The following is a 144179-nucleotide window of genomic DNA, read 5'->3' as shown; positions in this document are numbered from 1 at the left end:
AAAAAAAAGTTGTTGTCGAACTCTGTTGCATAGCAACTGGAATGATGTAACTCTCTGTTGCGCACTTGCCTGCTGTTTGATAAGTGAACTCACAGATGCACCATGGCAGTGAAGGGCGCCGGAGCTCCCATTCAGAACCAGCAGGAAGACGATAGCTGTTAGAAACCTGAGGTGCATCATTTAAGTGATGGAAAAAGTTTTCAGATCCTTTACTTAAGTAAAAGTACTAATGCCGCCCTGTAAAAATTCTCTAGAGGGCGCCGCAATCATAAGCATAAATATGAGTCGTAATTGCTTCTTCAACATGCGACTTATGGGGGCGTTTTTTTGACTAAAATATCCCTTCTATGCCACCATCATGTTGATACATTTGATTGAGCTGACTGTCGGCTCTTGAGGCTTACTGTGGCTCAGGAGGTAGAGCAGGTCGCCCTAAGGTTGGAGGTTCACCTGGCTCCTCCTCCAAATGTCGATGTGGCCTTGGGTAAGAAAGATTGGTGTATGAATGTGTGTGTGAATGAGAGGCAAATTGTAAAGTGCCTTGTCAGGTAAGGTAGAAAGACACTGTAAATGCAGTCCATTTTACAATGTACTTGCCCACTTCAAAATGCTACCCATCTGTCAGAAACAAGCTGCAGTGGGGCCGTTAGTTTCAAGAGGGTGGCTGAGTTGTTGAGGACTGGCTTCAAGTTGCAGTCTACAGGAACAAACAACAGAAGCTGCATTTATTTCTTATGAATATCAGCAGCACTGTCTGTTTGGGGCAGCTGGCTCGAAATACAGAGTCAGAATGAGCCAGTGGATGATAGGAGTATAGATAATGAAAACGGAGCAAAGAAAGACACATTCACACAAAGATAAATCATATGGAAGGTAAGGTTAGAGGAGACTAAAGCAGCCTCTAGGACATGAGAAAGAGAGGGAACAAGCAAGAGGGCAAGAGGGAGGAGAAACAAAATAAGGCCGGGATGAGAGAGAGGGAGAGAGAGAGAAATTGAGGGGGTAATAACGGGTTGTGTTGCATGTTGGGTGAAGAACGAAGGCAGTGACAAGTGTCAGTGTGTTTGGTGCCATTAGGCAGATAAGGGCTTTGACTGACACTTTGAAGAAGCCCTTTCAGAAACCTTTTCAGAAACCATTGCTTGGCCTTTTCTCAGCTCCCTCAGTCAGCTGCCAGTGACAACAATGAGCCCACAGAAAGAAAGGAAAAAAACAACAACAAATAAAAACCAAGAGAGAGACTGAGGCTTCATACTTTTGGTATGCTGGCCTCATTATGTCAAGGCCGGGTAACACGAGAGTAAAAGGGGGAAGAAACGAGACGGTGGGGGGAGTAATATTTAGAAAGAGAATTAAAAAAAAGAGAGTGACGGAAGGAATGAGAGGGCTTGAAGAACAGAAAGAATTCTACTTGTGTGTTATGTGGGTAAGACGATACAGTATTTTATTTAGAAAAGCATTTCAGTGGAAGTCTCCAAACCCTCCCTCAGTTTCACAGTGGCTTAAAGATATAGTAGATGTAGTTTTTCTTGAAAATTGAGGAAATACACGATAAGAGGAAATACTGACAAGTTATGTAATAGATGGCAGACTGTTCTATCATATTTCGCAGACTTGCAAGTCTTATCAGACTAAGTTCTGTTATATGTTGTATGTATGCATATGATTACAACTAAGTCAGGGTTGGGTGGGTGGATTTTGTTTTTATTTTGTATTTTTTCTTTGCCTTCTGTAAAATGTGTTGTGCTCTGTCACTTTGATTTTGTGTGTCTTTTCTCCGTTTAAAATCTAAACTGTACAAAATGTCAATTTCAAAACTTTTTTTTGTTTGTTTTTTGTTTCCAAGAAAAAAGCATTTCATGGTTAAAACCATCTCTCTGGCCAGAAGAAAAGTCTGTTTGTTGAAATGTCTAAAACGACTGGATACATACTACAGATAATAACTGTTAGGGCTGGGTATTAATCACAGTGAATTTGATTCCAGTTCCTGAACAAATTCTATGAAATCTATTTTAACAAAAATAAATGTATTGGTATTGAAATTAGGTATTGAATGAAGAGTAATTTTTCGATACTCAATACTAAGGAGGCAATTTTGATGGTGCGCAAAAAGGTATTAAAGCGTAACTCTCGCCAAAATGCAACCTAGGGTCTTTTTGTGAATGTACCCGAGTCAAACTTTCGCTTAAAAGCATATTTAGGACGGAATCGCCACTTTTAAGATTTACCGTATTTTCATTTTTCGGTCAAATGGCCTTTTGAATGGGAGTCCTAGGGGCACTTTTATGCTAGCCTCAAAATAGCTATTTTTAAAACACTAAGAAGGCTCAACACAACATGAGACTTTGCTCCAAGTATCACCAGGGGCTATACATATGACCTCGAGCATTGAGAACATTGTTTGTGTACACAGAGTTTACTAAAAAGAAAAGTTTTGAGCAACTCACATTAGCAGTTGTTGTTTACGCTATCCGCCCTTTTCCCAGTCCAAAATAGGCGATCTCAGAACGCAAATGAACGGACTCCATAGGAGGAAATGTCATTTTTATATGAGGCTCCTTTTTCAACTACAAGGTCAATATTGTTTTTGACTATCGACAAAACAACAAATTATCCGTGCATTTATATGGAACTAAGCTTTTGGAGCTTTCCATCTTTACTCGATAGACGGCGACCGGAAGAACAACAGCTACAGTGAGTCAGATAGTCTAGATGTGAGATGATGTCAGACTAGTTTTTTAAAGTATTTTCAGAGTCTAGTGTATGGTAGGCATTAGACTGTGGAAATATGCTGCTCTCAGATTCTGACTAAAGTCAGCCACCCTAAAGTGTGGGTGGAAAGCTCCATTCAGTATAGTGGTGTGTTTGTTGATTATGTTTATTATGTAATGCAGCTAATGCTTTTTGCAATTTGCACTTTGTGAGGCATAAATAAAGGAGTTTGCCTGTAACCACAAGAACATAAGTCACATTAAAGATGACACATTAAAGATCAGCTTTGGTGGTAAACTGGACATAAAGATGCTACAGATTAGTACAAATCACCAGTTTCTTTGAGTCATTGTAACTCTCTGTGTAGAACATCCACCCAAACAAGAAACAATGAAAAAAAAACTGCTCTTTCTGTGTATAATCCAAATTTAGCAGCCTGGATCCAGCAAAAAGGAAATCAAGAGAAAAAAAGGCAATATAAAAGAGGAGGAGCAGAGGGAGAAATGAGAGAGTGAATTATAAGAGGACTGACAGGTAGCATAGCTGGCACGGCAGAAAGCTGTGATTCCACCGAGGAAGAGCGGAAAGCAGATTTGGGGTTAATTTGCATTTCAAACTCGCCCGACTTCCAGCCTGCAATGCCAGAAACCTGCTGATTTGCACTCTACTCCTCTCCTCTCCTCTCTCTTTCTCATTTCAGCTCTATATTTCCATTTTTCTCTATTTTCCTGATTTATTGCATTTTTTATTCCTACTGTGTATTTTCTATCTCTCTTGCAGATTGGTTTAGTCTTTCAGAATATTTCATTATCTCCATGGGCCCTATTTTAACGATCTAAGCGCACGGGATGAAGCACCTGATGCAGGTGTGTCAAGGGCGCTTATGAATCCACTTTTGCTAGTTTAACGGCGGAAAAAAGGGTCCGTGTGCCGGGCGCATGGTTCAAAATGGTTGTACTTAGTGTCTTCATTAATTCATAGGTGTGTTTTGGGCGTAACATGCAATAAACCAATCAGATTGTCATCTCCATCTCCCTTTAAAAGCCAGTCACGTTTGTACCTTGGCTCATTGCTATTATGATGGCGCATTTGCTAAGCAGGAAGGAGAGATTTTCAGGAGAAGAAACTGATCTACTCGTGTGTGAAGTGAAAGCGTGCGAGCAGATCATACCATAATACTATTTCACATTGTAATATTTTTTTATTTTAATATTCTGCATGTTTGTGTGCTGCTGCGCCTCCCTGTGTGTGTGTAACAAGCGTAGTGTGCGTGCGCTGTGCACGAGCCTAGGCGCCTTTTACTAATTTACTGTTAAAATAACAATGAAATGCTGCGTTATTGACTTTAGATCAGGTTTTTGTTGGTCAATCACTTCCTGCTGCCTCAAGATAGCAGTACGCCAAGAATGCATCTGAACACACCTCCCTGTAAGACCAGCACGCCCGTGGGTGCACAGATGGGTGCAGGTGCATTTGTTATTTAAACGATGCGGGCGCTGGACCTGAAATTGACAACTGCGTCGATCTTTGCGCATGTGTCATCCTCTCTGTTTCTCTCCTCCAATGTTTTTTCTTATATATATATATGTATACATATATATTTTTTCATTCCCTCTCTATTTTGCCTACAGCTTTGTCTTTGTCTAAGGGCAGGATAACCTTAAATCTGCAGTATATCATGACCAACTGTGCCAACTATTGTATGATAAATGTGATGATGAGTATTGTATTGGGAAATGTTTTATAATTTGATTAATTTTAATTGTTTGTGCTGATTACACTGTCACATTTCCGTTCCGTTTTCTCCCATATACTCAGATGGATTTTCCTGGTTTTCTTTCCTTCACCTCACTCTTTCATCCAATCGATCTCCCTCTCAGACTTTCTCTCTCTCTCTCATCCCATCTTTTATTTTACTCATTTCTCCTTTTCTTTCTTTTGTGTTGTCAGCAGACACTTCTTAACTTTCCATCTGTCCTCATTTGTGCCCTGCAGTGCAGATTGCAATTAGAGTGAGAGAATGAAGATGCACAGCAGGGGGGGATAGAGACTCAGAGAGATAGAAACAGGGAAGTAAAGTAAGTGAAGAATAGGTAGAGCAGGGAAGTGAAGACAGAGAGGCAGAGAGATTTATGAGACAGACTGAGTTGATGTCCACAACAAGGATTAAAACAAGGTTATTATCTTTAAACCACAGTGAAAACTGAAATAAAAACATAAAAGCAATGGCATGCATTGTTACACAATCGGACCTTAAATTGGATTTATCAGGCCATGTTTCATATTAGTAGCAAGTATTTTTAAGTGGCAGTTATTTTTTTATTTTCCAGTTGGTATAATTGCTAAGCTTTGTTACACTGCCCCCTGTGACCCACAATGCTGTCGCAGAAAATAAAAAAAAGGAAATGAAATTCAAATGAAATCCATAAAAATGTGAGGAAAATCCCCAGCCTTCACTAAGTTTTTTAGTCCCTGTTTTAAGACTACATTTCCCTCAATTCTGAAAGAATGCCCAGAATGGTGATAAAGATGAAAAAGTTGTTGTTGTTGTCATGATGGAATTAATGCTGCGGTACTGTACATTATGCTGAATTTAGTTATTAATTATTTATTTATTTTTCCTCCACAGTCTGTTTTTGATTGAACATTTTTCTTCTGTATGTTCTCCACCCCGATTATTTGGGTATGCATTTACAATATTTGTTGTTTGAATATTTTTGAAAGACTCAAGTTTTTTTGCACACCCTATAGGGCTGTAATCAATCTACAAATGTTGATTACATACATAGATTTCTGCCAGAAATATTACATTTCACCGATTAAGTGTTGAGTATCATCTGCCGATATTTGTATACCATTTTCCTCGCCGTATCCTACTTACACTAAATTTACACACAAATGTTTTTTTTAAGTTTCATCTAATTTATCTTAATTTCATTCAAACCATGAGGAGCTTCTGTCCGAGAATGGCTGCTGCTCTCTGACTGACAGAGAGAAAATTAGTGCATGTGTGCAGATTAGATAGCTTGTGTGTGTGTGTGTGTACAGTCTGTCCCTGTCTAGACACCTAAACATCTGTGCAGAAGTCTTCTTAACCAGGTGCCTGTTGTGTGTGCATGCATGAATGTGTATGAAGCGGCCGTTCCATGTGTAAAAAGTGCATGTGTGTGTACACGTCCGAATGTGGGTGTCTTATGTCATGCGTGTCTGTGTGCATGTGTTTCATGCACCTAGCCACAGGAGGCCATCATTTGCCACTTCAAAGTACTTACCCATAATCCTCGGAGTGTGGATTCATTTGCACTTGAAACCAACAGAATGAGGGAGAGAGAGAGAGAGAGAGAGAGAGAGAGAGAGAGAGAGAGAGAGAAAGGAGGGAAAAGGAGAGCAAGAAAGAGGAAAGGATACAGAGATAAGATTAGAAAAACTCTGACCATGTGCAACATAAAATGTCATCTCAAATATCTGTGTGTGTGTGTGTGTGTGTGTGTGTGTGTGTGTGTGTGTGTGTGTGTGTGTCTGTGGAGGAGCAAGCCGACATGACTCATTTTCCTGACTGCTTATTTTGCCTCTGCTCCTTCCACCTCTGCCTCATTCTCTTTTTCATTCCCTCTCTCCATCTTTTCTTCAGATATTTCGGAGCCTTAAGGAAATCTCTCACAGGGATGCCCAAATACACACTCAGTCATGCAGTACACGAATGCACGCACACTCAAAAACACTTGGCCGACCCACTAATGCACACGTACTGTATGTGCACACTCACACATCCCACTTAATCACACGCAGGCACATAGATTCATGCATAAAATACTCATTGAGATGGTAGCTGGGATGCACACACACACACACACACACACACACACACACATTCATTCCCACACACAAACAAATGCACAAACTAATCTCTCTCAGCACACAGGCTTTAAGAGTTTTTTTTTTCTGTCTCAATAGACCAGCAGTGACTTTCCATCCACCTCTGACAACTTTACTTTCTGTCTGTGTGTGTGTGTGTGTGTGAGTGAAAGTGTGTGTGTAAGCACGTCAGATATGCATGTATTTACTATATGTGTGTGTGATGTGAATCTGTGTTTAGTTTGATGATTTTAGACAGTGGGAGACATAAAGAACCTAAAGCAGCTACCTTACTGAGCAGAGACAAAGAGATGGAGAGAGTAAGAGATGGAAAAGAAAAGAAATACAAGGAGGAGGAGATTGCTGGAGGAGAAAAAAATGGTATGAAGGAGAGAAGGTTTGTTTGTTAACAATGATGCAGCCAGAACAATAGGTTCCTGTGTGCAGTGAATTTTGTATATATGTATACAGTACATGCATTTATATATTGTTGGTGTGGGCAAAAACCTTGTATGTTCAAAACAGTTTTTCAGGAAATTGAAAAAACTGCTTATTTAAAAACTAGGGCTGTCAATCGATTAAAAAATGTAATCTAATTAATTACATACTCTGTGATTAATTAATCAAAATTAATCGCATACATAATTAACGGTGCCTGAACCGATACTTTTTAAGAAAGTAAAAAAAGAAAAGAAAAAAAAAAGGGTACTAAACAACAGTTGGTGGCATTAAAGAACGGCTTGTTTATTGCTAAGGCCATATGGTCAAAATGAAATGATTTAATAATAATGTATAACAATAACAATAACTAATTTCAGTAGTAAATTGCTGTTGAACCATCAGATGGGAAAAGGACATTTACAATAACTTCAAATGCACCATGAGGCTGTAGTTTACCAGTTTCATTGAACGCACCGTCTGTGTTGTCTCTCCGACGGCAGCTACAGATTGTTACATCCCGGTGTTGAATCCTCTACAGTAAAACACAGTCACACTTTACACCGTTTAGCGTTAGCTGTCAGCATTGTAACCGTGTTTAATCCAGCTACTAGCTAGCGGTAGGCTAACGTTAGCTGCTGTCGAGTATAGTGTTAACTAGCGTCATTTGCAGCGGTGTTTGTGTTTCAGAGCATCAGAGAGAAGCGCAGACATATCAGTGGCACCAGATTTCGGTAGCCAGGGTTGGCAGGAAGAAGATTTTTACAAGTAAATGTTCCAATTAATGATCCAGGCAGAACATGTTTAACACAGAACACGTGTGTTAAAGATAGATAGACTACTGTTCTATTGCTTCCTTTCAGTAGTTGCTCTCTGTTCAGTGGAAAACAGACATTGAGTTCTTCTTGGCTCACTTTCAATTTTATTTGTACGTTTTGGTTCTCCTTATGCATTTTTAATTGTGTCTCTGTGCATTTATCCTGAGTTTGGCTCCAGTCCAGGACTTTCATTTCTTGTCATTTTCTTCCTTGAACTCTTTAATAAACGAAATATTGCCAAAAAGTCCTCTTCAAAACAGTGACTCACACCAATTTTGAAACCCGTGAGAGCCTCTGAGCACTTGTCCAGCCAAACAACAACTAGTCCAAGAAAAGAACAAAATTGGGTTTGTTATCTCTGTGACTTCAGGCTTGCCTGAAAGCCTGTGCACAGCAAAACTTCACTGTGTTCATATGATTTTCTTTAGCATACAAACACAGAAATAGTTGGAACTCAATATATATTTTTGTTTGCCATTTGTTTAGAAGTCTTTGGCAGATCATATTAGAGTTTACTTTTCAGCTGTAGACGTGGTGGTTTTCTGCCAGAGTCTACAACTGTTACCCTGGTGTATTATTTACTGTATGGTCGATATCAAAAGTGCATCTTCTGATTGTCTCCTTGAATATTTGGGCCAAAGATTTTACACAAACAGAACATAACAACTAATGTCTTTGAAAATGAAACACAAAATGAAAAAGCTCATCTGTGATTTGTCATGTTTCTTTGAGACTAAAATACTCAGTGTTGGCTTATGTGACAAGATATTCATCACAGAGTAGTTATGACTTCAAAATAATTAAAAACGACTGAGAGATGAGAGAGTTAATCTTGTATTTTTTGTGTAGTTGATGCTTCAAATGTGGCAGATAATAGTGTTTTTTTTTCTCTCTAAACACACTGATGTATTTCCAGCAGCCTGATTCTCCAATTGTTCATTGGGTCTTTCTCACTTCCCTTAAATAGCATCCCCAGCTCCTCCTCTTTTCTCCTTACTCGCGTCTTAGTCAGTCCCACCGAGGAATGAGACGTCCTTTCCTCTGGGCATCAGACAAATTTGTCTGCTGTATGGGCGGAGTAAGCAACGGCTTTCAGCTGCACGGCTTCCAGGAAGGCTGCTTTCGTACATCCTCGCTCATAGCTCATCAGAGATCCATCCTCAATCCTAGCTCCTCGGGGCAGGAATAAGACCTTTGAGACGACCTTCACGAAGGTTGGCCAGAACAACTTCCGGTTTAGCCGAGGACCGAGGAACAAGGAGCTATCAAATAAGGGACATGAGAAGCAACCAATGTTTAGACTTGTCAAACCCTCACATACATCACAGGCACCTGTTTCCTTCCAAAATACACTTAAAACCTCTGAAAATATACACATTTGCTGCTGCTTTACACACATGGATGTAAGGTTGTAGCCAATTGTATTTAAAAATGTATACTGTATCGTATCGTCTCAGACATACCAGGAAAAACATTCTGAGGAACAATCACCTTCCATCATTTAAAATAAAGTTGCCGTTGTTCAGTTTGAGATGCAGCATGGACTATAATTAGTTCTTTTATGAGCCAATGAACTAAAGATGAAGAAAAACGTTGCATGTATTTTTAGTTATTAGCCTCAGATCTTGATATCCTCCTTCACTGTTTTGTTTGTCTGTTGAAGCAGCTTCTCTGTTTTCTGTGTTTTTCGACTCACATCTCCCGGCACTGATAGCTGGATGAAAGTTTTGGCATCACAGCAGCTGGAGGTTGTTTACGTAGGCTATTGACATGTATTTCTACCTGACACATTTGACATTAAAGCATGCCTTACAATATTTTCACATTATAAAAATTGGACTGCACACTTAAAGGTCCCATATTATGCTGATTTTTATTTTCATACTTGTATTTTGGGTTTCTATGAACATGTTTACATGCTTTAATGTTAAAAAAAAATTTTTTTCTCTCACACCGTCTGTCTGAATATACCTGTATTCACCCTTGGTCTGAAATGATCAGTTTTAGGGCCTGTCTCTTTAAGGCCCAATCAACAAAAAAAACACAGTCTGCTCTAATTGGTTAGCGCTTACCGGTCTTCAGCATCTGCGCTTTCAGAGTCTCTGTACCGTCATTGCAGCCGAGGTGTGACTGTAACGGCACTTTCTACCTATGTATATAGTATAGTTGTGACATCACAACGTACAGAGGTCCTGATGTTTAAAGGCACAGTTTCTGAATACGGGCTATGTGCATTTCTCTGTGGATTGAACGTTATGATACTTTAGCAGTTTTTATGTCAAAAAAAGCAGAAAAACTGTTTGCGCGGTTTGTGTGAGTTGCTGGCAGCGAGTGACTTGTAGCTAGACGAGACTGAGCAATGTGACTCAGAACCTCTGCTGATGTAAAGATGTGGGGTTGAGCTGTTTGGGATGAATCTAGGTCAGGCAGCGCGGGGCGAGCAACCTTCATGACTGACCATGAGGGAGAGAGAGAGAGAGAGAGAGAGAGAGAGAGTTATAACTAGGGTTATTCATGTCTCTGCCCAGCAGACAGATTAGACTGTGTGTGTGTGTGTGTGTGTGTGTGTGTGTGTGTGTGTGTGTGAGAGTGAGAGTGTTTGTGTAAGCACGTCAGATATGCATATATTTACTATATGTGTGTGTGATGTGAATCTGTTTAGTTTGATGATTTTAGACAGTGGGAGACATAAAGAACCTAAAGCAGCTACCTTACTGAGCAGAGACAAAGAGATGGAGAGAGTAAGAGATGGAAAAGAAAAGAAATACAAGGAGGATGAGATTGCTGGAGGAGAAATAAAAGAGAGAGTGAGCGAGGATTTTAGAAGTGGAGAGTGAGAAATTGTTGGTATGAAGGAGACAAGGCTTGTTTGTTAACAATGATGCAGCCAGAACAATAAGTTCCTGTGTGCAGTGAATTTTGTATATATGTATACAGTACATGCATTTATATATTGTTGGTGTGGGCAAAAGGCTGGTATGTTCAAAACCGTTGTTTTTCAGGAAATTGAAAATAAATGCTAATTTAAAAACATTTTATTGATCTATTTTTCTCAGACGAAGTCAGACAAAACCACCTCGTCACTGTTCAAATGTTCGGAAAACCCACAGACAGACATAAAGAGTGCAAACCAAAAGCATTGATTTATGGAGACAAATTAAAATGAGGAAACATGGAGATTAAAGGTTTCTGCCTGGCAGTGACGATATGATAGATCTCCATTTATCTTTTATTTAGCTATTGAGGAATACAATATCTCTGTGTGGCAACTAAAGCACAATTCACATTGTTTTGGTTCTGTTTATGTAACTCAAAGGATTTGGTTAAGATTTGGGAAAGATTGTGGTCTTGGATAAGATTTGAAAACACTTAACTTAATTTTTACTAGCCTAAACCAGAGGTTTTGAAGCTTGATGTCTTCTCTGAATTAAAGAAATACCTTATCCTGGAAATGAAAGTGGCACATCATAAATTAAATCAAATATATATTTTGGTGGCTTGTATTGTAAGGTAGTTAGTCAATGGAGCGTGTAATGGGTTTGAAGCTGCTGTGGATAAAAGTGTGAGCAAAATGTATATTCAAATGTGGAGAGAAGCTGGAGGAGGAGTGGGATGTCTTGAACCAGTCTATCCTCTCTCTCTCTCCCTCTCTCTCTCTCTCTCTAACTCTCTCTTTCTAACTCTCTCTCTCTAACTCTCTCTCTCTAACTCTCTCTCTCTATCTAATCTCCACACACTCTTTTCATATCTTTACACACAATATATCTTACTCTGATGCTTTCAACATACGCACACTTCTTTTGTGTCCTCTTTCTCTCAATCTATCTCTGTCTCCAGCTTATACCTCTTACCCTCCTCTCTCTCCCTTTCTTTAAACACATTTCAATAAATACATTTCTAGGGTTAGGTATCGTTTGGGTTTTTTCCGATACCGGTGCTAAGCAGTATTGGTTCAGGCACTGTGCCTTAACCGTTTACCAGTAAATTGCCGTTAAACGACAAAAACAACCACCAGTTGGGAAAAGGGTATTCTACAATAACCTTGAATGCACCACAAGGCTTAGGCTACCAGTTTCAAGTCTGTGTTGTTTTTCCAACAACGGCAGACTGTTACGTCCCCATGTTGGAATCCTCTACAGTGAAATACAGTCACACTTTATACCGTTTAACGTTAGCTGTCAGCAATTTAACCGTGTTTAATCCAGCTACTAGCTAACCGTAGGCTAATGTTACCTCCTGCTAAGTGTAGTGTTAACTAGCGTCACGTGCAGCGATGCTTCTGTTGCCTGTAACGTCCATTTCGGAGCATCAGAAAACGCAGGCATTTCAGTGGCACCAAAATGAGGCACCCAAATCCACGTTGCTATTTGGTCCGGTAGATACCGCTTGTTTAGGCACCGGTGCCGTATTAGCACCGGGTTTCGGTACCCAACCCTATACTGTTCTCTATTGGCATGACCTTTCTGTAATTGTTTAGTCTTTGTTACTGAATTGGTGAACAAATTTTTTACAATAATACTTTTGGTCTTGTTTATGGAATGTCATCGTTTTCTGATTTCTAGTCACAATAATTTAAAATTTAAAACTTTCAAAGCAATCTGCTGCCTTCAACCTTTTGGCAGAGCGTTTAGTTCGCTGCCTAGCTGTGCACCATGGATTTATCAACTCTTAATGGACAGGACAATGTCAAGATGGGCAACGATATAGAAAACTTCCTGACAGGATGTTGGATGAACCAATGAGCTTGCTTGACACACATGTTCACACTGCGCATTGTTGATTTGGGAGGTGTTGTGAATAACTATAGGTTACCTATAGCACCCTTCTCTGCATAGGTTTGCATATATTTTAATGTGTATCTGTCAGGCCCCTAGGAAGTGCGCCAGGCACTGAAGCAAATTAAGCAGCGGCCAGTTGGAACTCCTGGGCTGCCACATGATGCCCTCTGGCCCAAAGACACGTCTGTAAATCAGTGAATAGATTTTTTTGGGCGTCACAACCCCCGTGAAATGACTTGTTTCACTATCAAAATTTAATCGATTGGGTCCGATAACATTTGGGAAGTCTAGAACAGCTGCAATTAAATCATTTAATCCCCATTAAAGTTAGTGCAGCGCTAAAGCGGAAGTACCCGGCTTGGCCAGTCGATGTATAGTGCGTCTGTTCTATGGGCCGCACAGTGAGGAAGTAGCACCTATCATCCGCGTAATTTCTGGCTCCCTGATGGCTTCATGCGCCACTGAGCAACTCTCATAGGAATGAACGGGGGTCTGTCTCATACGCTGTATCCAACTCTTAATATACATCCATGGTATTCCTTCAGAAGCATGCTTTGCTTCCCAACACTGTGGAAGTATTGGCAATAGTGTAGTCCCGCTTTGCGAGACTACACTATTCCACACAACACGGAATAGTGTACGCTATTCCACACAACATTCCGGGATGGGAGAAAAACTCTTTATTGGCATTTCTTTAAACCAATCACAATCGTCTTGGGCGGCACCATGCGCTGCACGGAGCAATGGTGCCGCTGCAAAATAGTCTCAGGAAGGAACATGTTTTGATGGAACATGTTTATGTTCAAAAGTTGTATAAGTCGTTCAACAGAAAACTCGGAGGAGTTTAGAATGCCAACACAAAGAAAGCGAAGGTAACGGACATCTGGCCGAAATGAGGGGCATCCGGCTGATCTTCTGGCGGCACCTGAACAATCCCGGAAACGAAACGTCATATCGATATAGACCGTTGCCGCTGCCATTTTAGTGTTTGAAATAAACATGGATAACCTGGCCCTAAGAACACTCTTTCTCTGCTTTCAAAAATGAACACACGTTCTCTGTCTGTCGTCCGTATCCTTTAATTTCTTTGCCTGTCACTTTCCACACTCCACACTCTCGGCATCAGTTCCTTTTCCTTTCTTTTTTTTTTGCTTCTCCCCTCACACACTCTTACACACTTTCTCTCTCCTAAGCTCATCCTACCCTCTCTCTCTCTCTCTCTCTCGGGGGTTGAGCGGTCGTAACGTAAGCGCCAGTCATTTCTTATCATCGCCACTGTGTTCCCTGAGCACTCGGCAGTCCACATCTCTCCCTGTGTCTCCTCATCCCTCTGTCTTCTTCTTTCTCCTCTGTGGATGTTACTCTGATAAGGAAAGCTTGATGTCTGCGGTCATGTTTTGCGGTCTGAAGAGGGACGTTGGGGCAAACACTGTTGGTGAGTGCAGAACCGTTGAGGGGAAATTCCTTCACTGATTAGATTTTATATTGATTCATTTATTGCTGTTAAGCTCCCTCTGTAGTGATGATTCTGAACTACACTTCCCAGAAATCACCTGTCATTCAAAACATTGCATGCAGGTCCAATGGCATGGATGTGCTGCTGATGAAGATTAGGTTCAGTAGGTGCTGTTCCTTTCTTCGTTCAGCTTGTTTTGTATTTGTTCATTATGTTTTTTGCTTTTGCTTTTCCTTTTTTTTCCCCCAGAAATGTCAGTGGATTTAAAAAATAGTATTTCTTTATACCGGTAGAGGTTCTTTCTTGGAAAAGACTTGGATTTATGCTTCTGTAGTATGTGTTAAATTGGTCTTACTGTGGATGGAAAACTGCGGGATGCTTGTTAGTAGCGGAAGTAATCATACTGACGTTTTGCTGTGATTGAGAGCAACATTTGTGGGAAGTTCTTAGCTAGGGATCATAATGGATGGTGTTACTAAAAAGGAGGACATTTCTTAATCGTGATGCTGTTATCTTTCTTTAAACCAGCATCAGAAACATGTTGGAGAAAACCCAAGCAGCCAATCACACTTTTTGTGGTTTTACGCACATAGCCTTCTTAGGTACGTGTTTTACAATGACGCACTCCTAATGCACAAGTACAACATGAATCCAGCTTTAAGAGACAACAGGCAATACCGATTCAATGTTGGTTAAAACAAAAATGTCTTTGCATGTCTACACAAAGAGGGAGTTATGGGTAAAATGGGGTTGCAGTGCACATGCACAACTCCCAAATCTCAAACGACTCCTCAAGTGATTCCACCAGTTTTACCGGCAGATAAACGCGGACCTCCGTGTACTCCTGTCATTCATCTGCATGTACGGCAAAACAGAAAATTTACCAGCTAACGCTAGCGTTAGCTAGCTAGCTTGGTTACATTTTTCAAAACTAATATACAGTAGTTGTTGTCTTGCAATGTGTGATCCTGCACAATCCCCAGTCTTTACATATTATGACAGTCTTAGACGTTAGATATGAGATGATTGTGTTTAGATGTGAGATGGTGTCAGACTTTAGTCTTTTCAAAGTCTGTTCAGAGTCCTCTAGTGTATTGTAGGAATTAGATAATGCAATTCCAGTCAAGAGGTGGAAAGGGATTTGTGTTATTTATTCATAAAAGTCATACTCAAAACCCATCCAGGTAAAGAAAACAGCCATGTAAACTTCTCCTAACGAGTGTATGTTTACTTACATGCAGCTCGGATGTTTCCACCTTAAAGGGGACATATCATGAATAAGTCCCTTTTTCAGTGCTTGTGTACATACATTTGGGTCTCTGGAGTGCCAACCAACCCACAAATGTGAAAATGTGAGAACAGCAGTCAACTTGTCTTCCAAAAAGTTAAAAAGCCTTTATTTATATATCATATTGAAATTGTTAGTACATTAAAAATAGAGCTGGGTAGCAACCCACGTGCTGCTATGCGTAAAATAAATAATAGAGGCTTATGATACGTGGATAAAGGCTTTTTAACTTTTTGCAAGTTTTTGAAGTTTTGTGTTCTGGTCCAAAGAGCACATTCATGATTTGTTTGAACTTCTGACACTCCAGCATTTTTTTCTTCGATTTTTTGTGTATTTCAATGTCTTAAATTCTTCCTTGCTGTTGGGCAGTGTGGCGATGCCTGTTTGTTACTGCATGCGTTGTCTGTATTGTTTATGGAACTGATTTCATCTTTTTTATCAGTGTTGAAGGAATGAGTAAATAAAATGGAGGCTAAATGGAGAAAAAATTAATGATGAGGGGTGTATCACCGCCTTTTTTTCTGCTAACTGTGCAAGTTGATTCACTCCATTTTCTGAGCATTACTGAGCTGACCGACTGAGAATTTAATGGTGGCTGTTGTGAGTGTGTTGGATATTATCATCAGCTGTGCCATTTTCTCTGCCGTTCCCGACAAACTGCATTTGGCTCAGCATGTTGTACCCATAATCCTCCAGGAGGGCGTCTGTTCTGTGGTGGAGAGCGTGACGGCGGTGCAGGCACACAGCACACAAATATGAGAACTCATTGAACATATATTCTGTACATGCCCACACCGGTAACATGGTATAGCTGTAGATTGCACCTAAATATTTCATATATTATAACCAGTGGTGGAAGAAGTATTCTGATCCATAACTTAAAGGAACACACCGACTTATTTGGACTTTAGCTTATTCACCGTATCCCCCAGAGTTAGATAAGTAACTCTGTTTGACACCCCCACCGCTAGGCTAGCTTACAGATCCTGGAGGTAACCGGCTCCATCTAGCCTACTGCTCCCAATAAGTGACAAAATAACGCCAACGTTTTCCTATTTACCTAGTTGTGATTTGTATAGTCACAGCGTGTACAAATAACAAGGTCACATGAGACACAACCATCTTCTAACCGTATACATACTGGGAACTATGGGCCTCATTCACCAACCATTCATACGAAGAAATGAGTTCTTAAACCCCACTTACGCACTTTTTACGAAGATTGTGACATTCACTAATGTTTTCTTATCTTGGATTTGTTCTTACCTAAGAACAAAATCTACGAACACTCAAGAACACTCTTACGCACATTTGAGTGTTGACAATTTGCTCCAAATAATTGGTTACTGCATTTTATTTAATTCTACAGTCGTTTACAATGATAGTGTCGTACTGTAATGTATTTCTGATCATTTGTTGAAAAAAAAATAATAGTATGCAAAGAAACACTAACACTGCAATTTACATCAGCAATTAAACTGATTAAATCCTGCGTTATTTGGTGATTGATCGCACTATTTATAGGGCCAAAATGCAGTGGTGGAATGTAACAAAGTACAAATTCTTTGTTACTGTACTTAAGTAGCCTACATTTTTCACGTATCTTCGTTACATTTTGCAGCAATTATCTATACTTTCTCCTCCACTACATTTCTACAACGTTCCGTTACATTTTCTGATCAGTTTTTCTCCCTGCCAAAACATCTTCCTGACTGTCACACGTTTGTCTCACCAGTGAAGTTTGGTTACCATAGATATGGGGCACCGCCGATCCTTCATCAGCTTCCAAGCCGGCTCCGGTGCTCCAGAGCTCGGGCGCAGCTATGGTAATACAGCATCCGGTAATAGTGAAAATGAAAATGTTTGTTTTTTATTATTCCCATTTTCAAATCATAGTTGCCATCTATTTCTCTCCACAGTGTCGTTTACTCTTCCGCCAGGCGTAAGACGCGTTCATATCTTATTTATTTGGCTGGAACTCTTCACATCTCCTCCCTTTGTTCGCTGCTTCACAAACTTTATTTGCTTACTTGCATGGTTAAAGAAAATAAAACCTGAATCCATGAATAAAACCAACCACATTCCGATTCTAACAACATATTTCCGTTTTATGCTGGGTAGGATAGGAACTTTTTTTTTAAAGCCAGGCCTTGTTTGTGATAGTGGACATCTTCTACTTTTACTGAAGTAAATATGTCTCTGGTTATTAGTACTTTTACTTAAGTACTAAGATTCAGTACTTCCTCCACCACTGCAATGTACAAGTCATCTGCGACTCCGACAATCATCTCTTGAACGCAGTCTTCTGCTTCCCAGGAGGTGCACAGGAAGTGTCATGTCCTTAGATGGGAATTTGCGGGGCGTTTTCTTATGCTAATTAGAAACAACTGGCACACACTTTCAATTACGAAGACGTGGGATTCATCAATCCTAAGAACACAGGTGCAAACAATTCTGTTGTTTAAGAACACGTCATGAATCCGACGTAGACTTTTCTTAAGGACTTTCTTAAGAACATATTTAAGAGAAAACTTAGGAAGATATTGGTGAATGAGGCCCTATATTCTCAGAAGGCATACAGGGTATGTATGGACTTATCTAACTCTGGGAGATACGGTGAGTAAGCTAACGTCCCAATAACTTGGTGTGTTCCTTTAAGTAAGTACTAATATCACGCTGTAAAAATACTCTGTTACAAGTAAAAGTCCTTCATTGAAAATGTTACGTCAAGCTATAGTGCGCAGTTTCTGTCGCACCTATGAGGAATTCTAAGTAACAACAAAATTGTTAGTGTGTCCACATGATACAAGCCTTCCGTGACCGCGCACCGCCCCCATGCCCCCTTCACACAGTTGCCAGTAGCCAAGGAGGACATGGAGGATTAAAAAAACATGATGGACTCTTCAGAAGAGGTAATTATCTTCACTCAAGTTTCTGCGCGCAGAAAGTCACCGGACGACACAATCTTCTGAACATAGACATACTGACAAATACAGAGAGAGTTGTGAGCTAATAGTCTTAATTAGCTTTGTAGCAACTCATTTGGCGATGGCTTGAATGTAACAGACGTTCATTAATATAAAAAGGTTACGCACTAAAGCTTTAAGTAAAAGTATGTAAGTATCATCAGGTAAATGTACTAGTATTAAAAGTAAAAGTACTGCAGAAAAATCCTCACATTTTAAAAACTAGAAACGATCCAAACAGTTCTGTCAATCAATTGTGTTTACAACAAAACTAAATTGCGTGTGTTTTGTGTTCAAAAATCTTAATTTGTAAAGTAACTAGTAACGAAGGCTGTCAGACGAATGTAGTGGAGTAAAAAGTATAATATTTCTCTCTGAATTGTAGCGGAGTAGAAGTAGAAAGGGGCATGAAAAGAGAGGACTCAAGTAAAGTACAAGTATCTCAAATTTGCACTTGAGTAAATGTACTTAGGTACATTCCACCACTGATTATAATGAAAGTGACGTGTAGTGAGAAATACAAATTTCTCTGTCTTTCACTTGCTCTTCAGTTCCTCCCTCTGTCATTTACATGTCGAGGCATTTAGATAACGCTATTACTCCAAGCGGCTTACAAGCAGCGCGCAGGTACATCATATCATGGCAGAGCACAGGCCTACGACAGCTGACAGGGACCAAACCATCTGACGTATTAATGATGGGACCGTCTCTCTCACCACAAAACCCACTTATTTCTCATTTTCATCTCTTCATCTGTCTGCTTTGGCCGGCACTCTGATGAACATGTGAGCAGCGTTAACGTGGCATCCAAGTGTTGGCAGAATTAAACTTTATCTTCAAAGGAATTTTTGATGTGTGTATTTTTTCTGCCTACCACCTGCCAAGCCTCCTCATGCCTGCTTCTCTTCAGCCTCCCTCTCCAGACCTTTCCTTTAAAAAAAATAATTAAAAAAAGCAGCTTCCCTTTTGTTTGACATGTTTTTAGAAAGGTTTGCCTGCCATTGCCAAGGGTTTTAGTGACATATCATGTGTCTACAGTAGTTGAAAAGCAGTTTTTTTCAGTCTTTTGGTTTTGTTGTGCTTTAATTAGAGTTTGTGGTGATTGTGAATAGCAGAACCTATCACCAGGACATCATCTCCATGACTCACACATGTCCCTAACCAGCCATAGAACTGGCTTTTGTAGCTCGTTGAGGTGTCAATATTTACTGTAATTTCCCCAGGGGACAATAAAGACTATATCTATCTATCTATCTATCTATCTATCTATCTATCTATCTATCTATCTATCTATCTATCTGTCTATCTGTCTGTCTGTCTGTCTGAACATCCCATATTTTTAAGCAGCTCAACACAAAACAATGGACCTTGTGCATTACAGCAACAGACACACTGTACAAGTACATTGGTCAGCTAAATGTGACACTGTAATGTAACAATGTCATTGTGTTTAACCTAACATATTGGAAAATAAAAAGGCTCACAAAACCATCCCCTTCTACTAAGTTGGATCAAAACAGAGTAATACAAAAAATAAATTAAACCAAACAATAACCAAAGGGTGAGAGAAACTGTATGCGATGCAGGGCTTATGCTCCAGCAGGAGTGTCCTCGCCGCTGCAGTCTTGTTGCGTGCGCTACCAGTGGTCAGTGTGCTGTGCTGACTTCATGTCCAATGTCCCGATGTCTGGCTAATTGCAGAAAGGGCTCGCCGCACGCGTCGGCGAAATGCCTCGCCTCTATCTTCAACAGTTAAAGCATGCGACCGAAGTTCCCACTGGGTCAAACTAATGTGCTGTGACCCCGAGGTGATAACTGAGAGAAGTACGGTAGTCTTATGTGAGTGCAGCGATCCTGCATCGCTTCCTGATTTCCCAAACTGGTGCGTTAATCGCGTATCTAATATTTAGTTTGCGTTGAAAGGGCTTTGCATTAACTTGTTTTTAATCGCGCTAATTTTGACAGCACTAGTAATTACACCAACATTATGAAATGCTATACAGGGCTCTTTTTAAGAAATGAATTTGCTTTATGAATCAGGTATAAATATCGTCGCTGTCTGGCAGAAACTTTGTATCTCCAATTAATGCTATTGGTCAGCCTTTACGTCTGTCTCTGGGTTTTACTAATACTTAAACAGTGATGAGGCAATTTCATTTGACTTTGGCAAAGGTGAATTAGCCTGGCTCCGCCCTCCTACTTACTTCCGCTCAATTTTCATTTCCGTTCAGTACTCCGTCTGGGTTTGCGGTATATTCTTGGGTTTTCTCCGGTCAAATATTTGTAGGTCCATTCAGCGAACAGAGGAAGTGGCTGAGAACGATGACGTTGAGGACGTGCACTAGAAAGATGAAAGCGAAGCCATTCGGTCCGTTGTGGCAGCAATGCTGCCGAATATCCAGAAGTTAAAGCCCGAGCAAGAACAATCTTTGCTGAGTTGTGTTGGTGGCCATGATGTTGTTGACCTCCTCCCCACGGGGTTCGGGAACAGATTGATTTTCCACCTCGCTCCGTTAGTGGTGAAGGAGTTGGCTAAGGCTAACGCTAGCGATGCTAATGCTAAATATAAGCCGATAGTTGTTGTCGGTCTCCCCTCTTGTTGCACATGAGCATGACATACATCACGACCAAACGTTAGCGATTGGTTATGGCAGATCCAGAGTGGCTCTGGGCAGATCCAATAGTTTTAAACTTCAACAGAGTACCCGCCTTCAAGGAAGTTAACACTTGTCAATGGAGAGAGGCCAGACTCTCTGTACAAATGAAATGTACGAGAGTCTGGTGGGGCCAGGCTAAAGGTGAATACCTCAATATAATGTTTTCACGATAGCATTTTTTAAATTTAATTTCTTGAAAAATATAAAAGTATATCTTTGGGATATACGAGGTTTTCGCCCGACAGCGATGGTATGCTGAATTGAGCTGGAATTCTTGTGTCAGACCAAAATGGAGACTTAAGTGTCCACTGAAGACGATGCCTCCGTTTTCAGACTGATCCTCCTCCGACGTGTGAGCACTTTGAGTCATCGACGTTTGAAAGTTTTACACATATAAAGTTTAGAGTTTTGAGAGAAACGAGGTAAAGAGAGGAAGCAGAGGAGGGAAAAAAAAACATGCGATCATTAGAGCTAAAGCGCTGGTGACACCCATGTTTACCCCTCCCACCTCCCTGCCCTTGCCCACCCCCCAACCAGATCCATACGGGCTGCAATTAACCACAACAGAGAAGCCATTAACCGGCCTAATTACTGCTTGTTCCTTCCACAGCCGCTCTATATATGTGAGTGAGAGATAGTTTTGTGTATGTTTGTGTGTGCGTGTGTGTTGGTGGAAAAGGATACAATTTGTGCATGGGGTGACAGAGTTTGTTTGCTTAATTGTGTGTGTGCGTGTGTGCGTGCCTGTGCTGTACATGTATAAAATGTGTGCTCAGCGGGTGTGGGATGATGGGGTGTGATACGGTTCATTTTTTTGGTATTGTTTCTTTTCTCTCATCTCTCTTTCTCTTATTGCCCCCCCGTATATGTGTGTGTGTGTGTGTGTTTTTGTTAACCACAGTCGCACTGTGTGCCAGCGTTGTTGCGAACAATAGCTTATTACACATCTTCACCGCCTTTAGCATCATAATGACCGCAATCAGACTCTTTGGCATTCAGTAACTCAGATCCTGTGTGAGTGTGTGTGTGTCATCATGCACACACAAACACACCCACATACACGGGTAAGTGGAGACGTCCACAATCTTTTTGCTTTGGTTTGCTGTGTTTGTACGTGTATTGTGTGATCAACATGTCCTCATGCTTAAATAGATTGAAGTAGGTAATTGTCTAATGATTCCATGAGCGTTTTCTGATCCGCCACTGTTTTTAAACACAAGAAAAAAAAAAGGTTTTATGGTGTTAACACAGGCGTTGTAAATTATATATTGTGTCAATAGTATACATGTTGTCAGCAAAGTAGATAACAGCTCTAAATGTTATTTCTGGGAGTTAATACTTCTGATTTGGATTTCTAAATTTTTGTCATCCCGTGAAAAAAACAAAACCAACAATGTCTCTAAATATTTTAAACTGGGTCACAAATATAAATCTTTATGTTTTGAAAAAAAGGCTTAGTCATATGCTTAATAAGCTGGGCACTCTAGTTTTTAGCAAACATTGCTCTAACAGAAATAAATAGTGAACTTATTTTGTTTGGGACTATTTTCAGTCACACAATGAGCTAGTAAGTAGTTTCAGTAACAGGACTGTGTAAATGGTCTGCATTTATATTTCGCTTTTCTAGTCTTAATGACTCCTCAAGGCGCTTTTACATAGTACAGGACCATTCACCATTCACCCACACACCATACACTGGTGGATCAGATAAACATTCAAACACATTTACACACACATGGCGCAGCAGATGGCGCAGCATCGGGAGCAATTTGGGGTTCAGTGTCTTGCCCAAGTGGATCGAACCACCGACCTTCCGATTGGTAGACGACCGCTCTACCACCTAAGAGCCCCGTTGTGTGTGGGATTGAGTCAGTGTGTGTGTGTTCATGGTAATGAAGGAACATGTTGCTCACTGATGTGTTTTTAATAGTTTTTGAACAACAATGGAGCTCTATGGTACAGAGGAAGAAGATATGCCTTGGATCAGGATTAGATTATGATTTTAGATCAGGCTTTGGCAAAAATGTAAGCCTGATTAAATAAAGGCCCGATGCTGTCATTGATCTGTTGACGTTAGTCTCTGTGATCTGTCTATTGGATCCACAAGAAACGATGGCAAATGTATACAAGCTCTTACTTGATCATTTACTCTACTCAACGTCACTGTCAGAAATGGTTGTATTTTAGATAGAATAAAATAGAATAGAATGGATAGAATACACTTTATTGTCCCAGAGGGGAAATCTGTCTTGTACATAGTGCTACAATCTGTTGCTTCACAACATAAACAACATGTAACATAAAAAGCATTATAAAATCAACATAAAATAAAATACATATACAACACAATAAAATAAAATGAACATGAAAAATGAGATCAGCAAAGCGTCCTAAGACACAAAAGAAGGACACACATGACAGCACAGACAACACAACATCCTAAGTATTAACTTTAATAATTAAAGTGCTAAGTGCAAAACGTACTGGTGTATCCAGTTTGAATGTGAGTCAGTGCAAAATGAGCACAAAAAGTTAGCCATGTCATGCAAAAACTTTGGTGAAAGTAGTGCTAGATAATATGCATCATTTGATACTTTTTCTGAGAAAATAGTGTTTGGATTTAGAATAAGAGGGTTTTTCACACATGTTGTGCTTCCAATCTTTCTGTATTGCAGCTGTGAATGAACAGGTGCATCGGCCTTTATCTGAACTCTTCAGCAGCGTGTTGGTTAATTTGTATTGGGACGCCTACCTGGATGCTTGCTGAATAGTTGGTTGATTATAATGGTGTGTCGGCTTAAATGCCTTATTCAAAGATATGAAATAGGCTGAGTGCATTACTCTGTTCGATTCAACTCCTTTCAATAGCATCTTGCGTTTTCTTTCATGTACCCAGATTACACTGGCCACTGGCTGAGTATTGGTGCTTTTTTTTCAAAGGCAGCCTGCTTCACTTTTAATATGGACGTTGGCACCTGGCAGCTGCCCAATACAAACACAGCACACTCCTGTAGTTTCAGCTCATTCAAGTGTATTTTCCATATTAACTCAGACAACAAAACATCATAAATAGGCAGCATTGTTATGTTAATATGTACTATTGTGCACAGTGCAGTACCTTCTGGACATTCATTTTGTTGCAGCCTTGCAAAGACATTGTTATTTGGAGATTTTCATTAAGTGTTTTCTGTTTTCACAATATGAGTAATTTGAATATCTTGGGTCATATTAAAACTAGTCAAAATTAGTTTGCCCACAGATAGGCTTGTCACAATTATTAAATCATTGTCTAAGCAATTTTTTTTTACATAATCGCCATTTCTTTGTTAAACCAGAATGACTGTTGATGGTCATTGCCAGTTTTATGTTCATTTAAGAAGAAAAGTCAATGTTTTATGATGATAAAGAGACGTGGTACTTGCGTTATTACATCATCTGGGTCACATATTGGTGATATAACAATAAGATGTATTCTGGGATTCATTCAAAACTTTAATTTGTTTGCAAAAGTAATAAATGAATACATATTTTTAAATTGGACTGAAAGAGACAATTATATTGTTAAACGCAATTATTTCCGAGACAATTAATTGTACGGCAAAATTTGCAACTGTTACAGCTCTGCTCACAGATGAAACACACTGTCGTGGCCGGGTTGGCTCAGTGGGTAGAGAAGGCGCACGTATATTGAGAGGTTTATGCCTTGACGCAGAGGTCCAGGGTTTGAATCTGACCTGTGACGATTTCCTGTATGTCTTCCCCCTCTCTCTCTCTCCCTCCCCTTTCTCACCTAGCTGTCCTGTCAAAATTAAAGGTGGAAAAGCCCAAAAAAATAAATATAATAATATAATAATATATATATATACTGTCTGACCGTGTGCTGCTGTTGTAATAAAAAGTAAATGTATCAATGTTTTGTTGCTACAGAAGAAACCCGCAGGACAAGCTGAAAAGTTTCACTTATTCTGTAAGTGCCGTTTTAAATCCTTTTGTGTCATTTCTTTATGATTTCCAGCATTGTGCGTTGTAAAAGCAAGGTGTTGCTTTGTATTTCTAAGACACGATACAACTTTTTTTTGATCAGTTTACACTAAAATTCATTTAGTGATTTCTAGCAGCTGCACTCCAAAAAAAAATAATAAGAAAAGTACACAAAAACTTAGACAACAACTACACATTTACTACAAAAGATGAAAACATTCATGATATCCTCGGATCCCGATCTTAATTGGCAGCAAACTGATTTTGGTTTAGCAACAAGATACACTGATGTATAAAAGAGTTCTTAAGCCTGTTTTGTCTAAATAAAGGGACTCTAAATTGTCTGTTAGAAGGCAAAATTTGGTATTCAGAGTTTAAAACATGCATGGAGTCAGAGGAGATGCTGTTAGCAAAGTCTCAGCATGCTCTTCTTGTGGGTTGTTTGAAAGGAGTGAGGTAGCTAAAATGCACTTTTGTGTCTCTAAACTTGAAAATGGATCTTTAAAGACACCACCAATGATGATGAGGTTACTGAATCATGAATCTTTGAACATATTACGTCTGTAGTGCTAATCTGGAAAACCCATTCATGGTCTTTTTACAGTAATAAAATGCCCCATAGTAGAATGTTACTCTTACTTGCTCATAGTAATTTACAGAATAGCTGGAACATTTGTCAATCTGTGTGGGTGAGTAGGGGTGTAGAATGGTTCAATTGATTTGGCAGAAAAAATAAGGGGAAAGCCATTCTATGTGTAGTTAAGGGGGAACTATGCCTGTTTTTAAAATCCCTACACTTTCCTAGGATATGGGAATAAAATATTGGAATTATTTAAATAGCTTTACAACCACAAGAGCTTTAATACCCTAAAGAAACACTGTGACACACATTCTAACTGTGGTTTTAAATAATTATTTTATAATAATAAAATAAGATTGGGGAAGCGGGGGACCATCCAAGCTGTGTACAGTAAGGATGGGACGCTGTTGACCTCAAATGAGGAGGTAATAGGGCGGTGGAAGGAGCACTTTGAGGAACTCCTAAATCCGACTAATACGCCCTCTATGGTAGAGGCAGAGCTGGAGGATGAGGGGGGATTGGCATCAATTTCCCTGGTGGAGGTTGCTGAGGTAGTTAAACAACTCCACAGTGGCAAAGCCCCAGGAATTGATGAGATCCGTCCAGAAATGCTTAAAGCTCTGGGTGTGGAGGGGTTGTCTTGGTTGACACGCCTCTTCAACATTGCGTGGAAGTCTGGGACGGTGCCTAAGGAGTGGCAGACCGGGGTGGTGGTTCCCCTTTTTAAAAAGGGGGACCAGAGGGTGTGTGCCAATTACAGGGGTATCACACTTCTCAGCCTCCCGGTAAAGTCTACTCCAAGGTGCTGGAAAGGAGGGTTCGGTCGATAGTCGAATCTCAGGTTGAAGAGGAACAATGCGGATTCCGTCCTGGTCGTGGAACAACGGACCAGATCTTTACTCTCGCAAGGATCCTGGAGGGAGCCTGGGAGTATGCCCAACCAGTCTACATGTGTTTTGTGGATCTGGAGAAGGCGTATGACCGGGTGCCCCGGGGAGATACTGTGGGAAGTGCTGCGGGAGTACGGGGTGAGGGGGTCCCTTCTCAGGGCCATCCAATCTCTGTACGAACAAAGCGAGAGCTGTGTCCGGGTTCTCGGCAGTAAGTCGGACTCGTTTCAGGTGAGAGTTGGTCTCCGCCAGGGCTGCGCTTTGTCACCAATCCTGTTTGTAGTATTTATGGACAGGATATCGAGGCGTAGTCGGGGTGGAGAGGGGTTGCAGTTCGGTGGGCTGGGGATCTCATCACTGCTTTTTGCAGATGATGTGGTCCTGATGGCATCATCGGCCTGTGACCTTCAGCACTCACTGGATCGGTTCGCAGCCGAGTGTGAAGCGGCTGGGATGAGGATCAGCACCTCTAAATCGGAGGCCATGGTTCTCAGCAGGAAACCGATGGAGTGCCTTCTCCAGGTAGGGAATGAGTCCTTACCCCCAAGTGAAGGAGTTCAAGTACCTTGGGGGTCTTGTTCGCGAAAGTGAGGGGACAATGGAGCGGGAGATTGGTCGGAGAATCGGCACAGCAGGTGCGGTATTACATTCAATTTATCGCACCGTTAGACGAAAAGAGAGCTGAGCCAGAAGGCAAAGCTCTCAATCTACCGGTCAGTTTTTGTTCCTACCCCTCACCTATGGTCATGAAGGCTGGGTCATGACCGAAAGAACAAGATCCAGGGTACAAGCGGCCGAAATGGGTTTCCTCAGGAGGGTAGCTGGTGTCTCCCTTAGAGATAGGGTGAGAAGCTCAGTTATCCGTGAGGAGCTCGGAGTAGAGCCGCTGCTCCTTTGCGTCGAAAGGAGCCAGTTGAGGTGGTTCGGGCATCTGGTAAGGATGCCCCCTGGGCGCCTCCCTAGGGAGGTGTTCCAGGCACGTCCAGCTGGGAGGAGGCCTCGGGGGAGACCCAGGACTAGGTGGAGGGATTATATCTCTAACCTGGCCTGGGAACGCCTCGGGATCCCCCAGTCGGAGCTGGTTAATGTGGCCCGGGAAAGGGAAGTTTGGGGTCCCCTGCTGGAGCTGCTACCCCCGCGACCCGACCCCGGATAAGCGGATGAAGATGGATGGATGGAATATAAGATAATATGAGAAAGAAACTGGGAGATTGAAAATATCTAAAACAAACAAAGACTCAGTTTGTCTAAAGCCTCAGGGTGCCTCAGTCGAAGAAAACAAACAACCATTGGAGGTTTTGACACCTTGAAGCATTTTGCACACCAGGATTCCTGGTCTTTTAAACCTTTCTGTTGCATTCACTAAATGGTAAGATCTGTTGCATTATGAGCAAGACAGTTTTAACAGACTGACACCGGTTTTTATCAGTAGCTAATATAATATTTTGAAAATATTTTTGGTTATGTCACACCACTTATTTTAATTAGAAAACACATTCTGTAGAATGTTATGATTGATTTTAGATTTCAGATGCAGAATATTTTCTTTTTCAACAGTTGAAATAGACTTGTACAGACTTGAAAATTGTCAATTTTGACAAAGTTGAACTATTTTAAGCAGGTTGGGGATATTAATGTGCTGTTTTACTAAACTTTATGTCACGTGAATTTAGGCAGATTTTTGTTTTTTAAGACCATGAAGGTGGCTCCAAATGGGTGGTATACAAATGCTATATTTTTAAAGACTGCATTTACATAGTCAATGGGTCCTACTGTCATTTTAGTATGATAATTAGAGAGCATTATAGGCTGGGCAGACAGTATTGTGTGAATTTAGACGAAAGTTTAAAAAAATACTTGGGTTTTAACAAAAAGCCCAAACCCGACTGAACGAGACACATCCCGACAACATTGTAGGATTTTAGCAGAGCTCTCAGGGCCTCCTTACTAACATTACCTTGATATTCTTTTGTTTCAGCACCACTGTTCAATTTTGTATCAATACATCAGTTTTAGAAAACATTCTGACCCCAATCTCCAAACCTCCGAACCTCAGCCATAAAATTAATTTCAGGCACACTTACTCTGTATGGGTGGGAATTAGAGTGCTGATCGGGCCGCATTTTTCTGTCCGAGCCCGGCCCGTGTCCGACAGAGCAGTAACCGAACCCGACCCCGACAGGCATTAAGCTATTTATGTCCAAGCCCGACACAGTTAAAATCTAATTTTCTTCTCATACTACGTGTACGTAGTATCTACATGTACGTTTGTTTGTGTGGAAAGCCCGCTTTTATTAAGCAACTGTAGGAAGGCATTCGGAAATGTCAACAGATGAGCGCATCAGTGCACACAGGGCAACAAGCGCACGTTAATAAGCTGTTTAATTTAAAATGTTCAATGTGTTAACCTTTCCTGATTGCTTCGTTTCCGACCGTGGTCAGAAAACCAGAGGAGACTCGTTACCTCCAGGGCCGACTTTATATAATGAACAACGTGGGGGTTAAAATCCCGTTTCTGGTGAGCAAATGAATGAACTTGGCTTTCAGTCTGGGGTTTATCTCAGACACCGCACACACTGTATACAAAACTTAAACTTATTCCACCAACTCTGCTCCAGTCGCATCTACACGTCTGCTTCCTCTTTCTCTATCTATCTTCTGCCCACTTTCCACACACAAACACACACATGCAATTTATAAAAAAATCGAGCATTACTTGGCATCTGTGTATCGATACGACCTGCCAAGGAAAATATTGAGATACTATGCTGAAGTGAGTTGGCCCCCACCCCTTTTTACTCTGAAGAGTCTACTACTGCTCCAATGACTACTGTACATTGCAGTCATTACACACTGCTCGTCCTATTTCATGTTCCCATAAACACACACACACACACACACACACACACAAACACACACAAATCTAATGGCACTGTTTTACTTAGTCTCATGTGTGTGAGTGTGTGTGTCACATTCAACCTAGTAAGGTGGAACTTTGATCATAACGCAGGTCCGACCCACACATCTACATGCCTGTCGCATACAGGGAAATTACTTTAGAGTTCTGTATGTGTGTATGCCTGTATGTGAGCTGTTACTGTTATGTCTCTATATGATAATACTTAGTCATGATAATTTTAATGCGCTGTAAATATGTAAAATATCCTACATGCTGTGTGGGTGTGCTTGTAGGCAACATGTATGAATTGGTGTGTCTGCTTCTACATTTGCTCTGCATATTATATGCAACACTTTCTGTGCATGTAAATGTGTTTGAGCAATAAGTCTGTGTGCTCATCTGAAAAATAATCACTACCTAGTAGAGTCGTCAGTCCTCATGGATAATGTATGTTCACCATGGCTGTGACTACAGGAGTGCCCTCTGGATTAGCTATACAAGTGTGTGTTTGTGTAGTTATGTGATATCACCCTGAGTATCTGTCAGAGCATGCTCATATGTGTCTTTTGTGTTTTGTCTGTGTGAAATTGTGTGTGTGTGTGTGTGTGTGTGTCTCTCTCTCTCTCTCTCTCGCTCTCTCTCTCTCTGTCTGTCTGGCCCATTGCCTGTCTAGTAGGTATCTGTTGTTCTTAAGGCAAAATGTGAAATAACCTGAAGCATTTGCATGTCAGTGTTTCCGCGGCATGTGTGTGTGTGTGTGTGTGTGTGTGTGTGTGTGTGTGTGTGTGTGTGTGTGTGTGCGCGCGCGCCAGCTGTTTCCCCCTGCTTCCATTGGTTGTGCTAAGCTAAGCTAAATGTCACAAGCTACACTGATAGTGAATGTACAGATGTCCCAGATGTATTTACACCAATTCATGTGACCCTGGTGAATCCCACATGACTGCTACTGTATGTAACTCAGAGTAAGCATTGATGTGGCACATCTGAAGACACCCAGACATTTAAGTTAAAACTTTGGTCATTTCAACCTTACATGTACCCGGATGATTGACATTTGCAGAAACATTTTGCTGTGCAGTTTGGGGAATGAGAACGTGCAACTGCTGTAGGATTGTGAGGAGGCAGTGAGGACGTTTGTGTACTACAGCAATCACATCTCTTTCAACCTCGGCTGTCGTCAGTACAGCCTCATCCTTAGCAGCCTGCATAGAGGACAAAGAGATTGTGTGTGTGATTATACTGTATGCGTAGTGTGTGTGTGTGTGTGTGTGTGTGTGTGTGTGTGTGTGTGTGTGTGTGTGTGTGTAAAGGTTTTGTGAAAGCTTGAGGGAATCCTGAAAGATACAACAGAGCAGTGTCTGTTAGTATTCCCTTCATGCATGCGTGCACACACAGGCAGAGATACACACACACACACACACACACACACACACACACACACACACACACACACACAGGCCTAGCAGGTGTTTCTGTAAAAAGCTGGATGTTTTTAATCTGAGCGGTGGAATTTTTCACTTACAACCCTGTAAAACAAGCAGAAGATAGCAGTTTGTACTTCAGCTTCTATAGGTGTGTGCAATTTGTCAATAGATACATTTAAGTTCTGTAACAAATGTATCAGGTAAAGGACATTTTCACGTGCCTGCTGAACTACTGCTGCACGGCTCCGTTTACGACGGAGAGGAATTATTATGGGTGCGTGTTCTTCTTGGTAACAAATAAACATGCCATCCCCCAGTAGTGGTCTTCACTAGTCCAGAAATGTGTACCTAAGCCGAAATAAATCTGAGGCGAAGACAGACCAGAACCTAAACTGAACTAAAGTAGATGGACTCTTGAAAAACTTTTTCCTATTTAGCATTTGCTTTACTCCAATCTTACAGCAGTGTTACAGTTATCTAATGGCATCTTCTTTTGTCTGAATTCCTCTTACTGTAATGGGAAACCTCCTTACGCAGATTTTCGGTCTTTCATACTACTCGCTACCGTTGCCGCTCTTAATACTACATCATCTTACAGCGCCGTGGTCGAGCTGCTGCTCGGCCCGGTGCGTTCCATACAGACTTCAGCTATGCGTCTTCAACTACAATTTCAATGTCAACAAAAGCATTACTGCTGTGGCTGAATGATGAATCTGAATCTTTGAAAAAATGAGTCAGGTCTTTATAATGACACCCATCCTTTACTCTGTCACCCTGCCTTGCATGTGCTTAAGTCATTACCATCTCTGTTTGAAAAGATGCTCACGCTGTAAGCATTATGCCAGCGCTTCTAATGTGGGGGGGTGGGGTCTGGCCTGACGCCTCCTCTATAACTAGTCCTGTTCAGTAAGCTCACAACGCCAGCACTCATTAGCCTAATCATCTCAAATTATTCACCGGGAGACGCTAATTTATCAGGCAGAGTTGGACAACAGAGAGAAAAGGCAACAGGAAAAAAAGGCCCTAAAGAGAAAATGTGTTAAGAGTGAAGCTGATCTGAATATCCATTCAAAGAGAACAGATCATGTGCTATGCTTCCAGAAGCCTGTTACAACCATATTTGCAGTGTGCTGCCACCACAGCCACCAGAACTATGGCACAGGAAATGTTTGGGTTTGGAAGGACAAGAGCTGAGGATTCATACCGCTGGGGGGAAGAAAGTTGTGACTAAAACAGTTTGTTTTACATCCAGTCACAGAAACAGAGATGGCCAAGTTGCCTAAAGCGTCTTTTATGTCTTACTGTGTGTGTGCAAGTTACTGTTTATATAACCGTGCGTGTAGGACTTATTTTAGTCTATTTTGTGTGTTTTGGTGCCTGTGCACATGCAGGTGTACATTTGGTGCCTTAATCCTTTTGGGTATGCATCAGTCTGTGGCACCAGAGGCTGTGCGTGCGTGTTAATTTGTGTGCATGTGTTCCTGTTTGTGTGTGTTGATGAGCAGCCTCTGGGGCCCATTATGCCTGTGACAGCCCCACAGCGGGGAAGCAGCCAGCCAGATAACTTATCAAAGCAGTTTAAAGCAAAATTGAATTCACAACTTCTAAATGATTAAACTCATTACACCTCTGTGAAGATCGCTAAACTCCGAAACACAACAACAATGGCCTCCTTGCCACTGTCACTTCTGGGAAGAGAACTGATTTCTGAGCATTACCGGTGGGAAAGTGCTGCATATTTCAGATGTCTTAGATGGCAGGGAAATGTGTCACATATTGGGATCGTCTGAGAGAAAACACTTTATATACAGAGGCTGTTGGAAGGCTGGAAACTACTTGTTGTATGGTAGGAAACTACTTTACATATATTTATATATATACGGCCAGTCGGGTGACATGTTCACTTTTCTGATAAGTTTGGTTGGAGTTATTTCATGCTATAAAAACAGGGTGAAACGTCATGATTGACAACTGTGAATGACTCGTGATTGGTTGGGGGGGCAGGGCTTTAAATTATCTTTTTTTGATCACCAGCCAACATGGCTAGTAGATTTTTAATGTTTACAAGCCAATCAGATTTTCCACTAGCCATGTTTGTTTTTCTTCCCTGTTTCAGAGTAGCTCGTAATCGATACCACACACGCTAGGCACATAGCCAACGGTTGTATGACATGTCACAACATAGGTGTTCATGGGAAACTAATCCCATGAATTAGTTTTACAAGCAGTGCTGCCAGATACAGATTAGGTTTCCAAACCTAGCACACACAAATCCGCACAAATTACTTTGTGGAAATGAGACCAATCTGGAAACAGTGACTTGTTGCATCGATTCAAACAGGCTCCACCGCTCGATCACTACTACACTGACTCTGGCTCCAAAATTACAAGATGGAGCCGCCCGTATCCAGAATATTTTGGCTTCACACACACACACACACACACACACACACACACACACACACACACACACACACACACACACATACACACGTTCAGCTACTCTGCATGTGTTTGGATTAAGGCTGGAAACCGGTAGTCACAGGTTAATTGAGCAAGTGATTTAGGATTTAAGTTTAAGTAAAAACGAAAACCACTAGCTTGGTGAAAGTATCGCAGAATATTTCCTATATACAGGAGCTTAAGTAAATAGCTAAAAAACACAAACTAATTATTGCATTTTTTTTGACAAAGTGAAATTGAGACTTGAAGGCAGTCTTGCGAAACAGAGTGGAAATGTAATTTAAAGAAGAATTAAAAGCACAACTAAGGAGATAAAGAATTTAGCAGGACACATTTTTGGATTTGAAAGTCCTTTCCAACTGCTTAACTCTGTTGACGATAGTAAGCTGGTTTAAAATGCTGCTTCAGGTGCTGGAAAGCATTAGAAAAATGTAATAAAAATGTATTCTGCAAGTTTAGCAGAGACATTTCTCTTTAAGCTGCAGCGTAATTGTCCCTTATTATATTGCAACTTAATGACACCTCTGAAGTAGGGTTTGACAGTAGTTGAAAATTGGCTTATGAATTGTTAAACTTATCCCACCCGTGATGAAGCAGCGGATGTAAAGTAGGACACATCCTCTCCCCTAAGAGCCACAACAACAATAGCGTCACAGCTGCTGTCAAACTGAGTTATAGAGTCTGGGTTAGCAAAATACTTAATGTCCTATGTGTCTCATAGATGAGACCTAGAATATGTCATTTGAAATCTAAAAATGCTCAAAATAAACGCTCATGACTCCTTAATAACTAAAACTATGACCTCTTAAACACTTTGTAAGAAAGATGTTCAAAGATTAAAGTGATTCTTCACTCAAAATCTATTGTGTATCAGCCTGCACTTCTGGAGAAAAGGAAAGCAAAAGCAGCAGTTTAGACCTACAGTACAGAAGCGACGCATTCTCATGTACGGGTTCATGTGATTTCGGACGAAAACGTATGCGCAATGTATATGATTTCTTAAGAAACTACGGCTACCACCGGCCGGTCACGTGATGAAAGGTCTTATGACGGTTAAGTTTAGTGGTCTTTACAGTTAAATTTAGCCGAGGAAAATATTACTGTGAGCCTGGTACAGACCACTATGAGGTCCCTGTCGTTTCAGGGGCCGTTGCATTTAAGTTTAACTGACAAAAGGTGACTGTCCTGCAATGACGGCAGTTAAGTTTAGGCACCGAAACTCGCCCTAGGTGTACTTCGGAGTACTGCAGGGGGTAATTATTATATTTTCTATTTCAAAAATATCAGTCTTGCATGATTCCTAAATATAATTTTACTATGGTAATGAATGGGTTTTGTGATGGATTCTGAACATTTGAAACATTTCTAAGCATTCAAAACGTTTCAGTTACAAGGTTCTTGTTTAGCCTAGTAAATGAGACACTGCCGGTGCAGCGCTGTATGGTACCTCTTTATAATGTTTCTTGCTGGGGTGCTTGGCTGAATTCTTTTTTAAAAAGGGGTAGATTATTGAAAAAGGTTTGAGATCCACTGCTGTAGATGGTGCAGACTGTTGCTTTTTTTGCCAATAGGTGGTAGTAGCCCCTTCCACACAAACTGTTAAAGGCGGGAATGTTGCACCGTCATTCCGCCTCGCCGTTGTGTATAAAAGGTACACAGAATGTGGGGACAGAGTTGGTCCACCATTTAGCCGGCAGCGGAGGTAGTAATGGAGGGGAATTGACGTCTGTGCAAAAGGGACAGCATGCAGGGCGGGACTACACACAGAGTAGACGCCAACACTGTTGTGTTAAGCCCAGTTCAGACCAAAGATTTGCGACGAGTTGAAACTTGCAACTACTTGCAACACGTCAATCTGCAGCATTCTAAAACCTGCCACCTCACACCAGTGCGACGAGACGAGACGTGTGTATCATCTCAATAGCAACGACTCTTGGCATTTCTTTAAACCAATCACAATCGTCTTGAGCGGCGCTAAGTGCCGGACAGAGCCATGGTGCCGCTACAAAATATCCTCAGGGAGGAACTTGTTTTGGTGGAACATGTGTACGTTCAAAAGTTGTTTTAGTCGTGCAACAGAACACTCAGATTAGACAGATAGTCTAGCTAGCTAGGATTTACCCTGCAGAGATCTGAGGAGCAGTTAATCATGGTCCTCAGAAATCCACCGGAGTTTAGAATTACAACACCAAGAAAGTGGAAGGTGGCAGACATCCGGCCAAAAAGAGTCATTCGGTGGAATTTCCGCCGGCAACTGAGCAATCCCGGAAGTGGAATGTCGTGGATATAGACTACTTCCGTCAAAACTTCCGACTTCCAGGCTTTTTGTAGCTGAATATATCATTTGTTGCGTCTAAATATGAATGTGGATAACATTAGTGATAGTCAGATGCTTGCTACAGTTACATTTCTAGTGATGGATCTGCGAAAACACGTTGTATTTCTCTGATTCACTTTGTCCTAGGCGCTCGTCTGTACGTGCTTGCAGGCGCACGTTGAGCCTCCGTTCATAGTTTCTAACAGAAACAAAATAGATTATGGATAATTTTATTGTAGCTGACTTTGAAAGATGACTTTGCTATTGGCTGTTGAAACAAGTGATGTCTCTTCTGTTCTAAAACCAGCCTCTGGAGACTTGACCAGCTGAGTCGCAGCCACACCATCAGCTGGTTTAAGTCGAGCTGAGACGGGCCGGTTCAGACCGCTGCGACTTTTCTCAGCGACGTTCTGTGAACCTTTGGTCTGGACTGGGCTTTACACGTCACGGCTCTTTTGCTTCCGGAATGATGGCATCTTATCTAAAATCACACACTGGGGCAGCAATATGCCCTTGTTGTTTGGTTCAATGTAAAAACGTAAAGACGGTCCAATTGTGGATCTTCTTTACGGCAGTATTGTGGAACTTCTGTGTAAAGTAAGTGAGGCTGCTGTTGGACTGGAGCTACAGGTCCACAGCTGCAGAGTTGGTTTTTGTGTCCAAAAGCTCTTCTGCAGCAGTTTCAACAAGTGGACATTTAAAAAAAACATATTTTAAACTTTATTGTGTCACATCCAATGGATATTAATGCAATCCATTGGTAAAATATATAATAGTATATTCAATATTGTACTATATTGTTACTTTCATTATTGATTTCCTTTGTTCTCTGAATCCCCAACCTTGTTTGATTTAATTTTTAATTTATTATTGATGTGCTGGTTGATTGATTGATTGATTGATTGATGAAAGCGAAGTACCTTTTCAGTTAATTCAGCAGTTTAAAAGTTTAGTTTTAAACAACTGTGGAGATCCGAGGAAAACTGAATTTATAACCTATCAAATATTAAAATCCTAACACGTCTCTGCCACAAAGTCTCTGCCAGAGACCATAAAACAGAACATCTGTTTCCCCCTGTGACATTTACCAATGATGGCGTCGGTTTCACTAACTAACCTCATCAACACTTCACAAATGGCCTGCCTGTGTATTTTCCAATGTGTTAAACTATCTACGAGAACTAGGTACCTGGAATATCTATCTTACGCGTAAGGTTCAGTACAAAGTGGAAGCAAAATGTGCACTGGTGATAGTGCTAAGTAGATTATAGGGATGTTTTCAAGATTCAACATAGCATGTTTGTGGAATTCTTCTCAATGTTAAACTTGTCAGGGAGGAAACATCCCCAACATAGCATTTAGAGAGCATGGTGCAGCTCCTTAGGCAGGGAGACCCGCTGTGGCTGCATCTGTCCAATGGGAAAGGAAACTTGGATCGTGGATCTCTAATAAAGAATTTGAAATAATTAACAGTTGTATAATTTCAATTGCATCTCTACATTGTCAACTACATTGTCAGTTTTTGTCCGACTCAGTGGTGCACTTTGTCAGCCTCACATGTGCTCATGCTATACACTTTGCTAACGTGCCAGACAAGTGGAAATTCTGTGGCACTGTATGACACTTTTCGGGCTAAACAAAGTCGTTTGGGTCCATCCTCTGGGGATTTATGTATTGGCAACCCATAATTTACCATATATTGAAGGCTTGTGGGATACTCTAATTTATATTGGCATACAATATAGGGAACAGACTCATTTTCATCTAGTATCTTAAGGAACTAAATCCACAAAAAGCCAGCATACGCTTTACCTTGCACGGCAGCTGGATTTTCGCCATATCACGACATCAGGCAAGAATCGCGGGATCACATATCGCACGAAAATCCATCTTGTCAGGCATCAAGTAATGCATGTATGTCCAAACAGCAGCGATTCGCACCAATTAGCCAAACCAAAAAAATAATTGAAGTATTTTGATACCTCTAGCTTCATTGTGTGTCCCTGTTCTCTCTAGATGACGGACCATATGGAAAAACTAAGGATATCTCTGGACCAGAACAGACCATGGCCTCGAGAAGACACAGTATACCAGGTACATGCAACCTCTATCTATCTATCTATTTCTTAATTATTAATTATCTATCTTATATTATCTATCTATATATCTATCTATCGATCTATCTAGTTTGTCTGTCTGTCTGTCGTATCGATCTTTCTATCTATCTATCTATCTATCTATCTATCTATCTATCATTCTATATTGTCTATCTATCTAGTCTGTTTGTCTGTCGTATCTATCTACCTATCTATCTATCTATCTGTCTATCCTATCCATCTTATCTGTCTTATTTATTTGTCTGTCTATCTATCTATCTATCTATCTATCTATCTATCTATCTATCTATCTATCTATCTATCTGTCTATCTGTTTGTCTGTCTGTCTGTCTGTCTGTCAGATTGCAGAGACAGTATGCATTTGACAACAATGTCCCAGGTGGTCTGGGATAAAACCTGTTTGCTCTGAAAGTGTCCCTGAGTGTGAACTGTCCTACAAAACCTGAATTTTTGTAAAGGAACCCCCATTTATTCTCCTTTCTGAAAACAATGTATCAAACAGTAAATGGTGTCCTGATGCTGTTCCAGTAAGAGCTACATAAAACTATAACCACTAAGACCATTAGATTGCCATACACTCTCATCCAGTACAACGTCTTCCTCGTCCCAACTGATGTGACATTGGTTTGACGTACTCCTACACTGAGTCAAACCCCAACATCACATTAAGGAAGGCATTATATTACATCAAAAAAATTCAAGAAATTCTTATTTGTTTACAATGATTCTTTTATGCCAACTATGTCAAGCACACAAGCAGAAGCCTGGCTGAAAGTGAGCTAAAACTGCAATCTCAAAAACTTGTGAATCTACTTACAAGAAAAATGTAATAATGTGAAGAAATGTAATGTATATTTAAGACATTAAAAATTGTGTAAATTATTTTAGATATAAGCATAGTGTTCCATGATAAAATTGTCTTCTTTTTCCAATTACTCTTTGGTTTTATTTGCTTCATTGTTTGTTACTGTCTCTGTCACATGAATTTCTTCCATGCATCAAATTACCCATGTTAGTTCATCTCCTGCATCAGTTGCTGCCTTCTCATCACCTCGACCAAATCCCTCCTTTTACTGTCCCATCCTATCTGTCTGACTCTGTCTATTTCTTCTATTTTCTATTTATCTTATGCTTTCCCTTCTCTCCTTTTTTAATTTTCATGCCTTAATGAGTTACGTAACTCAGCTCCATGTGCATGTGTGTGTGTGTGTGTGTGTGTGTGTGTAGTAGGGATGAATAATATTTGCCTGAGCATTATAAGATGTAAAATAACTTTCCTCAGTTCTCTGTTTAGATGATAGAATTCATTTCCTGACTTTCTCTGTGGGGTGTACAAGCGGTGTTAGTTTGTGTGTGTGTGTATATCTATGTATGTGTGTGTGTGTGTGTGTGTGTGTGTGTGTGTGTTTGAAAATGTGTGTTGTAATATCCACCAGAGGTAACTGCGGTGTGAAGCACCTCACTGATCTCAGTGTCGCCTCAGGGATTTACCTAATCTAGCCATCTATCACACCAAAGCTTCATCTCACCTGTGGGTGTGGGGGTGTGTGTGTGTGTGTGTGTGTGTGTGTGAAATGGAAGATATTAAGACGGCTATTTATCTGCAGGACTCACTCAATGGCTCCTGGAGCCTGTGTGTGCATGTGTAAATGATGACATAAATACAGACAACTGAACTATCAGCACAGCTCCAAGGTGATATTGTACCTATTACATTACTACCTGTCTCATTTTACCTACCAATGTTCTCCTGTCTGCTTTGGCCTTAAACACACACGTTTCACTCATAAACCCAGACATTTTTAAACTTGCTGTGTACCAATGCCATTACATATGTATCTGCACACTGCACACTAGCTATTGCTATATTCTATTACTTATATGATATTACACCGATGGTGGGTATGTGAATGGGGGAAAGAGAGGCTAATTCTTAAGCACTTTGTCCGGTAAGGTAGTAAGGTGCTATATAAATGCAGTACATTTACCATTTACCATTGGATGAGTGGTTCTCGAGAACGTTTCCAACGGGCGCCTGGCAACGTTTCAAACAGCAATACTGGAAACCAAGCAATTGGCCCGTTCCAACAGGCACACACTCTAAACGGGCATTGCACTAGTTAACATAATAAGTACTATAAACCTTATCTTTAAAGCAGCTATAACCAATATTTAACAACAACAATGTTGCACATGTAAAAAAAGTCGCTCGTAGCGATGAACCTACCAGTGGTGGAAGAAGTATTCAGATCCTCATCCTTAGATCCTAAAGTACTAATACCACACTGTAAAAATACTCTGTTACAAGTAAAAGTTCCACATTAAATATGTTACTTAAGTAAAAGTATTTGACTATCCTCAGGAAAATGAACTTAAAGTAATAAAAGTAAAAGTACTCAATGCAGAAAAATCCTCACATTTTAGGAACTGGAAACAATCCAAACAGTTCTGTCAATCAACTAAGTGATTAATCAGCTAATATTTTCAGCTGGACTTGTAGGCTGTTACATTGTTGGGTAGTGTAAATTATAATAAAACATCAGATTTTATAAACTACATGTGTGTAAGGTTTGAATGTCCAAAAATTGAATATCAGGTAGGATGGTTATAGATGTTTTAATCAGAGCAGCATGGCACAATCTACATCCACATGCAGGTAGTAAGAACAACAACGGTATTTCCTATCTAACGACTACAGTACTTCCTGTCTAACGCCTACGATCAAATTACTCACAGGTGGTACCTGGTGTAATGTGGACTATACGTGGTAAGTAAACACAACAATGTGTTTTGTGTGCAAAAATCTCAAGAAAAGTACAAGTACCTCACATTTGTACTTAAGTACAGTTCTTGAATATATGTACTAACATTCCACCACTGGAACCTACAGAGAATTACCCCCTGTATTTACAGCTCCACTCGGCTTTACCAAGCTTTAGTTTCAGCTCGTTGTTTATCTGTCTTGCCCGTAAATGTCTGTTCTGATTCACACTCATCGCTCTCATAATTGCCCTTTTTAGCTGCACAAAGCAGCTGTTTTCTCAGTGAAAAAGCTCTAAAGACCCCTGTTCACAACCTGTTCAGCACCAAACAGCAGGCAGACAGTACGAGACATTTAGCAGCTAAAGAGCCAGATAATTCCCTCAGGACCAAAGACAGGGCTAAAATAGTGTGAATACTAAACTTACATTCATCAGGTGGCCAGAAACATGACTCCAATTGAAAGCTAATGTGGCTGTGTTACTGCTGGATGTGTTAATAAGCAACTGCTGGTTCACCATATCAACTTGAAGGGATACTTCCCAGATTTAGCATTAAGCTTTGTATCAGTAGAAACACGGTAGTATTTTCGAATGACCGTGCTTCCCTCCCTCATGTCCCCCTGAGACGAGAGATCTCTGTATTATGGGTCTGGAAAAACTCTTCCGATGACGGAAAACGTCGATTTTTGCGTCATCAGAAGATTTTTTGCCCAGAGGCAATGGACTACAGCCAGTTGTAGGAGCTACTTCCGCATGTTTTCAACCCGCCCATAGGGGGTTGGACTGTTGTCTTTATCCGAAGCTTGCCGAAGCAAAACGAGTGTCAGCCATCTTGAAGCTTCGCTAACAGGCTCCGTCTTTTCAGCAGAAAACTTTTACAACAATTATGTGCATTCAAACCACCGCACATGTGTACCACTGGGATACATTGGTACAGATCGGAGAATATGCAGGACACTTTATTACAGACGGAATACTCAACACACTACGCGAGCTTCGCCTGCTACGGAGTCCAGCACCTCAGCCTGCGGTGTCGCCCGATGCCTCTAGCCGGGGAAAGGGACCTCGACAGCGGTGTGCAAGGGTGGAAAGCTAACGCTAGCCGGCCACCTGTTCCGTCAATCCTGCTTGCATGTGTCCGCTCATTAGACAACAAACTGGACTACATCCAACTTCAACGAAACTCCTAACACGAGTTCAGAGACTGTGGTGTTTTGTAAAAGTATTTTAAGTATCTACGCACATACCTTTCACCTCAGCATCGTTCACTTGAAAGGTGGGCACTTTTGCTCCTCGCTTTTTGTCTGTATACTCCTTACTGTGTTGTTGGTTTTGTCTCACAGTATCTTTGACTTGCTTGACATCATATGTAAAGCAAAGTAATTGTGCAGACCACCTCACAATTTGCAGTCCAGCACGTTGCTTGATGATCTGTGCGTAACACGAAGTGATGTCTCCATAGATAGGTTCTCCACCTTTCTACTGCCCAAACGCATGTCAGCGTTTCACGTTCCACAGTGGAATATTTCCTTTCAGCCGGAGAAAGTGTTGCAAACTTCACGACTCTCTCTGTGTTGTCTGAATGAAGTTGGCTCAGTACACCCCCTAGTCCGTAATCAGAGGCATCCGTAGTTACATATGTAGGCAGTTCAGGGTCGTATAGTGCTAGGGTAGGGCTCTCAACAATCAGTCTCTTAATGTCAGTAAAACTATGCTCAGCCTCTGCAGTCCAGTTGAACTGCCGTTCTGTAGACTCCCTGAGTGTTTCATGTAGAGGTTCAACAACAGTAGAAAAGTCAGGAATAAATTTACTGTACCATGACGCAAGAACTAAGAAGGATCGCAGGGAGGACGTGTCATGTGGGGCAGGTGCATTGACCACAGCTGTGATCTGATCTTGATCTGGGTGGAGCCCCTCTTTGGATATGGTGTGGCCCAGGAACCGCAAAGAAGTCTGGTTGAATTTACACTTCTGCATGTTCAGCTTAAGTCCTGCCTTGTTCAAAGCATGCAGCACCCTCCGTAGGTTGGCATCATGCTGCTGTTGAGTGGTTCCGTAGCAAATCACGTCATCCAGATATGCCTGTACTCCTGGTATGCCTGCCAGTATGATCGTCATCATCTTCTGGAAAGCTGATGGAGCTGAAGCAAGGCCAAATGGGACTCGGCAGAAACGGAAAAGTCCATCATGTGTGATAAATGCAGTTATATCACGGCTGTCTGGATGCAGTAACATTTGATGGTAAGCAGAGGCCAGGTCGATGGTAGAGAAGACTGTGGCTCCTCTCAGCTCAGAGAATAGCCCACCCATGTGTGGTAATGGGTGAGTCACTGACAATGGCTTTGTTAGGTTCCCTGAGGTCAACACAAGTGTAGTTTTCCTCCATCTTTTCTCTGTGTCACAACTACTGGAAAGACCCATGGAGATGCATCAATGCGTTCTATAACGCCTTTTTGAGTTGAATTTTGTGCACAAATCCCTTTGCACAGCCAATCTCCTGTACCTGGATCTCGGGTGCAAGCTGTGGTATTGTGCTTGTTACAGTAAGTACCCTCAGTGCAGTAGGATCATCAGAGCTGTCATCTGTAACAACCTTTGTGCCCTCAATATGCATGTGCAATGCCACAACTAGATTAGAGCATTTTTTCACTCATTTTACCACTACAAATGAGCCTGTAGTAGAATGCCTATCATGAGTAACTGTGGCACGCATACACCCTTTAACGGGTATTTTTTCTCTTGAATATGTGAACAGGTTCACTGCAGGCTCAGAAAGTTCACACGTAGGAAAGAGAGTCTGGTAAGTGCTCTCTGGAATGATAGAAACTGATGAACCGGTGTCTACTATGAGCTCAACGTCATGACAGTGTCCATTTGCATTCACTTGCACAGTACAGAGAATTTTATCTTGCACATTATCATTGTCATTAAAAGCACAGTCAGTTCGTTTATCACTATTTCACGCAACTCCTTTTGTCCAGATCGACACATTTTGGAAAAATGTCCCACTTTTCCACATGAATTGCATGTCACTTTAGCAGGAGGACATGAAGGTTTATTTGCTAGGTGGTTGGTGGATCCACAACGGTAGCAAGAGTGGCTGCTAGTTGTAGACGCCATTGATGATGCAGGCATCCTTTGTTCTTTTTGGTTGGCCTTCCTTTGCTGTTTATGTATGGCCCTCACCGATGCAGCAGCAGCAGTAGTAGCTGTCGTGGTAGCGGCAGTAGTAGTACTGTCGGAGAGAATGCCAGCATTCCGTAGCCCAGCCTCAATCTGCAGGGCCAGCGAAGTAGCTTTAGCCAGGGTCAGGTCCGCTTCTAACAAAAGTCTCGTACGCGTGTGTTGGCAACACGCTCTGTCAGTTGATCTCGAAGCACTTGCTCCTCCATATCACCAAACTCACACAGTGCAGCCAGTTCACGTAATGAGGCTAGATACTGGTTTATCGACTCATCACTCACTGTCACTGTCACTGTGCCCTCTGGTGAAATGTGTGACATTCCGCAATCACATTTACTTTAGGAACGAAGTGATTTCTAAGTCCATCCACTGCAGTAGCATATGAAGTACCTATATCCGGTAGCGCGTAAAACAGTCTTTGTCCCTCGATGCCAAGTGCATGGAGAAGAACAGCACGCTTCCTTGCCTGGGCCACTTCTCCCCATTAGCATCGATTACTAGCATATAGTTCTCGAACATTTTCAGCCACGTAGGAAAGGGAATAGCAGGTTCGCCTGGGCAAGGCATGAACGGTGTAGGTAGAGGAAAGTTAATAGCCAACCTCGTCGCCAAAATGTGGTGTTTTGTAAAAGTATTTTAAGTACGAGCCGAGAGACATGTGTCACACTACTTCCAACTTTATTCTTCTTCTTCTCTGCACATCCTTCTCTTCATCTACGCACATACCTTTCACCTGTATCCTCACGGTGCACTCTAGCACCCCTAGTGTTCACTACCAGTATTAACAGGACACAACAGAGACTGCTGTGTTTTTGTTGTTGTGGAAACATTACTGAACAAGAGTGTACGGGACTATCCAGCTACCAGGCCTGCTGCTCTGTTGCCGGGTAAGACTAGTGGAGGTGGGCTGTGTTAACACGGACTTGTGCAGAAATGGGGTGCTTGTATCCAACTAACTGCTAACTGCTGGTGGAGTTTGTGACTGTTCAATTCCAACCATTCTACATTCCACGCAAATTTACGCCTGTGTTTATACTTGTGTTTACAGCCCACCAAGCGCTAATGCTAATATGCGTTAGCTGAACTTTACGGAGCCTATAATGTGTGTGCACTAAATGTAGCCTGTTTCGTATGTTGTTTTTATATAATGTCGTTTTTATATATTCTAAATGTGTAACACCACTTGAGCCACGGTGAAACGTTGTTTCGTGTACAGTGGTGTGAAAAAGTGTTTGCCCCCTTCCTCATTTCCTGTTCCTTTGCATGTTTGTCACACTTAAGTGTTTCGAACATCAAACCAATTTAAACAATAGTCAAGGACAACACAAGTAAACACAAAAATGCAATTTGTAAATGAAGGTGTTAATTATTAAAGGTGAAAAAAAATCCAAACCATCATGGCCCTGTGTGAAAAAAGTGATTGCCCCCTAAACCTAATAACTGGTTGGGCCACCCTTAGCAGCAACAACTGCAACCAAGCGTTTGCGATAACGTGCAATGAGGCTTTTACAGCGTCCTGGAGGAATTTTGGCCCACTCATCTTTGCAGAATTGTCCTAATTCAGTTACATTAGAGGGTTTTCGAGCATGAACGGCCTTTTTAAGGTCATACCACAACATCTCAATAGGATTCAGGTCAGGACTTTGGCTAGGCCACTCCAAAGTCTTCATTTAGTTTTTCTTCAGCCATTCGGTGGTGGACTTGCTGGTGTGTTTAGGATCATTGTCCTGCTGCAGAACCCAAGTTCGTTTCAGCTTGAGTACACGAACAGATGGTCGGACATTCTCCTTCAGGATCTCTTGGTAGACAGCAGAATTCATAGTTCCTTTTATCACGGCAAGTCTTCCAGGTCCTGAAGCAGCAAAACAGCCCCAGACCATCACACTACCACCACCATATTTTACAGTTGGTATAATGTTCTTTTTATGAAATGCAGTGTTCCTTCTACGCCAGATATACTTGGACACACACCTTCCAAAGAGTTCCACTTTTGTCTCATCGGTCCACAGAATGTTGTCCCAAAAGTCTTGGGGATCATCAAGATGTGTTCTGGAGAAATTGAGACAAGCTTTGATGTTCTTTTTGCTCAGCAGTGGTTTTCTCCTTGGAACTCTGCCATGCAGGCCATTTTTGCCCAGTCTTTTCCTGATGGTGGAGGCATGAACGCTGACCTTAACTGAGGCAAGTGAGGCCTGCAGTTCTTTGGACGTTGTTGTGGGGTCTTTGTGACCTCTTGGATGAGTCGTCGCTGCGCTCTTGGGGTAATTTTGGGCGGCCGGCCACTCCTGGGAAAGGTTCACCACTGTTCCATGTCTTCGCCATTTGTGGATAATGGCTCTCACTGTGGTTCGCTGGATTCCCAAAGCTTTGGAAATGGCTTTATAACCCTTTCCAGACTGATAGATCTCAATTACTTTCTTTCTCAATTGTTCCTGAATTTCTTTGGGTCTCGGCATGATGTGTAGCTTTTAAGGATCTTCTGGTGGACCTTACTGTGTCAAGCAGCTCCTATTTAAGTGATGCCTTGATTGTGAACAGGTATGGCAATAATCAGGCCTGGGTGTGGCTAGAGAAATTGAACTCAGGTGTGGACAACCACAGTTATAGTATGTTTTTAACAAGGGGGGCAATCACTTTTTCACACAGGGCCATGATGGTTTGGATTTTTTTTCTCCTTTAATAATAAACACCTTCATTTACAAATTGCATTTTGTGTTTACATGTGTTGTCCTTGACTTTTGTTTAAATTGGTTTGATGTTCCAAACACTTAAGTGTGACAAACATGCAAAGGAACAGGAAATGAGGAAGGGGGCAAACACTTTTTCACACCACTGTATATGGTTGAAATGACTATAAAACACACTTGAGTTGAGTTGACTGTCTCACTGTCTGTCTGTAAATGGTAGGCGTGGCTTGGGAGTGGACTCTAAAGCAGCGAAGCAAGTGCATTCTGGGATTTGGTGTCTTTCATCCACATGAGTCTTTTCTCGGCCTAGAAGCCACCAATTTCTAAAAAGAATTCACATTTCTACTACATAAGTGACCAAATTTAAAGATATATTCATCTTTCCAACGGTGAAATATCCCTTTAAAATGAAAAAAAGCTCACATGGTCTCTTTTACATTAATCAGTCTGCTATCATATGCAGAATGAGTGCTGTCGACAAAAGTAACAAAAGAAGCATTTCCATTGTGTATTATTGCTAGCAGTTGGGTGCTCACTGCCTCCCTCAAAGGCCGGTTGATGATTTGGACCCAACCTGATTATGTTTTACATGTAATCGTGCAAACAGTCAAGGAGAAACTAGTCTTTCTTCTTGAACTTTTTCACTTTAAAGCAGCGGAAGAGTCAAGGTGAAGTGAACTCTGCAGCTCTGCAGAATCATTCCCAAGTCAGCCCATTAAATTGTTTACCTCATGAAGCCTTGACTCAGTCAGAGAATAGCTGAGCAGCTGCAATTAACCGTTGTTAGAAAAGAGGTTAAATGTATTTTTTCTGGATATTTCTATGCCTTTCGTTTATACAGTAGTTTAAGTGTTTGGGGAATATAACACTGCATAGTTTACTGTCCTCCTGTTGGAATAAGTCGGAGTGGTCCACCGTTCCTTGATCCTTGTTTCCAGTGGGTTCGGGGGAGAGTTGTAGTTTTACACAGGCTGTTTCAAAGTTTGTCAATAGTCTTGGTTTCAATCGGGAGTCTTGAAATCTTGTATTATTAATGGTGTTAGGGAAGAACTCGGGAGCAGCTTGTGAAGAAGGTTCGAGAATCTTTGATGACTTACACAGCATTTAATGAATTCTTGATCGTGGAGATATATTTTTAAGCAGTACATTTTAACCACAATGTAGTTTGGTGTAGTGCCATCCCAAATTCTTTAATTTCTGTCCTGAAGGTTAATTGAAACACTGGCTGGACATACATGATTTAGAGAATACCAAATTAGGTCATTCTTCACTCATCTATGCCTGGGTGAAGATGCTATTGGATCATTTACAACAACTATGCTTACCTTGTAACAAGTCACATACATTGTAGGTCCCCCAGATCACATGCAGCATTCATCTGTGACTGTCCAGTCACAGATGAATGTGTGCATCACTACTGCAGTTTCTGTGCGTATGAATGTTAGGTGTGTGCATATGAATGTAATGCTGTGCTTCATTTACTTTGGAAGTCGGAGCTGAGAATGACGTCACACCCGCGTTCCAGTACAAGCGGGAATTGTTAAGGAAAAACTCTGGAGCAGCACAACTCATTTCACATATGTGAAAAAGGTTCGGGGAGACTCTGATGACTTACACAGAAGCATTTAATGAATTCTCAATTGAGGAGACAATTAAGGTAGACAGATTTACAGTTTAACCATGATGTATCATCAAGCAGTGTTGTCCCCAACTCTATAAAGTTCCTGTCTTCCTGAAGGTGTATTTAAACTCATGCTGGAGGCGTTACGTTTGAGCTGAACCTTCAATGTAAAGAAAGATATTGCAGGCGCCTAAAACACAGATGCTAAAGCCTAGTTCCTCAGCACAGACAGAATGTGTTATGTGTTTACTTCCTCCATGACCTTGGCAGGACGAGGCAGCACTGTGTTACCATACTGCTGTTATGTCTACTGTCTTCTTTGGAGACACAGAGTTGAACTACTACTCTGCCTGGAAAGGTAGCATGAGGTCGTAAGCTGGGAATTCCACCACAGGAATAACCGTGGAGTTTGCTTTAGCCAGGTTAGCCATTGTTAGCAATACCAGTTGATAACAATGTATTACGCTGTATTTTTGCATACAAACACAGCAGAAACATGTCCCCAGATATAACCTGACATGACCATAGCTGTGTTGGAAACCGTACCCTCATCCACTCACTCACTGTTTATACTATATTGGGAACGACCAAATGAGATTTCAGACACTCGCTGAAAACACATCATTGCGTGAATTGCATCAGGAGATGTGCCCGTTGTTTGTGTGACGGCGGCAGGCGCACCCAGCATCATGTAAACAAACCGAAACAAAAACACTTCTAATACATCCCTAGGGGTGGAGCGCGATCACAGAAGGCTTGCTTCAACGACAGTGTTGTATTTTCTTAGAATTCCTCATGGGGGCAACAGAAACTATGCACTATAGCTTTAATTCAGTCCTTTCTTAAAGGACAAACGGCTTTAATAAATCAACTTCAGACAAAATGATTCGTACTCTATGTAAAGTCATTATCAGAATCAGAATCAGAAAAAAGGTTTTATTGCCACAATAGGTACAATTATTTGGAATTTGCCTTGTTGAAAGGTGCATACATAAACAAACATATTAAACATTAATATGAAATAACCAATAAATACAGAAAAACAAATGTATAAATACTAATACTATACTAATATATATATATATATATATATATAAAAATTGTTGCATAACAAAAAAGAGGCTGAATGGGTTGAGTGCAGAATTTGCAAAGACTGTGAACACAAACCAAACCAAATGAGAAATACCACAATGTTACAACTTATCCCCCGAGTCGCACCGAGTTTACTGAACCATAGGTGTGAAAGCGCCCGAAGAACCTCGCGGGAAAAAACAAATCTCTACACTACCATCAATAACCTGCAGTCTATATATTTGAACATGTATTGTTTTGCCTTTTCAAAACATCTTGTTTCTGTCATTAAAAAAACTGTTTTAAAACACATAGTTTACTCTCAAGTCATGCGACAGTTTGCTGGTACTGATGACATGCTTTCACCTTTCAAGGCCTTTCCCTCCCTGCCAGGGACTTTTCAAGTGCAATGACAGCCGAGGCTTTGTTAGTTCTAATTAACTGATGCTTATCTTATCTGATCTTCACATTTACACTTTAGTCATTTCAGCTGACTCTCCTATATTGAGCAGACAGAGGATCAGTGTCTCACTCAAGGACACACAGCAGCAAACATCTTTTGATTCATCTTTCTTGTAACTCGGCTTGCCTTTAATCCGGGAATCAGAATGGACAGAGGGCAGCCACTAACCACTTTCCATCTCTCTGCTGTATTTGTGTGTTCGAGTGTGTGTGTGTATGTCTGTCTGCACATCCGTGTGTGTGTGTGTGTGTGTGTGTGTGTGTGTGTGTGTGTGTGTGTGTGTGTGTGTGTGTGTGTGTGTGTGTGTATTTGTCTTTATGTGTATGTGTGTTTTTGGTTAGAAGCTCTGCGGGGGGTGACCATGGTGGAGCTGGTGAAGAAAGAAGGCAGCACACTGGGCCTCACCATCTCAGGAGGAACCGACAAGGATGGGAAACCGCGGGTATCAAACCTACGGCCTGGAGGATTGGCGGCCAGGTGGGTGCAACACCAGTAAAGAAGAACAACGCATTCACTCATATGATATATATTTTGTACGAAAATTTAAGCACAATTAGTATGATATCCTACAAAATGACGAGGTCCGCCGGCTGGTCACGTGACAGTTACGTTTAGCAGTCTTTACATTTAGCTGAGAAAATGTTACTGGGAGCTGGTACTGTTCAACGCGAGGTGCCAGCAGTTTCAACGGCCGTGAATGTTGAGTTTAGCCCACAAAACTTGACTATGAGCCGGGCACAGATCACCGAGAGGTAACATTGCTTTCAGTTTATCCGACAACAGGTAGACATTAGGTTTAGGCAACAAAATGAGTAGCTAAGTTCAGAAAAAAAACTGTGGTTTAAATTAAAACAGCAGCCCCCTTAAGTAGTACTCCAGCGACATGAACACCTGTTTCCTGGGTAGAAGTCTTGTGTTTTCCCCTTAACTTCTTCCAGGAAACAAACTCAAGCTCCTCCGCTTGAAAGCCCTGTGTTTTAGGACACCCCTTTAGAAACACTGCAAGCTGTTACAGTTTGCTGCTCTGCCGCATCACAGATTGCAAAGCACATCTGACTTCAGGAGACATTAGCTCAGACTTTTTACCACCTCATCAAGGAGGTCTCGGTATGTTTGTTTGGTCTGCTTTTGGTGCGCATCCGAGTGTGATTGCTGCATTCTCACCTGCCCAAATGAACCACACCTAGGGGGAAAATCAACTCTAGTGCGATTCAACCGAACTAAACAAGACAGGTGTGAAAGCACCCTTAAACAGCAGCGGTCAATGTAGTGCATACAGCAACAAAAATGTGGAATCCATACGAATTACAGTGCATTACTTTCTGTAGCTATATGTGCGAATGGTTCATGAGAACAGCCTGAGAAGAAAGGGAAGACTTTCAGACTTTCTTGATAATCTGTAATAAAACAACCCACATAATGCTCAGGAGTGAACAAAATGAACTTGTCTTACAGTGTAACAGCCACATTTTCTAAACAATGTACCTCTGATTATTTATTTTTTTTAAATCCAGTGTGATTTCCCTTTTGTGCAGGAGTGACCAGCTAAATGTCGGTGACTACATCAAGTCAGTAAACGGCATCAACCTGACCAAACTGCGGCATGAGGAGATCATCAGCTTACTGAAGAACGTAGGAGAGAGAGTTCTGCTGGAGGTGGAGTATGAACTGCCCCCTACAGGTACATGTGCATATTAGTTTGGCTCCATACACATACATTCACATAGCTTTTATGGTCATAAAGTAATAGCTTTAGTGAGGTTGAGTTTGACATTAGCATAGTGTGAAAAACGCAACCCTACCCGCAACCAGCAAGGTCGATATTACATTTCTGGAATTAATTAAATTTTAAAGGGGCTGTACTCGAAATTCAGAACATTTATATAGCAGCAAACAAATATTTGCTATGTCAAGATATATGGAGTAATTGCATCCTTAGAAGATAATTAATTCACACTCCCTCTGTGTGTGCTGTCATCTGAGCTTTTCTGTACTTTGTTTTAATAGCTGGTTTGGCCATGTGTGCATGGTATTGCATGTGGCCGTGAAAAATGTCTTGTCACACATACATACATTCCAGGATAGGAGAAAAAAAGCTTGGGGTTGTTTGCATTTCTTTAAACCAATCACAATCGTCTTGGGCGGCGATAAGCTCCGGACACAGTGACGGTGGCTCTGCAAAATAGTCTCAGGAAGGAACTTGTTTTGGTGGAACATTTGTGACCCGCAAAAGAAAACGCCACATACAATATTAAAGGAAGTTAACTGTTCACACAATACAGTAACGTCAGCTATTTAAATTAGCTGGATACATGGTTAAACCTCATTTGATCTTACCAGTGTACCGGCGTATGTATTTTGTCCAAAGCAATCCCACCAATCGGTCCCAAAGCGTCCCAGTTAGAGAGTAAATGGCGTAAACATATTCTTTGTAAATCTTTACAATCATTCCCCTAAAGAACCAAGCAACCTTGTTGCACGATTCAAATTTTCTTCAAAACTTGCCATATTCAGTGTGTAGCTCGCTAGCTCGGAGGGTTGTTGTTTCCTGAAGAGAACAGAGTTAGATAACGGCAACACACAGAGGGTGAAAGGCAAGAGGTAGGAGGGGTGGGGTGGAAGGTGAGGGACATCCCACAGAACAACCCGCGGAGCATCTGGCGGTCCAGACTAGGGTATTTTAGACTGAGGCAACTAAATCACTTGGTTAAGGTTAGAGAGAGGTGGTGGTTACAGCGTTGAACGTTGGCAATCAGTATAAATAGTGAGATTCGGAATTGTCCACTGTGAATGTGTTTCCTATGATACTGAGCTGGAAAAACACAGCCTACTTATTCATTTCAATGAGACCACTCTTGGTACAGCAGGGGTCCTTATTCATAGAGAAAAAGTAAAACAGGGTTGTCAGATGCAAGACAATCAACAAATGATTGTCGCTTTGACTTTCCAGTCAAAGTATGATAAACTGCTTCGCAGTGTTTCCTCATCTGAAAAGCCTTTACACTCTTGGATCTATTGCTCAAACTATCTCACTGTATCCCTGGTACCTGCAGCAACACACACCCACACCCCTTGCCTTAGTTAAAGTTGTGCCATTTTCTGCCTGAATGCATGTTAAATGAAAGAGTATATATATATATATATATATACACTACCGGTCAAACGTTTGGGGTCACTTAGAAATTTCCTTTCCACTCCATTATAGACAGAATACCAGCTGAGATCATTGTTTTTTTAATCAGGGCGGCAGTTTTCAGATGACATTATGTGCTTACATAATTGCAAAAGGCTTCTCGACTGTTGTAGAAACAAGTGGCTGATCTTTAATGTAATATCGACAATGCCCATTATCAGCAACCATTCATCCAATGTTCCAAAGGCCCGTTCTGTTTACTAATCTGATATCATTTTAAAAGGCTAACTGAGAAAACATTGGAGAACCCTTTTGCAATTATGTAAGCACATAATGTCATCTGAAAACTGCTGCCCTGGTTAAAAAAACTATGCAACTGATCTCAGCTGGTATTCTGTTTATAATGGAGTGGAATGGATTGCATTTTAATTTCAAGTAAAAACATGTATTTCTTGTAGTATTGTAACAGTATTGCATTATCTCATTATATTGAGTCATTAGCCCTCTTTTTTTATTTTGTTGTATTATATGTTAATGCCCCATTAGCATGATGTAAAATGTATTGTAACTGAACAAAACTTGAACAAAACCTTATTATGGAGCAGAAATAGTTAACAGCTGCAGCTTAAATTCTTTCACTAAAATGAATAAATTACCTCTCTCTCTCTCTCTCTCTCTCTCTCTCTTTCTCTCTCTCTCTCTCTCTCTCTCGCTCTCTCTCTCTCTCTCTCTCTGCCTCTCTCTCTCTCTCTCTCTCTCTCTCTCTCTCCCTCTCCCTCTCAAAGCACCAGACAGCACCTCAGGGGTTATATCAAAGACAATCGACATCTGTTTGCACAAAGAGGGGAACAGCTTTGGTTTCGTCGTGAGAGGTAACCATCAGTGAAAGATTGTGTGTTTAGGGAAATATATGATTGACTTTGGCACCATGATGGAATGCTGTCACTCAATGAAAATACTTCCCTGCCTTATTGCAACATTTATTTCATTAGAAAAAGAAAAGAGAATGAAGCTGGAAACATTGATGTCACTCGGCTAACATGGCACACCTAAACGACTAATGGTTAACCGGAAGGCTATGGTGGTTTATATGTTTTTTTCCCATTAAAGCTGCAGTAGGTGCAACGCAAACACATTAGAGTGAATGCTAATTGAATCTGACTCATTGGCCTCAGATGACAGGGTTTTCTTAAAGGAGAGTTTTCAGAACAATCCCATGCAGTTGGAAACAGTGTTACAGTACAGTGGATACAGTGACATCATTTTGACCAACATACAAAATGAATAAATGACTTACTGTATAATCTAGAAAATAGTGTTCTTCAAAATTGAATTCATTTCATTATTCTATACGTCAAATTGTATATTCACAAACAGAACTTTTCTAATTCACTTCCTAATTTTTGACCTTTTCTCAAAGATCTGAATTCTTAACTTAAGTGGCTCCATTTGTTAAACAACAAAAGTATTACACTTTTGGAAACTGTAGAACTTTTTCCTGCTGTTTAGTCTTTGTTTCTTTACTTATTTATCTATATTTTTATGTAATGTATCTGTTATTTTATTGTTTGTGTTTTTATAGTTATTTTGTATCTATTTTTTTTCATAATATATTTTTGTAAGAGTTAGTCTCGATTTAGTCTTGAAGTGCTCTTGTTGTTTACCTGATGCTTTGTACAATGCCTTTTGTCGATAAAAATAAATAACTAAAGAAATAAACTCCTTACTGTGACAGATTATCTGAGGCGAGTTTCTGTAGTTGTTCTACTGAAGGGAAATAAAGATAGAGAGTGAAGGTTTCTAGTCGTATGAGTCCAGTGTTTAGTGTGATTGGCTTTAACCTTCAGTATACCCTTCTTGCAGGCGGTATCCACGAGGACTGGCACAAGTCCCGCCCCCTAGTGGTCACCTACGTCAGACCGGGAGGTCCTGCAGACAGGTAGCACTGACTGCACACCCATGCAACCATAAACCCACATATACTGGGTAGATGCCAGATCGGATCCGCTAGACGTGTCGACTTCAAAAGATGTGCCTTGTGGCCCCCCTTATTCTGCCTCTGATTGGCCCCCCCGGTATTCTTACCCTAAAGCCGCCTACACATGATAGACGTTTTGCTCTCTGCGCACCACTGGGTAGGGCGCAGGGCAAAGCGCCGGTATTTGTCATCACAGGTGGCAACGAAGCTATTTCCTGTTGCTAGGTAACAATAGCTGACAGCTGTTATCTCATTGGTTGCACTTTCGAAAGGTCAGCGGCAACTGGGTCAAAGTTGAAATAATTTGAACTTTGAGCACAGCGCAAAGCGGCAAATCCAGACGGTGCGCGGTGCCAGGGGTAGCGCAGCACATATTTGGGCGGCACCGCTCTCCCCATAGGAAATCAATGGAACGGCCAGCGCAAAGCGGTTTTGACCCTAACCAATCCCTACTCCCCATGCCTAAACTTAACTATGTCGACCAGTGTAGCAGATCTGATTAAAGATCTACCAATATACTGTACATGCATCATCATGTGCATAAATGTAAAATCTCACACAAAGCCACATGCAAACTCCAGAATAGAAACAAACATATTCACTAACACACACAGTTGTAGTGAGACACAGCCGAGCAAACACGCGTACTGTACACATACGCAGTAAGGGCCAGAGAGAGCCGGGGTCATGTATGTCTTTTTCGGGGGGTGAAAAAAAAAAGCGATGTCTAAACAAACTTTATTCTTCTTAATGGTCAGGTACACACAGTACAATGTAGTACATTTTTTTCTGCAGTTTAACCCATCCTAAGTATTAGGAGCAGTGGACAGCTTATAGAGTTTTGTTTTCATATGCACAGTAAGGAAACATGTTTCCCTGTACAATGAAATTCTTCCTTTGCTGTCCACAGAATGCCAAGCAATGTAAAATCTACAATATATACTACAAATATAATAAGAAAATACAAGATTTTTAAAGGGCAGCATGTGAAAAATAAAGCAACAATAATAATAATAATAAACAGTGCAAATGTAAACAGTGCAAGTTATGCATGTGCAAACTAGACAGGAGTCTGGGAGATTTGCCAGTGCCTTCATGAAAATAAAGCCAAAGGATAATGGTGACATTTCCTTTAACCGTCAGTGGTATGTTGACAGTTGGGTGTTACTCATAGCTGCAGCAGCATGAATCACCTCATATCCCTTTAAAGTTGTCATCATGTGTTTGTCTCAGTCTTCATGTTTAAGTAATAATCCATGACAATTTCATATAAATGTCAGCTTTGTGACTGTTAAACTAATGTAACGCAGCAGTGATTCAACCTTCTGTAGAGCTAGTGCATGAATTCCTAAACAACACAGGTAGAAGATGACACCCTGCAAAATACCATCATTTTAGCTCCAACACTGGAACACAAGTGGTGGACACACATTTTCCATAGCAGGGCTGGGAGAATCTATACAATATCTATACTATCTATACTATCTAACAAATATGTTATATTTGTTATATAACAACAAATGCCATTATATTTTAATACATCAGTATGATGCTTTCTACTTCATGTTTGCTCATTTATGATTTGTTTGTCCTAATTAACTGCTCTGGTCAGTTAAAATTCTACACTTTCTGGACTGGGCTTTGTACTGACTGTTTGAATGGTTGAATGTCTAATTAGATATTATTGATTTTGTTGTCAATTTTCAGGTGTGAGTATTGTGCTGAATTGGGGCTAACAGCCAATAAAGTAAATGTATAGTACTACTGAATCATTTTTGCTAAGGTACACAAATATATTACCTTAATATTACCTATATATACTTTAAAGCCCATTCATTGCGGAGTAAAGAAATGTTTTGCCCTTAAAAAAAAAAGACAAACTTTCTCTTAAATTACCACCTAATGCTTGTGGTTGCTAGCTAGCTTGGTTAGAACGCAAAGTTTAAGATGAAAACATGGACAACACCCAAAAACAGGTTTACGGCTAATTTAGTGTAGACAGCACCATGGTTAGCATTGTTAAGCCTCTGTCCTGATTGACAGATCAGCATGTAGTCACGCCCCTAAATCATCCCCTGCTTTATCGTCTATTTTAAAATAAATGGGACCATAATTTACAAAATGAACATCATGGTGTATTGAAAACTTTTGCTCACTCAAAAGTAGTGATTGAGGCCATAAACTCATGATGAAAATGTTTACTAAGGTAAAGTGAGGAGTAGGGTCATAGACTTCTATAGAAACAGACTTCTTTTTGGAGCCAGTGGAGTCGCCCCCTGCTGGAAATTAGATAGAATATAAGTTTAAGGCTCTTCCGCATTGGCTTCAATTTTCAGAATAATTTTATTTTTATATATTGTTTTTTGGTTTTTTTATAGTCAATGCTTAGAACCCCCTCATTGCTTCAATAAGGATACATCTACTTATCACTACACATAGGGGAGGGGGGGAGGTGTGTGTGTGTGTGTGTGTGTGGTAGAGCGATTAAGAATGTGATGGGGATTAGCTTTGGAGCGAGTACTGACTAGAGTCATAGTGGGAGAAACAAAGTGTCTGCCCTGTGCTTTCTGACCACGGTCCAAAATCCAAAGCAGGAAACGTTAACCCTCTCATTGATTTCATGTTGTTTATTGAGATGGGGAACCAGGAAATGAGTAGGTGGAAATGCAACGCTTCAAAGCCACAAGCCGAGCGACGTGTTGTTAAAATTTTTGAGAGGTGCACTTCAGGCTACGGCATAGAGTCCGGCGTAGGGTCAGTGTCTCCATGTACCAACGTATGTACCCACGGTGTCTATTTAACACTGAAGCATAAATTGGCCTTTAGCCAGCAATGAGCCACTTCAACTGCCAGTAGTTGCTCTGTAAGCCAAAAACCCCCAGGTGGCATCTGTGAGGCATCTGCAAGCGAGGTGGAGCCCATTGTAATGCCATATTCACATTCCACTTTTACTGTAAAACTGTCAGCATTGCTATACAAAATCTTGACTGAAAATGTACAGTGAACAATTAAATAAGGGTGTAAAAGAACAAAACAAAAGTAACTTTTTGGACTAGAAAGGCAAGAAATGGTTAAGTATATGTTTAGCATCAAAGCGGCAGTATTGATATTTCTTGAAATAGCTGACACTTAATGTATTATTTTAATTTGATTGACTTCATTGTCCACCTGAGTGGAAATGTTAGTTTGGACTCTTTGTTTAATGCCAAATGCATGCAAAAACATTTACAATTAAGAATTGGCTGCTTCAATGAGTATTCGCTGTGCATTTCTCCAAGCAATGCACAGCTAAAGTCATACATCTGAATGTTTGGACATTGCGTGTGGTGTCCCCTAGGGGACAGTATTGGGACCAAAACTATTTATCCTCTATATAAACGACATATGTAAAGTATCTGAATTACTGAAAATTTATATTATTAGCAGACGACACAAACATCTTTGGTTCTGGTCAGAATTTACAGCAACTCCTGGACATAATCACTTCAGAATTCAGAAAAATAAAACAGTGGTTTGACATGAATAAGTTATCATTAAATGTGAGTAAAACCAAATTCATGATATTTAGCAATTGTAAATCAATCAATCAATTTCAGTTACAGATAGAAGGTGTCAATATAAAAAGAGTATATGAAATGTATGAAATGAAATTCGTTGGAGTGATTATAGATGACAAGATTTGCTGGAAATCTCACATAAACTATATCCAAACAAAACTGTCTAGAAGTTTTTCAGTCTTGGCTAAAGCAAAGCACAGTTTAGACTACAAATCACTCCACATTTTGTATTGTTCAATGGTGTTACCTTATTTAAATTACTGTGTAGAGGTTCTGGGAAACACATATATTCAATGAAATCGTTAATTATACTTCAAAAAAGACCAATAAGAATAATTCATAACACTGGATATTTGGAACACACTAATTCATTATTTTCACAGTCTAAAGCATTAAAATTACTTAGGGGGGGGTAGTCACACAACCTCTCCTACACAGAAACACAGGGAGAAATAAGTAAACTCTACGACACAATTAATATTGAACAGAAACAGAGAGAAACCTTTTACATCTTTTGTCAGCTATTTAAAAAAAAAAAAAAGATTTAATAAGGATTCCAGGTGGTGGGCCCCCCTCATGAACATAGATAGTTGGTCTCTTCCATTTCCTGTTTGAGGAGTATGGGAGGCCATCTTAACTAGTTGCACATGTTTGCCCAAGAGAACACTCAACATGAACCCATGACAAAAAACAAGGTACATCTTTGTTTCTTTAGCAGAGTGTTAGCTAAAATGCCTGCAGTCAAATAAAAAATCCGTGACATAAATGCAATAAATAATGCGGTATGAAAAGAAATAACTGCGTCATGTCATAACTTGAAATGTGTTTGTAAAAGCAGCTGTCACTGTTCTAGTGTTGCCATCACAAATAAAGTTTAGACTGTCACGAGATTGTTGATAATTTGATAAATTTAAATGGTTGTCCAGCCCTATCATGCAGCTTGTGTTCTCCTGAGGCTGATCGACATATTTATATTAATTTGCACCTAAACTAATGTACATACATATGTGTACAACATTGTGGCTCATGTAGACTAAATTAGGTGGCGTTTCTATATTAAACAAGCAAGGACCACGAGCAAAATGTTACTGAAGCAAAAATATGCTCCAATACCTTCTCCAAGAGTCATTTAACCCCAACCTTCAACATAAATCTTCTTAGAGTCATAACTTTGGTTGGGTGGCAAACATTTGTACTTCTGCATTTGTACTGCTGTGTAAAACACGTTGACCTCATGAAATGATCGATAACCGTAACATTCGGAGTATGTAATTGCTTTGTTAATTTAATCTCATGCTGGTCTAACTTTGATACAACTTGTACGATGCAGGTTAATTGTTAGGTGTTTTGAAGAAATGCTGTTACAAAGGACCATAGCAGTGACTGCTTAGCACCAAACTGGAGGCAAATATTTCTTTTATATAAAGCACCTCAAGAATTAACTTCACCCAACAGAATAAAACGCATACAAATGACAAATTCAAGGAAAAGTTTGATGAAAGGAAACTTATCAAATGCAGACACAAAAGAAGTATGAAAATGATGTGAATGACATCCTACTGTATGATCTTCACAGTAACCAGATCTCAGGCAAACTGAACACATATGGGAGATTTTAGAGCATCTTTAAAAATATATATATATATATGGGAGGATATTTCTGCAGAATGCTCATCCCTTCAGAAAAGTTCAACAGACTTGGATAATCTGAGCACTCGAGCTGTTCTGGAGGCTTGTGGTAGAACGACACGTAGCTCTAAGACACTTAGTTTTTTCCCTTTGATTGTCATCCATCTGTATTGCCATTACGTAAAGGTCACTGCTTAGAGAGTCCCATTTTGAACCGCATACTTTACTTAGCTGTTTCTACAATGACACTCCAGCAAATATACAATAGGAAGATATTTAAAAGAAATCCTTTTCTGATCACTCAGCAGCTTCAGTTGATGCTAGACTGCATGGGGACTGGGGAATGCTATTTTTATTCTAGTGGCATTTGTCTTTGAGAGAATTGCATGAAACGATAAATTAGGACACATGCAGAACAACTGCATGATACTAAGCAGTTGTATGTTTCTGCAGAGTAAGTGAACGCTTGGTGGAGATATTTGACGCATCTTTAGGTCTTGTGAAAGGACTGTTTCATTGTGAGCCAACATATATTTGTCCAAATTGATTGCAGTTCAACCCAAACTATTGGTTTGGCATTATCCAGGGCCTGATTCTAGTTCATCCTTCACAGGTTCACACACAGTGACTACATTTACATGCAAATATTATTTTTTGTTGTATAGTTTTTTGCACTGACAAAAAGACAATATTCCAACTAAGCTGTTTACATGGCTAATTAAAATAAATATTCATACATTTACATGCAGCAGTGCAATATACTATTTTTTCAAAGTATTCCACTGGTGGCGTACTTATTTGACCATGTGAACGCAACCTCCCTCTTTCATTTCTTCAACCACCTTCTTGAAAAGGTCGGCGTTGCCATGTTTGCACATATCCAAAGAACTGTAGGTATCCAAGTCTTTCATAATGTTTAAAAGTGACCAGAAATGTGGTCTATTCTTTTGGGCATGCATCTCTGTTGCTGCCTTTCAAATTGTTCGCTAGTTGGTTAGTGTACAACAACCTATATACCATAACCAAATAGCAATGCACAGAGCTGATCTGCGGTAAAACCCCTGATTGAGACACATATTCCAAAGAATTCTTTTAAAACCAGAATAATACCGGCATATCCCACGTGACTTTTTCTGAAAATGCTAAATTCAGCAAAAGGCCTTATTTGGAATATCCAAACAGAATATGCTGTTAAAGGTACTTCAGATAGGATTGTGAAGATCCAGGACTTAGCCAAAGAATTTGAACATCGACAACTTCTCAGTCCCTCCCCCCCCCTTTCTTCTAAAGCCCTAACGGTCTCCTGAGCCCCTCCCCCCACAAGGGAGAATGAATGCGTGTGCATGAGCAGTGATTGACACGCAGTTAGACACCCCCCCGGCCCTGATTGGAGCATCTGAACAGGGAGCGGTGGATTTTTGCAAATCGCACTACAGGCTGTAGGTGGTGCCAGAGGAGCTGGATTTCTTTTTAATTACCTGCTTTATATAGTTCTATTGGAACATAGGGTCAGTTTCAGCAAATATGACAGAAAGTTAGTTTTATAAGACTTACCTACTGCATCTTTAACATGACTCGTGTCAATTTCAGAATATTGTCATATTCAGAATAATAGTGGAATATTAGTGTGCATGTAAACATGCTCAGTGACAGACTTGGACAAGACAGCAATTACATTTTAGCTTACTATTAGGTTATTTTCCTCCAAAACTCATTTAACTCCATTCGAAAGGAAATCATCCTCAAAATGTGGGTCAGTCCAGGGGAAACGAATTAGATATTCATGCTGCTTTATATCCCATTTATATGCCAATTGGAGAAAACTTAATCCAGAGCACCATGCAGTCCCAGGAGTGCCTACATTTAAGCATTACCCAGTGGGAATTAAAGCGCCACCTCTGAAAGTTAGAGCCATGCTTTTACTGCATCATCATATGAACAGAAAACAAATGACAGAGAGCCTGCAGGCTCTTAAATAGGCTGTGAAGTCCATAAGACTTCAGATTTTCAACCAGCAACTTAACTAAAATTAACCCTTCCCTCTTGAAATAACAGCTGAGGGTGATATTCCTTTTTAATATTTTTAAGAACCTTAAAAACTGGTTTAACTTGGACAGCAGACATCAGATGTTGGCATTTGTCAATCATAATCTGAGTGTAACAGTGCAGATCCACCTGGCCGTGTGATGCTTCTGTCACACCGCGCTCCACTTTATTCTTATGGGTGACGTCAAGCGACTTTAACGCGCCCGCAAAGCATCCCGGGAAGGCGGCGCAGCATTTGAAAAAATGCTGCTCGTCAAAAAAACTGGCCGATGCCCATCTTTATGCAAATTAATCCGTTGAACGTGACGCGACTATCCAATAGAAGTAGACGAAAATCTTTCAAACTGACCTTTGTCGATCTGAAATGAAGACAGATTCAGCAACTGTATGGCCTATTTCTCGCTTAAAATCTTTTCAGAAACACGTTTTGGTGAACTATTTTCGTAAAATATTAGATTGTATTCTCAACGAGCCGCCATGATGGTCGTTTTGAAATTCGGGAGTAGCCAGACCCGAGTGACGTGTTTGTCCAATCAGCTGCCGGTCAAAGGCGTGGAGCATCAACCATGGATGTATTACAACGCAACACCATGCTTCAGTCGTGTCGCAAAAATGGATCCGCACTGTAACAAAAAGGGTCAACAGGTTGGCTAAAGAGTACGGTCTGCAGCTTTTTTGTTGGGGCAAAAACTGCTCTATTGCTGTTGAAAAGGTAGATCAAAAGGCAAACCTTTCTCTTTCAGTTTTGTCACAATTTATTTTTTTAAAACATTTTAGTGGCTGTCAATTGATTTAAATATTTTCTTTTTTATCACACAGTCTTCCATAGTTAATTTGTGATTAATTGCAAATTAATCGTACATTTTTTATCTGTTCTAAATGAACTGAAAGGAGAAAAAAAAATTATTTTAGTTTTTAATGATCTTATCAACATGGCAGCGGACAAGTATGCTTGCTTTTGGTTCTCTGTATCAGCCATATCGACAGTACATGGAAATAACTTTTAGTCTTGTGGAGAGAACCATCTGGAAGGTCTCTGAAACTCAACTTGCCATTCCAAAGACCCTTGTCCTCATCCATTTCTGCTCAAGGAGCTTTGTTTCTGCTAGCCTAGAATCGCGTTGCCAGACCTTCCTCCACAGCGCTGCGGAGGAGGGTCTGGCTAGTCCACACAGCATTCCGGAGGGGAGAAAAACGTGCTCTGGTTTATTGACATTTCTTTAAACCAATCACAATCGTCTTGGGCGGGTGGAGCCACGATGCCGCTGCAAAATAGGAAGGAACTTGTTTTGGTGGAACGTGTATACGTTCAAAGGTTGTTTTAGTCGTGCAACAGAAAACTCAGATTGGACAGATAGTCTAGCTAGCTGTCTGGATTTACCCTGCAGAGATCTGAGGAGAAGTTAACCATAGTCCTCATAAATCCACCAGAGTTTAGAACGCCAACACAAAGAAAGCGGAAGGTGACGGACATCCGGCTGAAATGAAAGACATCCGGCTGGACCTGAACAATCCTGGAAATGACACGTTGTCGATATAAACTACTGCTAGCCATCCACAATGTTACTGCTGCATCGCTTCCTTATTATCCAAACTACCCAAACTATTGGCCCGAGGCCCAAATCACAGAACGTGCATCAACAAAAATTAGTGGGGTTAAAAGGAATTTCCGTCAGCTCACTATCGTGTTGATTTTGACAGCCCTAAAACTTTTGACTCCATATTTCTTGTGAAACTTTCTTTCTAAGATGTGTCTTTCATATAACCTCATTCTAGCCTTAATGAAGCCTTTTGGTCTCATACTAGTCTGCATCATGTTGTTTAAAAGCTTCAGGGCTCTCTGCATCATACTTTACAACTTCTGGCTGGTATGATGACAGCTCGGTATTACTCACACTCTGGCTTCATGCATAAAGTATCTTTCAGCTCTTTAATGCAGCACTTTGCATGAAAAAATCAAAAAGCTGCATATCCATTATTTGATAAAGGGTTTTTGTCCACCATGCAGGGAATTTTTTAATAGTTTAAATGAAGCCAACATGTTCAATCTTGATATTTTGAATACTGTGAAGCAGAGCAGTATCATCTTAATGCTGTTTCCACTGGGTTTGTCCTCCATTTGAACTCAAGGAGAAATAATACAGTAAGTCCCAGACTGATGAGAGGAGAGAAAAGAGGAGGATGAGATCAGTAAGACGGACACTAGTGGAAGTCGGAGTAGAAAGAAGCTAGGACCAAGTTGGACAGCCAGGAAGTAAGAAATAAGAGAGATGTTAAAAGGAAAAAGATTTTTAGAAGTAAGGATTGGAGAAAAAAAAAAAAAAAGCTGGAAGAGAAGCTTTCTCAGAAAGGGGAAAAGGACAATATAAAGAGGATGTAAGAAGAAGTCACAGAGGAAGTGCAGATGATAAGAAAATAGTTGTATAGAAAGTGTTTTTTTTGTTAGGATTTTTTCATGGCTTTGCCATTTGTTTGTCATGATGTCATTCTTTCACACAGGATACTCTGTCATATTCTCCAACAATGGTAATTACCCAATCATACAAATAAAACACATTTGAACTTGAGATATTGAAGGTACGACTAAAAAAGGAGTAAGACAAGAAATTGGTGCATTAAGTCTTCTATGAGAAGATAAAGGGAGAAATGTCAAAGAGAGGAAGCAGGAGAAATACAAAGCATTAGACTCTTGGCAGACAGAGTTTGATTGTTCCCTCTGAGGTGGTTTGTCTCAATTTTTATTTCATTTCTTGGCTGTGTTTCTTAATTCTTGTATTTTCAAATCTCTTCTCTAATCACTATCATCTGATGTCATCTCTCTGTGTGTGTGTGTGTGTGTGTGTGTGTGTGTGTGTGTGTGTGTGTGTGTGTGTGTGTGTGTAGAGAGGGGACACTGCGTCCCGGGGACCGTCTCCTCAGTGTGGACGGCGTGCCGTTGCACAACACCAACCACAGCGATGCGCTCAGTGTGTTGGCTCAGTGTGGCCAGGAAGCCCTGTTCCAGATAGAGTATGACGTCACTATCATGGGTGAGAGACCACACACAGACACACACACCACAAGTATTAAAGCTAGGGGCATAATACACTTTACTAACATGGCAGTGAAATTTAAAATTGGATGTGTTTTGTGGATGTGTTGGCATTTTCTGCCACCTCAGGCTAAGTGATGCCTTTTCTTTCAATGTGAAACTGAAATTTAACTCACCCAAAATGCATTGCAAAGAATCATCACAACTCATAGTTGTTGCTTTTAAGGGCATGTGTACCTCAAGCTCGTCTGCTAGGCTCATAATGTTGGTGAAACAGACATTGAAAGTAGGGATGCACCGATCCAATATTAAAATCGGATATCAGTCCCAATATTGACAAAATAGCTGGATCAGGGATCAGATTTGTTAGTTTTTTTCCCTCTGTCGCACGTGTGTCACATGCTGGAAGAGTTGAGTGTACAAATAAATAAGAATTCAATACATTACATCTATGTTATTTTGTCTTAGTTAGGAAAGTAATGTTTAGTTAGGAAAGTATGGTGCCTTTAGTCTCTTCCACATGGTGGAAGGAAGGTATAAGGTGGAAGGTATACAGTGTATTATTAATTTAACAATGGTATCGGATCGGTATCGGGTATCGACAGATACACAAAGCTCAGGCATCGGTATCGTTATTGAGACTGAAAAAGTTAGATCGGTGCATCCCTAATTGAAAGGTACTCTGCTACATTGTGTCACTGTTGTTTTTCATATCACAGGAGCATCTGATCACAGTAACGAGCAAAATGATTGAAAATGAAAACAATTGCTTTTCCCCCAATCAGACACCGTAGCAAACGCCTCCGGCCCCCTTTTAGTGGAAATTGCCAAGGCGCCCGGAGCAACGCTGGGTATCACGCTGACATCGGCCAATCATCGAAACAAGCAGGTCATTGTCATCGACCGGGTTAAACCTGGCAGCGTGGTGGACAGGTACACTCTATATGTTTGCATACATGCACTCTTGCAGTTTGACCATGTGCTATGTGGAGGACGCTAACATTTAAATAAAACCCGGGGGGGGTGGAAACCAAGGGAACGGTGGAAACAGTTCAAGATTAATTAAATTATTTATTGTTAAACTAACTGCTATTTCTCAAAAAGATACACTAAGGGCGTTTTCACACCTACCTCATTTGGTCCGGACTTTTGGACTTTTCAGTTTGATCTGAACCAAAATTACAGGTGTGAAACCTCCCCCGGACCACGGTCCGGATCAAAAGACCAAATTTTGGTCCGATAAAAAGAGGTGGTCTCGGTCCGGACCAAACTGAACCATGGTCCGGTTCGTTTATAGTGTGAAAGCATTTTTTGGATGGTTCAGACTTTTGGACCAAATACAAGAAACTCTGGCAGGCTCTCCTTGTGTTACAAGAACGGGGAAGCTCCTTTAAGGAATAGCTCGGTGCTTAGTGTGTAGGCTACATGAGAGAGTGAGTGACGGTGAATGCACTCAGAGCAGACAGCTGTCGGCTATATCAGAGCAGAGAATACATCAGCAGTTTGTGTTAAGTCACGTGTCAAACTCAAGGCCCGGGGGCAAAATTTGGCCCCTTGCAAATTTTGATCCGGCCCGCATATCTGTTTAGGTTCACAGCAAATTTTGTCCCGACTAGTTGTGCACCACACCAAAAAAATGAGGAAACTGTTTTTCATACTGTAATTATGCGACACTGCCGTGCAGAATTTGACAGATTTGCCGACTTTGAGACTCAGAATTCCCCGCAGAAGCAGAGAACAGCTGTGAAACAGGTTGTGGTGTGTCAGCTGGGTGGGAGCTGCTTTTAAAAATGTAATGTTTGTTTTTCATGACTTTTCAGAAACTTTTTTAGCTGACTTTTTTTAGGGTTTTATGTCGACCAAACTGCATGGGAGAAAGCTATATGAGACATGCAATAATACAAAGTTAATTGACCTTTTTGTTAAATAAAAGCATGTCAATAAACTCAACATGTCTGGCCCTTATTGTGATCGTCATTTCCAGTGTGGCCCTGAAATTGAGTTTGACACCCCTGTGTTAAGTGGTAGGCCTCGTAAATGTACAGTGTAGGTTTCCATTTGTCTCTGAATAAATGCTCCAGAAAGAAAGTTCCCGTGTCTTGCTTCTCAACATCACAAAAAAAAAAAAAACATCACATCAACAAAACAAAAAGAGGCATGGCAGTAGGGGAGAGCAGCAGTCAGTTGAAAAAACTCTGACACAGAGAGAGGATACGAGAGGACAGGGAAGCCCGTCTACAAACCAATCAATTATAAGTATCTGGAGACGCAGCTCACATATGTGATGACGGCAGGACGTAGTTTTGTCACGTATAGTTATTTTGTGCGCTTGCATAACTGCAGTGTGAAACCAAAACTTACCGGAACAAATGTATACAAAGTAACAAAAACATGAACCTTGGTCCGGACCTTGGTTTGGACTTTCAGGTGGGAAAACGCCCTAAAAAATGAAGGTTTAACAAACGGATGAATTCAATAGACATTAAAGCTGCAAGCAGCGATGGATGGGCCCTCGCGCCTCTGCGTGTGTCGGGGTTACTGGCAGACACCGCTCCTTGCGACCGTGCATTTGCGCGGCACTCAGACACTGCAAATCGTCACCAATGAAAAGGGAACTCCCTGCTGAGTTCAACGATACCTCACACAAGACTCTACGTCATACAGTTCATTAGCTGTGAAAAGGGGCGTGGTTAAGTTATATGGGGCGGGTCAAACCATCACCAATGAAGAAGGAAGTCTCTGCTGAGTTCATTGATACCTCACACAAGGGTCTACCTTAAACGGTTCAAATGTTATGAAAGGGGCGTGGCTTAAGCATAGGGGGCGGGCCAAACCATCACCAATGAAGAAGGAACTCTCTGCTGAGTTCAATGACACCTCACACAAGACTCTACCTTAAACGGTTCAAATGATATGAAAGGGGCCGTGGGCTGAGTAAGTGGGCGTGGTTAAAGTATAGGGGCGGCTCAGTATCACATGTCTACCACACATAAGTTTCATGTAAATCGGATGATGTTTGTCATATAAGGCACATTTCCTGTTGCCAGCGGGGGGTGCTATTACCAAAAGTAAATATTGGCCTGTAGATGTCCTCAGACCTGGACCCTTGTCAATCGTGAGACATTTCGGGCAGATACGACAACGTACACTCAAGTTACAACAATTTCTTTGTTCATCGCTAAACACTCAAAATGGCCACCACGCCACGCCCACACTGTTTGACGAAAAGTTTTTCTTTTAATAACTTTTCATCTTTAAGGTGTTGAGGTGGTACAGACCAAATTTGAAGTCCGCCTGATGAAATCTCTAGGAGGAGTTCGTTAAAGTATAGCACCTTGACTTTTAGGCCTACTTCCTGTTGCCACTAGGGGGCGCTATGACTTTAAGTAAATATCGGCCTTTATTTGTCCTCAGGGTTGGACTCTTATGAATCCTGAAAGGTTTCGTGCCAATTGGACAATGTACACTCAAGTTACACCCACTTCCTGTTTTGAATGCGAAACGCACAAAATGGCCGCCCCGCCACGACCACGCCCTATGACGAAATATTTTTCTTTTAACAACTTGTCATCTTTAATGTCTTAAGATGGCACAGACCGAATTTGAAGTTGATCGGATGAAATCTCTAGGAGGAGTTCGTTAAAGTACGACATGTGGAAATGGCCAAAATTGAACTAATTTCGAACTTTGAAATCAAAATGGCGGACTTCCTGTTGGGTTTAGGGTATGGCTCCTATGACGTTTTTTGTACATCTTGAATTGTTACATATGTGTACCAATGTTCGTGAGTCTACGTTAAACACACTGCAGAGGCTAAATTTTTTTAACTTTGTAGGGGGCGCTAGCGAGCCATTTTTGTGCACCTATTCCCAAAACCCTTAAAATACGTACATTTTCACAAGACTTGATGCGCCCGCCAATTTTGGTGAGCTTTTGAATATGTTAAGCCCCTCAATAAGCCAACGGCTTCAGCTGTGGGAGTGACGTCACCAGCGCACACCTGAAGAGGATCACGCACAAGCAGTAAACACAGCCAAAACAATATGGCATGTAACATAGCTGCATCTCATGTTGCTTATATTGCCTCCTCGACTCCTCCACTTGCCTCCCTTCATCGCGTCTTAGTCCCCACCACCAAGGAGGCACAGGAGAGATGCAACGAACAAATGTGTTTTAGAGGAATGAGACGTCTTTTTCTCTGAAGCGTCACATTAATTCGTCAGCTGTATGGGCGGAGTTAGCAACTCCTTCAGCTGCACGGCTTCCTGGAAGGCTGCTCTCGTGTTTCCTCGGCTATAGCTCCTCGCTCCTCGCTCCTCTGGGCAGAAATAAGAGCTTTGAGCCGGCCTTCACCGAGGAGGGACAGAACAATTTCCGGTTCAGTCAAGGACAGAGGAGTCGAGGAGCTATCAAATAAGGGACATGGGATGTACCTCATGATTCACTCTCTAAAAGCTCTGTTAACTGTGCCCTCTGGCTAACAAACTTCAGATGAAAGAAGCTCTGAGTTGATAAGTGTTAATACGCTCATCTAGGTTACCTTCAAGGTTGAAAGCAGCGCATGAGTTCTATGGACTGTTTTTTTGTCCTGGGATTCACCTTTCAGGCTACATGCAGGCTGAACTTGGTAAAGCTTCTTTGTAGGGCTGAAACTGATGTCTACCATACACCAGAAGACTCTGAAAAGACTAAGGTCTGACAACATCTCACATCTAAAGACAATCTTTCCTAATGTCACTGAGTTTTTAGTCACAGACGATGATTTTGCCAGATTTTTAAGCCTGTGGATCTTGGAGGGTCACAGTTAGCAAGACTACAACTAGATTTGTTTTGAAAACTGGTGAAAATTTGCAAGAAGAAAAAACTGTTTTTGTGGGCTGTAGTCATTTCGGTCCACTTTTTTTCTTCTCCACTCTGTCGTGGTACAAATGAGGGCGCTTTCACAACTGCCTCGTTTAGTTCGGTTGAATCGCATTAGAGATCGTTTGTCCCGCTGGTGCGGTTCGTTTGGGCAGGTGAGAACGCGGCATTCACACTCAGGTGCGCACCAAACAAGCGTACCAAGACCTGCTTGATGAGGTGGTCTCGGTACGCTTTCAATCAAACTCTGGAGCGGTTTGTTTGTGGTGAGAACGTGATCCGACCTCAAACCTCTACCAACTATACATACTCCGCAAGTCTGAGCTAATGTCCTGTAGTCAGGTGTGTTTAGCAATCTGCGATGCAGCAGAGCAGCAAACTGTGGCAGCTTGCAGTGTTTCTATCACAGAAATAGACTGCAGTCAAGCTTGCTGTCCGTCACTCGTATCTCCGTGGTCAAACCAGCTGACGCTAAAGTTGGAGAGCAGAGCGGCAGAGCAGAGCGGCAGAGCAGAGCGAAGTCTCGGTGACCAGAGCAGACGTACTAACGTCTCTCGCGGAACAATGTCTGATCATTTTAATGAAATGAGCTGGTTTGACCATGTAGATGCAAGAAATATGCACTAGTCCAGAACACAGGACCTTCTTCCTGTATTTACTTTCTTCCTCCCTCCCCCAGACACATCCGACCAAGAAGAGGAGTGGACGTTCTTGCGTGATTTGTAGTGGCGCATTTTGGTACGCTTGGATTTTTCCAGGTGTGAAACCAAACCAAATCGGCAAATCGCTCCAAGTTTACAAACTCACCAACTGATTCGGACCAAAGCAAACAAACTACAGGTGTGAAAACGCCCTAAGAGTTGTCTTGTTCACTCCACAAGTCTACCAGTTTTTCTTCCTTTTCCACAGTCCAACAGAACCGAGACTTGTTCACTCGCCTCCCCGCCATGTTTACCATCTAGCCCAGGGATCTTCAACAGGTGGTCCGGGACCCCTAGGGGGACCTCAGAGGCAATGCAGGGGGGCATCCAAATTATTGTTAATTTTTTGAAAGTTTTAAAAAAAATGAAAAAGTCTTGACATGAATCCAACATATTATTAGCAAACATAAATCCGCACTGCTTACTGGCCTATAGGTAAGCTAGTCACTAGCCATCCACATATACAGTTCATCCTAAGGATTGACTGTGCCACAGGTATGTTTAACATTAAACATGATTTATAAAATCATGCCAACAATTATTAGACTTGATTTGAATATCTTAGTATTCTATGCAAAAAAGGTATGTCTAAAGTCTCTAGGCTGGCCTACACTTTATTGTAGGCCCAGTTAAATATGCAACTTAATTTAATACAATATATGTAGTAGGGGGTCCTTGCTCCGTCTCTCTTTCAGTAAAGGGGTCCTTGGCTTAAAAAAAGGTTGAAGACCCCTGATCTAGCCGGTTTGCTGCTTCCTGTTTGGTGCTGGAGGGAGCGCACCTATTGGTGCTTGACAATGTTCACATGATTTAATGATTTAATTAATCGATTAGTTGTTTGGTATGAAAATGTAATCAAAATGGTGAAAAACGTCAATCAGTGTTTTCCAAAAGTCCGAGATGATGTCTTGTTTTGTCCACAACTCAAAGATATTCAGTTTAGAAAATATTCACGTTTAAGAAGATGGAATCAGAGAATTTGTACTTGTTTTATGAAAAATGACTAAAACGGATTAATCGATTATCAAAATAGTTTGCAATTAATTTATCGATTAATTGTTGCAGCTCTACTTGTTGGGGCCACATACAGTCTGAAAAGTAAATCTGCAGACACTACTCTAAAAAAATACAGCACCCCACATCTTATTCATTTATTGATTCAAAGTTGACAAAGTCTAATTATAATATCTTCCTTAAACCACACTGAACATCAAACTATGTTTATGGAAGTAAAGGACAGTGGACTTTTTCAGTGAAGATGCAAATATATAATTCATGTAAAACAATTAAACTAAATATGAAGGGTAAGTGCATTGATAATTAAGCAATCTGCCTAGCATTAGACCATAATTATAGAAAGCACAATAACTAAGGGGACAATGTGATATAAATGAATGTGTGAATGCAGCATTTTTTTAGTTAAAGGTCCTATGACATGCTGCTTTTTGGATGCTTTTATATAGGCCTCAGTTGTACCCTACCCAAATACTGTATCTGAAGTCTCTTTCCCGAAATTCAGCCTTGGTGCAGAATTACAGCCACTAGAGCCAGTCCCACAATGAGCTTTCCTTAGGACGTGCCATTTCTGTGTCTGTAGCCTTAAATGCTATTGAGGAGGAGAGAGGCAGGGAAGGGTGGGGGTGTGGCCTTGACCAACTGCCATGCTTCGCTCGTTTGCAAGCCATGATGTGTCTCTCTTTCTCATGGGCGGGCCAAATTCTTTGGGCGAGCAAAGCAGAGAAAGGGGAGGTAACCTTCCTCTTTATGACGTCATAAGGAGGAGATTCCAGATTGGCCCATCTGAGCTTTCATTTTCTCAAAGGCAGAGCAGGATACCCAGAGCTTGGTTTGCACCTATCGCCATTTCTAGCCACGGGGGGACCATAGGCAGGCTTGGGGAACTCACATTAATGTTAAAAAAACTCATAAAATGACATTTTCATGCCATGGGACATTTAAAGAACCTCCGTCTTCATGTCCCCTTTCCCACTTCTGTAACATACGCAGTTGGGTTACAGAAATGCAACGGTTGCATATTTATGCAATATCTCTCTCTCTCTCTCTCTCTCTCTCTCTCTCTCTCTCTCGAAGACACGCAGACGCACACACATAAGCTGTGTCTAGGCCTACGTCTAACCAACACAGACAGCAGGAGACAGGGTATTTCCCCGAGCCTCACTCTGGCTCTAAAATATACATGAAGCCCTTGAACGTTGTGTCAGTGTTGAAACAAGCTTTAAAATAACCCCAGTCAACTAAACAGGTTGACTGCGCAGGTCCACGTTCTGTCATTGTTCATTCCCGCATGGTTGGAAATTTATTTTAATTTTAAATTTAAAAGAGCAGAGACACCAGGCTGACCATGCCAGTCTGAGCCAATCAGGCGTGTAGCCTAGTACTGGCAAATTGGAAATTAACAATAGCTATACATGCTGTGATGCTGTACATTGGAGATGTGTTGCACACATATCATAGCATCTGTCCCTATTCAAATAAACATGAAAAAAAACACATGGTTTTCAAACAGAACAAAAACATGGCAAAGTATGTCAGAAACAGAAAAGGAACAATCTCTACTGTATTTCTTTCTCCTGCGTTTTCATTTTGGTAAGCTTCCTTCCTTATTTTCCAGGCTTGAGGGGAAAGAATTGATACGGCATTGAATCACAATATTTTCCGGGGAAATACTGTATCGATATACGGACGCCAAGTATCAATCTTTTATTATATAAATTGCACATGAGAATTTAACTTTTTGGCTTACTATTTTTAATTAATTAAAATGACAAAATACATTTTATATGAGATGAACAAAAAGAAACATATACACTATAATTTTAGATAAAACAGAAGTTTCCTGTTGGGGACATCATTTTAAGTGGGGAAAAAAGGTAATTAATTGCAAAGTGTCGCAGAATATCACAATATGTTTAGAATTGCAATAATGTTGTATTGTGACATACGTAGGGTGTTATTATCATATTGTGGGGCCTCTGCGGATTCCCACCGCTATTACTTTCCCTGTCTCTGTGTTTTACCAGATGTGGAGCATTGCATGCTGGGGATCACCTGCTGTCCATAGATGGGACATCGACAGAACACTGTACAGTCCTGGAGGCAACACAGCTATTAGCGAGCACAACAGAGCTGGTGAAATTAGAAATACTCCCCTCCCATCAAACAAGGCTCACTGGGAAACAGCACGACACAGGTGAGTGCATCAGTGTATCTATGCATGTACAAAGTCCACCATGTCTACTCATTGACTGTAAATAGTAACAGTCTATAGCTGTGTTGAAAACCATTCCCTATCACGTAAATAGTGCACTATATAGTGTGATCGCCATTTTGTAGTGGTGTTCGAATTCTTCCCGGTTTGTTTCATTCACTATATAGTCCACTATAAAATACCCACAATGTACTGCTAATTTGATTGTTCATACAATGTACCCAACATTTCACTCCCGTATACCACAATGCAACACGGCCACGTTTTCCCAGAGGAGGAGAAGAAGAAGACGCAGAAATCACCTCGAAAACTGAAAAGGAAAAATGGAGCGGACTTTTGTTTCTAAACAGTGGAAATGTGACACGGAACATATATATACACAACATGTTACAATCCTCCTGGGTGCTCGGTTTGTTTCAGAGACGTATTAAAAATGTTTTTGTTTCGGTTTGTTTCAATCATCTACTGATGCAACGATGTGTTTTCAGTGTAGTGTCCGAAATCTGGTTTGGTCGTTCCCTATATAGTTCACTATTTAATAAACACTACATAGGGAATAGTGAATGAGGGAACGCTTTTAAACAGTGTATTTTTTGTTAAAAAAAACTATATTCTTCATATATCTATGTTTTTCCATTTTAACTGAATTTACAGTGTGAAAACATGAAAAAGATTGTGCGACTTCATTGCTTTGACACACACAGTATAGCTGTCCTCATGTAACTTACAGCATGTAAAGGTTTACATCAGGTCACTTTAAATCTGGCATTGCCAGCTCTGTCTCCACAGCACTGTGGAGGAAGGTCTGGCTACACCACAGATACATTCTGGGATAGGAGAAAAAAAAAATGCTTTCTTTACACCAATCGTAATCGTCAAAAAAGCACCATAGTTCTGTATAAAAGAAAATTGAAATGTAAAAATAAATTTAAAAAAAAAAGTGGAAAGAAAACACAAAAAGAACATCCTAACGACAACAACAAGCTGCAATTCACAAATACAGATTTATATTATAGACATAACTATAAGTGTGTTTAGCCTAGACTTAAATACAGAAATGGAGGGAGCATACAGGATAGATTTGTCATCAGATCTAAGAGAGCTCAGGGCTGAGTGCCTTTGAATAAGATCCATAATAAGATGGTGCTGACCATTAAAAGCCTTTGAAGGCGATCAGCAGGGTCTTTAACTGGATTCTGAAGTGCACAGGGAGCCAGTGAAGAGAGGCTAGCACTGGGGTGTTGTGCTCACATTTTGTAGCACCAGTCAACGTCCTTGCAGCTGCATTTTGGACCATCTTTAGGTGACTAAAAGAAGACTGAGGAAGGCCTAAATAAAGATTGATACTCTGCGTCCATGTATCGATACGGTATTGCCACGGAAAATAGTGCGATACGATGCTGTATCGATCGTTTCACCCCACCCGTGTGTCAGTTTTTTATAGCTGTATTTGTGTGTGTGTGTGTGTGTGTGTGTGTGTGTGTGTCTCTCTGTGTCAGGTCTTCAAATTAATGAGTATAATAATCTCTTGATGAGATTGAAGCTTTTGGCTGTCATTCTGATTTTCACAGCCAGACCTAGAATACCATAAAGGCACGGCTTGTTTGTGTGTTTTTGTGTTTGTGTGTGTGTGTGTGTGTCACTAAAATGTCTGGTTTGTAGCCACCAACATCTTAATTTGTCTTTGTATTCTAACCTCAGATAGTTACCAGTTTCTTATTAACCTGTTCAAATCTAATTTAGTCTTTTTTTCAGCCACTGAAGACTAAAATGACAGGTCTGCTAAGAAGTTGTTGGAAAGGGTACTTTAGTTTTTTGTTGATATCGATCTGCTGAAAAACCTTTGATTGTTTTGGACAGATTTAGAAGTGTTAAAGCAGGATACAGCAGCTGCACAAACTTTAAAACACTTTTAAGTGAACTATTCACTCCAGTAGCCAATGCATAGTGTGAAGATATGAATTTTGCCCCAGATGTTACACTCCGTGGTGCTCACCAGGCATGCCTGGTTATGTTTTAAAATAGGGAAGTAAACTTGGAGAAATACATAATTGGCGGGGGGGAACATATGGCCAAGACAGTAGATAGTTACGGTTGTTAATGTACCTGAGCTTCATGTCATCACTTCTTCCTCAGCATCATTCTCCGTCATATTGGATGAACAGGGAAACAGGGAATTAGGGCAGAGTAACAATGTTTTTGCCCCAATTAAGTCGCCCTATGCACATTTACCAGATCAGAGAGGTAAAAAAAGTGGCACGCATGAAGTGATTTTCTAACCGCCTTCCTCTCTCGCAGAACACTGATTGAGGAATATTTCGGCTATGACAGCTACTTGGTGCTTAATTAGTTGAAGGAGTGTTTCTTCACCCGCGGCCAAGTGACAGCTTTTCATCTGCGGGAGAAATAGTGCCAGTGGATTTACAGGGGCAACGCTGCTTATCCCAGGTTAATGCCTCGCAGCTGAGGGGTTTAAGTACAGTATGACAAGTTTGCACACACATACAATCACACATATACTGTAGAAACACACGCCTGTACGCTGAGTGTACACTGCTTCACACACATGTGAACCTGTGATTAAGCTGCCAGTATTGTTGCGGTTTACGTCAGACAGATGTGTATTTTAAGCTGCAGTGGGTAGAATGCAACAAAAACGCCCAAATTTGATATAGAGTGAGAACTCTTCATGCAGCTCTCCCACTCCCCCCTCTCTTTCTGTCGCACGGGCAATGCATGCGCAGAACAGCCAATAGGAACGCTCTCTCTGTCTCTCTGAAATGACCTGTGATTGGCCAAAGTCTCCTGTCACGGGCTAGCTTTTCTAAAGCCTGAAAACCGAGTCAAGAAGAGTCGCAGAAGTCTAGTTTTCTCATGGCCACTTGAATTACAATATGCTGAAAGATTATTATGAAATTTTTGCCCTACGACACCAAAAGTTAAGTGCCTAGCACAGCTTTAATTTTTTTCTTTTTTTCCCTCTATTAACAACCACGAGCACACACACATCTTACCTTCTTTTTTTTACCCAGGTTTTGTACCCAGATGAGAGACTCATGACAGGTTAAGAAGGAGCGAGATAAAAAAAAATAGAAGAAGAAATTATAGACTGAAATAGACTAAACCCTCTGCCACGGCTCTTTGTAGAGCATTTTGGTGGGGGCAGTAGTTTCATCTCAGCATGACAACGGCACGAGAGAGAAAGTTGAGCGGAGAAGTGGTGGATGAATGAAAAGTGAGTGACGGGGAGTGTAAAGGCAGGATGGTATTGAATTAAAGTCATTACACCTCTCCTCCATGCTATCAGACGTTGCATACAGCCTGAAACCTCCTCCTCTCCTTCTCTATTCCTATTTTGTTTCATCTCCTTCCTGTTTTCTCCTCTATTTGTTTTTATTGTCTTCCTTTCTGTCTTTCCCTAACATCTCTTCTCATCTTGCCCCCCCTTTTATCTATTCTTGTCTCATATTTCCCATTTCTATTTTTTTTTCCTGCCTACTCTTCTATTTCATTCTAATCTAGGTTGAAGTGACAAAAAACAGTTATTTTAAAGTTATTTTAAGGAAGTACTAGAGTCTGCAAGTTAAACGACAGACCACACACACACACACACACACACAAACTCTAAAGGTCGCCATCTCATCTCGCATCTCCTTCATTTGTCTTTGCAGCAAAATTCATTCTTTCCTCCCTCTAATCATGATTGTGACTGCCTTGTGTGTGTGTGTGTGTGTGTGTGTGTGTGTGTGTGTGTGTGTGTGTGTGTGTGTGAGGAAGTGAGCACAGCTCATTAAGATACTGATGGCCTTGCAGGAGACCTTGCGGCCAGCCTGTCACCGCTTTATTAATAGACACTCTCATTAAAGGTTTTGTGTGTGTGTGTGTGTGTGTGTGTCTTTGATTGCATTGCAGTGTGTGTTACTGCAGCATAGATTACTGTTGGTGAGTCTGGACATAAGTGTGTGTACACACCCTATCCGCTGCACCTTGTGTGTATTTATGTATCTTCTCTTATGTATGACAGGTGTGTAAGTCAGCATATAACTGTGTATGTGCAGTGTCTTTTTGTGTGTGGCCTGCCTGTGTGCATCTATCTGTGTGACTGTAGCCTTTTCCTGTCAGCAGATTTGTCTCTCCAGTGTGTTGTCGCTGGACATAATGACTTTATTTTTACTGGGAGGGGATGAGAGTGAGACAGACCTTTCTCAGATCCCACCCTGAAGCCGCCCAACACTTCTGCTCCTCAAACCTCCCGCCAACCGAGCGATTTAGATAAGGATGACTCACATGTCGAGGAAATAAAAGCTCTGCTGGATAGACGTGGCAGTACAGGGCAGCTTAGGATCAACTTCAGAGTTGAGATAAGTGTGTGTGGTGAAGAATTACACATGAAGCCGTGTAGGTTGTCAGACTTTAGCCTTGATTGTATGCTGATGCTCTCAGTGGGAGTTTCCCCTAAGAGGTTCTCCCCGACATCTGAGGAAACGTGACTTTTTAACAGATGGCACAGTCTGTTTATTTTTTTTTTTAATTTTATATCAGGCTTGCATTTTGTAGCCACTGTGTTGTTAGTTACCTTTTAAAGTTATAATAACCGTGTCTGTTAAGGTTAAAGTTAAACGTATTAACACGTTTAGGGTTAGATAAATCTTCCAGGGAATTAATGTAAGTTACGTCTAGTATTACAACAGAGCTTGGTATTTATGGGGTGCCGAATGTAAAAGTTTGGTTACAATTTTTTAGCTGACAAATTTTCAACATTTAGCTCACTTTCCTCACATTTAGCGCATTTTCCTCACATTTGAGACAGAAATTCTAAATGTTAAATGTAAATGTTATATCTAAATTTAAATGTTATATCTAAATCTAAATGTTAAATATATATCTAAATGTTAAATATATATCTAAATGTTAAATCTAAATGTTATATCTAAAACTAAATGTTAAATCTAAATGTTAAATTTATATCTAAATGTTAAATGTTAAATCTAAATATTATATCTAAATGTGTCGCCAAGTGTAAAGCTAAATATTTAGAAAATATTCACTTCCCCAAGGAAACCACGCCCACTGCAGTGGCTTCAAATCGCGCTGCACCCAGTGATGACCCAGCAAGGGGTATCTCTGCTGTAGCCAGTGGGTACTTGGAAATATTGTGGAGCAGCTTAACTAATCAAAATAATAATTGAATTATGATAGATTTCAAACAATATATCAGCTGAAACAGCTCAACACATATGTTAAAACATATAGCGAAGTAATCAATGGTAGAAAAAAATAGCTAAAAGTGGCCTACTGACTTAGCTAACAGTTGAAATGATTAGCTAAAAGTAATGGATGACTTTTGAAACATTAACCACACTTCAAGTAAAATGTCTAGTTAGTAGAATTTCTGACCAAACCAACCTAAATGTTTACAGTTCAATTGCATGAAAATGTAAGAATATTCACTTTAATATGATAAATAGTGTGAACACATTGGGAATTGATAGGGCAGGTTATGTGAGTTTATATGACAGGGCTGTGGGGGGAACCTCAGACCAGAAGGGTTGGAAAGCACTGATCTACAGTATTTTATATTATTGACCGACCGGTATATTACAGACATGCCTTAATAGTTGTGTTAATCACAATACCGTTGTTTGAATTACATATCTCCGTGTGTGACTAACGTCATCCTTCCCAAGCAATCTAACATTAGCCCAGCATGGATAAAGTCCAGCTATGCATCCAACATATTCATCCGAACACAACTAAAATGTCACAATCCAGCCACTTGTAAGAAGTTTGTAATACTGGTTACATAGCTAGTTATCGTATTTTATTAACCTTAATTCTGTTTGCCAAGGCTATATTTTATTGGCTTGCAAAGTAGCTATCCGTTGCTAACGCTAACGTTAGCTAGCTAATTTATGTCAAAAAGCAGTAGCTAACTAATGTTACTGCCAAGATATGGTTTCATTGTAAGACAGTGTAAACACATGACAACACTTGACGAGTCTTACAACACCTCTCTGGTCTCTAGTGAAATCATATCTTGGCAGTAGTTAGCTAACGTTTCTGCTTTTTGAGATAAATTAGCGTTAGCAATGGAGAGCTCCTTCGCAAGCTAATATAGCAACATAATTCAGGTTAATAAAATACGCTAATGTAACCAAAGTATTGAAAACTACTTAGCTACATGTGGCTATAGTGTGACAGGCCTACTGCTGTTCAGTCTCACATTGCGAGACCTAATTAACTTAGCTAGTTAGTTACAGTGCTGCGAGGCCTGTTCTACGGTGGCCCTGAAGTGCAAATCACAACTGCAAATAGAAAAACGCAACAGCAAATCATAAAACACAACGGCAAATAGGAAAACACAACGGCAAATCGGAAAACACGACAGCAAATACGAAAACACGACAGCAAAATAGGAAAACACGACAGCAAATATGAAAACACTTCAACAAATCATAAAACACAACAGCAAATCGGAAAACACGACAGCAAATATGAAAACACTTCAACAAGACTGTCTGTCTTTTAACAGGAAGGAGAGGTGAAAAACACGGAAAAGCGCCTACTTTTAACAGAGAGACAGTCCGTCTGTCCAATCAGGAGGCTCCGTCCTCTGCTAGATAGGCCCTACCTTTTCTAGTAGAAGTTAATGCCATTTTGTTTTCCTATTTGCTGTCGTGTTTTTCTATTTGCTGTCGTGTTTTCCTATTTGCTGTTGTGTTTTCATGTTTGCTGTCGTGTTTTCCTATTTGCCGTTGTGTTTTATGATTTGTTGAAGTGCTTTCCTATTTGCTGTCGTGTTTTCCTATTTTCGGTTGTGTTTTCCTATTTGCCGTTGTGTTTTATGATTTGCTGTTGCGTTTTTCTATTTGCTGTTGTGATTTGCACTTCAGGGCCACCGTACTGTTCAGATGACATGTCAGCTGCAGTGTGTGAGCTAGATTGCTTGTGAAGGATAAGTCAAACTAACGTTAAACACACAAGGAGATATGAGTCAAACAAAACAACGGCATTATAGTACATACAAATATTAAGACATTTCTGTGATATAAGTCAATAATACAAAATACTGACCGAAATGTGTTTTAATCCAGTAACATTAGTCGAACAGCTCCACTGTAGTCAGTATTTACTGTACCAACAGGTGTTGACTGAAATTGCGGTGCAGCGCGATTTGAAGCCACTGCAGTGGGCGTGGTTTCCTTGGGGATTTGAATATTTTCTAAATATTTAGCTTTACACTTGGCGACACATTTAGATATAACATTTAGATTTAACATTTAGATATATATTTAACATTTAGATTTAGATTTAACATTTAGATTTAGATTTAACATTTAGATTTAACATTTAGATATTATATATATATATCATTTCTGTCTCAAATGTGAGGAAAATGTGCTAAATGTGAGGAAAGAGAGCTAAATGTTGAAAATGTATCAGCTAAAAAATTGTAACCAAACTTTTACATTCGGCACCCCATAGGTATTACTCGTGCATTTGAAAACTGGAAAAGCTAACCGATTAGCCGCCCGACTGCAGGTAAGGGTTAGAGGCCTACCTGGCGTTCTCTGGCTCGGCGTGAAATCAGCTTCGGCGCTGGCCGGCCCGCTCCTCTCCCCCTGTCAGTCGGTGCAGCGTCGAACAGCGTTGACACTCAGTTGACAGTTAATTTTTCATTTCAAAACATATTTAATGTTTAATTTAACATTCAAAACACGGACATAACATTAACACAAACTCCGTGGGCAAACGTCACGACAAGTCAGAAAACACAATCCTCTTCAGCAGTCTCTCACTGAGCTGTTCCACCGCAACGTGTCTGCTTTACTTCCGCTTGTCAGCCCTGTGACACAGATAAGCCACACCCACCACAACCATAGAAACCAACAGGTGGATTATGACGTGACACAAGTAACAAAATGATTTTTGTGTGTTCCAGTGAAGGTTCAGAAGTCGGACCACCCCCACTCCTGGGACCCCTGTGTGAACTACTGTCACCCTTCAAACTCCACCCTCTGCAACACAAGCGCCACCCTCAACAAGTCGTGGACCGCCTCGAATAACAACACCATCAACCTCGACTACTGCAAGTGTAAGAACACTAACAATACAATTGTGTCCGTCTGTTTTCTTTTACTTCCTGTTTATCTATTTGGTCTTTAATTTTGTCTTAACAAAAATATAGTAATGGAGGATTGGCTTACATTTTCCTGCTGTTTGGTGAAAAATAGTAATGGGGCTTCTCGGCTAAAGACTAGGACTGTCCCGAATATTGCGCTTTTAAGGTTTCGAAGCTTTGGTGGGAAGTATACAAATACATTCGTAGCTTCTTATGTATAATTTTAGAGATCTAGCGATCACACTCTATCAAGGCTATGCGGTTTCTTACAGGTTTTTTTTTAGATGATTTGCTTAATTTGGTATATCTGGCACTCAACTTTTTGGTTGTCATCTTCACAAATTGTGAAATTATTCCAGGCACTTTTTAAAATATTCGCGTCGTGACAGTTGCAGTCGAGTTAGCCTCATGTGGTCAAACTTTCAGTTTTGGTAGTGGTAACGTTGGGGATGAAGAAGTAAGGCAGGCCGAGACATGTGGTCGGTCTGAGAATAACCAGTTATAATTCATGTTGATGCACAAATGAATGATGTGGGATTACTATTCCTTATTGCATTGGCTGTTCAGGATTTTTTTGGGTAATGCGTACATAATAATGATAAAAGTAAAAAAAAAAATATACAAAGCATTTTAATACTTATTTGGATGCAGATTACCATGGCAACTAACAAAGCTTCAGAGCATTCGGGACAGCCATACTAAAGACACATACTTACATTATGCCATAGGTTTACATGTATCCACTTTGCCACAATGGCCGCTGAACAGTACTGTATTAATTACTTTACATAATATTGAAATACTTGGCGGAAGCCCTTAAGATTCCTACAGTACAATAACAACTCGTGTTTTAGGTATAGTCACCTTCTTTTCTCTCTCCCTTATTGCAGCTCTGGTATCTGCCAGTTTCTCTCCCGGCTCTACCACTACATCTGGCCCCAGTAGCCAGAGCTCCAGCACCCTGCCCAGGCCTACAGTTCCCATGAGCCCACGTAACTCGCTGCTCAAACGACGGCAGAGAAAGAAAGAGCACAAAAGCTCCTGTAAGCTCCATATGTCTCTCTGTCTTGACTATGACATCATTCCTCTGAAGGGAAATGTGTAATAAAAAAAAAAAATCTATGTTTTATGTGTCTGTGTATGTTTAAAGTGTCCCTGGCGTCCAGTTCGGTGGGTCCGGGTGGTCAAGTTGTCCATGTAGAGACCAGTGAGGTCGTCCTAACAGGCGACCCACTCAACGGCTTCGGTGTCCAGCTGCAGGGAGGCATATTCGCCACCGAAACGTTGTCCGCACCCCCACTTATCCGATTCATAGAGCCCGACAGCTCTGCAGAGAGGTGAGATGTTCACACATGAATAATTGAATGTGTCTGCTCTGTGATGTAAAGCCGTTTAGACACAAAAAAGTTAGTCAAGTGAACAAACAGTCAAGTGATACAGTATTATACAATTCAATATCACAAATCACCAATTTGCCTCTGAGGGCTTTACAATCTGTACAGCATACGACGGGATAAAGAAAAACTCTTTGACAGGGAAAAATTGAAGAAACGATATACGAATATAAAAGCCTTTGTGTGTTATGATCGGCCTCTGTCTGTCTATGACAAGTTCGTTTTTGGTGTTGAAGTGTCTCCCATCTTTTCTTTAACCCATTTAACATCAATAATTAATCCATATCGGGATGTATAACAGGCACTACAGCATCACAAACCTTTCACATGCTCAATAACAAACTAATGTGCAGGTGTGTGTGTGTGTGTGTGTGTGTGTGTGTGTGTGTGTGTGTGTGTGTGCGTGCGCGCGTGCGTGTGCACGTGTTGACTTTAATGCTTGAAGCTTTACTCAGCTTTGCATGTATCAGTGTTAAGGCTTGTGTGTGTGTGTGTGTGTGTGTGTGTGTGTGTGTGTGTGTGAGACTGATGTTGGCGCGTATTAAAAGCTCTGCTTGGCTCTGTGTGATGTGTGGGTGTATGAACATTTTTAAGCATTTAATGTATGTACAGTGTGTAGGTGGGGCTTTCCAAGTATTAGCATGCAAAAGTGTGTGTGTGTGTGTGTGTGTGTGTCTGCGAGTCTGTGTGCCTGTGTTCGCAATATGTCTTTTGTTGCACTTTTATTCAACCATAGGCTATATGTTCACAACTCTATTTAAGCCTTTCTGTGTGAGTTCTCAATTGTGTATGCGATGTGTGTGCATGTATGTGTGTGTGTACTGATTGATGTTCCTGTCGTATTAACAGCTTCTGTAAGTGCGGGGTGTGTTTCGGCGCCCTGAGGCCACACTCCCTTCTCCATTAGCGCCCACGCTAACAACACTAATTAGCTAGCTTCCCCTCGCTCACGCTGGAGGAATCGATAAGTCCCCTCCTTCCTGCTTGACTGGATTCTATGATGAATCTTAATAAACCCCTTTTCACACAACCCTGAATTACACTTTAAACAATTCATAGTCTTTAAAAGCATATGTCTTTAAAAGCATAAGTCTTGCAGCGGTGACCAGCAAGGGCATCCTCCTTTAACGTTTTCACCTGTAATTATCTAGTGTTAGTGCTGCTAGAAGTTGTTACTATAAATGTTATTTAGTCTTTTACTTTTAAATTCATTTTAAGTATTTATATTGTAGCAGTCCTCAGAAAACCCACTACTAAAGTCTGATTTATGGTTCTGCTAGTTTCGCAGTGGCAGACCTTCCTCCACAGCGCTGAGGAGGAAGGTCTGGCTAGTCCACACAACATTCCTGGATGGGAGAAAAATGTGCTCTGGTTTATTGGCATTTCTTTAAGCCAATCACAATTGTCTTGGACGGCGCTAAGTGCTGGATGGAGCAACAGCGCCACTGCAAAATAGCCTCATGAAGGAAGATGTTTTGGTAGAACATGTGTACGTTCAAAAGTTGTTTTAGTCTTGCAACAGAAAACTCAGATTGGACAGATAGTCTAGCTAGCTGTCTGGATTTACCCTGCAGAGATCTGAGGAGCAGTTAACCATAGTCCTCATAAATCCACCGGAGGTTAGAATGCCAACACAAAGAAAGCAGAAGGTATCGGACATCCAACGATATTTCCGGCGGCACCTGAACAGTCCCGGAAGTGGAACATCGTTGTTATAGACTATGGTTCTGCAGAGTTTCGCCGTAGCCTACGTAAGTGGCCTGAAGTTTATACTTGAGCGTTGGTTTGTGCGTTGATCTCTTTAAGATAACGGCAGGGCTGGCGTGTGTGTGTGTGTGTGTGTGTGTGTGTGTGTGTGTGTGTGTGTGTGTGTGTGTGTGTGTGGTAGAGCGATTAAGAATGTGATGGGGATTAGCTTTGGAGCGAGTACTGACTAGAGTCATAGTGGGAGAAACAAAGTGTCTGCCCTGTGCTTTCTGACCACGGTCCAAAATCCAAAGCAGGAAACGTTGACCCTCTCATTGATTTCATGTTGTTTATTGAGATGGGGAACCAGGAAATGAGTAGGTGGAAATGCAACGCTTCAAAGCCACAAGCCGAGCGACGTGTTGTTAAAATTTTTGAGAGGTGCACTTCAGGCTACGGCATAGAGTCCGGCGTAGGGTCAGTGTCTCCATGTACCAACGTATGTACCCACGGTGTCTATTTAACACTGAAGCATAAATTGGCCTTTAGCCAGCAATGAGCCACTTCAACTGCCAGTAGTTGCTCTGTAAGCCAAAAACCCCCAGGTGGCATCTGTGAGGCATCTGCAAGCGAGGTGGAGCCCATTGTAATGCCATATTCACATTCCACTTTTACTGTAAAACTGTCAGCATTGCTATACAAAATCTTGACTGAAAATGTACAGTGAACAATTAAATAAGGGTGTAAAGAACAAAACAAAAGTAACTTTTGGACTAGAAAGGCAAGAAATGGTTAAGTATATGTTTAGCATCAAACAGCAGTATAGATATTTCTTGAAATAGCTGACACTTAATGTATTATTTTAATTTGATTGACTTCATTGTCCACCTGAGTGGAAATGTTAGTTTGGACTCTTTGTTTAATGCCAAATGCATGCAAAAACATTTACAATTAAGAATTGGCTGCTTCAATGAGTATTCGCTGTGCATTTCTCCAAGCAATGCACAGCTAAAGTCATACATCTGAATGTTTGGACATTGCGTGTGGTGTCCCCTAGGGGACAGTATTGGGACCAAAACTATTTATCCTCTATATAAACGACATATGTAAAGTATCTGAATTACTGAAAATTTATATTATTAGCAGACGACACAAACATCTTTGGTTCTGGTCAGAATTTACAGCAACTCCTGGACATAATCACTTCAGAATTCAGAAAAATAAAACAGTGGTTTGACATGAATAAGTTATCATGAAATGTGAGTAAAACCAAATTCATGATATTTAGCAATTGTAAATCAATCAATCAATTTCAGTTACAGATAGAAGGTGTCAATATAAAAAGAGTATATGAAATGTATGAAATGAAATTCGTTGGAGTGATTATAGATGACAAGATTTGCTGGAAATCTCACATAAACTATATCCAAACAAAACTGTCTAGAAGTTTTTCAGTCTTGGCTAAAGCAAAGCACAGTTTAGACTACAAATCACTCCACATTTTGTATTGTTCAATGGTGTTACCTTATTTAAATTACTGTGTAGAGGTTCTGGGAAACACATATATTCAATGAAATCGTTAATTATACTTCAAAAAAGACCAATAAGAATAATTCATAACACTGGATATTTGGAACACACTAATTCATTATTTTCACAGTCTAAAGCATTAAAATTACTTGACCTAGTCGAATTTGAAACAGCAGTAATTATGTTCAAGGTGAGAAACAATTTATTGCCTGTCAACATACAGAAAAGATTTTCTGAAAGAGAGGGGGGCTATGACTTAAGGGGAAAGTCAAATGTTAAGATTCCCAGTTTTCGAACTACAAGGAAAAGTTTCTGTTTATTTGTCAGTGGCACTAAATTGTGGAATAAACTAAATAATGAATTAAAGCAATGTCTAAACATATTCCAATTCAAAAAGATGTTCAAAGAAATTATATTCCAGAGGTACAGAGAAACACAGTGTAATTAATAACCTGGGTTTATATTGAACAATTTGTAGTATGTGTATAATTATTGTTGAGTATGGGTAAATATATGAATGTCAATAGAACTTCTGAATATATATTTTCATTGATTACAGATTTATTATCTCTGTAGACCTATTATTTTGTAGCTAACTCATTTAATAGGGTAGAAATGGTATAAAGGGGTAGGAGTACATACGTTTTACTTCTTCCTGCTCCTTTTTGCATGTGTAAATATATGTATTTAAGTACCGGAAATTATGGAGTTTTATTTTGTTGTTTAACTGTCTTTTTTATTAGTATTTTTTTTTCTGATGTTTTATTTTATTTACATGTTCAAAATAAAAGAAATCAATCAATCAAAGTGCCAGGTTTTTTAAGGAAGTCTGGTGACAGTGCAGGAACAGCTACTGTAGCCACACATACACTTATGTGTAGTCATTCAGGGATGCTGAACTGGGGGAGTAGCGTGAGGCGGGACACACAGACAGGTGCTACACACACAGCAACATCCTTATCCTGACCTAAGCCTCTGCATAAACTCTGTCAGACTTACAGTACTGATGATGCACGCCACTGAGTTATCTGCAACACCAAAGTAGTACAATATAACCAGTAATCAAACCAATACATTATATACAGATATGTTCTATGTTGTTAGTTAAATGTACCATTGTACAAACTACAGACTAAGGCTGGATTATGAAAACTACTCACTAAGAACCAGATCTGATATCAACACCTTGCAGGACAAAGATGAATGAAAAGCAAAAGAAAGGAATAAAGAGCAAAAGAAACAAAGAAATGAGAGTGAGACAGGTAAAAAAAAACTACACAAAAAGAAAAGAATGGGAAAATGAGAACAGGAAAGAAGTGCAAAGAACAAAACTGTGAAAAAAAAAAAAATACGAGGGGACAGCGAGACAGGGACGAGAGTCTTGGCACGCCATTTAATACTCTCGCGATCATAATGAAGTTGTCTGGTCACTCACTCATGGCTTAATGGAGGATAAATCAACTGTGTGTGTGTGTGTGTGTGTGTGTGTGTGTGTGTGTGTGTGTGTGTGTGTGTGTGTGTGTGTGTGTGTGTGTGTGTGTGTGTGTGTGTGTGAGAAATGAAAATCCTTAGTGTCCTGCAAATCCAAAGGGCAGTAAGGTGAGGCCTAGTTAAAGTGAAATCTCTTTATCTTCATTTCGTCCTGTCAGAAGTCTCCTCGGGCCAGAAAGGGATCATGACTGTAATCATTCAGTAGCACTTAATAACATGGCTCCTATTTTATTTAAGTTCATTGCACCATTTCTAAACCATGACTTTTGGCCCTTAAGCCATACCAAAAAAAAAAAAAGTTACTACAGTTAGAATCACACTGTCCACTTTTCCCCATTAATTCATCTTAGCGCTAGAGTTTCCCTACATAGCTGTGCTCACAGGGTGCAGAGAAAAGTGCGGAGAGTAGTGTAGGTGTATGCAGCATAGGTTTACATCACAGTGTGCCAGTTAGCTCAGCCTGACCTATCTTCCACCTAGTGGTGGAAGAAGTATTAAGATCCTCTACTTAAAGGTGCTCTAAGCAATGTCACGCGTTTTTTTAGGCTACAAAATTTTTTTGTCACATACAGCAAACATCTCCTCACTATCTGCGAGCTACTTGTCCCCTGAACACACTGTAAAAAAAAAAAAACGCGGTCTCTGTAGACAGTCCAGGCTCCACAAACAGCAACAAAAACAAACTGGCCAACCTGCACCCACGAAAACATACACAAAACAGTGTTCCAGCCAATAAACGACAAGAAGGATTTGGGGGTGGGGGTTGGGGGGTTAGTGCGTGGAAGGGATGGGGAGGGGACGGGATGAGGAGGAGGGAGGGGCGAGCTAGCCTCCGTTTTGTTTGAAAATACTTCGAACGTCAACAAGAAGTAACGTCACCCAACATCGCTTAGAGCACCTTTTAAGTACTAATATAACACTGTAAAAATACTCTGTTACAGGTAAACGTCCTGCATTGAAAATGTCAACTAAATCGTCTAATCATTTGTCCATCTGTACTTGTAGGTCTATAGCCTATGTTGATGGGAAGTTCAATTTTTTAAGTTAATATTTCATAGTTTTGTGTGCAAAAATCTCAATTTGTAAAGTAATGGGCGCCTGGGTAGCTCACCTGGTAGAGCGCACGCCCATATATAGAGGTTTACTCCTCGACGACGTGGCTTCGACTCCGACCTGCGGCCCTTTGTCATTCCCCCTCTCTCTCCCCTTTCATGTCTTCATCAGTCCTATGAAAATAAAAAAAGGCCTAAAATGCCCCAAAAAATAATCTTAGTAACTAGTATCTGAAGCTGTCAGATGAATATAATGGAGTAAAAAGTACAATATTTCTACCTGAAATGTAGTGGAGTAGAAATAGAAAGTGGCATGAAAGGAAAAGACTTGAATCTACTTTGATGTTAAAATGTGTACAGGTTGTTGGCAGGACGGTCTGAATTGTTCTGCATGGTCTTTCTCCGTAGGTTCTGCTGGTAAATGTGAGGTTTTCGAGTCACACACGTCTCATAACGTATAGGGACCATCAACCTGTCAGGGACTAAGGATGGAAATTAGCCTTTGGCTATAATCCTGTATATTTACTGTACATTCTTCGAAATGTTCATTAATATACACAGTCCCTTTTGAAATAAATAAACTTCAAACACATCTTGCTTGATGGTGTTTTAAGCCCCCAACGTTTTAAGCCCCCCACCTAACCTTAACCCTAACCATTGCCCAATCCTAGTGCCTTCCAGGCAGCGCTGCCTGGAAGACGACGATAGGGGCTTAAAACACCAAACACCTCTCATCTTCATACTAGAAACAAGGAAATGAATTTGGCGACGTTTGTGTGTTACGTCAACTTGTTCACACTCTGTCAGTGGCTCTCAGTGATTTGGTGCGATATTGGGAATTCCTGAACTAAACTGGACTTGAAATGCTGGACTTGAAATGCAGTTAAATTTCCAGTTTGAGGAGCTTCGCTTCCAAACTTGCTTGCATTCACAGGCCAACCTCTAAAAAGACAGAATGACTCCTTCATGATACACCTCTATTTTGCCAAGGAAAGGTATTTACAGTACATGATTAATTACTTGAATTGTCAGCACTAATGTGCTTTACTTTCCTTGCAGAACTGATTCATGTAGTGTGGAGCCAGCTTTGGGGGTGTCTGAAATCTTTAATATACAGGAGCTAAAAAGAATGTGATATGTAACGCAGAGTCTGAAGCTCCTTTTGGTGTAATCTCTCTATGTAAATGGAATTAAAGGGAAAACTGACGATTAGTCAACATGCTTGTTGTGCCCTTGCAGGAGCATTTTAACCCTGGGGATAATCATATCTATATAGGGGCAGAAAATAGCTACACAAACATGTTTTATTTCAGGATGTTTTTGGAAACATTCATCTCGCTCTGCTTTGAAGAATCTTTATATGGGCCATTCAGACTGAAATGACTGAAGAACCTCAGAGCGTTCCTTATTGAACCCCTCTATTAATGGCTTCATAAACATGAAAGTACCACTTTTGACTAAACCTCTGCCTTTCCCACGGTCTATGTAATAGAACTCTGAGGGGGTGTTATCAGGATTAGGGTGAAAAAAAGCCTAAGTTGTTTTACAAGATGCTTTAGATGATAAACCCAAAGTACTCATACTCTTGTCTATGGAGAGCCTAAATTAAACCAGAACTTCCAGGTTCCGTTCCAGAAGTAAGCATAACACAAACTTCTAAAACCCTGCTCTTAAATGTAAGCAACATGCATCCCACAATCCCAAGAGCATCACCACATCATTTAGACATGCAGAGCTTACAAATAAAACATTAGAGATACAGTATATAAAAGGTATTAAAAGACAGCGTTGGTGGATATCATGGCAGCACACTGCTGCTCTGGTAGAAAACCATGGTAGCTGTATTTTTTTTAAAGCACTACTTTTGCCTGAAAGCACTTAAACTAACTGGGTGCGTCTGTGCTGCGTTCCGGTTTTGTTCCGTCCTACGCCACGCGCCATACCACACCGGGAGCGTCTCAGAAGTGGAGCGTCTGGCTAACCCTAACCCTAACCCGACTCGCAGATGTAATTGTTTCTACAAGTTCTTTACAGAACAATCACGTGTTTATTAAGCTAGTATCTACCTTCCACCCCAAGCACTACAGTAATTAAACTCCATGCCTTCTCTTTTTTGGCTTAGTCCTTAAAAAAAAGATCTGTGATGTCTATTATGTTTTTCCACCTCCCAGAAGAATCTCTCGTAGTGCTGTAAAGGAGATATAAACGATATTGGGGGGGTGTTTTGGTAAATTGACTGGATAGTCAAGTCCGCTTCACGCACGCTTCTGGGCCGCGCCGTGGCCCGGCTGGTGGGATATCAAGCATTGACTTGAATGGCTGCGATTGCTCGCGGCGCCTCTGGAACGCAGCGCAGACGCGCCCGGTGGAAAATACCGGTAAGATGTAGTGATATTTAGAAGGTAAAATAACAAATGTTTCCAATATTTCTGACATCACCATGGTAACTCCTGTTGTAGGTGTGGCCTGCTGCAGGTTGGAGACCGCCTCCTGTCAATCAATGGAATCCCCACAGAAGACGGAACACTAGAGGAGGCCAATCAGCTTCTCCGAGACGCGGCGCTAACCAATAAGGTCACATTGGAGATAGAATTCGATGTAGCAGGTTTGTTAACAAAAAGTTTACCACATTCTCAGAGTTCTGTCTCTTGTATCATTAAACCATGATATAGGCTATATTACCTCTTCGCCAGATTTGTGCCAGCATTAGCTGTCTTGCTACTTGGTATTGCTGTAGCGTGTCTTTATTAGAGCTCATGTCAATATAGTAAATTGTGTCAGACACCTGAAATTATGTCCTCATCTGTGAAGGTTTGAACCGCTTTAGTGTAATTAAAGAGCACAGAGCAACTGCGCATTCTTTATTAGCAAGCATTTAGCCTTTTTGTTGTACAAATAGACACATTTGCACAGACAGCATGAACTGGTCAAACTCAGCCGCCGAGAGCTTTTGTCTCAGTGCAGAGAGGAGCAGACAGAATAATTACAGCTTTTCACTGCAGGGCATGGCCCCATGCTTTTAACCCCATGAAAATGCAACAACCACACTAATACCGTACAAGTTTAAAGCTGTGTTTTACTCTCCTTCGTTCTGATTTCTATATTGAAGAAAAGTCATCCAATTGCATTGCATATGTTGCTGAACTCACACATAGATGAAGGTTCAATCAAGCCAGCTTTTTGAAAGGTGAACTTGAAAGAGTATTCAGTTTGTTTTGAAGTGATTCTGCTGATGGCTAACATTTAATGCATTTATTTAGTTCAATTTCTGGGTAGGATCTCTAGGATAAAGCAGTCTGCTGCTTTTCATTACCTTACACAGACAGAAAACTTGCTTGACCTTGTTGTTTTGTTAAAGTTACTCATAGGAGCCCTGTGGAGTTTCCTGGTAAACAAACAATCAGTGTTACTCACCCAAACGCATTGTGTGTATCCTTGAGCTCTGCTACTGTAAGAATAAATTCTGCAGAAAAATGGATGATGTGCTGGCAGAAAATTACCAGTACCTTTTCCGATACAGACATTTCTGTTAATCCAAAAACGGAACGTAAGAAAGCTTTTTTGCACTCCTCTTTTGTCGGGCAGGTGCGTAGGATATGATCAAAAGTAGCAGATCAAAAGCTTAGAGAAGAGTCCCGCACACTGACCATTACGCAAGCTATAATTTATTAAGAAAAATACAACGTTTCGGTCTTAGACCTTCATCAGGCAAATCCAAAAACGGAAAAAAATCTTTGAATTTAAAGTATCTCCTCTGTGGGGCGGCCTCTAGCTCACCCAGTAAGAGTGTGCGCCCCATTTAGGCTGAGTCCTTTGCAGGGGCCCGGGTTCAAGTCCGACCTGCGGCCCTTTTCTGCGTGTCATCCCCCATCTCTCTCCCACCTTTCCGGTCTATCCACTGTCATTATGAAATAAAGGGAAAAGCCCCCCTCCCACCCAAACCTTTTAACGGACATTTCTATTAATCCAAAAAATCTAAATATGGAAAAACACCTGTGAAAAATCATTACAGAAAATTCCCTCATATTAACACAGTATGTTAGTCCATATTTCTACGGACTTTTCTAACATTGTACTACTGTTAATGTATTTAATGCATTGCCTTCCTTGTGGAACATTTGCACATCTTGAAGCTTACATTGTGGGCATCGGTGGCCTAAAGGTTAGAGAAGAAAGCTTGTGACCAGGAGGTTGTCGGTTCAGTCCCTGGTCAGACAAATCTGCAGTCGTGGAAAAAGTATTCAAATACTTTACTTTATCAAAAGTACTAATACCACACTGTAAAAATACTCTGTTACAAGTAAAAGTCTTGCATTGAAAAGGTTACTTAAGTAAAAGTATGTAAGTGTCATCAGTAAAATGTACTTAAAGTATTAAAAGTAAAAGTACTTGATGCAGAAAAATCCTCACATTTTATAAACTGGAAACGATCCAAACAGTTCTGTCATCGACTAAGTGTTTAATGGTCTCATCATTTCAGCTGGACTTGTAGGCCATTATATTATTAGGTAGTTTAAATAAAATAAAACATCATATTTTATAAACTACATGTGTTTTGTGTGCAAAAATCTTAACTTGCAAAGTAACTAGTAACTAAAGCTGTCACGTTAATGTAGTGGAGTAAAAAGTACAATATTTCTCTCTGAAATGTAGCGAAGTAGTGGCCGGGTTACCTCAGTTGGTAGAGCGTGCACCCATATATAGAGGTTTACTCCTCGACGCAGCGGCCGAGGGTTTGACTCCGACCTGCGGCCCCTTCCTGCATGTCATTCCCCATCTCTCTCTCCCCTTTCATGTCTTCATATGTCCTATGGAAATAAAGGCCTAAAATGCCCCAAAAAAATTATCTTTAAAAAAAAAAAATGTACCGGAGTAGAAGAAGAAAGTGGCATGAAAAGAAAAGTCTCAAGTAAAGTACAACTACCTCAAATGTGTACTTAAGTACAGTACAGTACTTGTAAATATACTTAGTTACATTCCACCACTGCAAATCTGTGTGGGGAAAGTAAGAAGAGCAGCTCCAGCCGCTAGGTGTGAATGTGTAATGTGATTTGATCAGGGCTTTCCTGCTAAAGACACAGTGAAACATTAAAGCAACACCAAAGATTATTTTGTACCTTAAAATAATGTTTCCAAAATCGTTTCAGTGGTTCATCAACTCGTAACTCTATCGGCTATAACCGTACTATGCAAGTTTGCCAGATCGGGTAGCGGATCTGTAGTTCGAATGAGAACGGTAATGGACAATTCCGCTTCCAACCTGTAGGGGGACCGAAGAGGAAAAGTGCTTTGGTGTCGCTTTAAATATGGCGTCAGTGAAACTGCCCTGAATAAATACAAAGGGGGTAAGCGAGCAACCGAAAAGCGTACCTCCTATTGGGAGGTTCATAGCTAACAAGCATCACCTTCTGCTAGCATTCCATTGACTGCCATTCATTTTGTCATCACTTTGACAGCGAATAACTTTCCATCTGAAGCATTTAAAGACTCTATTTGTCCATTGTTTATTCCTAAGGAAACACAACAATGTATAAACGACTCCATTACCTTGTATCTCACGTTATGGCTCTGTAGCAGGCATTTTTATAAAAATAGGCTAACAATTGTGTCATAACCACGCAACTTTCTGTCGCACAATAGATAAATTACCGTATAGTCAGGAGAAGCTCGCAGGTAATCGGGGGGACGTGGAGGCATACAATCAAAATGACAAAATAATTAATCAGAATTTTTACCAAAAGTTGCTCCTGCTCCTACTCTTTTCATCTGATGAAAATAATACCTTGATAATGGATAATAAAGACTTTGTAAAGCATCTATAAACATTATTTAGATCATTTATCATTTATCAGTGCTCAAATAATAAAATAATCATTTCTTTTATAGATCGCCAAAAAAAGATTTAATGGAGCCAAATGAATGTTACTTGATGCTTTATAAACCCTTTATTATCATTATTATAATCATTAATGTATTATTATAAGGATTAGTTGCAACTTAATAATAGCCATTCAAATAATGTTTATAGACGGTTTACAAAGCAATTATTAACCACTGACAAACTATTAACGATCTGTTCAACTTATTATTGTATATGACACTAAACGGATGATAAAATAACATTAACTATAACATTACTAATAATGAGTAAACATTATAAATCATCATGTCATTGTCGTTTAACATATACGTCGTTTATATAGGAGCCGGCAGTAATGCCATTCGATTACAGAACAGCCGATTTTAGACATGGCTCTGCAGAATGAGGCACGTGTACTACAACATAATTTGCTAAAACTGTTTCCCAGGGATGTAGTTTAGAAAACGGTATACATCCATCATTTAAATGGAACTATTTTAACACCAAGAGTCAGAAGGATTTCAGTCATTGGAAATGACTGTGGTACACTTAGACTCACATTTGAATTTGTTTTGGTTGAAGAAGTTTTTTTGGTGTGGTTTCAACCATTTAATGAAACAGTATGATAAACTGGTAAAGACAGAGACTTGATTTAAGCTGTGTAGATCTCTGCACTTACCACTGTTTTGGTATTGCCTTTCTTAATGTTGCATCATTTAGTTAACATGGCAAGTAATTATGAAATTAGCATTCATCCCAAAAACAAAGAGACATTAGAATGATTTCTTACCCTACCATTAACCCCATACGTTGATGCAGTCAATTACCAAGCATAGCATTAAGACTATTACTCTTTCGCAGTCTTTCAAAATAAGTTAGACAGCTCTGAATGGAATATACTCATTGTCCAATTTTTGTGAGGCACAACACTGTTCATGAAATGAATGGTGCACATGGAAATCTGACGGATGGACAGCTAATGAAGTTGATTATCATGTGTGCAGTGTCAAGAATGATTAGAGCATCTTGGTGAGGATGCTGAAGTGAGAAGCTGATCTATATGAATTGCTTGTTGGGAAGTCTTAAGTGGTTTCTCTGCTCACAACTTGCACTCATCATGTTAATGCCTGGATGGTGTTGTTATACTGCTGGAATTAGTATTATGACTCATGCAGTCAAACTGTGAGGATTTGGAGTTGCTGTTTGACCTGGAGAAGAACAATTCAGAGTAGCATAAGAGCAAGAGCCAAATGCCTTGTAATTACAAATGTTACACAGGATGAAAAGACTTAATTGTTGTTAATGTTAATTTTTTTTAATAACTATGGTCTATCTGCATGTGTTTGTGTCACAGAGTCAGTGGTGCCTAGTAGTGGTACGTTCCACGTCAAACTGCCGAAGAAAAGAGGAGTGGAGCTGGGGCTCACCATCAGTGGTAGGACACACACACACACACACACACACACACACACACACACACACACACACACACCGTTGTTCATATGATCTATTTTTTGTATCAAACTGCTAGCAGTGTTTAAATGTCACGAGACCACCCTGCAATTCTCACACAAGCATACACATGTATCTCTCATGGTAACTGTAGCCTGCAGCAAAGCTCAGCTGTAAACATTACCACTGTTTATAAAAGGATATAGATACCAGGCCTCACACTGTTTGCCTGACTGGCCTCATACTTTATGACCAAAAGTATTTGGACATACTGTCAAATTTGTGATCTTTTAGTGTAAGGCAGTTTTTTTGGTCTAGGCCCCCCCAACGCGTTCTCATGATGTATGATGTCATATTAAAACTTATGCACACCAGTTCGTATGATATCCTACGGAATTAGCCGACCGGTCACGTGACTACCAAACACATGACAGTTTAGTTGAGCGGTCTTACTGTCTGAGGTTACAAAATGTGAGTGTCTTACGGCGACGACAGTTAAGTCTAGGCACCAATACGACTAGTTAAGATTAGAAAAAAGGAAAAAAGGATTGTGGTTTGGGTTAAAACAACGGCCCTTTTAAGTAGTACTTCCGGGACACAAACACCCGTTTCCTGGGTGAAAGTCTTGTGTTTTATCCGGGACACAAACTTCACTCCCCGCCTGAAAACCCTGTGTTTTATGGCCCACCCATTCACCCTGACCTCCTCGCTATGCAGATCTCCACGCTCTTATATAGCGGCAGTCAATGTGTTGCATACAGTTATAAATATTTAGTATACATACGAATTACAGTGCATTACTTTTTATAGATACAGTGGGGAGAACAAGTATTTGATACACTGCAGATTTTGCAGGTTTTCCTACTTACAAAGCATGTAGAAGTCTGTAATTTTTATCATAGGTACACTTCAACTGTGAGAGACGGAATCTAAAACAAAAACCCAGAAAATCACATTGTATGATTTTTAAATAATTAATTTGCATTTTATTGCATGACATAAGTATTTGATCACCTACCAACCAGTAAGAATTCTGACTCTCACAGACCTGTTAGTTTTTCTTTAAGAAGCCCTCCTGTTCTCCACTCATTACCTGTATTAACTGCACCTGTTTGAACGTGTTACCTGTATAAAAGACACCTGTCCCCACACTCAATCAAACAGACTCCAACCTCACCACAATTGTCAAGACCAGAGAGCTGTGTAAAGACATCAGGGATAACATTGTAGACCTGCACAAGGCTGGGATGGGCTACAGGACAATAGGCAAGCAGCTTGGTGAGAAGGCAACAACTGTTGGCGCAATTATTAGAAAATGGAAGAAGTTCAAGATGACGGTCAATCTCCCTCGGTCTGGGGCTCCATGCAAGATCTCACCTCGTGGGGCATCAATGATCATGAGGAAGGTGAGGGATCAGCCCAGAACTACACGGCAGGACCTGGTCAATGACCTGAAGAGAGCTGGGACCACAGTCTCAAAGAAAACCATTAGTAACACACTACGCCGTCATGGATTAAAATCCTGCAGTGCACGCAAGGTCCCCCTGCTCAAGCCAGCACATGTCCAGGCCTGTCTGAAGTCTTCCAATGACCATCTGGATGATCCAGAGGAGGAAAGGGAGAAGGTCATGTTGTCTGATGAGACAAAAATAGAGCTTTTTGGTCTAAACTCCACTCGCTGTGTTTGGAGGAAGAAGAAGGATGAGTACAACCCCAAGAACACCATCCCAACCGTGAAGCATGGAGGTGGAAACATCATTCTTTGGGGATGCTTTTCTGCAAAGGGGACAGGACGACTGCACCGTATTGAGGGGAGGATGGATGGGGCCATGTATCGTGAGATCTTGGCCAACAACCTCCTTCCCTCAGTAAGAGCATTGAAGATGGGTCGTGGCTGGGTCTTCCAGCATGACAACGACCCGAAACACACAGCCAGGGCAACAAAGAAGTGGCTCTGTAAGAAGCATCTCAAGGTCCTGGAGTGGCCTAGCCAGTCTCCAGACCTGAACCCAATAGAAAATCTTTGGAGGGAGCTGAAAGTCCATATTGCCCAGCGACAGCCCTGAAACCTGAAGGATCTGGAGAAGGTCTGTATGGAGGAGTGGGCCAAAATCCCTGCTGCAGTGTGTGCAAACCTGGTCAAGAACTACAGGAAATGTATGATCTCTGTAATTGCAAACAAAGGTTTCTGTACCAAATATTAAGTTCTGCTTTTCTGATGTATCAAATACTTATGTCATGCAATAAAATGCAAATTAATTACTTAAAAATCATACAATGTGATTTTCTGAATTTTTATTAAAAAAAAAAAAATTACAGACTTCTACATGCTTTGTAAGTGGGAAAACCTGCAAAATCGGCAGTGTATCAAATACTTGTTCTCCCCACTGTATATGTACCAATGGTTCATGAGAAAAGCCTGAGGCCCCTTAGTTGCAATTAAAGCAAATCTAAATAGATAATGATAATAAAAATTATATTTCTAGATCTATACAGTACTGTGCTTCCAACTTTGTGGCAGGCCCTTTCCTGATTTTTACAGAAGGACAGATGCTTTAGAAATAGTTTTCGCAGTTTGGAGTGGAAGAATTTGAGTGGCCTGCACAGAGCCCTGACCATAACCCCATTATGTCAGGCCTTATTGTCCAACATCAGTGCTCTACCTCACTAACGCTCCTCAGGCTAAATAGTAGCAAATCCCTGCAGCCAGGTTCCAAAACCTTGTGAGAATTCTGTAATGTTCATGGTGCATATACAATTTAGCTATATGTAAAACGTTATTTGGTTCAGCTACCAAAATGTCACACTTTTGGCAGAAGAATCAATGTATTTTAAACATATTGAATGCAGTTTGCAATGCTGTTATTTTTCTTCCAGTGAAGGACTTTATTGTGATGATTGATGAAGTTATTAATTACATACTTCACTGTAAAGCTTTAGTGCTGCTGTCCCACAAAACTGTTAGTCTGGAATGTGTGTGTACTTTAGTGTTCCAATGGTAGTGTGAGCTCAGTGGCAGGTACTGTAGACTGTTGAACCCAGCACATTTTAAATATTTGGAGTAAAGATATATATATATATATATATATATATTAGTGCTGTCAGTTAAATGCGTTATTAACGGCGGTAACGCAAACCCATTTTAACGCCGTCAATTTTTTTATCGCGAGATTAACGTTCTTTTTGGCCTAGCAAACTTTGTAGTTTTTTTCACATGCTGTTGCAACAACTAGTAACGTTAGAAAAACTATAACACCACACCGGATCTAGCTAGACCGGAAACAAACAACAGACACACTTGTTTGGGCTTGCGAGTCGGCCAAAGAGTAGTACATACTTGCAAACTAGTCGCTTTTCGGCGAAAATCGGCATTTTGAATGGGAAAATGTCAACAACCAGTGCCTTAACGACTGTCATCTACCGGACCGAATAGCAACGCGGATTTCGGTGCCTTATATAGGTGCCACTTAAATGCCTGCGCTTCTCTCTGATGCTCTGAAATCGGACATTAGAGGGAATTGAAACATCGCCGCACGGGACGCTAGTCAACACTACACTTAGCAGCAGCTAACGTGAACCTACTGTTAGCTTGCAGCTGGAGTAAACACGGTTAAAATGCTGACAACTAAACGGTGTAAAGTGTAACTGTATTTCATTGTAGAGGATTCTAACACCAGATTGTAGCTGCCGTCTGAAAAACACAGACTCAGCCTCGCCTCACCAGCCTGGTGGTGCATTCAAAGTTATTGTAAAATACCCTTTTCCCATCCAGTGGTTGTTTATGTGATTAATCGCGATTAAATACTTTAATCGTTTGACAGCACTAATATATATATATATATACATCCGTATCACAATGATTAAAAAGCACATATGACCAGAAAAAACTGAATCCTCGGACTGGCTGAGGAAGTGTGAAAACACACTGGTCTCTGTATTTATTTTGGTAAAGCACATTGGTGGAGGAAGTAAAGTAGCGATACAACAGTGTAGAAGTACTCTGTTACGTTAAGTAAAAGTCCTGCATCTAAAACTTTACTCAAGTCCAAGTGTACTGTCCTCGCTGCACTAGACCGCCAACCAAACTCTGTGCAAACAACACGGGAGTCAGGAAGTAGTGTCCAAGCTCTGTTTTTTTAATCCAGACTCTACATGTAGTTTCGATTTAGTAGTAAAACTGAAAGAAATTAATAAAGTACAATACAATGTGTGTGTATGTATTTAGCATGTATGTGTAATTTAAATGACATGCATATGCAGAATGAAAGTCACTAGGCACGCCCTCATACTCCGCTTCTGACTGGCTAGTAGTCCTTACCTCGCTACTGCTCAAGTGCGACTCCCAACAAAGATGGAACATAAGTCAGATGTCTCACTCTGTAGCTAAAACAGAGAGCTCAACACACAGGGTGAAAAAAGGAGCTGCAGCGATGTGCAGTACAACAAGAATATGGTGTTTTTTGAAAATTAAACCATGTAAAACTATTCTGGTACAACCTCTAAATACAATTATGAACCTGAAAATGAGCATAATATGAGCACTTTAAGTACCAAATGTAAAAGTACTCATTATGCAGAACAGCCCATTTCAGAATAATAAACATTATGTTGTTGGATTACAATTATGAATGCTTTAATGTGTACAGTATGCATCACAATTTGGGATGGCTAAAAAAAAAACGATAAAAATTATCATAATGCATTAGTTGATTATAGTTTGTATTATTGAAAGTTAATAACATGTACAATGCCTCCAAGATGAAGTGGTGTGGAAGTACAACGTAACAAAATTAAAGTACTTCAGTAAAGTACAAGTACCTCAAAGTGTTTTACCAGTAAGAGTGTGTTAAACTGATTATGAAGGCTTTCAATAAAGCCATATGTGTCATTTTAAAAGACAAATGTCATCCCAACTATGTAAAAACTATGTGTAAATTGAGAGAAATGGCCCTGATGTGTGGGGGGGTTTTGTATACAACAAAACAAAAATGACATTGGTGAATAAGGGCTGATCAGTGCCTGACACCAGAGAGTTTTCAGCTTCACTTTATAATGCGTCTGCATGAATAACAGGCTGTGCTGTAGCAGCGTCTGAGGCAGAGAATGGTGCAATGGTGCCATCTTCTGAAGTATTCAGATCCTAAATATTACACTGTAAAAAATACTCTGTTATAAATAAAATTCCTGCATTGAAAATGTTACTTAGGTAAAGTTATGTAGGTATCATCAGGAAAATGTACTTAAAGTATTGAAAGTAAATGCAGAACATCCTCACATTCTAGAAACTGGAAACAAAACAGTTATGTCAACCAACTAAATGATTAATCAGCTAATCATTTTTATTTATAATAAAATATGGTATGTTATAAACTACATGTGATTTGTGTGCAACAATCTGAATTTGTAAAGTAACTAGTAACTATAGCTGTCAGATTAATGTAGTGGAGTAAAAAGTATAATATTTCTCTCGAAATGTAGCAGAGTGGAAGTAGAAAGTGGCATTAAAAGAAAAGACTTAAGTAAAGTACAAGTACCACAATTTTTAGTATATAGTTATTAAGTACAGTACTTGAGTAAATGTACTTAGTAACATTCCAACACTGCCTGGGGACCTCTAGTCATTTGTAATACTTACGGAGGTTGTCTGTGATCTTAATCCTGTGTGAATCTTCCATGTCTGTAATTTGGATTTGGATCACTTTACTGGCTGTATCTCAGTTGTTTTTGCGAGTATCCAACTTGGGTACTCTAGCTATATAAGTTGATGTGATTACACGAATGTTGTAATGACATAAAATGCCCGTCCCTGTAGCCGTGATAAATTAGCCTGAAGCTAATGCTTAGCTACGTGTTCAGGAGGAAATTAGCCAACTCGGCGTCCTTTTGGGCTCTAAGCTGTCTCAATCTTTCAAATACATCTCCAATATTTACCCGGGGTTTGTAATGTCTCTGGTTAGAAACACTGTTGTTGTTTTTGCACAGTACCTTTTGAAAAGATGCCTGGAAGTCTGGAATGTGTCTGGGGACACTAGTTGTTGCACTATGACCATTCATTGCACTTTATTATGTTGTTCTTTGCTCTATTGCACATGTTTTGTATCTCTATACAATTTTTTTATAAAGAAGTTCATGTTTCAAGTTCAAGTACATGGAATCTTAGAAAATCCTTTTTTTTTTTACTGTGGTATTGAAATTGGCATTGGGGAATCGTGTTATTTTACTGGTATTTGCACCGACCACTGAATTTTTGGTATTGCGACACCCCTAATTCCAGGTTGTATTGGCTGCATTGGCAATTATAAAAGAAAGTTTTGACAGAACCTTGACATCATATCTGTCTGATAATATCAGTAAATTAGAGTAAAATACAGACTTCACTCATCACGTGTGATAGGCAGCACGAAACACAGACATATCAAATTTCAATTTCAAAATCACATGAGGTGCCCTGGTAATATTACTCCCGTGCGAACAAGGCGTACAGCCTTCCTCAGTCTCAGTGTCTGTCTGGGTATTTGATTTGTGATGTGTGCAACTACATATTAGTAACAGATTTAACTTCCTTCCATTCTATAAAAACAATATAAAACTTGATAATGTAATACACGTTATTTTCACCAATGTTATTTATGTAGCGACTCCTGGAACAAATTAAAGCACTTTCTTAAAATCAACTCAGTTGTCAGCCTGTTGGACAATTTAGAAACCTGGTTTTAAACCTGCATACTTCTACTTGGTACTGCTTTACATCATTTTATTTTATTTTGCGTCCCTATTATCCTAATTTATTTATCAAATCTGTTTCCAATTTCAAATGTTTTATTGTCTTTCTCTATTCCTTATGATTGTGCTTTCTGTGTTGTTGTCCTGTATTTGTCTTTGTAATCCGACTTGATGACATTGAAAAGGAGGTTCGCCCCTCAATGATCTCTCGAGGATAAATAAAGGTTGAATGAATGAATGAATGTAGCACAATTTGTTGTTGATGTTATATGCACTTACATACTTTGTTGTTTTGGACATATATTCCTCTTTCTGTATATATTGTATATTGCACATAGTGTTATTTCTTTCTCTGTTTTCTTGCATTTGTGTACTTTTTTTTTCGTTTCCTTTTGAACGGTATTCAGTGTGGAGGGCTAAGAAAGAATTGCATCGTACAGGGCAACTTGTTTTTAACTGTGCATATGGCAATGAACACTTTGACTTGTTGTTGCTGCTGCTCAGTGTGATGTCATCTCCCTCCACAGCCAGTAAGAAGCCAGGAGAGCCCCTCATCATTTCTGACATCAAGAAGGGCAGCATGGCCCACAGGTATCTTACAGTCTGCACTATTAGATTCTTTATTGGGTCTAACACGTTTTTTTCTCATCCCTGAATTTTGATCTCTTTTAATGTATTTAGTGTTCAACTGTGTCTTCCTGTATATGGCATGTATATATGTACATATATCCATAAGGCTGGGATGATATGCTTTGGTCCCGATTCATATCTTTCACCGTACATATGTGCCGATTTGAATTGCATTGTGATTTAAATTTTTTGCGATTCTAGAAGTATTGCGATTCGATAGTATTAAGTATTGTGATTTTCTTTTCCTTCTTTAACAAAAACAAAAGTTGAATAATACACTTCTAGAGACAATATATCATGAGACCTTTCTAAAAACTCATTTTTTTCTAAGAAGAATGCACATCACATGTCAGTCAGACGACATGACACATTTATATATTTCATTTGTAAAGAAGTACATAACATGGCTTTTCAGCATTTTCTGTTTTCGGTCAGAAAACGGATATGATGTAGTCGGTGGCGGCGTTACCGTATAAACAAAGTATTTAGGTGAATCATTGGTAAAAAAAATAATAAAAAAATATTCATTCTAGGGAAAAGAATCGATTTTCAAAATCGTCGGCGGGAAAAAAGTCACGATACATATGATTTTTGATCCTTTTTCCCATCCCTATTATTTATTAACTTGTCACACTCTATTCTCAGTATACTTACAAGTGCCGCTCTGTGGGTACAGTTTGACAGAAATGTGACAGAGGATGCTGTAGGACAACCTTGACAGAAGAGATGGTACGTGGTTCCACCTTTGTGTCTCTGTCTCTCCTTCAGAACAGGAACACTGGAGCCCGGTGATAAGCTGTTGGCCATCGACAACATCCGACTGGAGAACTGCTCTAAGGAAGATGCCGAGCAGATCCTGCAGCAGTGTGAGGAACTGGTCAAACTAAAGATACGCAAAGATGAAGACAACTCAGGTGCGTGTGTGCATATGGACATGCTGAGTCTGTCTATGTTGGTTCAGTAAACATGATAATGTCAAGTCCACTTTAATTGTCAATTCTGCAATATGTGCCAGACATACAGAGCAATTGAAAATACGTTTCTCTCCGACCCATGGTGCAATAAGGACACGTACAACAAATATAATATAAAAGATAAGAAATATATACAAATACAGATTTTAAAAAAGATAACATGTACAAATAAGATAAAACAGATAATATATACAATTGAAAAAAGATAAGTAATATGTACAATACAGTATTGAATTCTAAATAGTGCAAATGTAAGGCAAAATCAAACAGTACAGAAAACTAAAGATGAAGATATTGAAATGTGCAATGTAAAGGAAGAGTTCCTGAGTGTCTTCTTTTATGTAAAGTGATCCTGATGCGGAGGGGGGGTTCAGAGTCCAGCATTATTGGGGGCAGAGGTGAGGGGAGGGAGAGAGGGGAGGGTGTTGAGCGATGTGATGTAGGGGAAGCACCATTGCACAACTAAGACTTTTCAGTCAGAAACTTAGTTTTCTGATGTGTTTGTTATGAAATAATGTTCATCAGCTCAGCAGGCATCAGTTTTAACCCTAAGGCCGTGGGAGATTGTTGTCTACATGATCCTGGCGTTCCAAAATAAAACCATAACAGCTAGAGCACAGATCTTCAACAGGGGGTCCTCGGAGTCACTGCAGGGGGGCAGCCAAATTGTTGTTTAATACTTTTTTGAAAGTTAATTTCCCCCAAAGTTAAAATATGTTTGAAAATATACATTAACATGAATCACACACATTATTAGCAAAGATAAATTAGCCTATTTGTAAAAACCAATAAACACCTCACAAACATGAAGAAATATAATATAATATTTATGACACATTGTGGTTTATTGACTTGCAGCTTAGGTTGTATTTATTTTAGGGATATGAAGCATTTGAAGAAACTCTAATAAATTACATCACAATTAGCACAAAACACCAGTGTACGCACTGGCGGACCATTTCTACTGGAGTTTAAAGGGTTTAAGGAGATGCACTAACAGTCTTTGACCACCAGGTGGTGGTGCTGTCCGCAACTTATGGATTTCTGCTCAAGCTCTAAAATGGGTCAACTGGGACACTGTAAGATGCTTCTTTATTACTGATCCCAGTGAGGAAACTATTGGAAAAGTGAGCAATTTAATCCAGGGTGAAACACAAGTTATATTTCAACAAATCATGAAGAACAAATAACGAAATATCTGGGATATAGCAAGAAAATGTGTAGGAAAGTGATATCCTGCTGGTGTAGTGGTCTAATGTGTACACCATACATTTTAATCCAGGAGCCTTGTGCTTCCTCACTTAGGGCCTTTTCACACCTCAAAGTCTGAACCAAGTTGCAGACCAAGGTTCATGTTTTTGTTACATTGTATTAGGGATCGACCGATATGGATTTTTTAGTGCCGGTACCGATTTTTTTTCATCAGCCTTAGCCGATGACCGATACCGGCTGCCGATTTTCTTGAGCTGAGATTTGGAGCCGATACTGCTTTTGCTCCCTCAATTTACATCATAAAAATGTAAACCCTGCCACACTGGATTTGTTTTCGGAATCTGCATTTCTTTAAAAATAATAAACAAAAACAGTGTCACTTATGCAATCATCGTACATTCATATCACCCAAATGACGTGTGCAATGTGCATCATATGGATGGGTGCACTGCATATGGTTAACTGTGAAAGGATAAAAGGCGTTCATCAACATCTACAACACAGCCTTGATGATGCATAGCTTGCTGACGTATTATAAGACAGATATAATCAGGTCATCACAAAATGTCCTTTGTCAACACATTTAAATAATTGAAGAAAACAGTAAACCTGAAAAGTAGCCATTGAAATAAAGTGCTTGATTTGTAATTTAAGAGCACTCTGCTAGTGAGCGAGGGGCAGTGCATGTTCTGCACGTGAAAAGCAGCGTCTCCAGCAACACAGAGCTGCCTGTGGATGCCTGTCTGTAAATAATGCTGGGAAAAACTATCGGTGAACGCAGCAGCCGCGTATCGGCCCTATATATCGGCCGGCCGATAAAATCGATCTATCACTACATTGTATACATTTGATATGGTTAGTTTTGGATTCACACTGCAGTTATGCAAGTGCACTAAAGCAGAGATCTTCAACAGGGGGTCCTCAGAGTTGCTGCAAAAGGGTTACCAAATTATTGTTGGATAGTTTAAGATGTACATATATACCATATTAACATGAATCCAACATATTATTATCTTTTTATTATTTACACAACATTGACGATAGGTCTACTGGCCTATAGGTAAGGTAGCACATCCACAGATACAGTTAAACTTAAGGATTCACTGTTCCACATTTTAACATTAAAGCTATAGTGCGTAGTGTCTGTCTCCCCCATGAGGAATTCTAAGTAATGACAACAACACTGTCGGCGCGTCCACATGATACAAGCCTTACGTGATCGCGCACCACCCCCACCCACATCTCCCCCAAGCAGTTGCTAGTAGCCAAGGAGGACACGTAGGATTAAAAAAACATGATGGACTCTTCAGAAGAGGTAATTATTTTCACTCAAGTTTCTGTGCAGGAAAGTCACCGGACGACACAATCTTCTGAACATAGCCATACTGACAAATACAGAGTTGTGTGGCGCTGATAGTCTTAATTAGCTTTGTAATGGCTTGAATGTAACGGACGTACATTATTATCAAAAGGTTACGCACTAAAGCTTTAAAACATGATGTATAAATATAATTATTTTAATAGCTTAGTATACATTACATACAAAGGTATATCTGAAGGCTCCAGGCCACCCTACATGGTATTGTAGGCCCAGTTTAATATGCAACTCAATTTTATACATCATATGTAGTAGGGGGTCCCCGCTCCGTTTTTTTTCAGCTGAGGGGTCCTTGGCCTAACACTGCACTAAAGAACTATACATGACATACAGTAACTAATCATTTGTTTTGTAACTAACTCCTGCGCTCCCCGTGCTACCGTGGCTCTTTTTGTTTTGTTGTTTTGTTTGTTGTTTTTGTGTTGTTACTAGATATAACAATGATGACCCAGACTAGGACGGAATATTAACCGTTCATTACAGCATGTCTTTACTTTTTTTTTTAAAAGACCTTTATTAAACTTTTATACAATACAAGTTATAAATAGGCTACAGTACATGTAATAAAATAAGTAAAACAACCACAGCAGCATGCCTAACACCAACAACGGAGGCTAAAGGTACCCACAATTACTTTTTTTAGTGGTTCTGAGGCGCTGCAGCATTTATTCAGAGACAAACTGAAACCTACACTGTACATTTACTACCACTTAACAGGTAAAATGCTAATTTATTCTCTGCTCTGATAGCCAACAGCTGTCTGCTCTGAGCTCATCCAACGTCACTCTCTCATGTGCACACTAAGCAATGAGCTATTCCTTAAGGAGCTTCCCCGGTCTGATAAAACCAGGTAGTCTGCCTGAACTTCCTGTATTTGGTCCGAAAGTCTGAACCATCCAACCATCCAAAAAATGCTTTCACATTAGAAACAAACCGAACCATGGTTAAGTTTGATCTGGACCCAGACCACCTCTTTTTGTCTGACTAAATTTCCGTACCAAACGAGGTAGGTGTGAAAAGCACCCTTAGTCACGTGTTCTGACCACCACCATCTTGGATTTTTGGATTTGACGAGTTCATTACATGAACACATCCAGATTGTTGCAGGAGATGTCACCCTGTTCCACTGTGTGTTCTGATGTGATGTAAAACACAAACACACACATACACACACACAAACACAGGGAAGGATTGTGTAATCATGCTAGAGTAGATTATGACTCAGAGCATGCACACAGGCAGACACATGCATGGGGTGAAACACAGAGATTATGTGTTAATGCTACATTATGACTAGGCAGTCTTCTCCCTGGTTACCATGGAAACTGTGTCTTTCTCACCAGTGCTGTCTTGAGATGAGTTTTGACCTACTTGTGGAATCAAATGTTTGTGTGTGTGTGTGTGTGTGTGTGTGTGTGTGTGTGTGTGTGTGTGTGTGTGTGTGCATTTCACATGAACAGGGAACGTGATGCAGTAGATAGTTTGAGCATCATACTATGATAGTTTGATCAACCCATTGCAGATGAAACATTAAAATAACACGTGCGTGTGTGAGTGTGTGTGTGTGTGTGTGTGTGTGTGTGTGTGTGTGTGTGTGTGTGTGTGTGTGTGTGCGCGTGCGCGTGTGTGCGTGCGTGTGCGTGTGTGTATGTATCAGATGAGCAGGAGACGTCAGGCAGCATCATCTACACAGTGGAGCTGAAGCGGTATGGAGGCCCTCTGGGTATCACCATCTCGGGCACCGAGGAGCCTTTTGACCCAATCACTATATCCGGCCTAACCAAGAGAGGCCTTGCCGAGAGGTACATGCTCACACGCACGCACACACACACACACACACACACACACACACACACACACACACACACACACACGGTCTTTTCTTTGAAATCTAGGTTACAAGTTTGAGTTTTGAAGCATTAGGAAAGGCATTGCAGCTGGAAATTTTTGGATTGTTCAGTTTTCATACTTTAACATTGCGCTTCAGCATACAAATGTGGCAAAAACATTAAATGGAAGACTACCAGGACTACTAAAAGTGCTGCTGTAAACTTTTAATATTTCACGGCAAAAGGTTTATCGGTGTTTTTTTTGCCCCCAACGGCACTAGGATTAGGCACTGGTTATGGTTATGGTTAGGGTTAGGGTTAAGGTTAGGGTTAGGTGCCTTGGAGGCAGCGGTCGCAGTGCTGCCTGGAAGGAGCAGTTGGGGGCAAAAAGCACCATCGAGCCTCCAAAAATGCAATTTGTGCAACATCAGTAGCGGTGACGAGTCATCATTCACTGACAGCCTGAGCATGCACAACATGGAACAACTTACCTGCAGCTCCACCGTTGAATTTACAAGAGGTATTATGTGTGTATACTATGTTCTTTTCTACTGGCAGCTAAAAGGAACACTTTGACCAACACGTGTGATTCCTAAAAACCCTCAGGAGTCCCATCTTTTCACCGTATCATCTTTCACAGTGTCATATTAGGTTGGGAAGGGGTTTCAGAACCAGAATCAGCCTTTTGTTGGCCAAGTTAGTGTGTACACAAACAAGAAATTTTATATTTTAGGGATGAAACAGCATGGAAAAAAAAGGTAAAAGGTAAAACCTCAGTTTCAGTCACGGATGAGGGGCAGAACGAAGGTGCCAGTCAGTCTCTGTCTGCTGTATGAGAGCATTACTGATTTAGTGTTACCTGACAATGTCATAACAAGTGGTGGATAGAGCAGCGACTGTGTGCAGGCACTTTGCAACACATAGCAGCAATACTTCCAATATGATGACGCATTTGCGAAGACATCACGGCAGTATGTCTATTGACAGTGCAAAGAGGAGAGAGCCGGGTAGGAAAGAGCAGTGGTGGAACAAGTATTCAGATCCTTTACTAATGCAGAAAAATCCTCACATTGTAGAAACGATCCAAACAGTTCTGTCAATCAACTAAGTGTTTAATGGTCGAATAATTTCAGCTGGACTTGTAGGCTGATATATTGTTGGGTAGTTTCATTTGTAACTAGAACTGCAAGCAGTTATAACGGGGCCCAAGCCACCCACACCAGTCAGCCCCGGCGCCCGAAAGCGGAACCCGAAGCCCGGTGGCGTGGAGGCAAACATTGGTAAATATCAAGAGGTGCGAGCCTCAACGTCTGCAGTACGTCGTCGTTGCATACGTAGCGGTCAAAAGTTCACCTGCATGCATATACAGACTACCTTTAACAATTCTCTACAATAAACAAACTTCTTAATAATTAACAGCAGAGAGAAATGAGAGAGTGACCGAGATGGTGGAGGGGGGTAGGCAGGTGTGGTGGTTGAAGGAGCAGGGGAGGTGGTCAAGTTGTTGCAAATGGCGTCATAGGCGCCGATTTATGTTTTCCTCCGTGGGTGCTTCGTGGGAAATTAAGAATCAATGACACTAACATAACCAATCACACTATGACAGATGCTCCACTTAGCACCAACTGCAATGTTTAATTGCACGGTATCAGCGCCTATGAATAGTGTTGATTTTGGATTGAAAAAGTGAGAGAAAAGAGTCCACTAAAGGTTGTAGAAACTTTGTCAAGTGGGTGTTTATTGTAAAAAAAACAGGGGAGCACACAAAAGCCAAAACCAAAACCTAACAGTAGGAGGGAAACATCAGTAAATATTGAGAAGTGTGAGCTGCAAGGTCTGTGGTCCATTTCCATTGCAAATATGCTATTAACATAGATTGAGTAAAAGGGCCAAAACTTGTCTACGTTGATTATAGCACCCTCTAATGGCTGATCTTCGCCAAATTTGGCAAAGAGCCTCACAGCGGCATGTCGAACGAGCATCACAAGTTTCGTGTTGATTGCATTTACTGCAATTTATTGCAATTGCAAATTTCCCATTTAAATGCATTGAGTTATTGGCCAAAACAAATAAACGTTGCTTATAGCGCCCCCTAAAGGCCGATCTTTGCCAAATTTGGTACGGAGCATTGTAGTGGGATGGTGAACAAGGATCCCAAGTCCTTTGCTGATAACATTTAATTTGGCCGAGATATGATATGTGTGTGGTAGCTAGCTAGGAAAATTTGTTTGGTTGTAAAATGTGCATACTTTAATTTAGCAAAATTCTTTGAGTAACTTTTGGTCAGGCCCATCTGGAGATGCTATTTACCAGTTCGTGCTGATCCATCGCACGGCCTAGGACGAGTTTGAAAAAGTTGGTTTTGCGCATTGTGCGATATTGCGAAAAAAGATTTTAGCGGAAATGGGTGTGGCCTATATCATGTGATTCAGCTTGATTCAAGTAAGACGTGGATGTAATGTTTTCTAATGTGCGATGTGAAATGTGGGAGTTAAAGGCAAAAAAACCCCCATTATAGCGCCATCTAGTGGTCCACATGTGTAATTTAGTAGGTAGGTGTGGTCCATGACCCATTGTTTATCTACCCTGTAAACTTAAAGTTGTTCACGTTATTATAAGTAGTAAATTTAGATGTGGGTCCCATAGGCCATGCCCACTTTGAACCCTCAGTACCCCACTCTAGGGTTGGCCTCAGGAGTGGCCCTAGATGATACGCAACACATTTTGTAAAAATCGGATGAGCGGTTCATGAGATATAAACTTTTTGTACTTGTAGCGCCCCCTAGTGACCAATTTTCGTAAAACGTGTGCACGACCTCCAGAGGGTCACGACAAACAAGAATCTAAAGTTTGGCGTTGATAGCATTTATTTTGGCTGAGATATGGCAAAGTTGGTGTTTTCATAGTTAGCTACACAAATTTGTTTGTGCGTAATATGTGCAATTTTTATCCTATCAAAATAGTTTTTATTAACTTTTTGTCAGGCCTATCTGGAGATGCTACCTGCCAAATTTAGTTCCGATCGGTCGCACGGTCTAGGAGGAGTTCGAAAAAGTAGGTTTTTGATAAATCGCGATTTTTCACGCATAAAAGTTTAGGCGGAAATGGGCGTGGCCTATATCACATGATTCAGTTGGATCCAGGGAACGCGTGGATATATGGATTTTAAATGTCCGGTGTACGGTGTGGGAGTTATAGGGCCAAATATAGCGCCACCTAGTGGTGGAAGTGGGTCAATTGCTGCGCCTGATGTCCTTGCGGAGTTTCGGACCAGTCCTGAATATGGCAACCCCCCACCATGTACGGTTTAGGCTGTAGTTGGAGTTTTAGGCGGAGAAGAATAATCCTTACAAAAACAATAGGGTTCCACAGCCCTGCTGTGCAAACGGCATAGCTCTTGCTTCTTCCAGACTCGGGATTGGACCCCTAATAATAAAACATTGTATATTATAACTACATGTGTTTTGTGTGCAAAAATCTTAATTTGTAAAGTAACTAGTAACTAAAGCTGTCAGATTCATGTAGTGGAGTAAAAAGAACAATATTTCTTTCTGAAATGTAGCGGAGTAGAAGTAGAAAGTGGCATGGAGAGAAAAGACTAAAGTACAAGTACCTCAAATATGTACTTAAGTACAGTACTTGAGTGAATGTACTTAGTTACATTCCACCACTGGTAAAGAGCAACTTCTCCCTGCAGCGGTTAAACAGCCTATTGATGCAGAGCTTATGTTTCACTCTATGTTGATGACCTTAGTCTATAATTTGGCCATTTTAATATACAAATAACAAAGCCGCATTTTGAAAAAAATCTATTCCGCTACTACAGATTTGACAATTAAGAAGTTTTTATGTTCCTTATGTTCTTAGCCAGAATTTTGTTAAACCAAAATTTTTTGCCAAATAAATAAATCAAAAGCATGTTGAATTTGGCAGTCCAGCTGAAAAGATTAGCTGATTAAACACTTCTTTCCAGTTTCTAAATGTGAGTATTTTTCTGCTTCGAGTCCTTTTACTTTTAATTCTTGAAGTACATTTTTCTGATGATACTTACATAGTGCTTTTACTTAAGGGGATGGCAGTAGCTCAGTCCGTAGGGAGTTGGGTTTGGAACCAGTGTCGCTGGTTCAAGGACCAGGGTACAGTGTGGACTGGTAGCTGGAGAGGTGCCAGTTTACCTCCTGTGCACTGCCAAGGTGCTCTTGAGCACCTAACCCCCCAACTGCTCGGAGCGCAATCCAGCAGTCGCAGCCCCCTCTCTCCATTAGTGCATGTATAGGACTTGAGCATGTGTAGGATGCATGCCAGTGTAATGTGTTCTAACAAACAGAGTGGAAAAAATTTTAATTTAAGTAACATTTTCAATACAGGACTTTTATTTGCAACAGAGTATTTTTACAGTGTGGTATGGGTATCTGGTACATGTGGTATAAGGATCTGAATACTTCTTCCTTCACTGGAAATTTAATAATTATTATCTTGTATATCCATAGCAAGATGACAAAAAAAGATCATTCAGGACTTTGTGTTATCATGGCAACACATGCAGAAAATTAAACCCAACTGAGGCAGATGAAGGTACCACCCGGTTGTTGCCTTATTTAGTCCTCCCGAGGAGTGGGGGTAAAACCTTATTAGGACAAATAATGGAGGTATTCCCCACCAGCAGCTGAGTGTGCAGCAGGTGACATGTGACACCAAGTGATGACCGATGAGATAATAAGAAACATGATGCGGTGCAGAGATGGGATGGTAGCTAGTTTCCACAGCAACAAGACTGAACAGAGGTTGACATAATAGTTTTCCTGAGTCATAATCATCCACTGGTGAATTCAGGTTATATGCAGCCCACCACACATTTATTTCAAAATAAAATGTCAGCTGGCTCACACATTATTCCACCAAAACACACCCAGGGAGGCAGCTTACTGCTAATCCTACTACACTTCCAGACACACACACTCTCTCTCTCACAAACTGTGACCCCGTTTCTTGGAGTTTGTGATGCAATTGTTCTGTGTCCTGTCCTGTCCTGTTCTGTTGTCGATAACGCACTTTGCCCCAGACCTGTTGGCTAAAAGCACTCTATAAAATGTGGCTCAGCTTGACACAGAAGAAAGAAAGTGCAGGAATTCAGATTAACATCTCTGCATCTGTGTGGCTCATGGAAAATGTTCCAACTGACCCAGTTTTTCTTTGAGCCATTCGAGTGCGTTGATTTAGTTAAAATCAGCTCAGGTAAATAGAAAACTAAAGAGATAAAATCTAGAACACCTTCTTTTTAAAATAAAAACACATTTCTCTAGCTTGTGCGTGTAGGCTTAAAGCATGTGCATGTGATATATTGGTCCATGAGCATGTTCGAGATAAGCGATTTAAATGAACTACTGTATTCTTTATCAAAGTAGGACACAAGATAAAAGACTCATACTGTGGTCAGTGATAGAGGGATTGAAGGGAACCAGTGTTTTTCATTCCAGATTCACTTTGTTGTGACCCTAGACATGTAGTTTTGTTTCAACAGTAAGACCTTTAAATTCAATTCGCAAACCCAATTCTGATCTGCAAACAATGACTGTGCGGCAATAAAGCCTAATGTTTCAGCATCTAGTTTGTATCCAATTCCAAAAAAACGATTTGTATAAAGCTAATTTGCACTTGCAAATGTGTTTTGTAGGAAATATTATAAGGTTAGAGATAGATTGGGGTCTTGTTTTCAATATTGAAAACGTTTTTGAGAAAATCTGGCTTTTCTAGAATTTCAAAGTCAGTTAACACAAATTAAACTAGAACTGCAAGCAGTTATGACGGGTCCCAAGCCACCCACGCCAGTCGCCCCCGACACCCCGGGGAGCGTGCAAAAGCGGAACCTGAAGCCGGGAGGCAGGGAGGCAAACGTTGGTAAATATCAAGAGGCGCGAGCCTCGAGGTCTGCGGTACGTCGCCGTTGCAAACGTAGCGGTCAACAGTTCACTTCCACGCATATACAGACTACCTTTAACAATGATATAGAGATAGGATTGGAGATGAAAAGTTCAACAGACACGTTACCGCGATCAGCTTCGTGGGAAATTAAGAATCAATGCCACCGACATAACCAATCACACTATGACAGACTCTCCACTTAGCACCAACTGCAATGTTTAACTGAAAAATGAATTTAGCCGACTGGCAGTCTGGCACATGTGGGTGCTCTGTATTTTCATCGGCGCCTATGAACGGTGTTGATTTTGGATTGAAAAAGTGAGAGAAAAGAGTTGCATTCATCCACTGTGAAGGTTGTAGAAACTTTGTCAGGTGGCTTAAGAAGTTTGTTTATTGTAAAAAACCAAAGGAGCACGCAAAAGTGAAAACCAAAACCTAACGGTAGGAGGCAAACATCAGTAAATATTGAGAAGTGTGAGCTGCAAGGTCTGTGGTACATTTCCATTGCAAATATCCCATTAACATTGAGTAAAAGGGCCAAAACTTGTCTACGTTGATTATAGCACCCCCTAATGGCCGATCTTCGCCAAATTTAGTACAGAGCCTTAGAGCGGCATGCCGAACGAGCTTCACAAGTTTCGTGTTGATTGCATGTACTGTGGCAGAGATATTGCAATTGCAAATTTCCCATTTAAATGCATTGAGTTATTGGCCAAAACAAATAAACGTTGCTTATAGTGCCCCCTAAGGGCCGATCTTTGCCAAATTTGGTACAGAGCATCGTAGTTGGATGTTGAACAATGATATCAAGTTCCTTGCTGATAACAATTAATTTGGTCGAGATATGATATGATACGTGTGTGGTAGCTAGCTAGGAAAATTTGTTTGGTCGTCAAATGCGCATACTTTAACGTAGCAAAATTCCTTGAGTAACTGTTGGTCACATCCATCTGGAGATGCTACGTACCAGGTTTCGTGCTGATCCGTCGCACGGCCTAGGACGAGTTCGAAAAAGTTGGTTTTGCACATTGCGCGATATTGCGGAAAGAAATTTAAGCAGAAATGGGCGTGGCCTATATCCTGTGATTCAGCTTGATTCAAGGAACACGTGGATGTAAGGATTTTTAATGTGTAATGTGGGAGTTAAAGGCAAAAACACATTATAGTGCCACCTAGTGGTCCACGTGTAATTTTTGGTAGGTGTGCTCCATGACCCATTGTATATCTACCCTGTAAATTGAAAAATGTTCACATTAGCGTAAGCAGTAAATTTAGACGTGGGTCCCATAGGCCACGCCCACTTTGACCCCTCAGTACCCCACTCTAGGGTTAACCTCAGGAGTGGCCCTAGATGGTACCCAACACATTTAGTAAAAATCGGATGACGGGTTCTTGAGATATAAACTTTTTGTACTTGTAGCGACCCCTAGTGGCCAATTTTTGTAAAATGCGTGGGTGACCTTCAGAGTGTCATGGTAAACAAGAATCTAAAGTTTGGCATTGATGGCATTTATTTTGGCCGAGATATGGCAAAGTTGGTGTTTTCATAGTTCGCTATACAAATTTGTTTGTGCGTAATATTTGCAATTTTTATCCTATCAAAATTCTTTTTATTAACTTTTTGTCAGGCCCATCTGGAGATGCTACCTGCCAAATTTCATGCCGATCAGTCGCACGGTCTAGGACGAGTTCGAAAAAGTAGGTTTTTCATAAATCGCGATTTTTCACACATAAAAGTTTAGGCGGAAATGGGCGTGGCCTATATCACGTGATTCAGTTGGATCCAGGGAACGCGTTGATGTATGGTTTTTGAATGTACGGTGTACGGTGTGGGAGTTATAGGGCCAAACACGTTATAGCGCCACCTAGTGGTGGAAGTGGGTCAATTGTTGCGCCTGAGGTCCTTGCGGAGTTCTGGACCATTCCTGAAAATGCCAACCCTCCACCATGTACGGTTTAGGCTGTAGTCAGAGTTTTAGGCGGAGAAGAAGAATAAAAATCAATAGAAAAACAATAGGGTTCTACAGCCCTGCTGTAAGAACGGCATAGCTTTGCTATCGCCCGTTCTTGCAGACTCGGGCTTGGACCCCTAAAAAGTGGATTTCAATTAGCTGGATACATGGTTAAACGTCATTTGCTCTACCAGTGTACCGCTGTGTATATTTTGTCCATAGCAAATCCCCACCAATCAGTCCCAACATTTTCCAGTTAGATAGTAAATGCAGTAAACATATTCTTTGTAAATCTTTACAATCACAGAATAACCGAAAGAACCAAGCAGGCCTGCCTTGTTGCATCGTCCAAATTTTCTTCAAAACGTGCCATTTTCAGCGTGTAGCTTGCTAGCTGGAAGTTTGTTGTTATTTCTTGTAGCGAAGGGATTTTGAGAACGGCCACACACAGAGGGCCCTATTTTAACGATCTAAGCACACGGCGTGAAATGCCTGATGCAGGTGCATTTAGGGTGCTTATGAATCCACTTTTGCTGGTTTAACAGTGAAGAAAAGGGTCCGTGCACCAGGCTCATGGTTCAAAAGGGTTGTACTTAGTGTCTTAATTAATCATAGTTGTGTTTTGGGCGTAACATGAAATAAACCAATCAGAGTGTCATCTCCCATTCCCTGTAAAAGCCAGGCGCATTTGTACCTTGGCTCATTGCTATTATGATGGCGCATTTGCTAAGCAGGAAGGAGAGATTTTCAGGTGAAGAAACTGATCTGCTCAAGCGCGCAAGCAGATCATAACATAATACTATTTCACATTGTAATATTTTTATTTTTAATCTACTGCATGTTTGTGTGCTGCTGTGCCTACCTATGTGTGTGTAAGTACGCATAGTATGGGCGCGATGTGCACGAGCTGTGACGCCTTTTACTAATGCGCTGTTAAAATAACAATGAAATGTTGCGCTATTGACTTCAGACCAGGTTTTTGTTGGTCAGTGGCGCGATCACTTACTGCTGCCTCAAGATATTAATATGCCAAGAATGCACCTGAATACACCTCCCTGTAAGACCAGCACGCCCATGGGCGCACAGATGGGCGCAGGTGCATTTGTTATTTAAACGACGTGGGCGCTGGACGGGAAATTGACAATGGCATCGGTCTTAAACTAGCAAAGACACTTGCGTCGGGCTTGGCGTTGCTCTGGGCTGGGTGCAAGATAGGAGCGCAAGGTCTGGTGCGTGTTGTCAGGCTTTATACTAGAAATGTACTTCCATTGATCCAGACTGCAGTGTCCTTTGATCATTTTATCCAATGTATTCTCATGAACGGGTTTGTATGATATCATATGAAAAAATATGTGTCTTAATCTTAATTTGGGACAAATTTGAAAAAAAATCCCTCACGGCGTTTCTGAGATATCACATTCATGAGAATGGGACAAACATTCAACCTGTAAGAAATGTACTATTGGTGTACTACTGTACTGTTTCCCTTTAGAGCTGATATAAACTGGGATTTTCGAGTAATCGAGTAATGTCCATCCACTTAACTGTTCCATGTCTTATCTTAACCTGATCTCTCCTTGTAATAGTTTTCTCTGTTCATTCATAGTACTAAATTGTGCATTATGTGTGTGTCCTCTTACCTGTGTGTGTGTGTGTGTGTGTGTGTGTGTGTGTGTGTGTGTGTGTGTGTGTGTGTGTGTGTGTGTCTGAATGAATGTGTTATGTGTTCATGTGTGTCCAGGACAGGGGCTATTCATGTAGGTGATCGGATCCTGGCTATCAACAGCGTCAGTTTAAAAGGCAAACCCCTGAGTGAAGCTATCCACCTGCTGCAGATGGCTGGGGAGACGGTCACCCTCAAGATAAAGAAACAGCTTGATAGTAAGTATGAAAACTGTTAATGGTAACATCCATCAACTTGGTCGTGATGAAACAAAGTGCTATTTATTTTTGTAAAATTCTGTGTTCTTGGTGCTTTATCTTTATAACAATTACCAAGCTTTTGACCTGACCTGACCCTTTTGACACATTCTTTAATCCTGCCATTTTCTTAAAGAACTTTTCTTAAATACTTGTAGTCTGTTTTGTAAAAGCATGTGCATGGTAGAAGAAGTATTCAAATCCTTTACTTAAGCAAAGGTACTAATACAACACTATGAACAATTCTCATAAATTCTCGGTTACAAGAAAAACTCCTGCATTGAAAATGTGACTTAAGTAAAAGTATGTAAGTATCATCAGGAAAATGACCTTAAAGTATTAAAAGTAAAAGTATTTAATGCAGAAAAATCCTCACAGTTTAGAAACTTGAAACGATCCAAACAGTTCTGTCATCAACTAAGTGTTTAATGGTTTAATCATTTCAGCTGGTCGTATTTTATAAACTACATGTGTTTTGTGTGAAAAACTCTTAATCTGTAAAGTAACTTGTAACTAAAGATGTCAGATTAATGTAGTGGAGTAAAAAGTATAATATTTCTCTCTCAAATGTAGTGCAGTAGAAGTAGAAAGTGGCATGAAAGGAGAAGACTCAAGTAAAGTACTTTAAATTTGTACTTAAGTATTGTACTTGAGTAAATGTTCTTAGTTACATTCCAGCACTGAACATGTGCCTCTTGTGATGACTTGCAATCAACTCATTTGCCATTTGATGATCATTTTATCGGACATACCTAATTTTGAACTTTTTCTCCCCAAGATGGAGAGGAGAGGAAGGCAGCAGATGCAGAGGACACCACAGAGAATGAGCTTAGTGACCCGGAGGATGATTTGACGGACAGCCAACAGACCAATAAGCTGTCAGAGCTTTACTCCACAACTATACCCAGCGTCGACTCTGCCATGGAGTCATGGGATGGCTCAGGGATGGACGCCGGCTATGGCAGCCAGGGTAAGCTTTGGATTACAACATAGAGATGGTGAAAGGGCAAAAATAAATAGCACTTTGAAAAATAAATAGCACTTTGTTTCATCACAACCTAGTTGATGGATGTTACCATTAACAGTTTTCATACTTACTATCAAGCTGTTTCTTTATCTTGAGGGTGACCGTCTCCCCAGCCATCTGCAGCAGGTGGATAGCTTCACTCAGGGGTTTGCCTTTTAAACTGACGCTGTTGATAGCCAGGATCCGATCACCTACATGAATAGCCCCTGTCCTGGACACACATGAACACATAACACATTCACACACACAGACACTCCTGATGATACTTACATACTTACTTGTACCATAATGAATTCTGATCTGAAAGGCTTTTATGTGGAAACGTTAACTTTATGCTGGTACACTAATTTTATTTGCCCTGTATTTATCTGGTTTTTGTGTTGAATTGTAAATTTCATATTTTGTGTCAGCTCTAGGAAAGTGTTTATTTAAAATGCGTCCTTAAAATAATCCTATAATGGATGGGCTGTGTAAGCAGCCGGACACAAAAATAAATTATTCATTCAGTCATTCATTCATTCATACATACTTTAACTTAAGTAACCTTTTCAATGCTGGATTTTTACACTGTGGTATAAGTATTTTTACTTAAAGTGGCTATATATAACTTTCAGTTTGTGTTGATTCTAGCGGCCCCTTTGGACAAAAGCAGTAGTGTTTTTACCACACCTACCTACAATAAGAGAATCTGTTACAGATGCATCGTTGCATTTGAAGTGTTGCATACGGTAACTTAGCCTACTTTGGATGTATCGTGAGCTAAACCGGGCAACGTTATCACTGTCACTGTCAAGAGCCAGAGCATTAAGAGTTTGTTGTAGCAACCAATGTAGTAATAACTTAGATTAATATAGCACATTTCATGAAACCCATGGAAGCTTTACACAGGTACGGGGGGATAAGGGAACAGAAAATAGTAAGCCAACACAAACACTGAGTAAAAGGAATAACACGTCCGCGCTAAATGGAAGGGGAACGTAATTTAATCTAGGCTTCTGGCGTACAACCACATCGCACACGCTAAAGTTATTTTATGAATGAAACAGACATATTACATACCTGAGGGCCAATTTGGGGACATTTTTTAATCATTTACAATCCCGTAATTGTCTCCATCTGTTGAAAGCCCGACCAAAGTTGTCTTTCACTTTCCCTTTTAACTTGGAAAGTGAAAGTGTTCTTTATTTAATTTCCTTCTTTTCTGTGATGGTCCTGCCCCAGTATCAGCTACACCTACAGCAGATAACTTCTAAAATAACATTAGAATACAATTAGGCCTATATAAATAAACCTCCTGCTACCTTTTACCTGGCTGGATACTCACTAACACAGGCTTTTCCGGTGTTACACCGAAATCTGTGACCCCTCAGAATGTGTTACTCTAGCGCAGTCTACCTGCCGTGAATCATTTTGTGACTTTGCGGGAAAAATCGGACCCGGGCAGAGGCGTTAATAAAAACTATATAAGAATAGCGTTCTTTTCACCGTTAGTCTCATTTGCTTTTACAGGCCATTTATGATCATCTCCACTGGTCCTGCAGGTACCTACAGCCACCAGGCAGCTGGTATCGCCCTGCACCCCCATGAGTGGCGTAGTGCCAAGCAGCAGCGCAGCACCACACCTCCTCCTGGACGCCGGAAGAACTACCCTTTCAGTGACGGAGGCTTCAGTGAGGACGACTGGGACAAACCACCTGGGTAGGACTGAACTTAGTGTTATCTTTTTAACTAGCAGTCTTGTATCCTTTATACTTTTTGCTGGCCATTTTTGAAAACATGCTTTAGACCGAATCACCGTGACATCGCGTCAACACAAAAATCCATTCAATAAATGGCAGTTTATTTAAATTGAATTTGAGACATGAAATCAGCAAAGTTGTTTTCATTTCTCTTGTCATTTTCAGCTGTAACTGTAACGTTTAAAGATATATAGTTAAACATGGAGGTCCGACCTACCTTACGTCTTTGCTGTGTTTATTTCCTGTCCTGTGTTGCTTTGGTAGCAGTCTATATCCGCGACGTTCCACTTCCAGGATTGGTCAGGTGCCACCAGAAATTCCGCCTGAAACTCCGCCGGATGTCTTTCATTTCGGTCGGATGTCCTCCTGCTTTCTTTGTGTTGTAATTCTAAACTCCGATGGATTTATGAGGACTATGGTTAACTTCTCCTCAGATCTCTGCAGGGTAAATCCAGACAGCTAGCTAGACTATCTGTCCAATCTGAGTTTTCTGTTACATGACTAAAACAACCTTTGAATGTACACGTTCCACTAAAACAAGTTCCTTCCCAAGGCTATTTTGCAGCAGCACCGTTGCTCCGTGCGTGGCTTAGCGCCGCCCATAACGATTGTGATTGGTTTAAAGAAATGCCATTAAGCCAGAGCACATTATTCTCCCTCCTACGCAGCGCTGTTGAGGAAGGTCTGGCAAAGCGAGTCTACTTTGCTAGCATCTTTGATAAACCAAATCTAGCATTAAGAACAGCAACATCTCACTGCCAGTTGGACTGACTGCTGGTTTGGGTGGCGTAATTTTTTTTTAGTCTGTGGCCTGACCAAGAGATGTTCATCTTCTAATCATATAAATCAGAGGGAAAATATTTGTTTAATCTTTACATTTAAGAATAAGAATAAACTGGAGTTTTGCTAAATTATGCATGGTTATTCATCAAAACTTTTACTCTAATCGATTGTCTCATTGCATATCTTCATAACTCTGGTGTCTGAATTATACACCCCAGTGTTTTAGGTTTAAAACAAAAGGTTACATTTGATTCTCTGGTTACTTGTGTTCCAGTATCAGCACCAAGAGTTTGTGATGAAGTGGAAATGTCAGTGTGGAGGTTGCCAGTGAGCATGACTGAGTGGTATCTGTGCGTTTGTGTCTCTGTATGCATAGTCATGAGTCAGGAGGTTAAGCCTTGTGAGGATAGCAACATTCACTGGGCTTATATAACACTATAATGGGGGGTGGAGAGGAAAGGTGAGGTTGGGGGGAGGGGGGACTAAATCAGCTGCACAGTGGAAGTGAATTAATCTGGTCAGTCAAGGATACGTTTTAAAAGATTACTCATGTTGGATTTAACCAGAACAAATAGCCTTGCCCCGTACTGACACTGCTGTCTTCACACCGGCTTTGTTGATAATGCTTTACTGATTTCAGCCTTTAATGTGCGGACTCAATTACACAGTGCACATTTGTTCACATTACAATGCATGAGTCAATGTCAGGCGAGGGTACTGTTTTAGCGTAATTTAAGTGTGTGTTGTAGAGAATAAACACAGTTTGCATAATATAGAAGTCTTTGTCTAGCAGATTGACCAAGATTGAAGTGTTTCTCCAAGCGTATCTATGTCTACGTACAGATTTATCGGCCAACCACCAGACGGCATTCTGTTGGATCCAGATGACAGTTTCTGGTGTCAGGCGCTTGAGGATCTGGAGACGTGCGGCCAATCAGAACTACTCAGAGAGATAGAGGTCAGTTAGCATGCAAGCATCCACCTACAGTACAACTTAAACTGCAGTCCCCCGGAAAAAAAAACAATGTTACCACAAACAGATGGCCTGTTGGATACTATGGCATCAAGCATGGATTCAAACCTTACCCATTTTTATTACTCATCAAACATCGAAAGGCCTTGATGTACCATAGGCTACCATCAGTATCACTCACAAAGTAGCAGTTTCAGCTGACGTCTAAGGGTTTTTGTGTTCTGGTTTGTGCAGGCATCCATTATGACAGGAACAGCCATCAGTCTGGGTGTAGACGGCATCAACAAGCCTCCAGCTGAGCCCATATTGAGCCACAGCAGGATGAGCCCGTTGCGGAGAAATTCTCTCCTGCACCAGGGAAACCTGCTCCACCAGGGTACACACCTCCACCAGGGCGCCCATCTGCATGAGGAGGCCCACTTGCATGATGAGGCCCAACTCCACCAAGGTAGTTCCACAGCTGATGTGACAGAGTAGTTCATAATAGAGGACTGACAAAAGAAAGAAAAAAAATAACTCCAAAATCTAATACTAATTCTTTCTAATTAACTGAACAAATGTTTATGTACAAGCATGTTGCTGTGTAAAGTAGTATTTGTTGAGTGAAAAGGCTTAGGCGGTGGCAAAAGCTTATACATGCCTATCCTCTGTTCTCATCAATTAAATCTACCACCTCAAAGGAAAAAGAAAATAAAGACACCAAGATATGGCTAAAGAAACAAAAAATAATTATTCACATTTGTAACCCTTTAGAAAAAAGCATTAAAAGTAATTTTCTTGAAAACCAAAAGAGAGACATTTTAAAATGTATATTGACATTGTTCCATAATTTTACCCCAACAATAGAAATACATTTCCTTTTAATCTCTGTTGTAAATCTAAAAATACCTCTAAAATCATATTTGCTTTCATATAATGGAAGTGACTTTGAATTAGCCCTGAACACTATCTGCATTTTTTTTATAATAAAACTTGTAGAAATAGTTTTAATCTAATTTATAACTAACCCTTTCATTCCACCCAGACGCCCACCTGTTCCAGGAGGCCCATTTCAACCATGAGGCCCACCTGCACCAGGGTTCCCACATCCACCAAGACAACCAATCCCCTCTCCTGCACCATGAGCCCAAGCCGAAGGCCTCACTGCGAGTGTCAGAGAGGACATGGGAGTCTCGTCGGATCAAAGAGGAGATGCAGGGGATTCTGTCCCCAACGCCTTTGGAGCTGCACAAAGTGAGTTCAAACCTCAAAGACTGTCTGGATTTATTTTATTTATTTATTCTTTATTTATAAAAAGGACAACGCACATTAATCAACATTTCTGTAAATGTTCCAGTGTTAGCAAGCTGGCTAATTTTCAACTGTAGTCCTTTGGCCAGATGTTTTGAAACCAGAGCAACAGAAAGCAACAAAATCCAAAAGCCAACGGGCCGCAAGATACCTTCCTTCAAATACCATTCCCCTCACCTCTCCCTGCAATCTACCACAACAGCTAGAGCAACAAAATAAGCTTCCTCAAGTGACATGCAGAGTGACAGGAAGCAGCAAGACATTAGTAAAGTTACACATCAACAGTATCCACATGCAGTACATTAAGTCATGCAAGCAACAAAACACAGCCAAGAAACACAGATTGGAGCCATTTTCTTGACCCATGCAACCATGCAAAGCAGTAATAAACAATGACACACAAAAAACACATCACTCATGATAGAGATCTTGATACAATATTAAAAGTCGCCGTACAGGTCTAGTTCATCTAGGTTTCAGTGCAGAGCCTCGGCTTCATGGAATAGTTTTTAGCATTTTGAGAAATTTGCTTACCGGTATTGGCTTTTCTGTTGAGAGTTGGATAAAAAGATTGATACCATTGTCACATCTAGCTGTCCAAAGTTTCAAAATATGCTGGTTTGTTAATCTGTATACATAATATATATGTGGTTTTAGAATTACATGCTGAAACTATTTCTTGACAAATCTGTCTGCCTAACACTTCTGTGCCTGGCAACCTCACAAAGACGACGACATACTGAACCTTGTTTTTAACTTTATGCTGGAAAGTACATGTCCTCACTCTGCTGTGGATTTTATTTGAAACTAAAGTTGTACAGCCCATGGCCAGAATGAGAAATGCATTTGTTACCCTCAGGGAGAAAATACATTAAAGTCTGCTAGATCTGTTTTACTGATGGGCTCATTGGCCATCAGCCAAAATGTTACAGCCTCTGAATGGTGTCTCATTAAAAGAGCATACAATATTCATACATCATATAATACTGCCTTTTCATTTTTTTGTTAACCCATAATTTTTAGCAACACATCTGGCCTGCATTACCAATTGCATAAACCCTCTGACTCTGAATTTATTGTTCATCATACTGTATTGTGCAGCTGCTGTTTGTTGGAGAGGCCTGTCAAGCATTTGTCCTGCATTTAATCATGCTTCAGTAAAATATGTAGCATGGGCATGTGTCTGGGCCCTTAAAGACAACCCGTGCTGCATTTTCTAAAGCATATAGTTTTTTGTGTTTTTGGAGAGATTAATGCTTTACTCTAAGCCACAGACAGCCATTTCTTTCCATTCACGTTTAAACTTGGCTTACTCTAAACTTAGAGTTAAAAGATTCAACCTCCCGTCCTGTCGTCTTCCGTAGGTAACGGTGGTAAAGGACCCAGAGATCGACGACTTTGGCTTCAGCGTGTCTGACGGCTTCTTGGAGAAAGGAGTTTACGTCAACATGATCAGACCTGATGGACCAGCTGACCGAGCCGGGCTCAAACCCTACGACAGGATCCTGCAGGTAATGATAACCTTGATTTTCCACTGGGCGTGTCTGCTGCGTTCCGGTTTTGTTTCGTCCTCTGTCACGCGCCACACCACACACAAACAGGAGCATCTTGCCTGCCCAACTTGCAGATGTAATTGTCTCTACAAGCACTTTTCAGAACAATCTGTAAATGTAAATGTGTTTATTAGCTAGTATCTCCCTTCCACTCCAAGCACTCCTGTAATTAAACTCCATGCCTTCCCTTTTCTGGTGTTGTCTTGATAAAAAAAGATCTGTGGTGTCTGTTACGTTTTTCCACCTCCAAGATGAATCTCTCGTTGTCTGTGGTGTTGTAGTGGTGTCTTTTGATAAATTGACTGGATGCTCTCGCTGTTTCACTTTCTGCCCGGTTGTCCGAACGTCCCGCAGCTCGTGTGAAAATAGACCTGGCGCGTAGCTTTAGCGGAGTGGAGAGCCGCTTCATGCACGCTTCATGCACGCTTCATGCACGCTTCTGGGACGCGCCGTGGCTGGTGGAATATCAAGCATTGACTTGAATGGCTGTGATTGCTCGTGGGTGGAGCAGCACCTCCAGAACCCAGCGCAGACGTGCCCAGTGGAGGATAGATAGGGGTTCTATTTAATGTCTGAGGGTGATAACATCCATATCTAGGCCACAGTTTGGACCTCAAAGCCCTTTCATACGTAGTCCCAATGTTATGACGTTAGTCAAGTTAGTCAACCTCTGTCTAACTTTCAGTTGCTGATGGCAAAAAGCCCCCAAAATGAGCAAGAGTCAGTCATCTTCAACTGCAGTAAAGGCCTAGCAGAGCATCACCAGGAAAGATACCATGAATCTGGTCATATCTGTCGGTCTGACTCTTCATACATTATTCAACACAAAAGGATTTAGTACCAAATAATAAATATGATGATATTAGTTACTTCTACATTTCTAAAAATGTGTCCCTGTAAAATAAGGGGACTGTATAAAACTTGTGGATGCAAACACCCTCAAATGAATGCTCAAATTCACCATTTTAACCATGTTGTTTTGTTTTAACTTTATTGGGAAGGATGTCAGAGCAAACACAGCTTCATCACGTTACTACTTACTAGAGCTGCACAATATATATATTTTTTTTTTTTATCGTCATCGCGATATCAACTGGCACAATAAACACTTTGCGTATCGCGAAAGATTTTTTTGTGTTGGTTGAAAGAAAATATCAGCAGACACCTTAAAAAAATCTAACTCAATCTTTTTTTTAATGGTGCCTTTTACATTCAATTCAATGTTCAATTTGTTCAATAAAAGAATGTTGGAAATGATTTCCTTTCATTTATTTCAAACTCAGCAGTGTAACTCAGTAGTGCAGCCCTACCACTTACAGACAAGCGATAAAAATAAGTTACAAGGAATTCTCCTTTAACCTTAAGCAGTATTTGGCCTCAGTATTTGTTAGCAAGCTAACCAACAGCTGCACCATATACCAAAGCAGCTATTTTCTGTGTGTCTCTGTCTGTGTCCAGGTGAACCACGTGAGGACGCGGGACTTTGACTGCTGCCTGGCGGTGCCTCTGATCACAGAGGCTGGGGACAGACTGGAGCTGGTCATCAGTCGCAACCCACTGGCAAACGACGACGACGACACAGAGGACAATAACAACACTTTAGACCACCCACTGGACCTGTAACACAGACAAAAAGACAGAGTGAATGCATTTGTGTGTGTATGTCTACAGATGTATCTGTCAGTCAACTCAGGCAGATGACATACTCTAACTGGTGATGAGGCGCAAAGTTATATCTACTGGAACTGGCCCAAACACACAACACAAACACACGTCATTGGCTTGCAACAATTCTACTTAAACACAGAGACTCCTTGAGGCACATACACACTTGCATGCTTACACATTCACCCCTTCCCATTCACACTGGGTTGAACTACTGTCATACAGTATAATCCGCAATGAAAGCACTGGCACCATGCAGAGAAACAACCAGAGACACTCTCCTGAAGGCTGGCTTTGAGTCCTCGCAGTGTTGTTCCAACGTGAACCACTTACTTGGCCCTTTAACCAGCCCATAACTGATTCTGACTCTTTAAATATTGTTTTTACTCAAAACAAATGAATAAAACCCTGCATTTTGGGTTAGGTAATTTCAGTTGTTTTTAATGCCAGGCCACAGGTTTATAGAAAATGTCTAGGGCTAATGTTGCCAGAGGGATCTGCCTTATTACACAATATTGTAAGTGATTCTAGTAAATTTCAAGTAAAACATTATTGATAAAAGAGAGAAACTGCCTTGCTCAGTTTGCAGATTCCATTTGTTTTAAGAAAGGCCCTCAACACTCACTAGACGATGGGACCAACAGTTTATAAAGGAATTGTGTCGGACTGTGGTTGTATGCATGAAGGTGGACTTCTATGTTGGATACGTCTGCACATCAGCACAGTTATTAGTGAATTAGCACAGATTATAGTGAGATTTGTGCCATCATTACAAGGTCAAGACAGGGATGTTATCACAACTGCCAAACTGTTTTTTTCCAATCATCAAAGAGAAGAGAAAGAAGGGAAGGATTGCTTTCCTTTCGCGTCTTGAAAGGATTGATAAGCAAAGGCAACTTTTGCTGCAACACAGTTGGACAGCTGTGCTCATGGAGATGCCTCAGAGTAAACTGTGATGCCAACAGAAAAAACATTTTCCTGCAACCTTCTGAGAGATTACTGACCCTTTTCCGGTTTTTATTGGGGTTGTGGTTTGTATTTGCAAATTGCTGGGAGAGTTCCCAATCGGTCCCTAGAGTTGACTTAGAGCACTGGGTTCATCTCACCTCAGCTCATTGCTGGTCTACAAAGTTGAAGAGCAGTAGCTAAATAGCAGGGCTCATGATAAAGGTTGAGGTTCACAATAATCAGAAATAACATATGTATGCCATTAAAAGGTGCTATGTGAAGCACTTAGGAGAAATTCAGTAACACATATATTTTGAAACAGTAGTATAATTGCCATAAACAAACCAGGTGAAGGAGCCTGTCACAGCAGCCAAACTGTATTTCACACTGTGAGCCTCTGCAGCAGCTTTTGAGGATAATTGCTTTACACAAAACAGGAATAAAGCAATATTCTTCAACAACAAACAAAGCTACAGTAAAGCCTGTGAGTTCAAACAAATGGTAGATTAAATGTAAGGCTTGTAGGAACATATGTATCCAACATGGTTTATCTTCACATTAAACAGACAAAAGTGTAATATAGGGTCAATTTGTAATTTCCACTGGTATGAATCAAAATTCGCCCGGGGAGTTAATACTTAAGTCCCGTGCTGACTCAACATAACTAAAGAGCCAGACATACACTGACACATTACACTATTTTTGCAAGATGTGGTTTAGTATTAATGCTTAACACTCCTTGTTCTCATAATTTAAGGCTCCACCATATTGCTGCTCATTTATGGATTGTAAAATATACAAGCATAGCGAAGCATGTTTGGTGGTATTAGGTGTATATTATTCTTTGACTTGATTCATAAATAGGTAGCTAGCTCCACATATGCTGCCTACTGTATGTCAAGAAGAAAAGTGTGAACAAAAGTCAAAAACAAGCAACACCGTCTTTGCTACAGGAAGCAACAGGGTTCACAAGCGACAGTCTTAAAGCACTATGTAACTTTTCCCGCTTCGGTCCCCCTACAGGTTGTCTTATTGGAACTACAGCTGCAGCTAAAAGTTACATAGTGTTGCTTTAGTTTTTTAAGTTTAAAAAAAGTATCAACAGTACCACTGTTTAGGAATAGATGCTACTAATCAGTCCACCACACAGTCCTGTTTATAACCAGCTATGACAAAAATTTTGACAACTGACGTTTAAAATGCTCCACATAGGACCTTCAAATGATGTTTCAACCATATATAAAGTGTTACTGCTGTTTGGCTTTGTAGGGAAGACTGGCCCTTTTGCGGCACTGAGGTCATTAACAAAGTTAACAGCATCGTCTGCAAACATAGAAATTGAATTTGTCAGGATGCTGAGGGTAGCAAGCTGTTCAGAATAGGAACAGGTCACACACACACACACACACACACACACACACACACACACTCTCAGAACAGGGCCAGCATGCACAGATAACATAAGGACATGAAACAATGCAGTTTGTGTTTGACTTGACGTTTGTTCATGTTTCTGTGTGTTCGGCTGTGTTGTATTGCATCTCTGTTTCTAATATGCATGTACATGAGTGTGCCAGTGCATTTCTATCTTTGTGGGTGTATCTGAAAGGGTGCGTATACATGCTGTTACCCACTCCATGGCCAACTGAAACTGCTCAATTCTCATAGTAGCTTTGGCTGAACCTTTGAATGCATTTTGCACAGAAGCTGTGCCCTATCTCTATACTATTGGTTTATGTAATGCCCTCCACGTTTAATTACTGAAACTTTGCTTCTGAAAAATAATGTTTTATCTGTTTGGCATGGTGGATGGCTCTTAATATTAAATGATAATACCCATGAGATTTGGCTGCCATTGCTTTGGAGACGAAGCCAGTCACAGGTGCTAATTAGAGCTGTAGGGAATTTTAAAATACTTTGTCAGTGCAATTGAAAACAAAACAGTGTCGTAGTTGCTGATATCATCCAAAATTGTGAGAATTCAAAAGTGAATTGATTCTAGCTGCAGATTTTATTTTTAATCCTCTAAACAGCATAATCTTTAGCTTCGAACAACCATTAGCAGTGCAAGTAACAGATTTTTAATCTGTGGTTGAATGTTTGCACTATAATGCACCAATGGGACCTTTAAATCAAAGAACCAGATATTTCATGCTAAGTAATAGTAGTACTATATAATAAAAATAATTATTAAAAATATATATAAGCAAAGAAACAAGAAAATTAATCACATTTGAAGTGCGCTTAAAATAGCTCCACTCACTTTGCAACTGTGTCTTACTACAAAAATACCCCCATGCCAAACTAAAAACAATCTGAACCTTTCATTTATTGACTTCTCTTTTAACCCTCCCACCTCTCCTCACTGCCTATTTTTGGTCTGTTTGGTAACAAGAAAGATTCCTTCCACTTCATGTCTTCATGATTTTCTCTTATCCCTGACAGAACTGCCTTTGCCCCTATTATCTGTGCATTAACAGAAATGCGATTGGCTGTCGCTCCCCTCCAACTGCACACGGCACTGTGTGTATGTGTGTTTGCCAGAGATAAATTATATACATGTGTAAAGTGTATACGGGTTATGATATAACATTTCATACATGTGTTCCTGTGTGTATGTAAGTAAGTAAGCACAATAGAGAGAACTAATACTGTGTGAGTGTATGAAATAAAAAGAAACACAGGAATACTACATGCGAGAATGTGTGTGAAAGAGAGGAGACAGAATAGCCTTTGTGCTCTGAAGGATTGGAAAATGTTTCGACAGGAACAATCACAACTTCTGTTCTCTCTCTTTCACTGTTTGCATGTCTCCCAGTCTTTCTTCATTTTGTTACATAATACAGTAAGAATCCAGCTGCCCCCTTTGAGAACACCCGTGTGTGTGTGTGTGTGTGTGTGTGTGTGTGTGTGCGTGCGTGCGTGCGTGCGTGTGTGGGTGGGGCTATCGGTATGTGTGCCTCTGTGTGTACTATATAATTTTGTTTACATGTACGTATCCAAGGATGTCAGGTTTTTCTTTTCCTTTTAAGCATGTATGAGCTTTTGAGCATGCATTGTGTGTGTGTGTGTGTGTGTGTGTGTGTGTGTGTGTGTGTGTTTGTCAGAGAGAGAGACAGAGAGCTAGGTGGTGTACATTTCATTGTACAGTGGTGATATTTTTCAGGGTTGTGGGCCGTTCCAAAACCCTGATGAGAGTGAAAACATTATAAACTCAGTTTTTGTGAGCGAGCCGGAAGAAGTCAACTTTTTTCAAAAATAACAAAAGATTGACATTTACTTCTCTCCGAGCATTTACTACAAAAAAAAGAAGCACACTGTTGAATACCATACACTGTAAGCATTTTCATGTACAATGGAACAAACTTGTCTGAGTGTTTTTTACCCAATGTCAAGTGGCCAAACAAAAAAAAAGTTTTGTATAGCAACAAAGGAAAAAAAGACAAAATGCTGAGAAAAGCCTTCCAAATTGTTTTGTTGGTTTTTATTTATGTACGTATGTGTGGTCATCGATACTCCCTATGCATTTCTGGGTCAAAGGTCAGTTTAAAGCCCAATCCGGAATCGTAACAAAAGTCCCATTGAGGAGTGAAGTGTATAAGAAAATATAAAACTGTATCTCAGTTATATGATGTTACGATGTAAGAAAGGACACATTTACAGATAAGTGGTTGGAAATGTAAAAATGACAAAACATTCAATCACTGCGAACAATGTAGGACTGCTTTGGCAATCATTTAAAATTAATATTACAGATTATTGAGTCACTCATTTTTGAATTTTGGGGGAGAAATGTCACAATGTCAGTCTGAAGATTTGCCCCTGAACTGTTAATAGATGTCTTTGCATTGATACATTGTTATATAATCTGACATTTATTACAGTACCAAATCAGCTGCAGTACATGCCCGCCTCCTTAAACACACACTGACACACAATAGAATGTGTTTTTATGGTTCATCTTAACCTAAAGCTTCAACAGAACCCAGTTTCTGGACAAGACGAGTCTAGCTCAAATCCCTTTGCCAGGAGGGAAACCAGGCTGGGGAAGAAGACGGATTTAGCAGCAGGTCATAACTGTGTGTTTCTTTAACAAGTTCCTGTTGGAGTTTGAGCACGTGTTGGAGTTATTACTGCATTTTTTTGTTATTCAATGGAAGCCAGTCATTCTTTCAGTGTTTGAATTTGGAGACGCGTTGAAAAAAAAAAAAAAAGATCACTGCTTACTGTTTCTGTCAAGTCACAAGCTTTCTGTTTGAGAAAAAGTAGACTTTCAGTTTTTTTTTTTTTTTTACCATGCAGTGGCAGTGCATACTGGAGATTCTCAGCCGCTAGCTAACAGTTGCAAAAGCTGATTTAATGTAGCTGTGCACAGCTTTACGTAACAGAGTTAAGACATGGTTTTTGTATTTGACTAGCTGATTATTTAATTAGATTTAGCATGTTTTCTAAAAAAGAAAAAACACAGTATCTGTTCAATTAGCCATTAGAAAACTATAGCTAACAATTAATAATGGTTAGCTAAATATTAGCTTATTGCCTGATGATATTTGCATTATTTCCCATTATCGTTTTCAAAGCTGTGCTAGGCAATTTATTTTGGGCATTGTTGGGCAAAAATTCTATAATAATCTTTCAGCATATTGTAATTCAAGATGAAAAAAAAATCATATGTCCTTTCAAGAAGTTTCCTCTGGCTACGGGCCTGAGAAAATGGTTAACATGCTAACTATAGTATCTTGTCAGCTAACTATTAGCATGTTGCCCAGAGAACTAGGGAAAATAAGATAATGTTGCTTAATTTCCAAAGTAGCACATTTCAGTGTAATATGTTGATCACGAGTGTTTCTTCAATCTTTGCCACATATTTCTGATAAATCCCACAACAACTTAAAGTTATTGGAGTCACACAAGCCTATGACATTTGTATTTGTTTCATGACTTTATTTTAACATTAACATTTTTTTAAAAAGATGTGTTGACAAGTGGCATGTTGCGATTCTGGATTGGGCCATTAATGATGTTTGCGTTGATATTGTGTATTTTTTTCAAATTGTGTAAAGTTCTATTCTATGTAATATAGTATTTTTCTATGACAATATTACACTTCCGAAACATGGGAGGAAAACAAAACAAAAATGATCAAAGGGAAAATAAAATGTATAAGTTGTTGTTGTCAGGTTTTTTTTCTTCATTTTCTATGAAACAAAGAGTGTACTGCTATACTTCTCTTTTCGAGAAGAACAAGAGAAAAGATCAGAAGCAAGAACAATAAAATGTCAAATTTTATGTTGGGTGGCTGGTCTGTCGTTATTTTGGTGCGTCTTTGTGATGTAATGTAAGCCAAATACTTCAGTGCTAGTATTGCACAGTCATGTGTGTGACTGATTAATTTACGGCAGGACAAGTTTTAAATAGCATGAATACGTTTTCCATCCAGAGTTCAGGAACTTGTTCAAGAACACATTTTACAACTAAAGGAACCGGGTTTTAATCTTAGTTCCTTGCCTAAAGCACCGCTGTACATTCTTCTTTTGCTGACTTAATTATCCCCAAGAGTCTACTGTTACATAACAGGTTCCACACAAACACAACAACACATGGCAAAGTAGTTAAAGACCCTACGGCGCACTACATTATATGTACATTACACACACAAACTCACAAGTATGCACACTCCCACCTAACAGTTCTGCTAATGTGCATGCAAACAAGCCCCAACCATGAAACAGGAAAGTCCGTCTCTGGACTGTATCACAGGTCTATATCATGCTTTTCCACTTCCACCAGGAGTGGAGGAAAAAAACTGCAGCTCGAGAAAGACCTGAAGACCAGCTAAACATACAAAGACTGGACAAACCACACCTAATGATTGACGGCCACCATCAAATACAGATTTTTTTTTGTCTTGGAAGCCAGAAAGCAGCACTAGAGACAGCATACTGGGCAACAGGTAAAGCACGATTAGAGTTGCATCACTAAGCAACAGGCAAACACAGGTTATCATTGTGTATTTCTGTACCAAAACAGAAACAGACATCAAAAGAGTGAGAAAAGTGAGATTGTTGGTCTGATCATCAATTGCAAATCATATCGTGTATCCACACTTTAATTTACTCAAAAACAGTACTAAGAATATTTTTAGGGACTATTTTACTTGAGTATTTGCATATGTCTACTCTACTACATTTTAGAGGTAAAAATACTTTTCACTCAACTGCTTTTAAGTGGCCGCTGTAGTTACAGAAGGTTTTATATACAATACTATGACTTTTTGTGACTTTCTTCGTCATACTATGCAGTAACTTTGTTTGACATACTATACTATGACTTTTTTGTAAAGTTTTTGGACATACTATGACTTTTTTTACATTTTTCGACATGCAATACTATGACTTTTTTTTGACATACTACACTATGTGACTTTTTTGGACATATTAAACTATGATTTTTCAATATACTATAGTGTGACTTTTTTTACATGCTGTACTATGACTTTTTGTGACTTTTTTCAACATACTATACTATTACTTTTTGTAACTTATTTCGACATACTATAATATTACTTTTTTTGACATACTATACCAGTCACCGTCAACTGAATTACCAACGGCCGCTAGCGCAGATGAACTAACGCTAGGCTCGTTACTGTAAGTAGGCTAAAATAAAACCTTTGTGAGTAAAAAGTCACTACTTATTAATGCACTCAGGCATAAACATGTAGGAAGCGATATTTCAATCTGCTCTGTCTACACAGTCCACTCTTGTCCACCGCGCTGTTTTACGCAAACACAGCTCTACTCTGCAAATAGTGAATTTTTACAAACAAGCTAAAACAAAAACTGTCGGTTTACTGTTTACCTTAGTTTGCCACAAATCTTGAAATTTTGGACAAATTCTTGTAAGCTTGACTGCTGGCTAAACGAACCATCCTCTCCGCTGGAAAGGTAAATCTATGGATAAGACCAGAAAAAAACCCATGTGGCTACCACGTGAATGACGCAATCGTTATGTTCACATTCTTTATTCTTAATGATGATGCTGGTTGTATTAATTTGCAACAGCATTGTTTCATTGCAAATGAGGCATACAGGACAAATGTGTGGGCTGCATCAGTTCATTCTTCATTAAAGCTGCGGTTTTCCACATCCACGTTTCGCTTCAGGCTCTTTGACAGTGATATTTTTACCTGACCACAGGCCTTTCTTCCTGCAAGCATTTTCCACCAATCAGGACACTGCATACTACAACAACGTTTCCATAACCAGAGACTTTAACCATCACTCCTCAGTGAACTGCCTCTAAGTCTGATATCATTTTCTAGTTAAAGAGCCAGTTATCATTATGGAGTTTCCATGTTTTTTAGGAGTTGTCCACATTAATACATATATCAAATTAATTAATTCAGTTAGAAACTGAAAATATCGAACAAGAATAGGCGTATTAGGAATAAATACATTTTAATTTCTTTACTTGAAAACCGACGCACTATACTATACATTTTTTTGACATACTATACTGTGACTTTTTTAAACTTTTTTAGACAAATATACTATGACTTTTCAACATAGAATGGTGAGACTTTTATCGGCATACAACTATATATATATATATATATGTATATATATGTCTGTAAGACCTTTTCACAGATGTAAACATAAACATTCTAAATGGACCCAAGTTGATTTCCTGTTGCAATGTTTGAGAATGGCATCAACAGACAGGAAGTTAACAAGGGGCCAGGCTGTTGACTAGCAATGGAATTCCATTAAAAAGTTTTTTATGACTTTTTTCAACAGAATATACTATGACTTTTTATCACTTATTTTGACATACTGTACAATGACTTTTTTTTAACACTTTTTAAACATACTATACAATTACATTTTGTATCACTTATTTTGACATACTACACAATGACTTTTTTCGAAATACTATACTATGACTTTTTTATGAGTTTGTTGACATACTCTACTATAACTTTTTTTATCACTTTTATTCTTGATACTATATAATTACTTTTTAGACATACTGTACCATGACTTTTTTCGACATACTATACTATGACTTTTTTATGACGTTTTTCAACATACTATACTATCACTTTTTTAGACATACTATACTATAACTTTTTCGACATATTATTTACTATGACTTTTGTAACACTTTGTTCAACATACTATACTATGATTTTTTCGACATAGTATGCTATGACTTTTTTGACATACTATACAATGACTTTTTTATCACTTTTTTCAACATATTATACAACTTCTTTTGCATCACTTATTTTGACATACTGTACAATGTCTTTTTTCAACATACTATACTATGACTTTTTCATCACTTTTTTCGACATACTACATTTGACTTTTTTCGACACACTATATTATGACGTATTTCGACATACTATACTATGACTTTTCATAACCTTTTTTCAGCATACTCTACTATTACTTTTTTATCACTTTTTTCGAAATACTATACTATGACTTTTTTATGACTTTTTTGACATACTATACTATGACTTTTGTATCACTTTTCTCAACATACTATGTTGACTTTTTTCGACATACTATATACTATGACTTTTGTATCACTTTTTTCGACATACTATACTATGACTTTTTCGACATACGATATACTATGACTTTTGTATCACTTTTTTGACATACCATACTATGACGTATTTCGACATACTATACTATGACTTTTTTCGACACACTATAATATGACGTATTTCGACATACTATACTATGACTTTTTATAAACTTTTTTCAGCTACTATGACTTATCACTTTTTTTCAACATACTACACTATGACTTTTATCGACATACTATACTATGACTTTTTATCATGTTGTTTGAAATACTATACTATGACTTTTTTATGACTTTTTTCAAAATACTATAGTATGACTTATTTATCACTTTTTTCCACATACTTTACTATGACTTTTTATAACTTATTTTGACATACTATACTATGACTTTTTTCGACATACTATACTATGACTTTTTATCACTTTTTTCGACTTACTATACTATGACTTTTTATAAACTTATTTCGACATACTATACTATGATTTTTTTATCAATTTTTTCAACATACTATACTATGACTTTTTTTGACACACTATATTATTACATATTTCGACATATTATACTATGACTTTTTATAAACTTTTTTCGACAAACTATACCATGACTTTTTTATCAGTTTTTTTCAACATACTATACCATGACTTTTTATCACTTATTTTGACATACTATACTATGACTTTTTTCAACATACTATACAATGACTTTTTTTATCACTTCTTTCAACATACTATACAATTACGTTTGTATCACTTATTTCGACATACTATACTATGACGTATTTCAACATACTATACTATGGCTTTTTTAGACATACTATACTGTGACTTTTTTCGACACACTATAATATGACGTATTTCGACATACTATATTATGACTTTTTATTAACTTTTTTCAGCATACTCTACTATGACTTTGTTATCACTTTTTTTCAACATACTACACTATGACTTTTTTCAACATACTATACTATGACTTTTTATCACGTTGTTTGAAATACTATACTATGACTTTTTTCAACATACTATACTATGACTTATTTATCACTTTTTTCCACTAACTATACTATGACTTTTTATCGCTTTTTTCAACATACTATACAATTACTATTGTATCACTTATTTCAACATACTATACTATGACTTTTTTCGAAATACTATGCTATGACTTTTTCGACATACTATATACTATAACTTTTGTATCACTTTTTTCGACATACTATACTATGACGTATTTTGACATACTATACTATGACTTTTTTATCACTTTTTTCGACATACTATACTATGACTTTTTTCAACACACTATATTATGACATAGTTCGACATACTATACTATGACTTTTTATAAACTTTTTTCAGCATACTTTACTATGACTTTTTTATCACTTTTTTCAACATGCTACACTATGACTTTTTTCAACATACTATACTATGACTTTTTTATCACGTTGTTTGAAATACTATACTATGACTTTTTTATCACTTTTTTCAATATACTATACTATGACTACTATACACTTACATTTGTATCACTTATTTTGAATTACTATACTATGCATTTTTTGACATACTATACTATAACTTTTTTAATGACTTTTTTTCTTGATACTATACAATGACTTTTTTAAACATACTTTACTATGACTTCTGTATCACTTTTTTCAATATACTATACTATGACATTTTTTGACATACTATATACTATGACTTTTGTATCATTTTTTTCCGACATACTATACTATGGCGTATTTCGATGTACTATGCTATGACGTTTTTAACACTTTTTTCAACATACTATACAATTACTTTTTTGACTTTTTTCAACATACTATACTATGACGTTTTTATTACTTTTTTGGACTTACTATACTATGACTTTTTATAAACTTTTTTCGACATACTATACTATGACTTTTTTCGACTTACTATACTTTGACTTTTTTATCCTTTTTTTTCCACGTAGTATACTATGACTTTTTTCGAAATACTATACTATGACTTTTTTATCACTTTTTTCAATATACTATACTATGTCTTTTTTATCACTTTGTTTCGACATACTATACTATGACTTTTTTATCACTTTTTTTGACATACAATACTATGAATTTTTTCAACATACAATACTATGACTTTTTTATCACTTTTTCGACATACTATATACTATGACTTTTGTATCACTTTTTTCGACATACTATACTATGACCTTTTTCGACATACTATATACTATGACTTTTGTATCACTTTTTTCGACATACTATACTATGTCATATTTTGACATAATATTCTATGACTTTTTTCGACATACTATACTATGACTTTTTTATCACTTTTTTCGCTACACTATTCTATGACTTTTTTCCACGTACTATACAATGACTTTTTAATCACTTTTTTCAACATACTATACAACTACTTTTTTATCACTTATTTCGACATACTATACTATATACTATACTTTTTTTGAAATACTATACTATGACTTTTTTATGAGTTTTTTATCACTTTTTTCGACATACTATACTATGACTTTTTTCGACACACTATAATATGACGTATTTCGACATACTATACTATGACTTTTTATTAACCTTTTTCAGCATACTGTACTATGACTTTTTTATCACTTTTTTTCAACATACTCTACTATTACTTTTTTGACATACTGTACCATGACTTTTTTCGACATACTATACTATGACTTATTTCGACACACTATACTTTGACGTATTTCGATACACCATATTAGACTTTTTTATCACTTTTTTCGACATACTATACTATGACTTTTTTCGACACACCATACTATACTATTACTTTTTCGGATATACTATAGTATACATTTTTCTATAGACATACTATGACTTTTTTTTTTTACTGTTCTTCTACATACAATACCTTGGATTAGTGTGGCACCTAAATCATGGTTGCAGCTGCCGCCATGGTCCTACTTGGCGCCCTGCTACCCCCTGCTACACCCTGCTACGCCCTCTGCAGTGCCTTGCTATACCATGAACTATTCCAACTACTATTTCTAGTCATAGTTTCATTATCTTCATTGTGACTATAAATGCCACTGTTGCCACATCGTACCCCCAACTGGCACCGTCAAACAACTGCCCACCAAGAGCCTGGGTCTGTCCGAGGTTTCTGCCTAGAATTCTTTCCTCTCCACGGTTGCACTAAATGCTTGCTCTTGGGGGAATTATTGGAATTGTTGGGTCTTTGTAAATTTTAGAGGATGGTCTAAACCTACTCTATCTGTAAAGTGTCTTGAGATAACTCAAATTATGATTTCATATTATAAATAAAATTGAATTGAAGTTATGACTTTTTCAACATTCAATACTGCGACTTTTATTGTGATTTCTTTTTGCAACAATTATTTTTACAATATGACATTTTAGACTTACTATACTGTGCCGTTTATTTTACATTCAACATTATGATTTGTTGAACTTTTGTCTTCCTACAATGATATGACTTTGTTCGACTTAATATTCTATGACTTACTTTTTCTACTGACAATACTGTGACTTTTTTGATATAACATACTATGACTTTTTTGTCATTGTTTTCGACATACTATTCTATGATATATATTACTATTGTGTTTTTGTGACTTTTCGACATAGTATACTATGACTTTCTTTTAACTTGTTTGACTTACAATACTATGACCTTTTTGTGATATTTTCTACATACTACACTATGACTTTTTTTAACATACAATTTTTCAACATACTATACACTGACTTTTTTAGACATTCTATACTAAGACTATTTTCAACATACTATACTGTGACATTTTTCTACATACTACAGTATTATTATTTTGATTTAATATTTCATGACTTTTTTGACATACTATACTATGACTTTTTTGACATACTATACTGTGCATTTTTTGACATACTATACTATGACTTTTTTACCATATTAAATTGACATTTTTGTGACCTCTTAGACTTACTACATACTGCTACTACTTACTATGATTTCTTCTGAAATACTATACTATGCCTTTTTTTACTTTTTTCAACCTACAATACTGTGACTTGTTAGAAATAATATATTATGACGTTATTATGACTTTTCTTTGACATACTATGACTTTTTTCGAAATACTATACTATGACTTTTTGTGATTTTTCTGTATACTATACTGTGACTTTGTGATTTTTTTTAGACAAACCGTATTTTAACTTTTTTCAACATACTTTGACTTTTTTGTGAGTTTTTTTTACATTCAATAAATAATATGACTTTCTTTGACATACTAGGTCTTTGTGTGAGTTTTTTCGACATGCTACTTATGACTTTTTTTGACTTACTATAATACGACTTTTTTCGACATACTATAGTATTACCTTATTTGACATACTATACTTTGATTTTTTTGACATACTGTACTATGACTTTTTGTATTGTTTTGACCTACAATACTATGACATTTGTTGACATAGTACTACTGTATGATTTTTTTTACTTTTTTCGACACACTATACTATGACTTTTTGTTACTTTTTATGACTTTTTTTCGACATACTATACTTTAGACTTTTGACGTACATACTTTTTTCGACCTACAAAACTATGACTTCATTAGACACAATATACTAGTTTTTTGACATACTACCCTATTGTAACGTGTTTGATATACCATACTGTGACGTTTTTTATGACTTTCATGATATTACTTTCTATGATTTTTTGTTCTTTCACCACTGGACTGGAAGTTTTTCTAACTAAGAAAAAAGATTGTTCTTTGGTCCATACTAGATAAAGGACTGTTTGTAGGTGGAAGGGTAACACTCATTAATAGATGGTAAATTGACAGTTAATTAATCTTTAGTTAATTGTCATTTAACACTGTTTTGCTGTTAACAAACAAATTATAATTAATAATGTTTACTAATTATTAGTAGTGCTGTAAATTAACAGTTTATTGTTACACACATTATATCCCTCATATACTATATTAGGTATCGGGTAATGATTAAACAATGTTTGTAGCAGCAGAGCTGAGTATGTGGGTTGCGCCCATGAAAAATTTGCCAAATCGTCTCTGTCAATGCCAAACAGCTTTTCTTTGCTGTTGCTACTGACTCTTGTTTTGAGTTTCTGGTACCCCCAGGTGCTGACAATCAGGTGCCTGATTCTGCAACCAGTGGCTATACCATATCTCCACAGTCTGGGATCGAACTCTAGCCTCCAAGATGACAACGCTCGCCCCCACAGGGCGGGGTTTATAAGAGACTACCTCCAGAATGTGGGAGTGGAGAGGATGGAATGGCCTGCCAGCAGTCCTGATCTCAACCCCATTCAACACTTGTGGGATCAGCTTGGGCGTGCTGTTCGTGCCAGAGTGACCAACACAACCACGTTGGCTGACTTGCGACAAATGCCGGTTGAAGAATGGGATGCCATCCCACAGCAGTGTGTGACCAGGCTGGTGACCAGCATGAGGAGGAGGTGCCAGGCTGTTGTGGCTGTGTATGGTTCTTCCACACACTACTGAGGCTCCTGTTTGTGAAATTTATCAATTGCCAATATGTCTTGTTTCTTCAAACTTCAATCATCCAATCCACCAAACACTAAACGAGTCAATGGCAGAATAAGCTGTTTGGCATTGACAGAGAAGATTTGGCAAATTGTTCATGGGCGCAACCCACATACTCAGCGCTGCTGCTCATCCCACAAATGCATGTTCCTTACAAATGGGGCACCATTTGAAAGGGAACTAAACAGGCTTTCCAACGGTATATGCCAAGTGCCAATGTGCTAAGTGTATATATATATATATATATATATATATATATACTATATAATTATTTTATATGTTGCAACTTTATAATAACCATCCAGCCACTGTTTACAGTTTACAAACCAACTAGTAACCACTGACAAAGTATTAACTAAAATTTAAATTAGATGATTTAAAAATTGTTTCTTAAAGGTTTACAAAAATGTTTTAATCATTAACCGATACCTAATATAGTAAATGAGGGATATAATGTGTGTTACAATAAACTGCTTATTTACAGCACTACTAATAATTAGTAAACATTATTAATTATAATTTAATAGTTTAACAGTAAAATTACTGTTTGCTAACAGTTAAATGACAATTAACTAAAGCTTAATTAACTATCAATTTACCATCTATTAATGATGGTTATTATAAAGTCTTACCGGTGGAAGTTACAAACACTGTCCCCCAGAGAATGGGCATTATACCCAGGTGAATCTTACCTGTGGTAGGTTAAAGAAAAAAGAAAAATATTGTGTCAAAAGGTAGCACGTGTCCGTATGCAGCCTTTCACAGGAAAACAGTAGTTACCATTAACTGGGATACAGTGTGGATGGAACTTGACATGCCAAATGGGAGTTAACACGGGAAAATCTGCAAAAGTGCATGGAAAAAAAGTGCACACATGGTGTCCCTGTGGCTTGTACCAAGTCATCACAACATCCTGGGTTCAAAACTGGCCACATTTGATTTTTCACATCATCCCTCACGTGCTTTGCCCTTCCATTTCCTGTTCTATTTTTGACTGTAGAACAAAAGGCGAAAGTACCATGAAACACTAATCTTAAAAAACACACTGATTTGCATTGCTTGTTTCTGTGTGAATGCCAAAAAACTGTCACAAACATGAAATGGAAAAAGAAATTCTCAGCAGGAAAGTCTATTCTTGGAACTGGCAGGCAGAGAATGGAAATGTCAGCGTCTTCCTTCTTTCTCTGGAGTGCAAGTTATTTAAAGCTCAGACTGCAATAACCCAACAGCAAATTTAACATTATTCAACAGCAGGTTCAAGCAACCAACATACTTGGTGGTCCTGCTGAACGAATGGGGCTTTTGTTGGTTCACATG

General features: G+C 39.9%; 1 protein-coding gene across 1 annotated transcript; it reads left to right on the top strand.

Annotated features, from left to right (window-relative positions):
* Nucleotides 1–49788: 49788 nt before the first annotated feature.
* LOC144516115 (glutamate receptor-interacting protein 2-like) lies at nucleotides 49789–133939 on the top strand. The gene is made up of 22 exons (XM_078247319.1): nucleotides 49789–49904; nucleotides 50963–51108; nucleotides 54424–54499; nucleotides 64654–64799; nucleotides 65587–65734; nucleotides 73404–73573; nucleotides 81534–81686; nucleotides 82604–82756; nucleotides 82864–83050; nucleotides 91326–91471; nucleotides 96081–96161; nucleotides 103429–103492; nucleotides 104300–104445; nucleotides 108753–108897; nucleotides 118540–118679; nucleotides 119497–119688; nucleotides 121287–121443; nucleotides 123111–123225; nucleotides 123475–123688; nucleotides 124265–124473; nucleotides 125895–126041; nucleotides 127542–133939. Exons 1-22 carry the CDS (start codon nucleotides 49789–49791, stop codon nucleotides 127704–127706), a joined length of 3216 nt encoding a protein of 1071 aa, XP_078103445.1. The 3' UTR covers nucleotides 127707–133939.
* Nucleotides 133940–144179: the final 10240 nt, after the last annotated feature.

The sequence above is a fragment of the Sander vitreus genome, chromosome 4, assembly GCF_031162955.1.
Source record: "Sander vitreus isolate 19-12246 chromosome 4, sanVit1, whole genome shotgun sequence".
In the NCBI taxonomy this organism is placed as follows: domain Eukaryota; kingdom Metazoa; phylum Chordata; class Actinopteri; order Perciformes; family Percidae; genus Sander; species Sander vitreus.
This window is presented reverse-complemented; position numbering and strand designations above follow the sequence as displayed.

Excerpts from the sequence above, each read along its gene's own strand:
- LOC144516115 (XM_078247319.1), top strand. The coding sequence starts at position 49,789 with ATGGTGGAGCTGGTGAAGAAAGAAGGCAGCACACTGGGCCTCACCATC. Across the intron at positions 108,898-118,539 it reads AAGAGAGGCCTTGCCGAGAG|GACAGGGGCTATTCATGTAG; the intron begins GTACATGCTCAC and ends ATGTGTGTCCAG. Across the intron at positions 123,689-124,264 it reads TGAGGCCCAACTCCACCAAG|ACGCCCACCTGTTCCAGGAG; the intron begins GTAGTTCCACAG and ends CATTCCACCCAG.